The sequence below is a fragment of the Caretta caretta genome, chromosome 1, assembly GCF_965140235.1.
Source record: "Caretta caretta isolate rCarCar2 chromosome 1, rCarCar1.hap1, whole genome shotgun sequence".
NCBI lineage: Eukaryota > Metazoa > Chordata > Testudines > Cheloniidae > Caretta > Caretta caretta.
Window position 1 is genome coordinate 250,028,653 of NC_134206.1, and position 107,999 is coordinate 250,136,651.

The window sequence follows — 107,999 nt, forward strand, 5'->3', positions numbered from 1 at the left end:
CCCTCCAATGAGCCTTCCACACCCCACTGAGCCCCAACCAACTGCACCTGGACCCTCACCCCATCAAGCCCCACTCTCCCAACACCCGCAGCCCACCACTAAGCCCCCCACACCCAGACCCCCCCCCGCTGAGCCCCAACCACCTTCACCTGGATCCCCTGCAGAGTCCCATTGTGCCTGCACCCAGAAACCCACAACTAGCCCCTGTTTATCCTAATCTTACACTGAGCCTCCCGCACCCAGATTGCCCCACACAGAAACCTCTCAACCACACCTGGATCCCCCCCCACTAAGCCCCTCCACAATTGGATCCTGCTGGGTTGAGCCTGCCCACCTACACCTCGTGCGCCTGGTGCAGAGGGACCGGGCCCCAGGGTGTCTCTGGGGCTAGCCCAGCCCTTGCACTGTCAGGGTCAGGTGAAGCCTCACTGCCGAGTTCCTGTACGGGAGAGGTGGGGGCTTTCGGGTGATCTCCCACCTCAATGCAGCCAGTGGCCTGTGCTCCCCACTGCCATGCTGGAGCCACATTTATTTATTAACAAATATAATTTGCAGAATTTTAAGATATTGTGCACATAATTTTTATTTTTTTGGTGCAGAATGCCCTCAGGAGTAATAATTACAGCCATGTTCCTCTTACTTTGTGGCCTATGTTTAGCAAGACTAATGTAAATGTGCTCCTAAAGCCCAGGGGCTCAGTAGCCACTGAAATAGTTTCATTGGTAGACTTAAGGAAAGAGCAATTCAAATCTATGTACCATATGCAATGTTGAAGACTGTGAAAAACAAGACTGAAATGTTTCTTGTATGGAATTCTTACAGCTTTGAAGTTTTTAGTTCAACATTTAAAATGAGAGCTATGAAGAAATACAGAAAGTTTGGGGCTCTAGGCTGCAGTACGACTTTTCTATCTTGGTATCGTGCTGTGTCATTCAAGGGTTAGCAGGATCAAGTACCTCAGGTGTTTTGTATGCATTGGTAGAATCCACCTACAGAGAAAAAACACACACAAAGAAATAAGCATGATGAGGAATTGATTCGCTATAATCTCAGTTGTATTCCTCCTTCAGGCTTGGGGCTTGTATTGATTTGTTTAGAGCTAACGGAGCTGCCAGTCAAAGAAACAGAAGCAGTCAATGTGTAAATAAGTTAAAATTTAAAAAATGAGCTCTAGTAACATCTATCCTTAAACACCTATAGCAAATTCATATAGACAACATTTGTTTGCTTCTGTATTCATAATACTCAGCATTTCTATAATGTTTTCCATCCCCTAATCTCAATTTGCTTTACAATCAGTAATTAATTAAGCTTCCTACCAGTAATTAATTACCAGTAAGTAATTAACTACCTTCCTATCAGTAATTAATAAAGCTAAAGTAAGGTAGCTTTTATGTTCATTATGCAAATGAGGAAACTGATGCACAGAGCGGTTTCCCAAGTTCACACAAGACACCTGTGCAGATCTGGGAATAGAGCCAAAGTCTCCTGACTGCTACTCCAGTGTCTAAACCTCAAGACCATCTTTCCTCCTCACCTTGCTTACACTGACATGCTTAGCATCTTGTGATGGGATGGAGGGTCAGAGGACAAATCTGAGATCTTATTACAAATCTAAGGAAAGCAGCAGCATCTTTCCACAGATCTTTTTTAAAAAATTGATTTATATGGCACTATGAATGGTTGGGGCCCTTACAGAATATATATGTGCTTCACAGGTCCCTGCCTGTGACAGGCTATGCAGATCTGGTCCAGGGGTTGATAGGGAAGGGGTTTCATGTTAAATAAAGGATTGTAGTTCTGCTGCCCTGAGTGCAGACACTTGCAAGGCGAGCAAGGTTGAGCCAGCTCTGGCGAATTAATCAATTCCCTCACTACCCTTTAATAAGGATATGCTGTGGGAAATTGAGCACTGAGTTTGCCAGTGAGAGTCAGGCTGTTTAGAGAGGCTGGGGGCTTAGGTCAGATCATGCCCTCATCCCCTCTGGAACTTGACTGAGAGGAGCTGGCCTTTAGATCTTTCTTTGGACTTGGTTGCAGCAAGCCAGGCCTTATGCCATCAGTTTAGCTGAGGAAACCCCTATTTTGTGTTTGGCCTTCAAAGGGACAGGACACTCTTCACATGTACTTTTCTGTAAACACCACAAGGCTGTGCACACTCCACTTAGCCAGGCAGAGTCTTCCTCTGCTCTGAAAGTATGTCTACACTTGGAGCTGGGGTGGGGGTGTTTCCCAGCTTGAGGAGACATACTTGTGCTAGCTCTGATCAAGCTAAGCTAGCTAAAAATCGCGTGGCTGCCGGCAGCGCAAGTGGTGGGATGGGCTAGCTGCCCTAAGTACTTAACCCATCCAAGACGATAGGCATGTACTGGGGGTGGCTGCCTGCCGCGCTGCTGCAGCTATGCTCTATTTTTAGCGCACTAGCTCTGATCAAGCCTAGCTTGAGTATGTCTCCCCAAGCTCCAAGCGCAGACTTACTCTAGCTGACCTATTAAATTGCCCCCAAAAGACTGCCCTCTAAAGGCACAAGTCAGGACTGCACCACACACAACACTAAATCGCACAGGGTGAGGACTCAGCTTGAATAATCTAAGTTAAAGTCTAAAATGCAGCTACTTGGAGCTTGTCTACATGGGAGAGTTTTGCCATAGTATAGTTATACTAGTATAAACCCCTGTGTGTGGACACTCTTATTCCAGTATAGGAATGGCTTTTTGCAGTTTAGCTTAATCCCTTTCTAAGCGACACAAAGAAAAACTAAAAAAAGGTGCTCTTATGCTGGAATAAGACTGTCCACGTGGTGGTGTTATGTCCATGTAACTATACTGGTTTAAGTTCAGACCTTAGGTTACACAGAAAAATTGTTCCTACAGAAAACAGGTTTTAGAATATCCAAATTTTATTATGACAGTAGATAGATATGCTGTTTAAGGTCTCCCGATGTTGTTCCTATGACTTCACAAAGAACACTTACACTGGGATTCTGTTGGTCTTTTGGTGTTCTGGACTAGAGTGTCCACACAGGGTTTTGCACTAGTTTCATTAAATCTGTTTAAAATCACTCCTATGGCTTGTCTACACTACAGATGCTACAACAGCACAGCTATGGTGCTGCAGCTGTGCCACTGTAGCACCATAGCGTAGACACTTGCTGCAGTGATGGGAGGGTTTTTTCCGTCATTGTGATTAATTCACACCCTCAAGAGGTGGTAGCTAAGTTATTGGAAGAATTCTTCTGTCAAGCTAACGGTGTCTAGGCCAGGGCTTAGGTTGGTTTAGCTATGTCTGTTGGGGGTGGATTTTTCCCAACCCTGAGTGACGTAGCTGGGTTGACCTAAGTTTTAGGTGTAGACCAGGCCTTAGTATACTTCTGAGTGTAAACCAGGCTCAGGAAAAAAGGTGGTGGTCTGTTTGATTGGAGGGGTTTTTTTGTTTTTTGTTTTGTTTTACTTACCCCAGGGTAACTAACCCCATTTGAAACACCAATTAGCAGCTAAGGCTAAGCTAGATGCAGTGTAACACATTTACAATCATGTTAGCTAATGTAGCAGTCAGCCTGAGGAAAAAACTAGTATGTGATCCTAGTTAAAAGCTGTATCTTAGTGCACATAGGCTCAAGGGGGCTTAATGATGGTTGCACACGCCAGCTTAATTCTGGCATTTCCTAACTTGAGTGCTTAATTTTGCAACCCAAATCACTCAGGGCTTGTCTTCACTACAGAGTTAACGGAAGCTAGCTAGGGCCCCCCATTACTGCCCTGCCTGTAGCTCACTTGCTGAAGCTCGGAGGAGCTGCTATGTGCGACACGAGGAGAGGTTTTGAAAAAGTCCAGTGTGGCATTTTGGCATTGGGTTTTTTAAGTGACATGCGTAAAGCCCCTACCATCTGGTCATCTGTAATGGGCCCCTGACGCATTCATTGCTGCATTGGGCTGGCTGACATGGGAGTTGTACAGTACCTGTTTTCCTGGAAACAGCTTTCAAACCACACTTCCCCTGAGGCAGTTTGCAGGTGTAGAGGCCAAGGCAGCCATCACAGTCTGAGGGTTTCTGGCAGGTCTTAGCCTGAATCCCGGGACAGGAATAATGGAAGGAGAAAGAGAGAGAGGCTGTCATACCAACCCACTCCCTCTGCAACCAACTCCCAGCCCAAGTGATCCCCACACCCTCAAACTATACTGAACTTTAATTCAGGTTTCTAGTGGTTGCACTAGTAAGTGCACTGAATTCCCCACAGTTGAGGGGAGGGTTATCTCTAAACATAAACATTGCCTTTCTGCATAGGCCTGAGCCATGAAAGTGTGGATCCTGATCCAAATTTCATTTCCTCCTTCTACCCCCAGTATTTGGCTCCGAGGGTTTGGTTTGGCTTGCTCTAGCACTGAGGAACAGACATGACATCGGGATCTAGAGTCAAATTCCAAAGCTCCCTTCACTCCAAAGTTTGGGGTTTCCACAGTTGGAGGTTTAGTTAAGACCCATCTCTGCACTTCAGGTTAATATTTAAACATTTTGAGGTGGAACTGAGCCCCTGATTCCTCCCTCCTCGTCCTTGGTGGTGCTCACTTTCTTCTTAAACTCTCTAATGTTGCAGGGTGAGGATTTCAGAGTCCTCAAAACCTGGATTGATCTGGGCCAGGACTGTCTTTTTGGTAAAGTGCGCATGGTGCCTAGTGCTGTGGGGCCTCTCGGAGCTACAGCAATGCAAATAATAATTCATCCAAATAAAGTTCTCCTCATCTCTAGGCATAGCTGCAAATCAATAATTGGGACCAATAAGGCTAGCGCCACATGGACTTCATAAAAAACCAGCTCCTTCCTGTTTTTAATTTAGCAAATTATATAACAGACCTATCTTGTGTAGGTGGCTTAGCTACTACCACATTTAATTACTTGCCCCAGGGCTGAAACATGACAGCAGCTTCTCTTAAAGCTAACTACTTTCCTGGCAGAGGCAAAAGGGTCGATTTTTCACAGGCACAAAGGGCAGGTGGGCTCCTAATATCGACCCCAAAGCCACTAAAGGGAGCTTCTGTTTAAAGCTGTACGGCTACTGTGCCATTACTAATTGTGGCTGGCTTCTAAACTGAGCTGCGCAAAGCCATTCAGTTCATTATTCAGTTTTATCCGTGTCAGTGAGTCAATCTCCAGGATTGCACTTGTGGTGGGCCATTGTCTCCAGCACTTGCAAGTTGACAGCAGTAGGATGTTTGGAAATTAGATGAGCTCAGAAGATCCACTTAATCTCTCCCAGGCAGCTGGAGGGATCTTTAATGAATCCAGGAGAAAATGAGCCAAGTTGCAAAGTTGACTGTGCAATAAGGTGATGAGCATTTGCTGCCTGTTCTGGGCTCCTCAATTTATTGTTCTTAAATGGTCTGGATGTACAATCTACATTAGCTAGGCCTTGGCTCTATTTAAGAGACAGAAAATGGTAGATTACAAGGATCTAGAAAGGTCTGGGGGCTTCAGTTCCCATTTTTATAAACAATATAACAAGCAAAAAAAAATTCTAAAAGCCATAACTCAAATGAGACTGAAGGAAGGAGCATGGTGCTAGATCCCTGCTCTCTCCAAGTGGCGTAGCTCTCTTCCATCAATACTGTGCCTCCCAGTGCACCTCGCTATCTAGTACAGCCACATAACTTGTGCTGTGGTGTTGTTTACTGTGATAAAACAGTGTGCCTATAGAGAGGAGTTATCATTCTCTCTCTCTCTCTCTCTATATATATATAACCTCATCCATTTGAAATTTGCTGGAATGAACCTGCAAGAAGAAACTACCCATTTCTCTATAGAGTTGAGCTCCGATGTAGAGAGCTAGGAGGAAGAAGTCTGAGTAGGCCTGGATGAACTGAAAATACTACATGTGGACACCCAGTGCAAGGATATGGACAATGAGCTGGTTTGATTAGATAAGAAACAGTCCCTTCCAGGAAGGAGGACATGCAATTGTGGGAGACGTTGTTGATCAGCTCTCTCCTGGGCACCTGCCATTGAACTGGGGAGGGCAAAGGGGGAAAAACAAAAGGTGCAGACAGGGGACTCTGGCTTGTACAGTTACCTCTACCACCCTTTAATATTTGCAATTACAACCCATGGCAGCTGGGTTTGTGCAGTCATTACCTAGACAAGGTTCAAGGAGATCCTTTCCTTATCGTATTTCTTGGTTTATCCATTTCTTCGTTCTGTTAAACAGTATCCTGTTTAAATGCAACTCTAATTTGACTTTGATTGTTAATACTGAGTAGGATAAGTTTGATCTATTGACAGACAGCAGAGGCTGTGTGTCACTGATGCCTCCTCCTCGTCGTGTTGGGAATTAGCTTGAGGCCAATGCCCACGTCCATGGTGTGCACACCAGCACTCTGTCTCTGCTTCTGACTATGGCTCCTCTCTCAGCTCCCAAAACCACAGCATCCTCTCTTCAACTCAGCCCCCAGTTAGGTCGCCATCCACTTTTCCCCCCTTCTGGGATGTGGGGGAGAAGAATATCTCTGTCCAACAGTCCCAACACTTCCCCACTGGTGAGTGGGTGGGGGGAACTAGTCACTGCCCTGTCCAAGGTGCTTACAGTTCACTCAACCATCTAGGCACACAGTCCTTACTCCCTTGGCTCTCAGCAGCAACTGCCCCTACCCTGCAACTCTCTTTTATATGGACCTTCTGGGCCCTGATTGGCTGTCCCTCACAGTCCCTCTCCTATTGGCTGTGTCCCACACAGCCTCCCCAGTGCTCTGTTAACCCCTTCTCTGCCAATGTGGGATGGTGGCTCCATCACACTATGTCATAGGGTCTAAGGAGAAGCTGTGTTTCCAGCCTTATGATGAGGCACTGATGGTGGTCCATACTGGTATAAAGCAAACCCTGTCACTATAGATTGGCCAAGGCTGGATGACCCACATTACACAGATACCAAAGTTTAAAGTGGCCTGGGTGAAGCTGAGTGGCAGATGTGAGACCACTGTGGTGAGATGTGATGCAAGTCAGGTATTCAATGAGTCCATAGTAGCACCGCGATTGGAGATGGAGCTCAGCCCCCAGGGGCTACAGCCCCTATAAGCTACCTGCTCTGTCAAGATGCTATTTTTAAACTTAGATGCTTAAAGTTGATATTTAGCTGCCCAGGTCCAGGCACTTGTAGTTTTGAAACTATGTTGGTGAATGGTACCAGCAACGGTGCCATAATTAGTGTGAGGTGAATTTTTTTCAACCAATAGTAAATTTGCCAAATAATGTTTTATTCAGGGACCCAAAACTGTTCATGAATTTGGGGCAAAGTCAGTGAATAGTTTCAGCTGAAAAAAAAATTTTAAAATGTTGAAAATTTCCTTCTGACATTTTTCAAAATGAACTGTGTCAACATGTCATTTAGGAAATGTTGTTTTGAAGCGACATTCAAAACGTTTCATTCGACCTGAAGAAAATTTATGTTTTTGTCTTGTTTTGGCAAGGGAACACTGGGGGGAAAACCCCCGTTTTGGTTTAAAACAAACTGAATATTTTGAGGGGGATTTTTTTGGTTCAGCCACCAAACCGAAAAATCAAATTATTCACTCTGTTTTAATCATAACGCATTTGTTTAGATGGGAACTACTGGCCTGGGAATGAGATTTCTGTACACTTCTTCTTGCATTTCCAGCTTAGAACTGGGCTCGTCTGTTTATGCTGGACTCTAAGAACAGACAAGCTCTGCTGTGTCAGTGCTCTGCACCCATCCCTGGCTGACCTACAAGCCGGGAGTAGAGGTTCCTGACTGGCAAAGATAGGCCATCTCACACTCCTATCTGAGCTATGGCTGCTGTTTAGTATTAAAGTATTAATCTCCCCATCTCCCTAGAAATATTGAAAAAAAGCTGTAATTTGATTATGAGCTAGTGAATGACAGACCCAGATCTTCGGTGAGACCACTTTAAGCCCTGCAGACAGATTAACTAGACTGGATCACAACACTGTATGCGCACATACCACACAGACTAGGAGAACCACTTGATGGCTTTAGTTGATCGTTAGGCAGGCACAGAGACCCCCAAGAACTCTTTCGCTCTGACTCTCCCATACGAACCCTCAGTATGCTGGCTCCTTCAGGATGGGATGGCCGGGAGGACAACCATCAGCCATCCTATCTTGTTGTCTCTCCAGACCTTAATCATTGGTTTTTATTTCACCTTCTGATGAGATGAACCAGGGCCACCTCCCCACCACCCCAGAGGCAGCTGTTAGACAGGGACAGGTTCTGAGGTGGAAGCAAGACACAGGCTGGGGGCAGTGGTGTGGTGTTATACTCACAGTGTCAGTATTGAATTTCCCATGGCCTTCCAAGTGGTTGCTGGATGCTGGGCTCTTGCTCTTGGGGGGCTGCAGCTTGCTAGTGGCCTTCTGTTTACTGCTTTCTCGTTGTGGCTTGCTCAGCAGTTTGCTGTGGGACCTGGCTCCAACTCCATCTTCTCCTGCCTTCTTCTGCACTCTGGCAGCAGGCTGACACCTCACTGAGCTGCCTTTTGGAGCTTTCTCTCCTCCATCTGATGGCTGAGGTGCTTTCTCCCTCTCTCAGCCCCCACCTGCTTCTCTGGAGCTACCAACCCTTTCTCATCCCCAGCCTGAACCAGGAACGAGAGCTGCACCAAGAGGACAGCAATGGTGGTCACTGCATAAACCTTCATCCTTGGGCTCTGGCTTCCCAGGTGCTTGTAGGGAGGATCAGACCTGCCTCTTGCTCAGTGTTGGTGGCTGAAACCCTTTTATAAAGCAGAGATCTCCCTCCACCCCACCCCTCTTTCTGGGTGTCAATGACACTGAAATTCTAGCTTTCGTCTTATACCTGCAAACCTGGCTGCTACTGCTGGGAAACTCCCCCTCCCACAAACTCTCTCATAGCCCTCCCATGAGCAACACCCCCTCCCTCTTTCCAAGGGTATCTGTGTGTGTCTAGCGTACTCTTTCCCAGTTGTGATCATGGCATATTTTGGCTAAACTATTTGCAGGCAGGATTGAGATAAATAAATGGATCTGCTGGCAAACTGTGCACATCAGGTGTGGGGAGGTGCATGAGAGGAAAGGGTTAATTTGGTCTCAAAGGCATCTTTTACAACCATACATTTTTAAATACCTTAGATGACTGATTATGCACTTTCACCACTGGGATGTTGGGGTGGGGGCGTGTTTCTTTCACTGCTTCCAATGGAAAGACCCTTGGTACCCCCACTTTTTGGTTAGGCTGAGGTTGCCCCCTGAGTACACAAAGGTGGTGGGAAAAGGCGTTAGCTCGATGCGAACTGGTGCGAGTATGTGTATACAAGTAGGGAATCACACCCCCAGCTCGTAGTGTAGACATAGCCTTAGTGAAAAATGAATGTTTCTGAGACTGTATAACAGGCAGAGAAGATTCCTGCTTTGTTTCCAGTGGTGCAAAACACAACCTCCAGTGCTTACAGGTGAGAGAAAAGCTAGTCATCCACCTTAGCTGGCCTTGCTGCTGAATTTAGCCAATGAATTACGAACACCACCTGCTGGTTTTGAAGAGGAGGAAGGTTGGGCCACTGTAATATTGGAGGGCTAATGCTACACACACACACCCCAACTGCTCTCTATCCATAAGGGTACAAGTGAAGGAGGTTTAATTGCACAGACGACCACCAGTCCACTGAACTCTGAAGCTGAACATTGAACAACCCCAACAAGCAGTGCTTAAAGTTGCAAGGTTGGGGGTTCTAGACCCAGTGGAGAAAAAATCGAGCTGGATCACTGAGGGGCACACACACACTTTAAGCATTGTCTTACCACAGCTGCTGCTCCCAGCTTATGTGAAACCTGCCACTTTTTTAAGACCACTTTAAGCACTGACAGCAAGTTCAGGCTGAAACCGCAATAGGGTATTTCGCTAACCATATACTTCCATCTAACTTGTAAAACCCCATGGGTGTCTTACGAGCATTTGGAACTGCAAGCACATGGACTTGCATAGTGGCTCTTGTGAGGTGAGCTAGGAACTGGGTTAAAATCATCACCTTCAGTGTCACTTGTGAGCTGATCATTGTTTGAGTGGTGATACCCAGCCCCAGGTCCTCTGAGGTATTTAGGCTCCTGTGACACAGAGGCCCAGTAGTAGTTCACTGCTCTGTCTCAGCCTCATACACCTCTCACACCAGTTATATTTACATAAAAGGTGACATGCCATATATCATTTGAAATCTACTAACACACTGGTCATTAATGTCACTGTGAAATGTTTGTAACAACACTGTAGGTGAGATTATAGATCCTTTCTGATATTATGTCTTGAGACTGAACAGACAAAGGAGATAAAACAGATCTTTTTTCCAAATGAAGGGAACAGAGTATGGTGGCAGATGTCCCATTCAGGAAAGGGGGGTCTGACTTGCTGCCTCCGGGTCAGCCAGTGGCTAACCCTCCTACAGCTTTATAAGTGGGGGGGATGTGATCCTGAGAGCACCCCAATGCCAGATGGAATAAACTTACTTTTCATAGGTTTGTTTGCTCAGTGGTCAGAGGATTAGCAACTTGCCAGAAGCTGAAGGACGGTATCTAATTTGTATTAATGGTACATTTTGTTACTGCCTCAGTAATAAAAAGCTGGATGCCAGAAGAGCCACAGGTAGAAGAATGGTCTTGTGGTTAAACACTGGGCTGGGAGCTGGTAAATCTTGGTTTGGTTCCCAGCTGTGCTACAGACTCACTGAGACCTTGGGAAATTCACTTAATCTCTGTGCCGCACATTCGCCATTTGTAATACAAGAACAGCGCTGCCCCACCTCAGCGAGGAGATGTGAGGTTATATTCATTTGTGTTTCGGAAGCACATGGACATTGCAGAGGGGCAATAGAAGTATCTAGATATTTAAGTCCCAACATACAATGCTCCACTTTGATCACTGGGCCATATCATAGAACTGTGTGCCAGTGGGTTGCTGTTCGGCAAGCCCATATGTAATAAGCATATTGTCTCAGATATCCATTGTTTTGCTGAAGTAGTGGCTGAGCAGGGCTGTTGAAAGGAGTTTGGCGTCTACCCTATGAAGATGGGAGGAAGAAATACAAGCTTTTTCAGGAAGGTGCAACCCAAGCTGTTTAAGCACCCTGTTTTTTTTTTTTTTTTTTTTTTTGCTTTCTGGGAGATATTGGCTGTGTGGCATTGGGGGATTGACAGTGGGGGGTGGAAATCTGAAGTAATGTTGCACTTCAGGTGTGGTTGGAATGGAACATCTGCTAGAGCTCTGGAGCATAAACTCTAATTCATCTTCCACACCTTCACCTCTGGCCAGCTCCTAGCCTTGACCTGTTCCAGGTTCACGCTGACAGTACTGATCTCCTGGGAGACGGGCTCGTATGAACGGAGGGAGAGGCAGGCAGAGAGCAGGCCCATCCGGACGCAGGTATCTGTGTCGTGCCCAGCAAGTAGCCCAGCGATTATCCCCGCCATTAAACTGGGAAGAGAAAGAAAAGGCAGCTTCAGACATTGGGGAATGGTTTTGATTCTGCAGACCTTGCCATCCCAAAGAGACACTAAAGTATCTCTATTCACAAAACAAAGCTAAAAGCCAAGGGTCCCTACAGCAAATCAACCTACAAGCAACAGAAACTGGGATGGGGGAAAGGAGGATCTAACAAGGGGTTTGAGTATCCCTAAGGAAGACTGAAAGTCCCCTCTCTTGTCGTGTCCCAACCTCAGGACGCTGGGTCACAGACATTATCCTTTTAATGGAGAAAGATATCATGTCCTGGAGATGTCCCTTCCCAGGTTCCTGACAAGACTTTAAAACAGTGAGTGCCCCCTCATTTTATTCTATCCCAGCATGCTTTGGAAATAGAGTTGCCAACCCTCCAGGATTGTCCTGGAGTCTCCACAAATTAAAGATTATGTCATGAGTGAAATCTCCAGGAATACATCCAACCAAAACTGGCAGCTCTGTTTGGGAGGTTAGTCAGTGCGGCATGGCTACTCAGTGCAGATGTGACCAGTAGAGCTCAGAATATGTAGCATAGGTGCTGGAACTGGGGGTGCTGCTGCACCTCCTGGCTTCAAGTGGTTTCCATCATATCCAGGGTTTACAGTTTGGTTCAGTGGCTCTCAGCACCCCCACTATACAAATTGTTCCAGCACCCCTGATATGTAGCTCACTATTGAGCCTCAGTGCCTGAATTTAAGAAGCTCCCAGTATCATTGGGACGTAAAAAAGGAGACAGAACTTCCTTTAGAGACTCTAAGTAATGTTTCTTACCATAACAGAGGAGTTAACAGGAGAGATTCCTTCCTCTGTCATGCGCACAGCCAGGCTACTCCCAGTCTCCTGGGGTAGAGTGCCCTGCCTCTGAGATGTTTGTGAAATTGTTTTTAATTTTCTGAGACAAGGTGGGCGAGGTAATATCTTTTATCGAACCAACCTCGGTTTGTGAGAGAGACAAGCTTTGGAGCTACACAGAGCTCTTCTTCACATCTGGGAAAGGTACTCCCAGCATCACAGCCAAGTACAAGGTGGAGCAGACTGCTTAGTGTAAGGAGTTACCACATGTTGCAAGAGACCATTCAAAGATCTTTTCCCCTCTAGGCGTTTAACAATGGGGGTGGGGAATAGTTAGGATAAAGGTAGGGAATTGTTGGGAGTTAGAAGATAGGGGATGGGAGCATGAGCTTCTAAGCTTCCTGACTTGCTGGTGGCTGGTTCTATTGACTTCTGGTGCTGCATGTGAGACATTCTGGGTGATGTATTCAAGTTCTATCAAGGGGACCTGGGTATATGGATAGAAGCCTCTTTCTAGCATTTATACACATCTAAAGAAATAAGACAGAGGAAACAGCAGTGAAGATGAGGAAAAAGGAAAGACAAGGAAGAGAGAAGGTGATGGTGATCATAAGAAGAGAAAAGGGATGGTGATGTGAAGGAGATGGAGAGTGGGTAAGACTAATGGGAAGTTCTAGGAGGATGGAGGCGATGTTTAAAAAAAGCAGAGAGATAGCGCTAATATCAAGGGAGGGGCTTAGGGCTCTAAAACAGAGCTCCCACGTTGGCAGGGGGAGGGAGTCCTCTTCAGATAAAGTAGTCTTGTCAACTTTCAGCCAGCAGTTCATCTAAGGTCTCTGCAGGCTTCATCTGCCTAGTAAAGGTTACAGCAGCTGCAGGTGGCATTGTAGTGCTAGGGCCTCCTCGGGTCTGGGGAGCTGCACTTAGCTACCCTTGCCCTGTAGCTATGGGCCAGCAGAGATTTACACTCAGTACCAGCATGGCCTTCCACTCTGAAGAGCGGCTACTGCCGAGAGCTTCCAGGTGCTTCTCACTACATCCTAGGGGTGCGAAGGAAAAACTTCCATTTCTTACTTAGACGAATTACCTCAGTTTCTGCTTAACAAAAGGCACAGAACATTGTGGTTTGTGATGACCTTTCAATCTCTCAACAGCTCCTGAGACTTGGAATAAATATTTGGGGGGGATTATTCCTTAGCAGTGCTGTGTACGTGCATACACTGTTATGTTGTTACAGCAACCAGGGTGCAGGGAGCAAACAGCTTCCACAGACTGACAATGGACCCAGCCATCTGGGCAGGGATTCCAAGAGAACCTTAAGATACAAATGAATTGCATGCTCCTCTTGAGCCAGTGCCCCTACCTACCCCCTTCCCTCCAGTGGCTCCTGCTGGGAGAGACTGAGACTGGAGTAGCTCTAAGCACCTTCCCCAAGCCACAGCTTTGGCACCATTAACTACAGCACAGTGAACCTTGATGGATCCGAGCACAGCATTTGGAAGGTGAAACTAACTGAGACATGAATGTGTGGCTACTTCTGGTTAGATTCCATTGTTCAATCCCTTGAAACTGCTCACGGCCACCCTGTATGCCGTGAGTGTATGCAGCTTTGGTTTCTCAGCACATGTAGCCTGTGTGAGCACTGGTCTTAAAGGTCTCGCAAGGAGTCTGTTCTTGCATCCAGCACTGTATGAAAAAGAGGATTTCTGCAGAGTGAAGGAGCAGCCATTGGATAGCAGGAGAAGGAAATTACCTAAATTTCAGGAAACTCAAAGATTCTAAGAAATGCCAAATGGACTCAAAGAAACTGAGCTTCGTGAGAGCAGATCAATTTAAATTTAATAGGACTACAGTAATATAGATACTAATGGGCCTGAACTTTCAGGGTCCTCTAGGAAGAAAAAGTTTAGTAGTCATCAGACATATCCTGGACAATGTCTGGCAGGGGAGCAGCTTAAAGCAAATAGGAAGCTTAGGTAAAATTTAGAAGAGAACAAATTATAAGCTATTAGGCCACGTATAACAATTATTCTGGAGGAGGCTAGGTCATTGTTCAGTGTATCGTGCCCAGTTGTGATCACCCCACCTTCAAGATGTGGCTGAGATTGAAAAAGTCTAGAGAAATGCAGTGCTGAGGGAAAGAGATATGGCAGGATTTACATATGAGGAGTGATCGGAAACACTGTGATTGTTTAGTCTGGAAAGGAGAAAGTAGAGGAGTGTTGACTGAGGTACTCAGAATTACTAATAGCTCACCTTAAGTGATCACTCTGGTTACAGTGTGTATGGTAACACCCATTGCTTCATTTTCTCTATGTATATAAATCTCCCCACTATATTTTCCACTGAATGCATCGATGAAGTGAGTTGTAGCTCACAAAAGCTTATGCTCAAATAAATTTGTTAGTCTCTAAGGTGCCACGAGTCCTCCTTTTCTTTTTGTGAATACAGACTAACACGGCTGCTACTCTGAAACCTGTCATTATGCAAGGCACTGAATTTAGCCGTATGGAGTAAAAATCTATCAACTTCATGAAAAAACTCATACAGATACAGACAGACATCATCTTCCTTTCCAAATGCAAACAGATGGACATCATACCAAAAGGACTGAAGGTAAAAATTCCATTACAATCTACATACCACACAGACTATGCTGACAGCTTGTGCCACATGCTCTCAAAGAAACTGCGGAACCACCTGATCAACATCCTCTACAGCAACCAGGGAAAGATTAAGAATGAGCTCTCAAAACTGGATACTCTCATAAAAAACCTTCCACACAAACTTCCTCGTGGCTGGACTTTATAAAAACTAGACAAGCCATTTACAACACATACTTGCTTCTCTACAAAAGAAAAAGGACACTAAACTATCTAAACTACTACATGCCACAAGGGGCCACAACAGTGGTTCCCTTAACCCGCCCAGCAATATTGTTAATCTATCCAACTATACTCTTAGCCCAGCAGAAGAATCTGTCCTATTTCGGGGCCTCTCCTTCTGCCCCTCCACCCCCACGAACATGATACAGTTCTGTGGTGACCTAGAATCTTATTTTCGACGCCTCCAACTCAAGGAATATTTCCAACACACCTCTGAACAACATACTAACCCACAGAGAGCTTCCTACCAAGACTACAAAAAGAAGGATTCTGGGTGGACTCCTCCTGAAGGTCGAAACAACAGACTGGACTTCTGCATAGAGTGCTTCCGCCGACATGCACGGGATGAAATTGTGGAAAAGCAGCATCACTTGCTCCACAACCTCAGCCGTGCAGAACACAATGCCATCCACAGCCTCAGAAACAACTCTGACATCATAATCAAAGAGGCTGACAAAGGAGGTGCTGTTGTCATCATGAATAGGTCAGAATATGAACAAGAGGCTGCTAGGCAGCTCTCCAACACCACTTTCTACAAGCCATTACCCTCTGATCCCACTGAGGGTTACCAAAAGAAACTACAGCATTTGCTCAAGAAACTCCCTGAAAAAGCACAAGAAAAAATCCGCACAGACACACCCCTGGAACCCCGACCTGGGGTATTCTATCTGCTACCCAAGATCCATAAACCTGGAAATCCTGGATGCCCCATCATCTCAGCAGGATTGTCTGGCTATGTAGACTCCCTCCTCAGGCCCTACGCTACCAGCACTCCCAGCTACCTTCGAGACACCACTGACTTCCTGAGGAAACTACAATCCATCGGTGATCTTCCTGAAAACACCATCCTGGCCACTATGGATGTAGAAGCCCTCTACACCAACATTCCACACAAAGATGGACTACAAGCCATCAGGAACAGTATCCCCGATAATGTCACGGCAAACCTGGTGGCTGAACTTTGATTTTGTCCTCCCCCATAACTATTTCACATTTGGGGACAATGTATACCTTCAAATCAGCGGCACTGCTATGGGTACCCGCATGGCCCCACAGTATGCCAACTTTTTTATGGCTGACTCAGAACAACGCTTCCTCAGCTCTCATCCCCAATGCCCCTACTCTACTTGCGCTACTTTAATGACATCTTCATCATCTGGACCCATGGAAAAGAAGCCCTTGAGGAATTCCACCATGATTTCAACAATTTCCATCCCACCATCAACCTCAGCCTGGATCCACTTCCTGGACACTACGGTGCTAATAAGCGATGGTCACATAAACACCACCCTATACCGGAAACCTACTGACCGCTATTCCTACCTACATGCCTCCAGCTTTCATCCAGATCCATTGTCTACAGCCAAGCTCTACGATACAACCGCATTTGCTCCAACCCCTCAGACAGAGACAAACACCTACAAGATCTCTATCAAGCATTCTTACAACTACAATACCCACTTGCCAAAGTGAAGAAACAGATTGACAGAGCCAGAACAGTACCCAGAAGTCACTTACTACAGGACAGGCCCAACAAAGAAAATAACAGAATGCCACTAGCCATCACCTTCAGCCCCCAACTAAAACCTCTCCAACGCATCATCAAGGATCTACAACCTATCCTGAAGGACGACCCATCACTTTCACAGATCTTGCGAGACAGGCCAGTCCTTGCTTACAGACAGCCCCCCAACCTGAAGCAAATACTCACCAGCAACCATACAACACACAACAGAACCACAAACCCAGGAACCTATCCTTGCAGCAAAGCCCGTTGCCAACTGTGTCCACATATCTATTCAGGGGACACCATCATAGGGCCTAATTACATCAGCCACACTATCAGAGGCTCATTCACCTGCACATCTACCAATGTGATATATGCCATCATGTGCCAGCAATGCCCCTCTGCCATGTACATTGATCGTACTTTTCTATGTAAAAGAATAAATGGACACAAATCAGACGTCAAGAATTATAACATTCGAAAACCAGTCAGAGAACACTTCAATCTCTCTGGTCACTCGATTACAGACCTAAAAGTGGCAATACTTCAACAAAAAAACTTCAAAAACAGACTCCGAGAGACTGCTGAATTGGAATTAATTTGCAAACTGGATACAATTAACTTAGGCTTGAATAGAGACTGGGAGTGGATGGGTCATTACACAAAGTAAAACTATTTCCCCATGTTTATCCCCCCCACCCCCCACTGTTCCTCAGATGTTCTTGTCAACTGCTGGAAATGGCCCACCTTGATTATCCCTACAATAGGTTCCACCACCCCCTTCCCTCCCCCCCCCCCCCCCCCCGCTCTCCTGCTGGTAATAGCTCACCCTACCTGATCACTCTCATTATAATGTGTATGGTAACACATGATTGTTCCATGTTCTCTATGTATATAAATCTCCCCACTGTATTTTCCACTGAATGCATCCGATGAAGTGGGCTGTAGCTCACGAAAGCTTATGCTCAAATAAATTGGTTAGTCTCTAAGGTGCCACGAGTCCTCCTTTTCTTTTTGCGAATACAGACTAACATGGCTGCTACTCTGAAACCTAGAATTACTAAGGTTTCCATGAAACTAATCAGTCCCTTTTTATGCTGTCCTCTAGCATGAGAAAGGGGGAGGCTAATCACTCCTTTCAATTAGTGGCAAATAAATGTGGAAAAAACTGCCTCATACAGACTTCCCAGACAGTTCACTGCAGTAAAATATCAGTCATTGCAGCTTATGAAAAAAGGTCTGGATAATTATGTCTGGATAATTATGACTGTATCACATGTAGTTATACAAGACAAGGAGGATAATAAAGATGTCAGCTGATCACTATGGGGTCAGTAAGTAATGCCTGTCCCCTCCGACCCCAGTGTACAGCATTGCATCAATGATTAGGTAAGGTATGGTGAGAACTCAAAGCATAAGGTACCAGCCACTCCCACAGGCCGAAAACTGGGACCTGATGAACTGGACTTATATGACAACTCCTGCCTTTAAGGCACTTCCTGGCCTTTTAGCAAACCTTACAACGAAGGTTAAGTCTCACTTCCACTGGAGAGAAACTGATCCAGCTTTGGCTTAAGGTAGTTTACTTTATTTTGACTACTGCTGTAGTACTTCAATAGCCACTAACGTCAAGAAGTTTGACAGCCCAGCCCAGAGTAATTCAGAACCTGTGGCTGTACTGCTGGGACCTTGGATGCTGTAGCATATGTTCAAGACGGTTCTGGGAAAAGGAGGATGAGTGGCCAGATGGGCTTCAATCGATATTAAGCTGTTATGGGCAAATTCTTAGTATGCGTTGTGGAGGATGATGTCCCTTACTCCTTATTGGGTGGATTTAATGTTTAATTCCCAAGCAGAAGAGTGAAATCTGTCTTCATGGTAGTGTTAAAAATTCCAGATAGGAATTCAGCTGCAGAAAATAAAGAAATCCCATAACTGCATCTTTTCTCTGGGTAATTAGTAATATACCTGTCACCCGCTCCTGAGACATTCACTATCTCTTCCCTGGAGATGGGGATTGCTGGGTAGTGGATGGCACACAGCTCGCCAGCAGCATTCTGTAGAGAGGGAGAGGAGGAGTGACATTACTGGGAATTCACCGAATTCTAGAAGCAATATTTGGACCTGGCTGATATTGCCCACAGCTGCCTCAATACTTAGAGTCCAAATAATATTTTTTTACATTTTGAATCACATTCACTTTGCCTATGTTTGCGCCCTTTTGGGGTTCGCTTTCCACCAAGACTTCTGCAACTGAGAGCGTGTATGTTCGTGGAGAGTGTGTTTTAAACTTGCATTCTTAATTACTCAGGGAAAAGCACATTTTAAATGTGCTTTCTGTGATCACTCCACAGATATGAATCACTGTATCATAGGATGGTCCTTCCTGGAGCACTCTCCTGTGGCAAGCTACAGCATGACTGAGGCACCTGCCTCAGTTTCCCTTTCAGAGTCCCCAGTAACTCCTTGCAAGCTTATCCTCCAGTCCTGTGATTTATTACCAGAAACATATTTCAAATCATCCAAATGATAATGAAAGTACTATACATAGTCCATTTCTCACATCCCAGCACAGAGAGTCTTTACAAATCCAACGACATGGCACCCCACATACTACACTCCAGAGTTTTCCACCACACCTAGGCTTCTTGTCAGTCCTCCTCTGTCCTTCTGCTAAGAAAGCTACCCCAGCCCTTCCCGCAAGAGTAAGTTCTACTCTCAGGGCTGGCTCCAGGCACCAGCGAAGGAAGCAGGTGCCTGGGGCGGGCAACAGAAAGGGGCGGCATTCCGTCAGTTATTGAGGCGGCACGGACAGGTCTTCGGCGGCACTTCGGCGGCAGCCCAATCGATTTTTTTTTTCGCCGCTTGGGGTGGCAAAAAAACTGGAGATGGCCCTGCCTACTCTCCCCAGCAGGAACCCCCAGAGCCTTACCAGGGGAGCATCCCACACTTCCCCTGGCCCTCTCACTGCTTCCCTGGGGCCAGCTCTCCAGTGTGGAGGGGAGTAAGCCCTGCTGCTCTTCCCATCTTCAGCCCTCTCCAGTCCTGGGCTGCAGCTTAGATATCAGCAGGCAACTCCCACTGCTGCTCTCTGGCCTTCAGCCTTGGCCCTCTGGCTTGGGGACACGTGCCAGCCACCAAACCCCTCTTGCTGCTCTCCTGTCTAGCCTTTTCCCAGGAACCAACTACAGCTTCCTTCCAGGATCTTCCACCATCCCCCTGGTGTGTGGAAGCTCTCACCTGACCTTTTCCTGACTGACTCAGTCTGTGCTCTAAGACCTGGGCTCACCCAGTCTCCCTCCTCTTTCAGTTTCTCCTTGATCCTTTATAGTTAGGGCCCTACCAAATTCCATTTTGGTCAATTTCACAGTCATGGGATTTAAAAAAATCATAAATTTCATGATTTCAGCTATTTAAATCTGAAATTTCATTATGTTGAAATTGTAGGGGTCCTGACCCAAAAAGGAGTTGGGGGGGGGTCACAAAGTTATTGTAGGAGGGGTTGCGGTGTTGCTACCCTTACTTATGTGCTGCTACTGGCGGTGGCTCTGCCTCAGAGCTGGGCAGCTGGACAGCAGCGGCTGCTGGCCGGGAGCCCTGCTGCAAAGGCAGAAAAATCGCCAGCAGGAGCACAAAAGTAAGGGTGGCATGGTATGATATTGCCACCCTTACTTCTGCGCTGCTACTGGCGGGGTGCTGCCTGCAGAGCTGGGTGCTCAGCCAACAGCCACTACTCTCCAGCCTCCCAGCTCTGAAGGCAGCGCAGAAGGGTGGCAATGCTATGACCCCCCTAAAATAACCTTGCGACCCTGCTGCAAATTCCTTTGGGTAAGACCCCTAGTTTGAGAAAGGCTGGTCTTCCCTGTGAAATCTGTATAGTATAGGGTAAAGGCACACAAAAGACCAGATTTCACAGAGGGAGAGCAGATTTCCCAGTCCAGGATGCATTTTTCATGGCCGTGAATTTGGTAGGGCACTATTTATAGTCCCAGGTGCTGCCTTGGCCTCTTAACTGGCCAAACTGAGAGCACCTGCTCTGGCACAGTGGACCTGGACCTGCCTCCTTTACCACCCTGTGACACCCAGTGGCATAGGAAAGGAAGGCTCAATTTCCATTATTAATCTGCGGAGCCAGCCAGTCCTCCAGGGTCAGGTATATGGATAGCAGCATTAACCTTGGTGAGAGAGGCTTGAAGAGTCACTACTATGCTGGTGCTCCCAGGCACAAGGGAATGAGAACTCCTTGCCACTCAGTTGGTCTTCCTGAACCTCCTACCTGTTTGTGAGTTCCAGGGCACAGTGAGACACGCCCTTCCACTCTCCTGCCACACAAGAGGACTCCATGCATGCCAAGTGTCACCACCACACAGTGCAGTTGTGTCAGCAAGGGGCGGGTCAGGGTCATCGCAGTCCTGACAACATCCTCCAGCCTGGACGGCAGCTCTTTAGACAGCAATGGAAGAAAAGCCATGACATCACTTCAGACCACAAAGCTGCTGACTTGAGCTTTCCATGTCACTGGGATGTTGGCCTATTTGTGAGTGGTTTTCAAAGTCTAGCTGGGAGTTTACAGTGCTCTCGGAAAACGCTGACAGCATGAGCACAGGCAGCCACAGAGCTGATATATTGTGCAAACTTCCCACTCACAGTTCCCCCCTGTGCTTCTCATTCCTGACCTGCAACACTCCCCATCCCTATTCCAGTTCTGGTCTCCCACGTAGCCTCTCCAATGCACCTCCACTCCGAAATGAGGATACCAACTCTCATGAGTTTACACCTGTGTGTGTGTGCAGGGGACAAAATAACTGTGTCTGTGTCTTAATGTCATTGCGTTGGTGTCAGCATAGGGCGATGTTTCATTTCCTATAGAGACAGCATCACAGTCTGAAGACAAATACCATCATACTGTGATGCTTCATTGGGACATCTGAAATAAACTAGTGATCCTATTTGCTTGGTTGGGCTTGTAGCGTGCATGACAAAAACAGTGACTCAAACTCTAGGATATGTAGCAATCCCAGACCTGCAGCAGTCTCTGCTGGACTAGTTTTTTGCCTTATCTGAGTCAAGTTTCAGAGCTTGCGAAGATTTTGTGAGGTGGTCTAGATGCCTCATTAGTTAACCACGGTCTTTAGGTTCAGTGCATTTATTTTAACACACACACACACACAACCAAAGGGGGACTGAAATAGAAATTAATTAAAATACAAGTCTGTGTACTAACCCTAGAAAATCCATGTTCTTTCAGGACACACAGAATGGTTACCAGCTCCTCTGCTTAGTGAACTGCAGCTTCTAAGCTAGTTCATCACTCCTCTGCCCAAAGCTGGCCTTCCCTGCTTCTTGGGCTTTGTAAAATCTCCAGCTGCTGTAGCTGTTTTGGTAACCTAAGTTAACTCTTCTGGAGGCAGTACTATGACAAACAGCTCTGCTGTTTCTAGAAGTGCTGGTTCAGCATAGTGAGGGACTTGCGGTCAGTGGAAGCAGTCAGTCTGGAATGGCGGCAGGGGTGGGGAAAACGCAGCTCCCTGTGCAGTGTCTAGGTTAATCTGAAAGTATTGCTCTCTCGCTACCACATCACTGTACTGTACCTGCCGGCACAGGGTGCCCGAGGGTCCGATTTATTGCCCTTAGTTCTCGCAGATTGGGGGAGATGTAGGTCAGCGCTCTCCAGCTGTCTGAAAGGAAGGGCTTAGAAGCCTTGTTTTCATCTGTCGGCTCATAGCACACTTCAAAACAAAATTGTAGTTGGTTAGCCGATATAACAATCTCTCTGCTTCAGGACAGGCAGATATTTGGAATGCTCGCTGTGATTTTTACAATGTTTGGTATCTACACTTTATTTTAGTTAGCTATCTTCAATCTCCCTTTCTGCTGCAACAGTAATGATTCACCTGCTTCTGGCTCTGGGGTGATGTGATGAGAGGCAGATTCAGGAATGGGCATTTAGTTTGATAGACAGGCCAGTGAGCCAGCCAGCCAGCCAGCAGGAACTATCTTTGTAGTCTCTGCTCACTGGCTGAATCTAGAGAACTGTCTCCCCCTACAGAGCTTACTTCTGAAGAAGATGAGGGAACAATTCTGAAGTCTGAAGATGGGTTGTGAAGAGTCTTCAGCAAACCAAGAAGGGGCCAGTGTATTTCACAAGAAGCAGGGGGGCAAATCATTTAAAAAAATAGGTAAGTTAAAATGTATTGCTTTGCTGAATGCCACAAACCATGGGAGACATACAGCATACAAGTCTGTGCCTGCCTCAGCTTTCAGCTTAGCTTTTCAGTTCACCTTTAACCTTTGCTGGTTTTCTGTCAGTGCTGGGGCAGTATAGGTTACCCTTATAAAAATCTGATGTAGCTGCAGAATAAGAAAAACTAAAAATATATGAAAACATATTTCATATATTTTTTAAAAACCATGGGGGAGGAGGGGAATAACTTGAGATGCAAGATAGTGTTGGTGCCTTCAACTCTCAGTCTCTCATTGAAGTTAGCAGGAGCTGAGGGTGCTCAGCACCTTGCGGGTCATATTTCAGAACATGCACGATTATGCCCCAAGGGGTCCATCTGCAGTGAGTTCTCCTTACCTGCTATCTGGTGCTCTCTAGCAATTTCACAGACGTACTGAATGGTGGCAACTGGCACGTTCCCATCAATACATACCAATGGAGCCAAGCATAGACTCTTCTTGAACTTGCACACCTAGTGAAAATACAGAACACAGAACAGGGGCAGCTTGATCCAACTTGATCCAGCTTGACACAATTGGACAAGAATGAGATTTGCAAACCTAGCGCATCTTGCTGATAGACTCAGGTGGCTAGGATGTATTTGAAATATCAATTTTTGCTGAAACTCTTAGATGCAGGCTTGACGTGAACCAAGAAGAACATTTTCCGAGAAAAAGCAGGTTTTACAGGTTCTCAATTTTTTTTCCTTCTCTTTCCCATCCTCCACTACCAAGCCTTGTACCAGACCAGCCTGTCCTCCTCACAGAGGAAGGTTGCTGGTGGCTCCCCCTCAAGATCTTTACTGCTGCTCCTATATCAACTGAAGGTCTCTAGGGAGCAAAATGAGATGCTTCCTCCCCTTTGAGGTCCAGTGGGGTGCCTCTGCAGGGCTCCCAAACTCTGCTAGGCCAGGGAACAAGTGACTACATCTCATTCTCAGATCCCCATATGTCAGTCCATTGCAGTACCAACACTAAATTGCAGGACTATCTTGGAGAGGAGCTATTAATACTTACAATGTGTCTCATAGTCAAGCCAGAATGATTAGAGAGGGCAGTTTATTCAGACCCTTGAAAATATTTTATTTCAACGGCAGCTAGACACCTAAATGCCTTTTGAGACCTGGCCCTTTTTCAATAACAGGTCTAAACCAAAACAATAGAAATAACTGGCCACATTCAGACCTGATCTAAACAAATGCACCGGGTCTGAATTCAGCCTAACATGTATCTCTCTGAAGCCTTGTGAAGGTATAAATAGAAGATAGGAGTACGAAGGTGACAAAAGACTGATCTGAGTTAGAAGAGGACATCCCAACATATAATGGTGACAGAGCCGTCAGTCTAGCACCAGATTCCTTTATCATAATGAGTACCTGCCACCCAAGAAATCCTACCAAATGCACTACCTGCATATGAAGCCTGTGCTGAATGTCAGAAGGAAAAGAGGTTAGCATTCAACCCATTTGGGGAGAGGAGCTAGCTAGAAATTGCCTGCACACTATGAAGGCCATGGAGAAATCACCAAAACCAGACCAACTTTCTAGCCAAGACTTTCAGAAGTGGGGTGCCTAAAGTTAGGCTCCAAACGCCATACTTAGCCCATAGGAGCCTCTAAGTGCTCCCTACCTTGGAAAATCAGACAACTTTTTAGGGGCCTGAATATGGACACAGGAGCCTAACTTTAAGCACTGTCTTAAGCCTTTCAGCTCCTATGTGTGTTACACTGAACATATCCCACTCACAGGCCTTCAAACTCCCACATTCATACTTAACCCTCTATATTCCTGGATCTTCAAATCACTCCCCTTCTTTCTGTGTTTGTGTCTATTACTCCATTTGCAGGCCTTCAAATGCCCCCAATTTTTTATGCATAACCTGTTAACTGGCCTTTAAACATCCATCCAGGAAATCTTATTTCCCCTCTGCCTTTATCTCTCAGGTCTGAGGCTTTACCTCAATGCAATCATCTTTCCCTCCAGTGAGAACTGAACTGAGATTCTCTTCAGCATGCATCATCTTTGCTGCTCCCTAATTACCCAAAGGGGTCACAGGTGTGAAATCAAGTTTTCCCTCTCCCAGGGGCTGAAGATACTGTCTCTATGGTACTTCCAGATCTTGACCACCTGGGCGGTGAATGGCAGCAGAGAGCAGAGGGACTGATCACTTAAGTAAGCAGCCCAGTATTTCTTGTTACTCAGCTAGAAATATTAAGGTAGGACATGTTCATTTTAGCAAACGCTTCCTATCACAGTAGTCATCTCCCATAACCATGGCATCCCTGAGGCAGACGTGCAGAATTCAGAGACACTGTGATAATGTATGTCCCAGCCCTGTTGTGGCTCTTTGTGGCTGGCGTGACAACACGCTGCACAAATGGCTGCCACGTGCCGTCGACTTCCATCCCTACTCCAGCAGTCTCTCGCTCTCTCACACGTCTCTGCTAAATTTCCTTGAAGTAAACATCACCACAATGCAGCTTTCATCAGTAGCTAGGCTCAGAGTTTCCATTGGTTATTTTGCAAAGCTCCTGAGGATTAACCCATCATGTAATGGTTTTGTTTTCCTGTCTGATGGCAAGGTGTGGGGAGGGGAAAGGTGGAGATGGAAGTGGGAGCAGTGATCACTTTTTCCCCCTAGGAATTCTGAACCTCCTGGGGCTCCCGCTGATAAGTAAATTACACTTGCCTTCCAAATCACCATCAGTTGTTAAGTACAGGCTCTTGTTTTGTCAACAGTGGAATTAGTGGTGGAAGGGGGTAGGGCTGTGGGGGTTTGTTTGTTTGAATCAATCTTTAATCATCACTTCCATTAGTGTCCTGAAACCTTCCCTAACCACCAGGCTGAGAAGCAGAATCTGTTTAGCTGTGTTTAAATAGCTCAGCATGTAGAAACAGAGAGGACGGGGGAGTAGAGAGAAGGTGATGGGACAGGAAAATGGGCTTTCGGGGCCCTATCCATGCTTCCTATTTTGGTTTCCAAAGGAGAAACACCATCTCCAGGTCGGTGGGCATGAAGTTACTGAGGGCTCAAAGGGGCCTTGAGAAATAGGCTGCCTTGGATTAGTTTTCGAGAAGTCTGTGGCACAGACGTTGTGGATAGGGCAGCATTGATGACCTTCAGTTGGGAAAAGAACGTTTTCTGTTTCCATCTGGCTAGCTGGAAATAAGTAGCTTTGGCTGGACAGCAGCTTGCTGCAGTGCCATTTCACTGACCCAAGTTTGAGGCTACCCTTAGGCTTCCACAGGTTGATGCTGCTTTCAGTATGCCGCCACTTGCAATGTATAATTATGTTATCTAGGCATCCTCCACCCACAAGCACGTGCACACACGTGCACTAGATACTTGCAGCTGTCACACATCCAGGCTCCTCCTTATGAGTGAAGGACTACAGGTCAGAGGGAGTCCTTACATGTTGCTCCGTTATCTGCTGGTGGATGTCCATGTCTCCCAAGCCAAGGCTGAGCTCCCCGCTGCCTGTAATCACTGCACAGTAGGTGGCTGTACTGTGCCCCGCAAGCTGAAGGACTCCTGCCATGTCCTAAAACAGGAGGAAGAGTCATAAATGGAGTAAATTTCCCTTCTCTATCACACTCAGCTGACTTCAGGTTTCTCTTCCCCCAGCAGACAGCCTCATGGCAGCCCACCTATCTGTTCTCAGTTCCACTTCCTCCCTGTCTTGAGCTGAGCAACATCAGTGAGGAATCCCACAATACCCAGTGTGGACAGTACTGGTTGGTGGTTTGTTTTTAATGGGTGTAAGGCACCCAGGCTCCATAGAGATGAGTACCTAATACATTATTTAGTAAATGGAAGTGACAGATCTCTCCAATAGAGTTTGGTAAAGCCCTGCCTGCACCCTGCCCCCACCTCTTTCTGATGCTCTGCCTGAGGAAGGAAGGGGGTCTCCGACTTCTCGTATTTATATGGATGATAAGCCAGACACATCCCACTGATGCACAATACAGTCAGTAGGTTGAAGAAAGCCAGCTAGTTCCCTCCCAGTCCTGCCAGTTTTGGTCCAATGTTCTAATGCAAGCAAGTACCACTGAGCTATTATCCTAGGTAGATTTTTTCTGCCTGCATTCAGGAGAATGATGGCACAGGTTAGAGAGCTGTGAGCATTTAGATGAGGTAGGGGATTATACACATGCAACTCTGGGGTTTCTGTACACCAAAGAAGTTCAATTATCATCTCTGTTCCTCTGAGGAACTGTCATTGCATGACCTACCATGTGGTGGCAGTAACGCAAGATGGACTCTGAATATTCATCCTTCCCCAGAGCTGAGATAAAGAGAGGGGTCTTCCCAAGACGGCTTAAACAATCTAAAAACAAATGGCAAGGGAGCAAGATTATAATCCCAGCAGAGGGCAGCATGCTTGAGCGCAAATTCCAGCCTGTGAAGGGTGAAACCTTTGAGCATTTGTAGGAAGGCTCTTCTTGGAAAAACCGGTGCCCTTCTCCCCATCTACCAGTCCCTTTCTAGTATGTCTTCAGCAGAACGCTCTATCAGGGCTCCCTGTGGCTGCCCATCAGTCTGTCTGGCATGGGGAAAAGACAAGTTTATATGCTGGTCTTCTGCCACAGAAACTTTTGGCTGTGTGGCTAGTTTGGTTTGGTAATGGGGGAAGTGGAAAGGTGGGCAAGGAAGAAACACCCGCAAACAACACCTTTCTTCCTTGGGATCCCACCTACAGAATTGCAACCCAGAGTTTCCCCCCATCATTTCTATGCATGGACTCTGTGGGTATGTCTACACATCATTTTGGAGTGAGCCTCCAAGCCTGGGTCGACAAACTCGGGGTAGTGCTTTAAACATGGCAGTGTAGACAGCACTTTGAAGCTGCGGCTTGGATTCTGAAGCCTATGGAAGTGGATGGGCTTCAGAACCCAAGTTCCAGCACGAGCTGCACCTTCAGAGCGCTGTCTACACAGCTATTTTTAGAGCACTCGCACAAGCCCCGCTAACCTGAATCTATCAACTCAGGCTGGGAGACTCACTCCAAAAAGCTGTGTAGACATACCCTATCACCGCTAGACTTCCTATTCCACTGCTCCAGCTGTACCTTGGACTAGAACTGACTCCGAGAGGAGAATGAGTTTCCCAAGCTATCACAAATATTTCACTTGCATGGACTTGTTTTTTAAAGCCCGTCCGTTCCTTGCTCTGAGGTGATGGCAGATTCACATTAGCAAGCTTTGGGGACTGACCACAAAGCTTCAACTCCAGGGTTCACAGATTCCAAGGCCAGAAGGAACCAATGTGATCATCTAGTCTGACCTCCTGTATAACACAGGCCAGAGAACTTCCCCAAAATAATTCCAGGAGCAGATCTTTTAGAAAAACATCCATTCTTGATCACAGTCTGTAAGTACCTATGTGAGGAACAAATATTTGGTAATGGGCTCTTCAATCTAGCAGAGAAAGGTATAACAGGATCCAATAGTTGTGAGTTGAAGCTAGATAAATTCAGACTGGAAATAAGGCATAAATGTTGAGTAGTGTGGGTAATTAACAATTGGAACAACTTACCAAAGGTTATGGTGGATTCTCCACCACTGAAGATTTTTAAATCAAGTCACCCCTTAACCTTCTCTTTGATAAACTAAATAGATTGGGCTTGTTGAGTCTATCATTATAAGGCACATTTTCTAATCCTTTAATCATTCTCGTGGCTCTTCTCTGAACTGTCTCCAATTTATCAACATCCTTCTTGAATTGTGGATACCAGAACTTTGTACATAGTATTCCAGCAGCAGTCAAACCAATGCCAAAGGCAGAGGTGAAATAACTTCTCTGCTCCTACATGAGCTACATTAGGGTTTTTTCTGTAAACCTTCTCTCCTTTCCCCAAATTAACAACATTTCAAGCTCTGCTCATTACGGCACCAGTAAACCTGGGCTACTGGAGTGGTGCCAATAACTTTACAGCACATATCTTATGATGTCACCCTAATGATCACAGCCTTGAAGGTCCCTTTGTCTGCTTCTCCCACAAATATTTCCATGCTTGCCCTTTATGCGTGGAAATATCCTCACTGAGTTAATCTCTAAAGCTACTGTGGCTCCTGTAGGAAGTCAGCTAATAACTGCTGCAAACCTGGTCAGCATTAATCAGGGAAGACTGATGTTTGTTGGTTTAATTCTGATTTGGAGCCATTGCACTGTGAAATAGTTACTGCATGTAATTACAAGACCTTATTTTCATTTCCCTTGCCTGCCCTCCAGCCCTCCCCTTCTATTTCTTGTAATGCCCACTTGTTGCATCTGGTTTCCTAATAGATTGTAAGCTCTTCAGGGGAGGGACTGTGTTTGTACAGTGTCTAGCACCGTGGGGCTCTGATCCTGATTGGGGCTTAGTCACTCCTGCAATACAAACAATACACAATAAACCATTACTTACATGCCCCCACAAACAAAACCCACCACTAAGCACCTGCCAGGTTTCTCCCCACACCTCCAAAAGATTGGTTCACTTGCCCAGCATTTGTCTGTCCGCCAGCCTGCAAGAGTAAATCGGAAGTTAGTAGAGTTGGGAAAGTTGAATAGAACAGAGAGAATTTCTCTGAATATGTTTAAAGTGAACTGAATGCTTCTGAAATGATAGGCTTGACACAGCTGTGGAGACTGATGTCCTCTAGCTTCAGAACAAAAAACAGTGCAAGCTTTCCTATCCTATTCGCCTGCTTCAACTCTGAGCAGAAAGGACCACTTCGGGGGGTTGGTCGGAGGGCAGTTCATGCTCCTAGTTCATTGAATATTTTGGCCTTATGTGCTGAGACTACTTACAAGGATGCCAACTGTAGTGTTTTATGTGATCTGAACAGTTCTGTACTAAGATAGTGACCAACTCAGACTAGAGTTGAACCACCGGGCCTTGGGCAAAAGGCCCTGTATTCCATTACCAGCCTCCAACCCATTCAGTCCCTCATTTAAGCAGTGTAGAAATATCATTCTTAAATCATTTAATAGATATTGATGTCTGCCTATGCTGTGCATCCTTCTCTCTGTCCCCGGAAGTGTCTGCTTCACAATCTATATATCCTTTCCCTCTCCATTCTCTTCCTAAATGTCTCTGTCCTCATAAATGCCCTTCTGTCCCATCTGTCTGGCTGCTGCTTTCTCTCTCCTCCTGCCCATTCCTTCAACTTTCTCTCGCTTTTTTTAAAGCGCTCTGTCAGTCTGTCACATACATGGCCAGATTCTGGACTGTGGAACAAACTCTGCTTTCCCCCACCAGTACATTACCTCACCTGGCTCTTGCTGAGATGCAGCAGCCCCAAATTCTTCAGCTAGAAACAGGACAGGCTACTTGCCTCCCCTGACCTGGCAGGTGAAAGATCTCTCTCAAGTCAGTTGAGGTGTCATCGCTTATTATCAAAAGGTCTAAGAGCTCTTAGCGCATGAACCAGAGAAAGAACGTTTTTCTGTTCTGCAGTAGGCTTCTATCCAGGGAGGTCGTGAGGATTATCATTGCTCTGGAAATCCCAGAGATTAACATAAGGACATAAGAATGGCCATACTGGGTCAGACCAAAGGTCCATCCAGCCCAGTATCCTGTCTACCGACAGTGACCAATGCCAGATGCCCCAGAGGGAGTGAACCTAACAGGTAATGATCTCTCTCCTGCCATCCATCTCCACGCTCTAACAAACAGAGGCTAGGGACACCATTCCTTACCCATCCTGGCTAATAGCCATTAATGGACTTAACCTCCGTGAGTTTATACAGTTCTCTTTTAAACCCTGTTATAGTCCCAGCCTTCACAACCTCCTCAGGCAACGAGTTCCACAGGTTGACTGTGCACTGAGTGAAGAAGAACTTCCTTTTATTTGTTTTAAACCTGCTACCCATTAATTTCATTTGGTAGCCCTTAGTTCTTATATTATGGGAACAAGTAAATAACTTTTCCTTATTCACTTTCTCCACACCACTCATGATTTTATAGACCTCTATCATATCCTCCCTTAGTCTCCTTTTTTCTAAGCTGAAAAGTCCTAGCCTCTTTAATCTCTCCTCATATGGGACCCATTCCAAACCCCTAATCATTTTAGTAAAAGATTTAGTAAATCTTTAGTAAAAGATTTAAAGGCAGGGAGGAATATTTTCCAAGCATAGGTTTAAACACGGGTGCCAAGTGCCAAAATGCGTCCCCAGCCAGCCCCCGGTAGGTGCCAGAGACGGGGGCAAAAGGGCCACTGCCCCCACCCCTTTTAAAAAACCTGAAATGCTCATAGCCAGGGGCACGATTTAGGTGGAAGGACAGTTGCCCCCCGCCCAGTGATCCTGCATCCTGGGGAGTCCTGACTGAGGTGCAGTGTAGCTTCCCTGGGTTGCAAATAAACTGCATCCCTTTCCCCCTGAGCCGGGAGGACAGGCTGCAGCTGGTGCGCTAAACTGACCCCAGGGCTGCTCCAGAGCACTGCCCTCACTCGGAGAGTCATGACTGACCTCCCCACATGGAACCCCATGTGCCTGCAGCATCTGCAATCGTTCGAATCTCTGACTTAACAGAACAAACTAGAAGGGTCATGCTTTCATAAATATTTATACCAACTGTACTGTAAATCTAAATGGGGAAACGTTGTCTGCAAAGGCTCAGACAAAGAGGATGACCTGAAGGACTAATAGTCAGACTGCATGCAGCCCACAATGATGCAGAGACAGGCAGTTTGCTGCATATAAAAGTGAAATGAGCAATCGAGATCCAAGAGTCCTGAAGATACTCAGTCATCTTCATACCACCGTGTCTTTGCCACCTGAGAGAGAATTCCAGTGGAACACCACCACCTATTTCGGCTACATAGCTGTTATCACTAACAAAATGAACTCACACAGCCTCCCAGTGGCTGCTGGAGATGCTTGCAGTCAGAGAAGTTACTAGACACATTTTCTGGCAATGCCATCGGAACCAAACTTTCTGATGTCACATAAGTAGCCTGAAAAATACCTTTGTAACAATCTTCACATTGGGTCATTTACATGGATTGAATCTGGAGCATCAGCACCAAAAGCCAGGCCCCTACCACATGAGCTATACATATAATGCCATTAGCTGGTATTACAAGTAGGGTTTTATCTTGTAAACGCCTATTAGTGCTACCAACTACCAGATTTACTCATTTAACTGGTAGAGGAGCAGTAGACTCATCCTCTATGCGGAGTAGTCATTAGAGAGGGACAAAACATAGCCCATGTGTTATACCTTTAGTATGGATTTGTAGAATACAAATCCAACTTACTGTATTCAAGGAAATATTTCCAAATACAGAAAGTAATATTATGGATTATTTCCCACTGCAGAATGCCACCTATTCACAATAGCAACTGTAGTTGTTGAGAAATGTATTGCTATGCTATAGCTCACAAAAGAATCTTACGATTTAAGGTGAGACTAGACAACATACAAGGAAAAGTGGGCTTTAGAAAAATCTACTACTCACAACATATAATTTCAAACTAAAATACAGACACAGAATAATTCCAGCCTTCCAGGAAAAATATCCCAACAGAAATCAAGGCCCCATTGTACTAAAAACTAGACAGGAGAGAAAGAAAGGCAGGAAGAAAGAATTACTATTATCCTCATTTTAGATCAAGGAAAATAAGCACAGAGAAATTAAGTTTGTGTCAGACTCCAGGAATTAAACTCTTATCTCCTGATTTCTAGGTCAGTGCTGTAATCACAAGGCTACCCTACCTTCCCAAGTTTTTAGTCACCTGCATTTCTGCCTGCTACTTATTTAGCAGTTCATGCTCTATTGCACTATGCATACTGGAAGCTGGAAAAAAGCCAGTAACAATAAATTGTTAATACTCTGGAGTTACTATCTGTTCTCATCATTTAGTTGTGTAACTGCCTATATAGTCTGTGAATCTAACAGCTTTCTCAGTTGTGTACAATTCTGTAACACACAGCTAAACAGTTATTTAAAAGGAAAGAAACTCTTGTCTTGTCCATAGCATATACCAAACAGCAAATGCTCATTTTGCCTAGCTGCAATGACCAACTCAGCAATGAGCTAATCCTTTGGCATCTATTACATCTTTGTATCTTTTTTATATTTTGACCCCATTTTCAATAAAACTGTTTTACGGTACTATAAAAGAAAGTGCTGGCACTTCACTCCTGCAGGGAAATGGTGTCAGAATGCAGGGCCCATTGATGAGAGATTTACACTTTTTCAGTTGTTCTGGGCCAAGTCTAAAAGTGTTGCTCCTTCCCTCTGCCCCCCCCCCCCCAAACCGCCCATAAGACTGGGATGTAAAAGTATTGTCCCTGAGAGCACCAGCATCGGATCTGGCAAACAGTCAAAACTTCACATATTCACAAATGTGCATTGAATGCTGTCCCAGAGACCATAGAACCTTATGTAAGAGGACTCTTGTCCCCTTACTAAAACTCAATGGGGGTGTTTTAGTTGCTAGCTGCCAGCACCAAAAGAAAGGGGAAGGGGTCCATGGGAAATCAGGACCCTGAGACTGACAGTCCCCAGGAACAATGGGAAGAGACCAATGCTCCAGGTCAGCCTGATTGACAGGGTGGGCAGGCTAATCAGGGAGTCAGGAGGCAGCTGGGGGGAGAAGAGCCCGTCCTCTGTGTGAGCTGGATTTGCCTGGGTCAGACAGAGTGGGGCCGAGCTAAGGAGATAGCAGGGGCCCAAGCTGAGCTGGGGAGCAGAGCTGTTCCAGATCCGGGGGGGCCAGAAAAACAGACCAGGAAGCAGGTTAATGCTGGGAGCAGAGTCACAGAGGCAGCCCACAGAGCAGACCTGTCCTGGGAGCAGAGCTGCAGCAACCGGAGCCAGAGGGGCCAGAGAAGCAGCCCAGGGAGCTGGAGGCAGAGTGGAGCTGGAGCTGGAGCAGTCTGGAGCTGGGTGCGGTGAGCAGCTGGGGAGAGCGAGGAGGATCCTGGGCAGCAGGCCCAGCCCAGGGAGACACCCCCAGCCAAGAGGCCTTGCAGGCCAGGCAGGGCAGGGGCTGGGAAGAAGGGTCCTGCCACCTAGAGCCTGAGGGTGTGTGGCCACCGCCAGAGCAAGTGTCTGACCGCAGCATCCCTGCAGCACAGCCAGGGCCTGGGTGGGAGGCCTGGTACTTGTAAGGAACAGACTGAACTTCCCTTACATTCCAGATATGCTGGTTGTGATGTCCCTGTGCCACAGAGCAGGGTTCTCTGTTTTCGTTTCACCTTTCCCATTTTTTCCTTATTTTTTTTAATTGATTGCTGTTTAATAAACTATATTTGCTTTTAACTGTATGTAATGACAGTGGGACAGGGAAGCATCCAGTGTAGAGAGAGCACCCCGGAGTGGGGACACCCTAGCCCCTGCCCTAAGTGACCACAACGAGGTTGGGGGGTCGAGCCCCCCAGGAATCCTGGGCCAAGCCTTCTTGGGTTTATGAGGACTCTGCCACACAGGAGAGTGGAAGGGGAGCCCTTGAGGTCAGGAAGGCCTCTGGGTAAAGGGAATGGGAGCGAGGACTCAGATCCTTTCACCAGCCTATTTCACCGGGGTAGTGTATAAGACAGGAAAGTTCCCCATAAGAGCGGGACCATTCCCCTGCTTACACTTAGCTGATTAGTATAGAGAAACACACAACTGAGTCAAATCAAAATGGAAACATTTTATAACAAAGCACCTGGGTATCCCTTCAGTCTTTCTCCCCTCACCATTGACTGTTGCCCCTCATTTACTATTGCCTCTGGCGTTGACCCACCTGGCCCATAGGTTAAATTTGTCAGTGGTACCTGTGAATTCCTGCTTGCTTTCAGCACTGCCAGGAGTAAAGAATTTCCCTCTCTGCTTCCCCTAATTGCTTGCCTATATGAATGCTGCAAGGTTTACACAGCCCCATTTGACAGCAGCAGATTTTCAAAGCACCAAGCTTGGCTATTTTTACTCTGACACCCACTGTCAGCAATAGATGTAGCCTCAAAAAATCCCACCAAGGAGTTAAAAGCCAGAGTGCCTGTCTGAGTGAGTCAAAGGCACTGCTTTGAAAACTCATCCCTATGTTAATGTTAAATCAACCTGCTCACAGCGTGAGCACACTGAAGAGCAAATAATCCATTTTACAGCAATCCCAGTTACATAGATTTCAAAACTGGCTCCAGTAAGAATATTGAAAGGTGCTCATGTAACCCACACACCTCCTGGGTGTGGTGTTCTGTCCTATCTAATGGCACCTAGACCACTTAGAGAGAGAGATAAAATGAATCTGCTCTACAGCCTTAGCTAACTGCCAGTTGGCTTTTAGCTCATGCAGTAGAGACTCATGCACTAAGCTCCAGAGATCCCAGCCTGCCTACGGGCGACCGGGGTCTGTCGACATTACAAGTGGGGGCTCATCCGGGATTTCAACTGGGAAGTCTCTGAAGCTCGGGATGTGCTTCCTCACCTAAAGAACTATATAACCCACACACTGTCGGCGTTACAAGTGGGATCGACCTGGGGACCTCTGGAGCTTAATGCATGAACCTCTACTGCATGAGCTAAAAGCCAACTGGCTGTTAGCTAAGGCTGTAGAGCAGACTCATTTTCTCTCTCTCTAAGTGCTCTCGGTGCCATTAGATGGGACAGAACACCACACCCAGGAGGTGTGTGGGTTACATTCACACTCCCTGTTCTTCAATCCCTACTTCATTCTTCTCATCACAGCAAACCCTTCAAATTCCTGGTTGTTCAGTCTCTTGGAACAGAGTGTGGCCACTACAATTCTTTTACCATCACTTTGTACATAGATCAGAGCATGTGAAGCTTTGTCGCCCCCTTAATGTTGGTCAGGAGTACAGCAACAGAGAGAAATTAAATAGAACATCTTTTTAAAGCAGCAGGTGATTACAGTTATGGAAAAACTAGCAACTTGCTTTCGCAGCAAAAAGAGATGACTCCATGTGGAACAGTTTCTGGATCTCCTTGGACAATTATGCAGGTGATACTCAGCTCTCTCTCTTTTTTGCTGAGCCCAGACAGAGCCTGTTTCCTTGTGTTTTTCTAAGATAGAAACTGGATAAAAACCTGCTCACTTGAGCTTATTTAAGACAAGACAGAGATGATGCTTGCTGGCAGGAGAAAGCATTTTGGGGAACTAAATAGGGACTATGATTTCATTGTTGTTGAGGGTCTTTATCCACCTCTTGTCAAGGTGGTGTGCATTCTTGGAGGGAAGAATAGACTCTTCTCTGTTCCTGGATTTCCACGTACCATGGTAGCTGCATTGCCTCCCCCTGTATCTTTATCTGGCCAAAAAAATGTGGCCTTTCTGCGGCAGGCTAGATTACTTTCCTTTTCAAGTGCTCTATTTTGGGCTATCCTTGAGAGCCACTCAGAATCTACAACCAGTACAGAATGCAGCTGTCTTCTTGTTAAAAGGGACAGCATGATGAGAGTGCATCACACCAGTGCTCTGATATGAATCGGCAATGCAGAACAATGAGAGCTCTTTTAAAAATCTGGTCCTAAAAGCGTAAATAGACTAGGGATCTTGTATTTTACAGATGGCTTCTTCCTCTGTGCCCTCTCACAGCTGCTGTCAGCAAGGCTATTTCTGATGTCAGTTCGCAGTTAAAACTCCTGGGGACCAAAAACAGGGTGTTCTCAGCTCTAGAATTCACTCTCAGTGATCTGGCATGGCCCACATCTTATCACTTTTGTGTTCATTATAACCTCTTTGTTCACATTCCCTAGCTATTAATGCTGGATTCCTCCAGCAATTACTCCCCTGCATAGGTGTGGAGAGCAGGATACCATATTTGAGAGCAGGATTTTGCCCCTAGTCCCTAATTCAGCAATCAGTGCATTGTAATTTAAACCAGGCCAACCAGGAGTCCCACTCAACCTCACTGTGGTAAATCCAGGAAAAACAGCTACAAAAAAGGGAGGGGTAGTAATTAGTCCCAGGGGATTAAAAAGCCTCTCCCTGTCCACTGAGGAGATAACCACAGGGAAATAAGGTTCAGCTGGAAAAGGGGTTGCTAGGGAGCTAATTAGGTTCAGCTGGCTCCAACTGGTGGAGAGCTTTTTAAACCCTTCCTGGCGGGAGTAGAGAGTGAGAGAAGGAGGGAAGCTGCTAGCAGGCTAAGGGCAGCAAGACACCAAACCCTTTGAGGAAGGGAGGCTACACTCCCCCGCCCCAGAAGGGAAGGAAAACAAACACAAGGGACTGATCAGGGAAAGGAATAACCGGACCCTGTGCTACCTGTAAGGATTTGCCTTGCCCAGGCCGGTGTCTCCAAGGCTAAAAAGGACTGAGTCTGCTGAGGAGAACAAGGTACTTTGCCACACATGGTGTAAGCAGTGGGATAGTGAGTGAGTAAGGCTCGGTGGCAAGCCATCTCAGGGTAGGGTTTTAAAAAAAAAAATGGAGGATGTAGTGAAGGCGTTGATACAGGCCACTGCGGCCCAACAAGAAGCTCCGAGGGTACAGATGGCGACCCAGCAAGAGGCAGTATGTGTCCAACAGGAGACGAACCAATTACTGATGAACCAGGTGGCCCAAGATCGAGCCACCCTTACTGAAGTAGTAAACCAGTTGAAAGCCCTGACGCACAGACGCCAGGGGACCCGGCCGCTGCAGGCAAGCAACTATTTACAGAAGTGACAACAGACAACGATATAGAAGGATATCTCTTCGCGTTTGAGAGAACGGCACTATGGGAGGCCTGGTCCCAAGACCAGTGGGCAGGGATCCTGGCTCCATTTCTGTGCGGGGAGGCCCAGAAGGCCTATTTCGACATGACCATGGAAGCAGCTATGGATTATTCCCAGCTGAAGGTGGAAATCTTGGCAAGGTCAGGCGTGACGCCAGCCATAAGGGCCCAACGCTTCCACGAGAGGAAATACCGGGACAACAAAGCGCCAACGTCCCAGTTTTTTTACTTAATTCACCTCGCCCGGAAGTGGCTCTGCCCCGAGACCCATGGGCTGGAAAAGGTAGTGGAAATCCTAGTGTTGGACAGGTACATGAGGGGGTTGCCGCCGGACATATGAGGATGGGTCCGTCAAAATGATCCCTCCTCCTATGATGAACTAGTTGCCCTCGTAGAGAGGCACTTAGCAGCCCAAGAACTTTCTCAGATCACCGGGGAAGGAAAGCGCCAGAATTGGAGACAAGTCTCCATGCCGAGGCCCCGGTTTGTCCTAGCGCCAGGCCGGATAATGGAAGGGAGGAAGGAGGTGGAAGAGCAGCCGGCAGTCCCAGAGAGACTTGAGGACTGAGGGAGAAAGACTCGGGGGATAAAGCCCAGCAGCCCGAAAGATAGGGAGCTGCCCTGAGCGGGGTACCGATGTTATGCCTGTGGTGAATTAGGGCCTATCGCTGCCCAATGCCCGAATCTAGAAAAGCCCATGTAATGCGAATTGGGAGATATAGGGGGACCATGTGATCTAATAGGTCTAGTTGGGGTTGCGATGGTCCCTCATAGGTACACTAGACCCATTAAGATGAATGGTATAGAGACCACCGCGTTAGTAGACTCGGGGAGTGTGATCACGTTGGTCTCGGGGAAGCTGGTAGGGCAGGACCAACTATCCCGGGCCAAGTGCTCAGGAATATCCTGTGTGCATGGGGATGTCAACTATTACCCAACCATCCCCATAAAAATAGAAGTTCGCAGAAACCCCACTAAGGTGACGGTGGGAGTAGTTCTGAAACTCCCCTACCCAGTCCTTATCAGATGAGACTTCCCAGAATTTGATAGCCTTCTCTCCGGGGAGAACGTAGAAGAAAATAATGACTCCGGGACCCAGGGGGTGGTCCTGCTAGTTAACCCCCCCCCCACCCCGGCCTTCCATGAATTTGACCAGGATTTGTTCTCCCTGCCGGGGAAGACTCGGAGGGAACGGAGGGAAGATAAAAGGAGGGGGACGAAGATCCTGACCCAATACCAGAAGTCTATGCTTGTAGGGGAAAGAGGTGGCTCAACCAACAGTGGGACTGGGCTGGTGATCCTATCGCCGAACTGGGTTCCCCAGGGGCTTTCCCCAAATGGGAGACTGAGGTAGACCCCTCCTGAGTTTGGACAAATGGGGATCGCACTCGGGAATTTTGGTCAGGATCAGGCCAATTATCCAATATACAACAATATTCATAAAGAAGTAGTTGAGGTAAATGGGGTCCCCGTGGAGGGGAAAGTTAAGGGCCCAGGGCCATGTTATGTGATTAAGAACGATCTGCTATACAGAGTAGTCTGGGTCCAAGAGCAAGTCGTAGAACAACTCTTGGTCCCACAGAAGCATCAGAGGGCCGTGATGGATCTGGCCCATAGCCATTTGTTCAGGGGCCACCTAGGGGTCGATAAGACTCTTGATCGGATCCTGCAGAGGTTATTTGGCCTGGCATTTACGCAGCGGTCCGACGATATTGTACATCCTATCCGGAATGCCAGATACATGGGCCCCGACCACACTAAAGGGCCCCTTTGGTACCTCTATCAATTATTGAGACCCCATTTGAGCTAATAGCTATAGACCTAGTAGGGCCATTGGAGAAGTCAGCCAGGGGCCATCAGTACATTCTGGTAATACTAGATTATGCTACCCAATACCTTGAGGCCGTACCCCTGCGGAATGCCCTAACCAAGACCATAGCCAAAGAATTAGTCCAGATTTTTTCCAGAGATATCCAAGGAGATCCTGACGGACCAAGGGACCCCCTTTGTGTCTAAGCTGATGAATGACCTATGTACAATGCTCCACATACGGACCCTCAGGACATGGGTCTACCATCCCCAGACCGATGGTCTTGTCGAACACTTCAATAGGACATTGAAGAACATGTTGCGGAAAGTGGTTAGTCGCGATGGGAAAGACTGGGACGCTCTGCTGCCCTACTTGCTGTTTGCCGTAAGGGAAGTACCCCAGGCTTCTACGGGATTCTCTCCCTTCAAGCTGTTATATGGTCGCCACCCCAGGGGCATACTGGACCTGGCTAAAGAAGGCTGGGAAGAACAGCCGAACCCAGAGAGAAATGTCATTGAACATGTGTTACAGATGAAAGACAGGATAGCCCAAGTTGCCCCCCTTGTACGCAAACACATGGAGAAGGCACAAGAGACACAACAGACATACTACAATCGCCAAGCGGCAACCCGGAAGTTCCAGGTGGGAGACCAGGTAATGGTGCTCATACCCACGGTGGAGAGCAAGCTCCTGGCCAGGTGGCAGGGGTGATACGAAATAATAGAAGCCTTAGGAGAAGTCGACTATAAGGTCCGACAGCCAGGCCGCTGGAAGCTGGAGCAGATCTACCATATAAATCTGCTGAAACCTTGGCAGGATAGAGAAGTTCCGGTGGTTGCGCTGGGGGCGCCATCCCCTAAAAGCAACCAGCCCGACCAGGTGGGGATATCTCCGGGGTTGACTCCAGAACAACGATCGGAAGTGATCAGCCTGATCAAACGCAACCAGGATGTGTTCTTGGAAAAGCCAGGCAGGACTACGGAGGTTCATCACCACATCCTCACAGAGCCTGGAGTGAAAGTGAACATCAAGCCATACCGGATCCCGGAGGCCAAAAGAGAGGCAATCAGGACAGAGGTCCAGAAAATGCTGACCTTAGGAGTCACTGAAGAATCTCATAGCCAATGGTCAAGTCCCGTGGTATTAGTGCCTAAGCCTGATGGCAGTATGAGGTTCAGCAATGACTTCCGCAAGTTGAATGAAGTATCCCAATTTGATGCGTACCCTATACCCCGGATAGATGAGCTAATTGACAGACTGGGAAAAGCACGATTTATGTCTACCCTTGACCTGATCAAGGGCTATTGGCAGATCCCACTGGCCAAGGCCAACAAAGAAAAGACGGCCTTTGCAACTCCAGAAGGTCTGTATCAGTACACCGTCCTCCCCTTTGGGTTGCATGGTGCTCCCGCTACATTTCAACGGCTCATGGACAAGCTGTTGCGACCCCCTGGCAAGTACATGGCAGCCTATCTCGACGACGTCATTGTATATAGCCCCGACTGGGAGATGCACTTGGAGAAGGTGGAAGCGGTTCTGGACACCCTGAGGAAGGCGGGGCTGACGGTGAATCCCTCCAAATGTTCGATCGGGTTAGCTGAGGCCAAGTACCTCGGGAAAATAGAGGGGAGGAGCATGGTGAAGCCCCAACTCAACAAGTTAGAAGTTATACAGAAGTTGCCCCGATCCCTCCGGAAAAAACAGGTCAGAGCCTTCTTGGGACTAGTGGGGTGCTATAGATGGTTCATTCCCCACTTCACCACCAGGGCATGCCCATTAGCAGACCTAACAAAAGCTAGGGGTCCAGACATAATAAATTGGTCTGCCGTGGCTGAAGGTGCTATTGTGGATCTGAAGACGGCCCTCTGCACAGACCCCGTACTTGTAGCCCCAGACTGGGGGAAGGAGTTTATCCTGCAAACCGATGCCTCTGAAGTAGGGTTGGGGGCGGTACTTTCACAAACGGTCAGAGGCGACGAACACCCCGTCCTCTTCCTCAGTAGAAAGCTCCTGCCTAGGGAATGGAAGAACACTGTAGTGGAAAAGGAATGCCTGGCGGTACAATAGGCCGTAGAAAGCCTACTCTACTATCTACTAGGACGGAGGTTTACCTTGTCACGGACCATGTCCCTCTGCAGTGGACGCACCAAAACAAAAGACAAAAATGCGAGAGTAACGAGCTCGTTCCTGTCGCTTCAACCCTTCCACTTCACAGTACAACATAGGTCTGGAATCCAACATGGCAATGCAGATGGCCTATCAAGAGTGCACTGCTTTCTGACTCAAGTAGCCCAACCCCATAGTGTTGAGTGGGGCGGGGGTGGGAGGGGAGAGAATGTGGTAAACCCAAGAAAAACAGTGTGGTAAACCCAGGACAAACAGCTACAAAAAAGGGAGGGGTAGTAATTAGTCCGAGGGGATTAAATAGCCTCTCCCTGTCCACTGAGGAGATAACCATGGGGAAATAAGGTTCAGCTGGAAAAGGGGTTGCTAGGGAGCTAATTAGGTTCAGCTGGCTCCAACTGGTGGAGACCTTTTTAAACCGGTCCTGGCATGGGAGGAGAGAGTGAGAGAAGGAGAGAAGCTGCCAGTCGGCTAAGGGCAGCAAGACACCAAGGGAGGAAGGGAGGCTACACTCCTCCGCCCCAGAAGGGAAGGAAAACAAACACAAGGGACTGATCAGGGAAAGGAATAACCGGACCCTGTGCTACCTGCAAGGATTTGCCTTGCCCAAGCCGGTGTCTCCAAGGCTAAAAAGGACTGAGTCTCTTGAGGAGAACAAGGTACTTTGCCACACTCACATAAATGCATAACGCCATATTCAGCTGTACTGTACACTACCTCCCATCAGAAAACAAAAAAATAAAAAGTACATGTACACTTAAAAGGCAAGCAGGCATGCTTTGAAATGGAGATGACACAATTCTGCTCCAGACAAAACTCTTGAGACACCAAATAGATTTTAAAAGATACTTCCTTTAAAAAAAGAAAAAAAAAAGCGAGAGAATGAGTTGCTGGGGACATTTACCACTTTATATTTTTTCTAAACTACAATTGATTTCCCATCCAAATCCAAGTTAGTTAAGCAGATTGGCTGTAACTGTAACACCGCAGCTTTTGTGAAAGGCTTCTTAAGATTTGTTTCTGCGCAGATAGGAGTTCCCCCTACGTAAATGTTCTCTAACCATACCCACATGCTTCCTATACACACCCCCATAACTGCATTATACACTCACTCGCCACGCTGTATTCTGTACAGTTTGACACACTGACATGCGCTATACACACAAACAAAAATAAACCTACCCTCAGTACTCTACACATAGACATTGGACCAGATTTTGGCTCCTGCTCCCATTGGTTTGTGCTGCCAACCATAGCGATGCAAAGGACAAAAAACTTCCTCTTGGGAAGTGCCTCTGTATAAGGGTTATCCTAGGGTGCTGCAGAAGTAGCTGTTCCATAACCTCACTTCTAGCATCTGGTACCAGGGATGTGGCTGGAGAAAAGGGGAGCCTGGCTGGGCAGCTCTGTGCATGAGCTGGTCTACTAGAACAGCCCCTTGGGATTGGGGGCAGCTGGATGTAAATTTGATCAGCCTTAACTTACACACATGGGTCAGAGCTGCCTCCAGAAGACAGCCCCTGAACATGAGGGCCACAAAGGTGGTATATTGCCACTTTTGTACCTCCTCTCCTGCCATGAAGTGCACTGAGATCAGCTTGGATGCAGGTCAGATTAGGTTATTGTGTGTGCCCACATACACACATTACACCAGAGGTAGTCAGTTATCTTTTGTCAAGGTCCCAATGTCTTGGTCAAGGTATAGTCAATGTCTAGACTTAAGAGAAAATAATTTTAAAAAACCCAATGATGATGATAATAAGTAAATAAAAATATTCCAGAGTCCATTCAGAAGCATCTGGTGGTCTGTATTTGACCCTCAGTCCGCCTATTATTGACTACCCCGTATTACACCAATACATGACACTGTACCCTCCCCAAATATAAAGGCACATTAGGCACCCACTCTGCACTTCCATATTCAGATACACCACACACACACACACACACACACACACACATTTTTTAGCTTGGAACTTGTGTGAAAGTAGTTGAGAATGGTAGTGTCTACGAGTGCTTTAGATATAGTACCTGTATGGTGGTATTCCTTGCCTTGGCTATGAAGTCCACGTTGATGCCTCCAATCACCACCTTAATGGGGGTGGGGTGGGGGGAGGAGAAAGTAGAGGAAAAAATTGGCCAGAAGAAGTGCTGAGTTTTGTTTGTTTTTCTCAAGCTCACTCTCCCACCAACCTATCAAAGTAGATGAAAATCATACTGTGAAGGCTTGATCTTATCTGGCTAGGCCAGACCAGACAGTCCTTCCACAGAGTGCCTTTGGAAAGAAAGGAAAATCTATTCTGAATTCTACCCTCTGAACTACTTCTCCTTACAGCTAGCCGCAGAAGAAGAATAAACTTCTTGAGGCATGCAGGGTATTAGACGCACACGTGTACACACAACACCAAAAGTACAAAGTTTCATTGGCATAGCTATGTTGGTTATGAGTGTGGAAAAAAATAATTTAAAAACCCCAAACAAACAGTGTAAATGCAACTTGGCTGACAGAACAGTGCTTCTGTCAGCCTAGCTAATGTTGTTTGAGGACGGGGTGTAGCTATGCCTGCAGAACTCTTTCTGCAAGTTTACACTGTGCCTACACTAGGGGGCTCTGCCAGCATAGCTATATTGGCCAAGGCTCTGTAGTGCAGACATGACTTTACTTTGCATTGACATCAACTAAGTTGACGTGTTGGGAAAGGTATATATGTGCTGGGAAGGGGAGAAATGTGAAAACAAGGTAGAACCTTAAAGGGATTTGTAGGAAACCCAAGCTGAATGTCCTAGGGATCCACTCTGATGACTAAGACCAATACCTCTGCTAATCACTGAGGACTTTGGCTCAGAGAAGCTTTTAGAAAGAGGGAATGAAAATAAAGAATGAAGAGGATTTAAAAAGCACCTGAGGGAAATTAGAGAGTGAAGAGAGAGAGACTTTCCAGCTGTTTACAGCAGAATGGATGGTCCTTGCCCCACAGTGGATAGAGTTACCATGTTTTGGACACTGGCTGTGAACTTATCTATAATGCTATTTTTAAATAGGCACTATACACGGAAGAGCAGAGGACTCACAGGCCTAAGTGCAGTTACTTTCTCACACTGAGGCAGGTTGCCCTTCCCTGTGGCAGTTTGGATCTTGCACAGGGCCACAGCTATGCGGCTGCCCACTCTGGCATTGTTCTGGATCAGAGCGATGTCTGAATGGATATTCTTTTTTAAAGAAATGAACAGCAAGAAACTGTCCTGGGAGAAGCCTGTGTTGGAAATTCCCTTCCCTAAGGGGGAGAGAACAGGAAGTGGAGACTGGGACAACGACACAGGGGGACCTCTTGGTCCTGATTCACCCCACTCTAGTTATTGTACATATGCCAGATTCCCCTAGTGCGTGGACACCTCACAGTCTTTAAAGGCATTTATCTTTACTATGCACCTCGGACGCAGGGAAACGCTATCAGATGGGGAGCCTAACAGTTAGGTGCCTAAATACCTTTGAGGATCTGGCCCTACGTGACTTGCCTAAGATCACACAGGAAGTCTGTAGTGGACTAGGGAATTGAATCCATGTCTCCCAAGTGCACTTCCTAACTGCTGGGCCATCCTTTTTCCTCACCTGTACCAAGTAGACTTACACACTGATGTGCTGGCACTTAACTCTCACTTTGCATCAGTGTAACTGACTGAACAAAGCAGTGGGGAATCAGGCTCCATATGCAGGGTGATTGACCACACTCCAGTACGCTCAAGCACAAATGCTACTCAAGTGACATATAATAACGATGCCCAGTCTTCTCTCTAAGACTGACAGAGCCTGGCAGCTTGGGTGTTTGGTGTACTGCCTGTCCTGAAAATTGCAGGGGAGCCTTGGCTTTAGAACTCTTCCTCTCTTTGCCAGTCACTAGTTCTTACAACAGAAGTTGAGGGAGACAGAGTGTTATTAACAAGCTTAATAACTATTTCTGTGCGTTCAACTGTTTTGAAATGCTAAAGTTTTTGCGCTTTCAAGTTTCCAGATTAGCAACAGTGACGGTATTTTGTGGTCAACCTGTACAATGACATTTTTTGGAGGGGATTGTGGAATATTTTTTTTTTTTTTAGTAAAAGGATACTGGAGTCCAGCGATTTTCCACTAGTCAGTTCATTCATCTTTTGTAACATAAAGGGAGTCAGCTCTTTCCCTATGATCCCTTTTGACCTGCAAACAAAAAGAAAATACCTTGTGATAGGAAGAAGTGAGCTAGCAGGGCATCAGAGTGGACGCACTGGTTACTAACAGATAATCTAGCTATATAACTGCATGCTGTCTAAGGCCCAGTAAACAAGCCTCAGTACACAGTACATAGAACTATACTGAAAATCATATCAAGGAGTCACCCAGACCTGAGATTAAGGACATAGTCTGCACTATATCCTTGTTGCAGTGTAGTCTGGAGAAATGATCACAGCAAGAATAGTCTGGGGCCCCTGAGATCTGCAACATAATCTAAGTATAGATTTTAAATTACTACTCATTTTTCAAAGCGAAGTAGTTAGAATGATATTTCTTCTTTCTACTTAGCTGCTAAAAATTGTGTTCTGGGTTTCCCTCACCCCCAGAGAACAGTATTTTTCTGTACCTCCTTAGCTTGGGCTTAGGCGTTATTACTGATGTGCAGTGAAATTCACCTCTCTCTGCAGAAGAGGGTTCAAGTATTCCATAGATCTTGTTTTGGCCATCTGCACAAGGGTGAATTTCACACACAATTAATAGATGCAGGGGAAAGTGAAAGGGAGAGCTAATTTTTAAATCATTTTTGTTTTGAAATACAAATGTATTTACAGTTTCTGTGTCTGCTCATAAATTCTGATTTAGCAGAGGAGATGGAGATATTTAATTTTTTTTAAGGCAATGCTGTTCTCTTTTAAAATGCCCATCCCTGGTCTGTGCCAAGGCGTTGATTACAAAAAAATTAAAATTAATTAAAAAAAATTAAATATCCCCATCTCCTCTCCTAAATCAGTGCTGGAGCCTCTTATGTGGTCACTATCACAGAGTGAATTAAGGACAAAGTTTGGAGTGTTTCTCACCGGGCGTTGCTCAGAGCTTCTTGGATGGCATTTTCAATGACCTGTCCTGAAGCAGCTTCCTCCTCAGGGCAGGGCACTGCAATCAGCACTCCACTGCCCATGCCCAGTGCCAAGGTGCTGGCTGAGAGAGGAGAGACAGCTGTTAGTTGTGTCTGTGTGAGCTGAATAATCCAATCAAACTGAAGCACCAAGGCATAGGAGAGAGAGAGAGAGAGAGAGCGTACGCACGCATAAGTGTGATGGAATGTTCCCTGACATCAAGGATTGAGCCAGTGATCTCCAGAGCTGAAAGCACAAGTCTCTGCCGACTGAGCTAAAGAAGAATCAGGCCTCGTAGCGGGGGGGCTATAACACACACATCCTTTGTGGGTTAGGCACAGCTGGGGACATGTAAATTACAAGAGCCTGTAGGTTGTATGTGTAAAGTCTGATGCGGGGAGGGGAGGTCTGTGTATAAGTCAGGTATATGTGTGAGGAAAGCAGTGATTTGAAGACAACATTTTAAGAAGGTTTCAGAGTAGCAGCTGTGTTAGTCTGTATCTGCAAAAGGAAAAGGAGTACTCGTGGCACCTTAGAGACTAACCAATTTATTTGAGCATGAGCTTTCGTGAGCCACAGCTGTAGCTCACGAAAGCTTATGCTCAAACAAATTTTTTAGTCTCTAAGGTGCCACAAGTACTCCTATCTTAAGAAGGGGCTCCCTTGTGGTCTAGACCTGCTTTGAGCAGGGTTAGACGAGTGGGTGGTGGTAACGTCTGTGCTCTGTCTACACTAGTGCTCCCGCTGTTGCTGCCAATGGTTGTCCTGCAGCAGTGGGAGATTTCCCGAAAATGGCTAGTGTAGACATATTGCCTAAGCAGTTCCCCTGCCTGGCAGCTTGTCCTCACAGTGGCAGTGCTGGCAGGCAAGATTTCCTGTGGCCTTGATTGTGGGATGGTTGAGTGGGTGGGTAGCAGGTCCCTGCTGGCGGTGGGCTGGGTAGTCAGTTGGGGAATAAGTTCCTTCTGGTTTTTAAGGTGGGCAGGTCTCCCCTGGCCACTGGAGGTCCCTCCTAGCTGGTTTGTATGTAAGCAAGACGGTCTCCCCGATATGGTGAAGTATGAGGATGAGTGGGAGAACATGGCTCCACACTCGCACCTCATACCAGCTCTTCTGACTTCAGGCTGGGACTGGGCAGACACACAGTCTCTGGCCAGAATAATAGGTTGCTGTGGCCACAGGACTCCCATATAGTGCTGTAGCAGCTTGGCCCTGTCTCCTCATCCACTGTCAGGGATGGTCTAGAAAATGCGTGGTCCTGTCTTGAGTGCAGGGACTAGATGATCTCTTGAGATCCCTTCCAATCCTACGATCCTATGATTCTATGACTGCTGGTGGAAGTTTGGAGGGGCTGCAGGGACCGTGTGGGGTCTCCCCAGTGACAGGGAACATAAGGAAGGAATTCCCTTTGCAGTAGCTGCAGTGATCGCAGCAATAGTGGTTGAATTCAGAGAGGGCTGAAGATTTTAACAAGCAGAGCCAGCTTCATGCTCCTGGGCAGATTGCAAAACAATTTCTTGTCCCCTTATATGTAACCAGTTTCTTTCCAAAATTATACCATGCACAGGGCTACACTGAGGATTTTGGGGGAGAGTTAGAGAGATGATTCTTCAGGATATACCCAAACTAAACTCCAGAGCTGTGCTGAACCCAGATTTTTCATTCCAGGGGGAGTTTCACGATTTCAAAATTGTTTCATTCCAGAAGGGATTGAAAACAAAAAACATTCCCTACAAACAAATACTCCAAAAAAGAAAAAATGTTTTGTTTTGATAAAGTAAAATAGTTTGTTTCTGATTTTGACTTTATGACTTTTTGTTTCAATTTTTTTATTTTCTATTAGACTTCATAAGAGAAAATCAAAAAAATTGAAACAAAAAGTCATTTTGAAACAGCAAATCAGAACATTCTGTTTTGAAAAAATCGAAATGGCATGTTTCAACCTTATTGAAATGTTTTTTTTCTATTTTTGTCTCAAAACTAATTTTCATCAAAGGTGACATGATGCATTTCTGCAAAACGTTTTGCTTTCAGCAAATCAATGGGAAAACATTCCATCGGAAAATTTCCAGAGCCTGCTCTAGAAGTGAAGACCGTGTGTGTGTGTGGTGGGGGGAAAATCTGTTTGTCTTCCCAACCTGCTCCAGAAGTAGAGACCAGCTGCATAGTCCCTTCAGCCCTACCAATCAATTTGCACCAGCTTATGTTTTCAAGTCCATCTTTGCAATGAAAAGGGACAGAGACTTTTTTTTTTTTTTTTTTTTGGTAGGGAAAGCTGTGATTCTTCTTCCTGAGGTCCAGAGGCCAGCTTTGTTAACAAGGGGCTCACCTGAAACCCCTCCAGATCCTCAGAGCAGGCAAACTGCATGTATGTGAGAGTGCTAGGGTGTGTGTAAATAATTCTATGCAACTCAGAGCATAGGTGCTGAAACTGGGGCTGCTGGGGGTGCTGCTTCACCCCCTGGCTTGAAGTGGTTTCCATCATACACAGGGTTTACAGTTTACTTCAGTGGGTCTCAGCACCCCCACTATACCAGTTGTTCCAGCACCCTTGACTCAGGGCATATGTAACTTCTGCTTAGTTGGTTCCATCTAAAGGCTGAGGCTTTTTTTTCTGGCTGCTTCCAAAGCAAGGGGACAGGAAAGCTGTTCTTCCGGACAGCCTCCTCGCCAGGTGAAATTAACACAGAAAATAAATCGTTAAGACAGAGCAATTTGTATGAACCTCTGCCTTCTGATCCAAATCTGAACTTCACAGCTTGGGCCTTTCACCACTGCAAACTCACCAATAAGTTTGGCAGCCTCCTCCTCATTCTGCACCTGACACGGTGCTTGGAAACCACTCTGGCGGGAGAAGAAGGCAGGGAATTCCCTTGATTCCCCAAAGGCAGCCACGCAGACACCCTGAGTCTCCTACAACAGTGAAGATGAGATGAACAAATAATCAGCAGATGGAATGAAGAGCCACCAACAGTGGCTACTTTCCCACCTACCCAGCTAAGAATTGCTACACTGTAGAATAGAATTTGGTTAGTTTTACACATCCTCTTTTCTAGTCTAGATATTGCACAGTAATTTTCAAAGCAAAGAGTCAGATACGTAACTGTGGAGGAAAATGCAGTGGCCTTAGAACCTGGCTTGGTGAGACAATGTTGGCAAGAACTGTGGGGCTATTGGGGATTGACTGGTTCTCTGCCTTCATTTTCAGCAGCCCACACAACAACTTGTGCTACCTACCAGGTATTCCAGCGTCCTACCAATGTCCAGAATAGACTTAACACCTGCGGAAACCACAGCAACTGCAGTGCGTCCTAGCTCGGTCAGGTCAGCACTCACATCCATAGCTGTTAAGGGACAAGTAGCCTTTGTGTTAGTGAGAGTTGCATTCCTAATCGTCATGCTCTCCTCCCTTGCTGGGGAGATGGAAGTGAAGAAGAATGTTGTGTCCAATTAAAATTGCAGTGCAAATTTTACATAAGAGGAATATAATTCTCTAAATTTGGACATTGGCCAGAACACGATGAGTGATACCCCTTCACTTGCAAAATGTGCTGTGGGATCTTTCTTGACCGTAAGGGATCATGGTCTTGGTTTTACATCTCATCCGAAAGGCAGCACTTTCAAACTGTGCTGGAGCACTTGGTTTAGTATTGACTCAGAAGGGAGAATGCCACTAAAAAGTCATATTCCTACAGCATCCTAGGTTGTCCTTTATGGGTCACCCATCCTAAGCACTGACCAGGGCCCAATCCTGCTTGCTTGCAAGAGAGTCTCACCTGAGTACAGAGAGCGAAGCATATTTATCAGTATCCCCAATAACTTCAGCTTCCCTGATAGTCTGTATCAGCATAGCTTGCTACTACAAAGGGTGCAGCCAGCTCTCATTGGACTGAATTACTGGCTAGCAAGCAACATCAAATGGTATACACACCATTCTGTGGATGGGAGAAAGGTCAAGAGAAGCTCCCATCTCCCTTGGGAAATATAGGTGTTCCAGAGGAAGAAGTTGAGCCTTGTGGAGAGAAAGAATTGGAAAGAAAGGCAGGTGAAATATCAGAGGCCCTGACGACACTCATTCTGAAACCATGCTAGCATCAACTATGTGTCTACAGGCACGTTCCTGGTAGGGTTCTTGTAAGATTTCCCTGACCAGTGTAGTCAGGGATATTTTTCTGAGAAGTGTGCAAATTAAACTTTGTGCTATAGATACCAAGCATAGTGTGGTCAGAGCCTTAGTGTAGATTTATCCCCATCTTTGGAATGAGGCAGGGGGTGATTGTTCTACTCTTCCCAGCAGGAGAATACTGTGGGCCTATACAGACTAATCAGGAAAGAGAAAAAAGGTGGACGTAAACAATGAAACTTTAACATTAATTCAACAACAAAGAGACAATATGAAGTGCAATGCTCCTCTTACTCTTCTCTCCTTCGCGGTGGACCCCTCCAATTCCTCCTGTCACAAACACGGGGATTCCTGCTTTGTGTGCCACAATCATCGTCCCTGACACAGTGGTACCGCCAGACAAACCCTGTCATGGAACAGCCAGTCATAATCCACACACTATGTGACCAGGGGAACTGTATGTTCATGGACGAACTACCAGCAGTTGCAAAACATTCTGCTGTGCCCAGTTTGCGGGTAACAGAGTACTGCTACAGTATTCTTTTTAACAAACCCTCAGGGAAAACCAAGAACATTCATTTGCAGTAATAAACAATAAGGCCATATTCAGAGATGCTGAGTAAGGTGGAATACCTTAAATTCTCTTACGCAGCCTGACTCCTCAGGGCACTCAAATAGTACAGGGGGTGGGTGTGTGCAGTGTAAGGACTGGGATGGAAAAGTAAGTGCTGAGGAAACTTATTTTGATGTAACTGACACACTGCAGAGTGTCTTTAACTTCCACATTCTTGCACCTTGATGGTTGTTGCTTTTCTTGCTATAGGGGACACTAACAGGTAAGCTTGTGCTCTGGATAGCAGTAGTGATTACCTGGTTAATAAAAAGGTTAATGAGGCATGATTCTTACAAGAAAAGGAATGATTGTGACTGGTATGAGATAAGCACTGTTAGATATTGCTGTTGAGATATGGAGTAATGAAATGATGTGGCTCGCAAAGGGTAGCATTACGTGGATGCTGTTGCCAGAGGTATCAGGCCAAATGGAATCAGTGGGGCTGTGCCCATTCACACCAGCAGAGAATTTGATCCATCATTTCTCTGTCAGCCATCCTTTCTTGTCAGTGTTGCTATTCATGGGTACAATGGTCTCTAGATATTCATGCAGGCAGGTGCATTGATGTTGGGCTCCAGAGGTCAGCAGTAGACACATGAGCCATAATAACACCAGGAAGAGAAAGGAGAATCTCTCATCATAAATGGAGATGAAGTCTCTTTAGTCTTCCTGTATAGACTATTCAGATAGAGCATCTGTGTCACAAATCTTTGTCCAAGCTATTTGGAGGGAAGACAAGCAAGAAGCCCCAAATTCATGAGGTTATACTGTAAATATTTGTTTAAAAAAATCTTATTAATGGCTGGTCACCAAGCTGAATCCAGTCCAGACAAATAACAACCTAAAGTCATTGCTGTCTTATTGCTGTTCATTGGCCTATGCAAAATGAGCAGATGGTCTCAGTCTGATTCCTACTGGACAATCATCCACATCATAAAAAAACAAAACAAAAAACCCACCATAATAATTGGCACCCTTGTTAACAGTCCCAGCAGAGGGGGCAAAGAATGAACTCCCCTTCATTCCTGGAAGTGTTCCCATGATCCCAGGATTAAGGCATGTTGGCAAGTCTTGTACTGCTGCCAATTTTGCAATGCGCGCTTTGCTGATAAACAGAAGATTTCAGGCACCGGGGTTTCAAACTGGCAATTCTCCTGAGCAGTTGAAGTCACTTCAACAGTTGTGTGCGTGTTTAAAGTGTATGGCCTATCATTGTAGTTGCATTGACCATCATTTGCAGCACACCAGTGCTTTTTCACTATAGTGTGCATACTCTAAGCCAAGCCTCACTTTTCATGCTGTGAGCCAGCAAAGAATGATTTCCTTGGGGAAATGGCTATTGAATTGTGGTTTCCTAGCTCTACTAGTGTGGAACCTAGTTAAGAACATGTTTTGTGAATATGTCATCTTAACAATAGAAAATTGTATATGACATCTCCACTACACTGAGAAGTACTTTTCCCACCTGGCTTTAGGCTAGGGCAGCATAACATTGCTATAAAGAAAACTTGATGACAATGAATATCTACATACAGTACCTGGCTGAGAACGTAGGGAAGGTCCCTCCGAGATACCTTAACTAAATTTTTGCTCTTTGCCAGAAACTGAAGTTCCTCATCATTAAGGCCGATGTGGATCCTGCCATTTAAAATGCCCACGGTTGCAGGTACTGACCCATTTGTCCTTACAATCTCTTCCACCTCTCTAGCCATGCTGGAATAATACAAACAGAGCAACAAAAAATAAAACAGAAAAGTGAACAGGTGGGAAATATCTTCAGATCTCTTTGCCACCATGTTCCAGTTGCTACTTTATAGCATTCCCTCAACTTCTGCTAAATGGGGGTCCCCTCCTGCACCTAACAACTAACAGAAGTCTTTGGATCTCATTGCCAGAGTGCAGATCTTCCCCCGGCTCCCATTGCCAATGCTCAGTAGCTCTGAAAATCGGGCCCTTCATATGTTTAGTTTCCAGTGGGTGTCTGAAGGTTTGACCTGCCTGTCTGTGTTGCATAGATTAGAGATATGATTTGTGGTGGAGGTTTTTAATTATAGTCTTCCCTCCCTAATATGCAGCCATGTCTATTCTGTGGCCAGTGAGCAAAAAAGTGCTGTATGTCCCAAGTCACTTATCAGTTCTGACTTCATCCTAAAGGGTAAACCAGGGCAGGTGTGGGTGGAAGAGACTGAGAACTCTTCCTAAACTGTGCCATAGATTATTTGTTTAAAAGTGGCTTTCCACATGGCAGAGCAAACAGGTGTGGATGGGATTTGTTTCCATTAACTTGATTTACTGTACCCTGCCAGCTTTTCTCTCCACCAAACAGCTGAATGTGAATATCATGGAGAAATGAAGGGCAATGATTTGGTATGTTAAGGAAGCAATTACAGATAATCTGGTATGTGTTTATATTAGGTACCTCCATGTCTGCCATGTTTTGTAAGACCTGAAGATGTAGAGGCCAAGTGCTGTCAGCTCCCTGAAAAGTGAGGGTATTTAGTGTAAATGATCCTCCTGAAGGATGGGATTGCTTTTTATAAAACATTTTGTATCAACTGGCTAATGAGTCACAGCTCATTCACCTTTACTGGATAGTCACCTATTCCAAGTCTTCATTAAACACTCAAATTCCTGCTCTCATACTGCTGATTTTAGATGTGGACAGTGAGAGGCGTGGGATACTAAAGCGCTGCAAGCTGGGGATTCGTCATCTTTGCAGGCTTTTTATTTACTGATTTGTGAGACTACTTCATTTTTTGTTGAGCAGAATGCAGATTTGGCAGGTCCTTCTGCCCCGCGGCTTCTGTACCTGCCCTAAACAGCCTCAAGCTGTCTTCTCACAAAACCAGAACTCACTGCATTCTGATCTCTAAGAAACAGCACCAGAGAAAAATAATGGCTGTGTAAGAAAGAAATAGAAAATTCAGTACAGTAACCTTCCTGTGCCGTGGCTCAGTAGCTAAGCAAAAGTATGGGAGATTGCTTACATTTTTGGCAGTGCCACTCAGGGGAATACTGATATAGAGGGTACCCACAAGTAAAGGGTTGGTTGCAGAGATGGGGTTCCTTGGCACAGTGCTGTCTTAGCATAGGCCAGCAAGAGAGTCCAGCAGAACATTGTAGTGGCATTTACAGTCAATGTTCTTACGGGTACAGATGAGCAGAGGTCATCACTGTATTCTAGTAACTTTTACATTATAAAAGATGTAGCCAAAGAAACTTATGAGTACTTGCAAGGTCTCCACAAGCCATCCAGCCACAAATGCCAGAGATCTCTATCCAGACAAGGGAATGTCATCATTTGCTGCCACTTTGTGAAGAAGGCCAGGGATTTGATGCTACAGATGGATATGTATAGTACATGTAAATCTGGGGTTTGTCATGTAGTTCTGCTATCTTTGGAAGCCCAGATGCAACTGTTTTGTAACTGAGGTCATATTCTGCATGCGTGTCACACCCTCAGTTCCCACTAATTGTAGTGGCAGCTTTGGGTGTACCACAAATACAGAAACAGGCCCATAGATTATCAGACACAACCGTACAGTTTTGCTGCACTAGGGTCATCAAATCATCAAATCTACAACCTCAAATTCTGGGGATAGGGCATGCCATGTGTAATGATGGTGCTCTCCAAGGCTACGATCGGTCTGCCATCAGCCAGAGCTTCCGCCACAGAAGATGAAACCCTGAAATGAGTTCCTAGGAATAAAATATAGGAAAATCATTTATATTTTAAGGCGGCAATAGACTTCTTGATTTATCAAACTGATATACATTAGGCAGTGTGGGAATAACTATTCAGGGAGTTGGAGGATCACACTAGGATGAGCACACAACCTAATTTTTATGGGACAGTCCCAATTTTTGTGGATCTGTCCTGTGTCCTGCAAAGCCATTGCAAGAAGCAAAGCCTCCTGAAATGATTAAATCATTTGGGTAAGAAAAAAAAACGTTTATGCTTTGCAGCGTAGTTTCGTCCCATAATCAGAGTGTTTTTCTCTTCCTGCAGAATGATATGGGAAAGGTGGGAACACACCAGCATTTGGAATCCTGAACGCTCTGCCTCTCTTGAATATACCAAAAGCCCAACAAAATCACAAACGGCTGAAAAGAGAGTTTTATTCCATATTTCCAATGGCATCAGATTGTAAAAAGAGCAAATGTAGAATTGTTTTGCATATGGTAAATTCAGTATGGAATTTACAGGATTTTTTTAAAGATAAATGGTTTAAAAAAATTATTCAGACTTTTCAAGTAAATATACTACTTAGTGCCACAAACCAGAAAAGAATTAATCATTTTGAGACCAATTTTAGGGGAAATTTTGAGAAGAGAATGCTGTGAATTTATTCTATATCAGCTCAGCACCTACAGCGCTCACCAAAGGCAGGAATTCAGATAGCCCAAGTTTAGATCTATGCCCAAGGTGTCATCAGATTTAGACAAACAATTTTATTAGGAGTAATGTAGAGCTTGAAGAGTGATTAGGATCCTTTTAACCCTAGTATTATTGTTTTTTGTATTGCACTAGCATCGAAGGGTCCCAGTCACGCCTCTCCTGAAATCTGAACTGTGAAGTCAATTGCCAATCAATTTCATATTGAACATTATGGGCCTCATTATCCTCTCCCTCCAATTTTACAGCTGTGTAACTCCAGGGACTTCAAGGAGCTAATCCCAATTTACACTGGTGTAAGTGGGAGGAGAACTGGGCTTTGCAAGTCTGCTGTGATTTGAGAAGGGTGTGCACATTAAAAGAGTGGAGCTGTCAGTGCTAAAAATATCACCACAGCCAAGATATTACAGTATCATGCACCGAAGTTCCCTTGCCCATATATTTTCCTATAAATGCCATAAAACAGAAGCTCTCTGTGAAATGAGTTTTAAAAGGCCTCGGGCTACCTTGGGTAAGCTGCCTCAACATTGTTCCCAGACGCTGCCAGTTCAGGATCCCGGCTGCATTCCGATCACAGGGACTTTTTCAGAGGACACTACTCACCATGCAGGAATCTTCTCATCTGAATGATTCTAGGAGCCACAGAAGCTGTTTGTCTTCCCAAGGTACAGGCCAGATTTCCAATCATGCTGTGTGGAGGGATGGCACTGTCAGGAGAGCAATGTCATGTCAAATGAAAGTAGTATAGAAGGCAGTGTTTCCCAAACTGCTTGTTAATCATGAACTGCAGCCTGACTCCCTGTGACCTCCAGACTGAGAAACCAAGTTGTATGTGTTGTAGAGGATGGCCTAACAGACAAAAAAATCCTAGGTATAGATGAACTGGGGTTTTGGGTGCCTTAAACAAAGTGGTAAGCAGTATGGTAAAATGTGCAAAGAAAGAAACCTGCAGACAAAGAGAAAGCCAGATGGCAGATAGTAAATATGGAGAGACAGACTAGCTTCCCCAGAAACCAGAGGTCTGACTAATCTCTTACTTTATGTAATCATTACGTACAAAGGTACAAAGAGCTGGAAATGGGGAGTTTCAATTCAACTCCAGCAATAGCTCCTTCAATCCTTCTCCAGAAGCTATTCTTTTCTCTGAACAACTTCTGTTAATGTCTGTGAAACTATTCCTGGGAGTCAGGAAGTCTTCCTGTGTGACCCAGGGCAAGTCTCTTAACCCTCTGGGTCTCAGTTTTCCAGCTGTGAAATGGTATAATACTTCCTTTGTCTGTCTTGTCCAGTTAGGCTATACATTCTTTAGGACAGGAAGTGTCTTTTTACTATGGGTTCATGCAGTGCCTAGCACAGTGAGGCCCTGTTCTCAGTTGGGACCTCTAGGCACTACTATAATAGAAATAATTAATAATAATTAGTATTTACACATTCAATGATTTTTTCTAGAATCTCAGAAATCCACCTGTAAGGGAGGGGTGGGTCTGTTTGATACAAAGAGGGGGAATAGTTCTTATAGACATCCTCTCTCAAGCCACCAAACAGCAGTTACCAAGAGAGATGAGACACTACTGACCTAAACAGTGGGCCAAACCCAGGTGTCCATACTCCTTTTTTAACCTGTCCTTACTAAAACAAAACCCCCATTTCATTAAATGTTTGGAATCAGATATGATCCATAGGTAGCAAAATCCCCCTTCTGTATATGTGCTCTTTATTAGATCTGTGCTAAACTCCAACAGTTTGGGCTCCCCAAGGGTTTGCACAAACTTTCTAGTTTTAGTTGTGTGAGCCTGCCACCCACAGGCCAAATTCAGCCCTCGTGTAACTCCTTTGAAGATAGTTTGGTTGATATTGGGTCACTCGAGTTTCATGCTGAGTTTCCAGTTTTAAACAAACCCACAAACCGAATGTGAAACATCAGCTGAAATTGCCAAGTTGCACCTGTTTGTGGATCAAAACCAACTTGTTTCCACCCAAAACCCTACATTACCTCCAGTTTACTAGAAACTACTCAGCCAACATTCACTAAATATTCAGCCTAGGTTTCTGAGAGGTTTTTGAAACTTGGCAGATATTTTCGCAAACCCTGCCTGACCTTTTGGTTTATGACAAAAGATATGGAGTTTCATTCCAAAAGTTTCACACAGTTCTAGTTCAAACTAGTTTTTTTCCAAGTAACCTTCCCCCACACCCTCCAAGCCAGAAGCCCTTTATTACGCACCATCAGCATTTGATTTTGTTAAGTGGTGGACTGGTATATTATCAGTCTCTTACCTCTGGGTTTCTGTCTGACATACATGGGCTGCTGTCTGCACTGAATTTTCACTCGAGCAGCTCTGCAGGGAGGTGGGACTTGCAGCAGAATTGGCTTGAGCTGTTCTACATTCCAGCCACATGAACATGTCTATCTATCATTAACAGCATAAGCAGCTGGGGCTGGTCCCTGCGTAGGGGATAGGAGAGGATTTTACAACTGGATGGGGATTTCTTTTGCTAACTCGGTGCCAAATATTTTTCCCTATTTTCACATTACTTTTTTCCCCACTTTTCATGTTCCTTTGTTCTTTGTACTAGGTTTTAAACATGAACTTAGTGCTGGTGAAAGCCACTAAAGAGAGATCCCTGGAGATTTAAGTTCTACTTCTTTGATCCACAGACAGCAAAGAAAGTAGCAGTACAAGCTTCCTTTACAGCCCTGCCAACATGGGAGGTGTTAAACCCACCTTTGGAGGAGCGCAGGTAGTTCACTCTAAATGCCCATTCAGTCCTTGGAGGCTCTGCAAGGAATGCCGCTGGATTTAGTGCCAGGTTTGGTCATGCTTTTTCTGACGTGGATACCTGTCCCCTGGGACATTTACGGAGAACACAAGCTCATTTCACAAAGGCCACTGGATAGCTCTCAAACTATAATTACTTTCAGACGCTACTGATCTGAGCTGGACTCAGACTTGGACCTAGAAATGAAATGGTCTTTATCCCCTTTCCAAAAAAAAGCTTACATGTAGCTGTCTAAAACACAGTGTTTGCTTAGATGAATCAAATAAAAACCTCTAGAAAGAACTAAACAATTAAAATAAACAGTATGTCATATTTTCAAGAGATTATATCAAATTTAAGGTCAGGGTGGATCTCATAACTTCTACAAATGACTCCGGGTGACCTCTGAGTCGATCAGCAGTATGTCTTTATATGCATCCTTTCTTCCCTTAATCCATTCTGACGCTGAAGGTGCAGATTTTTTTTCTTCCATCTCCTTTGTCTTGCTAAAGACAAAAGGCATAGTTAATGGTAGTCCCAGTGTCGCTGGCCACCCGTTGCATTTTCACACTGATAGTTCATCCATTTAATGTTGGTTTTTGTGTTAAGATTGTTTAAACCCACTCAAAAGAAGCTGAAAACTTTAAAATTCAGTGGGAATTTAAAATTCTGTCATAAGCAGGTGTAGCTCCCATTCATTTCAAGTGGAGTTGAACCCACTTACACTAGGAATTAGTTTGCCACACATATCTTACAGCCTGGGGCCCTGATCCTACCCTGAGCTCTGTGTGGGTGAGCACTTGCAGGGAGCCCCACTGAAATCAACTGGGATCTGTACAGTCAGAGGGGTCCACCCATGTAGTGCTCAGTAAATTTCAAGTTAAACTTCCACTTTATAAAACAAGCAAACAAACAAAATCGAAACCTTTGGGAGGATACAAATATACAGTCACCCACACAAATTCTGCCCTACTGTACCTTCCTGAGAACAAGTGACTCTAAGTCAATCTTACTCATCTATATCACAGGTTCCTCTTATTAGTGACCACCGAAAGGACCTTAACAGAGTCCCATATGATCAATGATCCAATCCCGAGCTATTAGGGTGGAGGAGGTTCTACACAAGCTGCCTTATCTTTTTCTTCTGTGTACTTTTTTCTGAGGGGGATGCTAGTGTGCAACCTAGGGTAAAACATATGTTACTATCCATTACTTTTGTTGGCAATCCTTTTATCTGACATGAATTATGATCTCATGGGATCCAGTACAGCCACAATCTTTCTGTGCAACTTCCATGCGTAACACAAAAGTAACTAAAGTAATCAGTAACCTATTATTTCTATACCAGAGTAATCAGTAATATGTAACTGATTCCACTGAAACCTAGTAATCAGTAAATCTAGAAGATTATTTTGGAAAGTAACGTTTATGCCTTGCAGTTACCCTTTCCAAATTGACCTTTCTACAGTTTTGCTAAGCACAGCATTAATTATAGCAGTAGTGTTTCCTTCTCCCTCCACTGTTTCAATAAAACACCTCAAGAAAACTGCATGCAAAGCATGCAAAAAATATGTACACAATCCAATTCTGACTTGTACACACTGCAAGGGAATTTATCTGCAGGGAAAGATAAGGGAAAGGTGCCCACAAATATAGTAAGTGGGGCTTTGCACATTTCTGGAATTAATGTCATCTTTTGTGGGGGGGGGGGTATACATAGTACAAATGCTTTATTTTATTTTATTTTCAGGAAGGTCTTCTGGGAAACACTGCAGTACTGAAGAAACTTATCTGGGATATCACTTTATTTTTTAGAGACACCAGGTGGAGGTCATATCTTTTATTGGACCAACTTTTGTTGGGGAAAGAGACACACATTCAAGCTTACACAGAGCTCTTCTTCAGGTCTGGGAAAGGTACTCAAAGTGTCACAGCCAAAATCTTTGCAGGCTACCATACAAATCAATTTGGTAATCAAGCTGCATACCCAGTTGTTGACCCCTGTTTTAGTAAATTGACACTTTTAGCCAAGGATAGCCCAGGCCGTTCTCATTCAGTGTGACTTCAGCATGCAGTTCACCATATCAGGAAATCCAAGTGTAACAGTTCTGAAGAAAATGCAGCCTTCGGTGTATGTTTTCTTCTGTTATTTGTCTCCCCAAACCAAATGAAAACCATTCTCTCTGTGGGTGTCAGGATTGCAGCTCAACTCTGCAACTTAGCCATGTAGAGCACAGGTGTCACTATACTACCCTGGTCATGTGCTGGTAACCTTACACTTCTTGTAACCTTACACCCAAGATATCTGGAGTACATATTTTAGGTTTGCCATAACGAACATATGAACTTTCGTGAGCAATACACCAAGACCAGTTCTTCCCTCAGTTCAGTTTAAACCCATTAGGCTCCATAATCAGTGAAAGAGAATAAATGACTTTGATACTGAATACTCCCCCATATAAGAGGCAGACTGGCAGCAATGTTCTAGAGAGAACAGAAGCTTCTGGAATGGGGAATACAGTGAGTAATGTCAGAAGGACCAGAGATAGGGGCAGGAGTGGTGTGGGGAGTCCAAAATACGGTCACAGCTGGAGTCAGTCAAAGAGAGGAAAACTCACCGTCAGTTGGGAGCCAGCAGATCAGACTCTAAACCAGGGGTGGGCAAACTTTTTGGCCCGAGGGCCACATCCGGGTTGCGAAACTGTATGGGGGGCTGGGTAGGGAAGCCTGTGCCTCCCCAGCCTGGCCCCCACCCGCTATCCGCCCCCTCCCACTTCCAGCTCGCAGCCACGCCACCGCGCTGTCCGGCAGGAGCAGTGGGCCAGAGTGCTGGCAGCACGGCGAGGTGAGGCTGTGGGGGAGGGGAGATGGGGGACAGCGGGGCAGGGGCCTGGGGCTAGCGTCCCTGGACGGGAGCTCAGGGGCCAGGTAGGATGGTCCCATGGGCCGGATGTGGCCGGCGGGCTGTAGTTTGCCCACCTCCGCTCTAAACTGAAGTAAGTTGTTTCCCAAAGCCTTAGGGAAAAGGAGTTTGTAGCTAGAACTGGCTGGAAATTTTCTGAGGTGTTTGTTGGAAAATGACAATTCATTGAAACCAAAATGTTTCACAGAAATTAGGGCTGTCAAGTGATTAAAAAAATGAATCGTGATTAATTGCGCGATTAATCGCACTTTTAAACAATAATAGAATCCCATTTATTTAAATATTTGTGGATGTTTTCTACATTTTCAAATATATTGATTTCAATTACAACACAGAATACAAAGTATATAATGCTCACTTAATATTTATTTTTGATTACAAGTATTTGAACTGTAAAAAAACAAAAAAAATAGTATTTTGCAATACCTAATACAAGTACTGCAGTGCAATCTCTTTATCATGAAAGTTGAACTTACAAATGTAGAATTATGTACCAAAAAAAACTGCATTCAAAAATAAAACAATGTACAATTTTAGAGCCTTCAAGTCCATTCAGTCCTACTTCTTGTTCAGCCAATCGCTCAGACCAACAAGTTTGTTTACATTTACAGGAGATAATGCTGCCCACTTCTTGTTTACAGTGTCACCTGAAAGTGAGAACAAGCGTTCTCATGGCACCGTCGTAACTGGTGTCACAACATATTTACGTGCCAGATGTGGTAAAGATTCATATGTCCCTTTATGCTTCAACCACCATTCCAGGGCGCATGTGTCCATGCTGATGACAGGTTCTACTCGATAACAATCCAAAGCAGAGTGTACTGATGCATGTTAATTTTCATTATCTGAGTCAGATGCCACCAGCAGAAGGTTGATTTTCTTTTTTGGTGGTTCGGGTTCTGTAGTTTCCGCATCGGAGTGTTGCTCTTTTAAGATTTCTGAAAGCATGCTCCGCACCCCGGCCTGATCAGATTTTGGAAGGCACTTGAGATTCTTAAATCTTGTGTTGAGTGCTGTAGCTATCTTTAGAAATATCACATTGGTACCTTCTTTGCGTTCTGTCAAATCTGCAGTGAAAGTGTTCTTAAAATGAACCACATGTGCTGGGTCATCATCTGAGACTGCTATAACAGGAAATATATGTCAGAATGCAGGTAAATCAGAGCAGGGAACACACAATTCTCCCCCAACGAGTTCAGTCACAAATTTAATTAATGCATTATTTTTTAAATGAGCATTATCAGCATGGAAGCATGTCCTCTGGAATGGTGGCCAAAGCACAAAGGGGCAAATGAATGTTTAGCATATTTGGCACTTAAATACCTTGCAATGCCTGCTACAGAAGTAGGAGCATTGCCAGAAGATCAAGGGAAGTGATTATTCCCCTCTATTCAGCACTGGTGAGGCCACATCTGAAGTATTGTGTCCAGTTTTGGGCCCCCCGCTACAGAAAGGATGTGGACAAATTGGAGAGTCCAGCGGAGGGCAACGAAAATGATTAGGGGGCTTGGGCACATGACTCATGAAAAGACGCTGTGGGACCTGGGCTTATTAAATCTGCAGAAGAGAAGAGTGAGGGGGGATTTGATAGCAGCCTTCAACTACCTGAAGTGGGGCGTTCCAGAGAGGATGGAGCTAGGCTGTTCTCAGTGGTGGCAGATGACAGAACAAGGAGCAGTGGTCTCAAGTTGCCATGGGGGAGGTCTAGGTTGGATATTAGGAAAAACTATTTCACTAGGAGGGTGGTGAAGCACTGGAATGGGTTACCTAGGGAAGTGGTGGAATCTCCATCCTTAGAGGTTTTAAAGGTCTGGCTTGACAAAGCCCCGTCTGGGATGATTTAGTTGGGGTTGGTCCTGCTTGAGCATGGGATTGGATTGGATGACCTGCTGAGGTCTCTTCCAACCCTAATCTTCTATGATTCTAAGAGGGAAGCATTATCTCCTGTAAATGTAAACAAACTTGTTTGTCTTAGCGATTGGCTGAACAAGGAGGAGGACTGAGTGAACTTGTAGGCTCTGAAATTTTACATTGTTTTGTTTTTGTACACTTTTTGATTTCAATGACAACACAGAATACAATATATATGAAAATGTAGAAAAACATCCAAAATATTTAATACATTTCAATTGGTATTCTATTGTTTAACAGTGTGATTAAAACTGTGATTAATCATGATTACTTTTTTAAATTGCAATTCATTTTTTTGAGTTAATTGCATGAGTTAACTGCGACCAATTGAAAGCTCTAACAGAAATGTTTTGATTCACTTCTGACGAAACACATGGAGGTGTCCATAGGTTTCCTGCTAGTTCACAAGGGCATACAGGCGTGCAGGCTGCCCCAAGGTCAGGGATCCCAGTGATGCCAGATCTTCCAGGATCCCATTTCTGTGACAGAGAATCTGGAAGCCCAGGGAACCCCAGGTCCCAAGTTCCGAGGCTTCTGGCTCAGGCATGGCTTGCTGGGCTTCTGGGCTTCCAGCTCCCCATCAGTCCACGCAGCCAAAGACTAGGGAACTTAGAAGCCCCAGAAGCCATGACTGAGTCAGGAGCCTCAGAGCTTGCCTCCCTGGCTCAATTTTGTTTCAGAACTTTCAAAATGGAAAGTTTCTAACATTTCTAAATGATTTTTTTTTCAGATTTTCTCTTCCACAAGAAATTCTGAAAATTCTACTTTTGGTTCAAAAGTGGACTGGATCTTTCTGCAGAATTTCTTACAGAATGTAAATTCCAACTTTCAACGAGCTCCAATAACAGGAGAAAAGGATTTTTAAAGCATGACTGTTTTACCTATAATCGTAGGTAGGCCTATCTTAACCCAGACTTCTGATCTCTGGGGTTTGAATGTCAGCAAGTTCCCCAACAGTCTCTGCTTTCCCCAACCGTACCCCCCCCCCACCCCGCCGCCCTCAGGGATTCCTTTGGAATCCAGTATGAGTCCTTTGTTCTCCTATGTTTTCTGAGCCTGGTTAAACCAGTCAGGTGACTCAGTGGAGTGTTGGAATAGCAACATTAAAGTCAATCATCCTGGGACTTCACTGAGATGCTGTTATTTAGGCTATTGTCCTCCTTCCTGCCTGCATTTCCTGACCAACCTGCTATGGCACTGACTTTATATATGCATACAGCAGACATCACAATAACCCACTCAACATGTAACATCGATAAATCGTTACAGCCACTTCCAGATCTGTCACCCACTCAACATTCATTTCCCTCTCCAGCTCAAAATTGACTGCCTTATTTTTAAAAACGTTCATTACCTAATGGACCTTGTATTTCTCTGAATCCTCCTCTGCTTCCTCTGCTCATTCAGCACTAAACTGTTATCTGCCCCTGTGGACAAACTCACCACTGTTGATGCAAGAGCCTTTCCTCTGCAGCTCCTACTATCTGGAACAGCTCCTCTGCATTTTTCCGTCTTACTAACTCCCCTCTTTTCAAATCTAATTTCAACGTGTTTTCTCCCTTGACTGTACCTCTTCTTTTCTCCTGCTATTGCTATGTAACTTTGTAACTGAATTGTTTTAACTCTGTACACACTTTGAGATACAACTTGCATGAAAGAAACTATGAAAATAAAGTAGCGTGGTACTGTATTATCATCAGATGACTAAAATAGAAAGGCTGGGTTAGAGGCCAGTTAATTTGGTCATTGTTGTTTTGAGGGAGTAAATTTAAATTTGACACCCTCCCAGTCCCAGATGGAGTATAAATCAGAGGTTGACAACTCAGCACAAATTTTAAACGATCTTCACCACAGAATAACTACAACCTGGTCCTGAACAAGGTATTTGACAGAAAGATGAAATGAGCAGTATTGCCAACCCTAAATAATAAAAAATCATAGGTCAGATGCAAAAAAATCTTGAGGCTTAAAGCAAAGAATACATTTAGGGGTTTTATTTGCTCCCCTTTATTTATTTATTTTTTTAAAGGCCTTTAAGATACACTTGGGTCACATGTTTGAGCTTTTCACCACAGCTGTGAGGGCTATAACTTGGGTGGGGGGGGCTAATGAAAACTGAGATTCTCAAATATTCATTTGTCTCCAGGAGCTGTGGCTTTTAAGTAAACCAAAAACTATTGCGAGATTCATAATAAAATTGCAAAGTTGGCAACACTGACATGGATAATATACATTGTTCTTCAAGTTCCTAATTACTGCAGTAGGGAAAGGACTTAAAAGAAAAAAAATAAAAATTTGAATAGCAATTGGCTGCCAGTGTGCTGAAAGTACTGCTTATCATGCTGACTAATATTGTCTCATTGTTTTCATGTACTCCCCTGTTGATCTGTCTATATCCATCTCTTTTCTCTTGACTTGTACTTAGATTGTAAGTTTTTGGGAGCAGGGATTGTCTTTTTGTTCTGCGTTTGTACACACCTAGCACAATAGGGCCATTGTCCATGACTAGGGCCCCCGTGTGCTATGATAATACAAATAATAAATAATACCAAGACATGGATTGAGCAGAAAGGTTTACTTAGTGGCCACTCAGATTCTCTCTGGGATGGCTAATTTGCAAAGCATAATTGGGGTAAAAGAATTTATCTTCCCTGATTTAAGTATTTTCCCTCTTGCCCCTGCATATTTTTCAAATTATGAAATCTTTTCAAGTACATAAACAAAGTGCCCATATAACTGTATTGTTATAACCCGCATCCTCCTTCACCCTGTCCCTTCTGGTTTGTCACCTGGACTTCTTAGGTTACATCACTGTAAACTCTTTGTCGGGTGGACCATGCTTTCTTATATCATCTGTGAAGGACTTAGCACACATTTGGGCACTATAAAGCAATCATAGATTATAAGATTGCTTCTGGGTCTTAAATGAATGTGCTTATATGAATGTGGAAACAGAATTGCCAGTGCACATCTCAAAAATAAAACTTGGAAGTAAATGGACTCAGTAAATTTAACATATTTATTACAGACAGGAATTGGCATCCCCCGTATTTCAGCCTCTCCTGGAAAAAAACAAAAGCCTGTGGATTAAAATATCAATAATGTATCTGAAAAGAGCAAATGTCATTAAATTATTGAACTTCTATTCAAACTTTTTTTTTCTTTTAAGCCATTTCATACCTTTGACATATCCCCTTTGACATATCCAATTACTTATATAATATAAAAAGTCAAAGAAGGGTTCTGAAGCGGAACCATTCTGTTCCTAGGGATGCTAGGCAAATCCTCTTGCTGTTCTGAAGAGATTTGCCCAAGTTTCTGAATCTGCATAGACAAGGGGAGAGGTCAGGAAGCCTGCACATCACATGAGCTAACTCGAAGAGCAAGTTTATAAACCTTAAAGAAATGAAGATATCCATTGTCACTGTGGGCATTTCAAGGGTGTGTGTGAGGGAGATTGAGAACATTTCAGTTGTGTGCATGTCACTGAGGCCATTTCAGTTGTGTCTTGTGTAGGTGGACATTTTGTGTGTGACCAAGAATGTTTCACTGTGTGCAGAAATTTATTGCTCATGACAGCTTTACTGGCTTGCCGGCCCTGAAGGCCTCTATTTATGCCCTCGTATTTATACGTGTGGGCTTCCCAAATGGCTGGCCAGTGTGCCTCCCCAATTCTAGGGTGAGAGGATTGTGATGCTTCTGTTCCCATGGAGGCCGGGGCTTCCCTGATGCTGTGGGAGATCCCTGTCTCGCAGCTGCATGTGTGCCTGGCAATGTGGCATCTCCATACTGTGGTGTACAGCACCGTGCACAGAGCTGACCACTGCGGCCCCAGCAAACATAATGTGCTGGGCCTCAAACTGCCCTGCAGCTCCTGAGCCCAGCCACTGGGGCCACTCCTTGAAGCAGCCCCTAGCCACAGGCTCAGCCCCATCCTGCGGCTGCTGCTCTGGGGTCGGGTCAGGCGGCCACAGCCAGGCAGGCAGTGAGGGAGCTCGGGGCCCAGCAGGGGGAAGCAGGCTACGGAAATTGCCCAACCCCTTCGCTCTCTGGGCTCCCGCGGCTTCCATTCTTCAGTCAAGTGGGCGTGGCCAAGTGACTCTAAGCGCCCCGCCCACCGAGCTGGTGACCGGGCCCCCTCAGCCTCGCACGTCGCGCTCCGGAGTGGGCGTTACTAACGAGCCTATCCACCAATCAGCGCTGTCCTTCCGAGTGGGCGGTACCACGGGGGTGTTCATCCCGAGTCTACGCCTTCCCGGCGGCACCCCCCTCCAGCCCCAGCCGAACAAAGGGGCGGGGCCACGAGGGGTCCCCTGAGGCCCTCCCGGCTCGTCCCTTCGCCCTCCCTCCCCCGCCTGACCGGAAGGATGTGCTCCCGGAAGTTCCGGTGCCGTCGCTGTGTGGGATAAACAGTAATGGCGGAGGCTGCGGCTCCGGGAACAACAGCGGCAACACCGGGAGCAGCGGCCACGGCCTCCAGCCCCACAGCCGCGCCGCCGCCGGCCGCAGCGGGGTCGGGAGGAGGGGGCGGCTGGACCAAGCAGGTCACCTGCAGGTAACGCGCTGCTAGGGGAGCGGAGCGACACCGGCGACCCCTCGGGGCTGCTGCCCTTTCCCCGCCTGGGTCCCCCGGCGGCTGCAGCCCGGCCGGCTCCTTCCCAGTCCCTGCCCTCGCGTCGCCTCTGCCCGGGCCTTCCCGGGCAGCGGTCTGGCCAGGGAGGCATCGTCTCCGTGTAGATTTGCACCCCCGTGGCTGTGCCCAGGAGGGGCCCCCGCCAGACCGGGCTCCGCCTCTAACCCAGCCGCTCCCACCCCTCCCGGCGCCGCCCCGGCCCGCTGTATAATTGTTCAAACTTTTTATGTTGTTGTGAAGAAGCTGGAGCTGCCTGCCCTCTGGGCGCTGCCGTGTGAACGAGAGGGAGGACTCGGATGTGGTCTCGGAGGCTGGGGGAGGGTGAATTGTGTGGGGGTTTTTTTAAACGCCTCCCTCCCCTCCAACATCACAGTGACCCAGATTTGCCAAAGTGACTAGAGATTTTGCTGGTCCAATTGGAGATCTCTTAAAGAGGCCTGTTTTTTTTCAGAAAATGTTGAGCGTGCATGCAGTCTAAAAATCCGGCTCTTTTAAGATCTCTCAAGTTGGGCAACCAAAAATCAAAGCAATCCAAATGGCTAGATGTGATGAAAAATCTTAGCCAGTGTGTTTGGATTTTGTTTGTTCTTTTAAATCGGAGGCAGACCTTATCCTACCTCATTCAAGTTGGAGTGGTGGGAGAAAAGTAGGATTGCCCAAGCAGAAAATACCAGTTTATGTGAGAGACATTTAATTTCAGCTTCTTCCAAATGGAAAATGCCGAAGGGTGGATAGAACTTGCTGCAGCAGATGGGTGGGGAAGGGTTGAGGGAGAGGGTGTTCTTCCTGGCTGCTGGCTTACCTTGTTCAACTGCAGGAATGACCTATTCTGAGGATCTTTTTAAAGTGTCTAGGCAGGTATTTGCATGGAGAAATGACTGTAGTTGAGCCAATTGGCTGTTCGTGCTTAGACACCAGGAACTCTTTTGTTGTGTGGGATTATGTCCCACCAATGGTGGATGCACATAGCTGTCAGAACACAATGTGGAAGACCCACAGCTATGTTCCAAAGAAGATGATAAATTCAGGAAGTGTAAAATGTGGGAGCGTTACATTCTCAGTTTCAGATATAAATAATGTAGCATTTACTAAAATATTGGATTTATGCCCAAAGTTTGACATTTAATAAACAAGGACACAGGAGAAAGCTACAAAAAAGTAGGGAGATTTCTCACTTTTGTAGTACATTATGTAGATCATTAACACACTGTATGATTCTTTTATATAATTTTGCTTCCTTCAAGCTTATTTTATTTCTGCAGAACCATCAGAAATACAGAGGTTTGACACATTCTGCTGAGACTTTCTCAGTGTACAGAAATCTGCAAATCATAAACTCTACAGGGCAAGATTGGCAGGTTGGGCCACTTTTGAACCTTATATTGGAGGGGTGTTTGCAAGTAGAAATAAATATGAAATATTGTTGTATTGATTCACAATAATTAAGCTAAAATCAGGTCATACTGCAATCTGCAATAATTCAAGTACTACAGTATCACACAGCAAACTGAAAATTCAAGCTAATATCTGGGCTCAGTTTCTTGGCATATAAATATGTCGGACATTGCAAAGGTAAAAAAGTATCCCTCTTTTGGATTAAGAAGTAGATCATGTCATTCTGCAATACCATATGTCTTGTCGCTTTGTACAGCAATTAAACAAAAGATTTGTGTGGCCATTCTCTAAGCTAGAAGACATGCAACATTGCAGTTGCTATCAGAGAGTGTAGCTTGGAGTGTTTTGCATATTTATAACAGTAGTTCTGTAAACGTACATAGAGCTTTACAAACCATAAAGATGCTTCAGGTTCCTGACCTGAAGAGTTTATAATCACATTCTGATAATAAGATATACAGGATGACAGTCCAGTCATGAGCAGGTCTATGAAAATTTTCTCTGCTCTTTAATCCTTAATGTTTTGTTTTGATAATCAGAATTGATATGAGTGGATGTTCTTCTAATTCTTATGCGAAGAGGAGAGAGAGGAGAGAAATATATTTCATTTCACAAGCTAATTTTTCAGTTTTGCTGACTTTAAAATCTGTCTAAGTGAAACATACAACACTTGTTTCATTAAAGTAGGGGTGTGACAATTCGACATATAGTTAAAGAAGTGACAGTAAAATGTGATAAGTGTGATTACCAAAAAAACCTCACGGAAAACTGAAGAGTATTTTGACAGAGATAAATAATTTTCTGTCTTGAAAGTCAACTGCTGACTCTACTAGAAAACATTAAGTAATTATATCAGGCTTTTAGAAATTAGCAAGAGAAAAACTGTCAAGAGTTTCATCTAAACATTTAAATAAAATCCATTGTTTAGAAAGTAAAAATGTCAAGTTACATAGAAGCATAATTAAGGAGCTGCTCATCTTGCAGGCAAAATCTGTGTTGAATTGCAATTAAAATGGACATATTTAATATACTATCGTAAAAATATTCCAAAACCACTTGGGGAGGTAAAATAGAGAAATATTCTTGGGAGGAAGTAGAAAGAACAAATTCTAGCTTTGAATCGCATACTACATGTCTTTTCTCCTGTATATTCTTCTAGTAGAGCAAATGCACCCTGAAATATTAAAACCATTATCTGAAAGTAATACAGTAGAATCTCAGACTTAAACACTTCCTGAGTGGAGGTTGTTCATAACTCTGAAATGTTCGTAACTCTGAACAAAGCACTATGGTTGATCTTTCAAAAGTTTCCAACTGAACATTGATATGATATAGCTTTGAAACTTTATTGTGCAGAAGAAAAAGGCTGCTTTTAATCATCTTAATTTATTTGAAACAAGCACAGAAATGGTTTCCTTACCTTGTCTTTATTTTTTTTTTTAGTACTGTACAGTACTTGCTTTTTTCGTCGCTGCTGCTGCTGATTGCATACTTCTGGTTGCAAAATGAGATTTGTGGTTCACTGGTCAGTTCATAACTCTGGTGTTTGTAACTCTGTGGTTCTACTGTAAGAAGCTAGCTAGGAAGCTGGCTGACCATGTTTCAGATGTTTGCTCATTTGGATGTGGCCTGGAGTGTCCACAGCCTGCTATTATAAATGGTGTGGATATTTAGGATTGGATATCTCCATTCTGAGTGATGGTGAGCGGTAAAATGATGTGACTGTTTGGACAAGGAAAGCTAGGTCCTGTAAGAGAACTGACAAGCTGGAAAACTGGTCTATTTAAAATAATGTGAGCCATGGTCATGCCTGGCACCTTGGAAGGTAAGAGATTGTCTCATTTGTGCTATTAGTGTAGATACTTTGGGGTGGAAGGAATCCCAAATTTGATAACATTACATAGTGGGAAAACAGATTTTGAATTTTGGGGGAATATTGCAGCTGGCTGGTGCATTTTTGTACGTGTGGTGTTAGCATGGACCATTGGGTCTACTGTACTCTGTTCACAAGTGAAACTCCCATGAATCTCGAAGGCAGTAAACCACGCTTATAGACTCAGTGTGGAGCTGTTGAATGTGAAGCAGCAGCAGGAGGAGAAATGGCTGAGAACTGTGCCTAGCTATGTACTAAGTAGACTGGAAGAGAAGAAAACAGTTTGTCTTCAGTATACAGAATGTAGCTGTCATAAATATAAAGGGAAGGGTAAACAACTTTAAAATCCCTCCTGGCCAGAGGAAAAACCCTTTCACCTGTAAAAGGTTAAGAAGCTAGGATAACCTCGCTGTCACCTGACCAAAATGACCAATGAGGAGACAAGATACTTTCAAAGCTGGAGGGAGGGAGAAACAAAGGCTCTCTCTGTCTGTGTGATGCTTTTTCTGGGAACAGAAAAGGAATGGAGTGTTAGAACTTAGTAAGTAATCTAGCTAGATATGCGTTAGATTCTGTTTTGTTTAAATGGCTGATAAAATAGCTGTGCTGAATGGAATGGATATTCCTGTTTTTGTGTCTTTTTGTAACTTAAGGTTTTGTCTAGAGGGATTCTCTATATTATCCTGTAAGGTATTTACCATCCTGATTTTACAGAGGTGATTCTTTTACTTTTTCTTCTATTAAAATTCTTCTTTTAAGAACCTGATTGCTTGTTCATTGTTCTTAAGATCCAAGGGTTTCGGTCTGTGTTCACCTATGCAAATGGGTGAGGATTTTTATCAAACCTTCACCAGGAAAGGGGGTGTAGGGTTTGGGGAGGATTTTGGGGAAAATACGTTTCCAAGCAGGCTCTTTCCCAGTTATATATCTGTTAGACGCTTGGTGGTGGCAGCAATAAAGTCCAAGGGAAAAAGGAAAATAGTTTGTACCTTGGAAGTTTTAACCTAAGCTGGTAAAAATAAGCTTAGGAGGTTTTCATGCTGGTCCCCACATCTGTACCTTAGAGTTCAGAGTGGGGAAGGAATCTTGACAGTAGCCTATTAATTTGTTTCAGAGTAACAGCCGTGTTAGTCTGTATTCGCAAAAAGAAAAGGAGTACTTGTGGCACCTTAGAGACTAACCAATTTATTTGAGCATGAGCTTTTGTGAGCTACAGCTCACTTCCACGGATGCGTACCGTGGAAACTGCAGCAGACTTTATATACACACAGAGATCATGAAACAATATCTCCTCCCACCCCACTGTCCTGCTGGTAATAGCTTATCTAAAGTGATCATCAAGTTGGGCCATTTCCAGCACAAATCCAGGTTTTCTCACCCCCCGCCCCCAACACAAACTCACTCTCCTGCTGGTAATAGCTCATCCAAAGTGACCACTCTCCCTACAATGTGCATGGTAATCAAGGTGGGCCATGTCCAGCACAAATCCAGGCTCTCTCACCCCCCCTCCCTTTTTCCCAGGGACGGGGACACACACACACACACACTCCTGCTGGCAATTGCTCATCCAAACTGACCACTCTCCAAGTTTAAATCCAAGTTTAACCAGAACGTCTGGGGGAGGGGGGGTAGGAAAAAACAAGGGGAAATAGGCTACCTTGCATAATGACTTAGCCACTCCCAGTCTCTATTTAAGCCTAAATTAATAGTATCCAATTTGCAAATGAATTCCAATTCAGCAGTTTCTCACTGGAGTCTGGATTTGAAGTTTTTTTGTTTTAAGATAGCGACCTTCATGTCTGTGATTGCGTGACCAGAGAGATTGAAGTGTTCTCCGATGTTTTCCCATGGAAAAGAAGCCCTTGAGGAATTCCACCATGATTTCAACAACTTCCATCCCACCATCAACCTCAGCCTGGTCCAGTCCACACAAGAGATCCACTTCCTGGACACTACAGTGCTAATAAACGATGGTCACATAAACACCACCCTATACCAGAAACCTACTGACCGCTATTCCTACCTACATGCCTCCAGCTTTCACCCTGACCACACCACACGATCCATCGTCTACAGCCAAGCTCTGCGATACAACCACATTTGCTCCAACCCCTCAGACAGAGACAAACACCTACAAGATCTCTGTCAAGCTTTCTTACAACTACAATACCCACCTGCGGAAGTGAAGAAACAGATTGATAGAGCCAGAAGAGTTCCCAGAAGTTACCTACTACAGGACAGGCCTAACAAAGAAAATAACAGAACGCCACTAGCCGTCACCTTCAGCCCCCAACTAAAACCCCTCCAACGCATTATTAAGGATCTACAACCTATCCTAAAGGATGACCCAACACTCTCTCAAATCTTGGGAGACAGGCCAGTCCTTGCCTACAGACAGCCCCCCAACCTGAAGCAAATACTCACCAACAACCACATACCACACAACAGAACCACTAACCCAGGAACTTATCCTTGCAACAAAGCCTGTTGCCAACTGTGCCCACATATCTATTCAGGGGTCACCATCACAGGGCCTAATAACATCAGCCACACTATCAGAGGCTCGTTCACCTGCACATCCACCAAAGTGATATATGCCATCATGTGCCAGCAATGCCCCTCTGCCATGTACATTGGTCAAACTGGACAGTCTATACGTAAAAGAATAAATGGACACAAATCAGATGTCAAGAATTATAACATTCATAAACCAGTCGGAGAACACTTCAATCTCTCTGGTCACGCAATCACAGACATGAAGGTCGCTATCTTAAAACAAAAAAACTTCAAATCCAGACTCCAGCGAGAAACTGCTGAATTGGAATTCATTTGCAAATTGGATACTATTAATTTAGGCTTAAATAGAGACTGGGAGTGGCTAAGTCATTATGCAAGGTAGCCTATTTCCCCTTGTTTTTTCCTACCCCCCCTCCCCCAGACGTTCTGGTTAAACTTGGATTTAAACTTGGAGAGTGGTCAGTTTGGATGAGCTATTGCCAGCAGGAGTGTGTGTGTGTGTGTGTGTGTGTCCCCCCGTCCCTGGGAAAAAGGGAGGGGGGGTGAGAGAGCCTGGATTTGTGCTGGACATGGCCCACCTTGATTACCATGCACATTGTAGGGAGAGTGGTCACTTTGGATGAGCTATTACCAGTAGGAGAGTGAGTTTGTGTGTGTGTGTGTGTGTGTGTTTTGGAGGGGGGTGAGGGGGTGAGAAAACCTGGATTTGTGCTGGAAATGGCCCAACTTGATGATCACTTTAGATAAGCTATTACCAGCAGGACAGTGGGGTGGGAGGAGATATTGTTTCATGATCTCTGTGTGTATATAAAGTCTGCTGCACTTTCCACAGTATGCATCCGATGAAGTGAGCTGTAGCTCACGAAAGCTCATGCTCAAATAAATTGGTTAGTCTCTGAGGTGCCACAAGTACTCCTTTTCTTTCTATTAATTTGTGAAGACCAAGCTGGTTACATTAAATTAAATAAACTAGTGATCTGGTGTATGTTCGTTTTTGTTGCAGTTCGCTCAGATGAATGGATGAGTTATCTAGTCATGTCATTTTGAAAGCACCTACTGCCATGGTACTTAAGTATCATACCTATCAGTGTCAATATTGCTCAGCCTAATGACCATACATAGTTACTTGTATGTAAAGGTATTCAAGCCCACAGAATTTTGCTGAGTGTAGTAGAAATAGACATGGAATTATAAAATTTATCAGACGTATGGAACCCCAAGTTAATAGTAGGCTGTCAAATTGCTCTTTGATAACTGCTAACGTGATGTGCACTAATGCAAGCTTTGCAGAAAAACTGTGATATTAGCCGTGGAGCCAAAGAGTGATGGGGAGGAATTCATTCTGTTTCAGTAACTTTCTAGTTACCTGGTGGTGGTGGTGGTGGTTGGGTTTTTTTCTGGTGAATTTCTTGAGTCTGACGGATTCGATCGACTTGAAGCACTGATTTTAAAGCTAACTGTACGTTGCAGTTCCGAGCCGTTGTGAACGTGTGAAAAGAATAGTTTGCCTAAGTTCAATTTGCTACTAGGGTTCAGTAGTAGAGAATTTTTGTTGCCGTTGCTTTGAGAGGTTTTTATTGTACCTTGTTAATTGGGGTAAAAAGGCTTGGTTCTTGCTATGAAGTTTTATTTTAGTTCTAGTAAAACAAGCCTGAATCTTGCCATGAAATGTGACAGGACATAATAGTCTTCCTAAATAAAGATGATTACTGGCTTGTCTCAAGAAGCAGCTTGTTTGATCTTAAATCTTAAATACTCATGAGAAATGCTTCTCCTACCCTGGACGTCCAGAGCAAGTAGTTTGCTCTGACAGATGTTTTAATCTCTTGCATCGTGTTGAAGAGCTTAACTTCAGATGGATATCAGCTATTCGGCAGATGTTCTCAGTCCGTGGTACAAAGTGTAATATTGAAACGAAGACGGGAAGATTCTTGAGGTTTTAATATTTTGAGATTAGGGAGCAGAAGGAGGAAGAAACAAGGTTGAAATATTCTAGATGAGTTGTCAGTGTTGTCAGCAACGCTCTTCAGTCGTGTGTGAGACTTTGGGATGGTTATCCACAGAGATTCAAGAGTTGTGTATAGGGAATTCTCCCTCTACTTTGCAGCTTGTGGTAAAGGCTTCCAGTTGTTGCTTTGGAATTTTATAGTGGAACTGCATCTATCTTAACATCTTCTCTGTGTAAGACCGTATGCCCTGTAGATCTGTGTTCTTTTTGATGTTAGGTAGTCACTAAAATGCTTATGGGTGGAAATGAAAGGAATAATGGTTACTGTGACATACTGTACCTCAGAATGACACCCTGTAACCCCCATATCAACCACATATGAATGATGAATATTTCATACAAAGCATGCCATGTGAGTTGTTGTATGAAAGGTCATGATCTGCTGAAACCTGTTGTTCTGTCTAAATATGTTTATCACTAGTGTGTATACAATTATGAGATTGTGCTGTATTGTTACTGATATACACTGTAAGTTTGCTAGTGGCACACAAAGGATCCCTAGCTAGGTGGGTGTTGACCGCCCATTAAAACTGTATGACTCAACTATGCAAGTACCACATAATGGGAACTGCACTGTGACCTGGGGGCTGCTTGTTCACTGTGACTCAGCAAAGCCCACCAGGACATGCCTGGGCTAGTGTCTGCCAGGCACATGGGCCAAGGGTATAAAATAAAGAACTGTTGCAGCGTGAGGCGGCCTTTCTCCACCTACGCTGGAAACAACAGGGATGCCGAGAAGATGAAGATAGTCTGAGGACACTGGTCCAGGCTTCAGGAGGGAAGGCTGTGCATTAGACACTTTAACATGCAGGGGGGTGAGAACATTGCTTGATCTAAATACTGTCTGGTATACTATTTAGATTGTGCACTTATTTTTATTTGGTAACCATCTCTGTCCTTTCATGTCTACCACTTAAAATCTATCTTTCTGTAGTTAATAAACCTGTTTTATATTTTATCTAAAACAGTGTATTTTGCTTGAAGTGCTTGGGAAACCTTTACTCAGTGCGCAAAAGCTGGTGCGTGTCCTCTCCACATCGAGGGAGGTATGGGCTAGGTAATAAACTTACACTGGTCAGGTTTCTGACCAGGGCAAGATGGTACAGCTCTGGGGTCCTAGGCTGGGGAGCTGGGTGAATTGGCTGGTGCCTCTCTATATTGTTAGTTCATGAGTGGCTGGAAGAAGTATTCCTGGAACTCAACTGGGTGGATGTCTATGTACGTTCAGTACCTGGAGAGGTTTGCAGCTTGTTGCGCATCACAATGTGAGAGGGAGCCCAGGTTGGGAGGACAGAGGCTTCAGCGGTCCCACAGTTCAGGTTGCATCATGGGGATCCCATCACAGTTGCACTTCAAGTTTTGTTGGATAATCAGCTGCACCCAAATCATTCTAGAGGGGGAGCGCCACAGCAATTTTGTCTTGGGAAGAGATTGAATTGTGCTCGCATTAGTATTGTTTGTTATGCCATCAGCAGCCAGGGGCTTGTTCTTGCAAGATGCTCAGTTCTTTGGCTCCAGTCACAACGCAATTAAGCACCTGCTTAACTTTAAGCATGAGACTAATCCATCTTGCAGGATCAAGTTCTAGATCACAAGTGGGATAGGAATTTTTTAAAATAAATACATTTTAGTTGGATGCCTTCCATAAACAACTTGTTCTGGAAAACTGATCTGCCACTTGACTAGAACTAATCAAATAGAGGATGCTTTAGACATGCTCCAATCCTTTGAAGTTTTCAGTAAAACTTTCTCTTAGCTATAGAATATTTCTTAAACAGAAACTTACTGTGGAGTTTCTTCTTGTTGGTGGTAATACTACAAGCAGTGCACCATAAATCGAGGGGTACTTTTTTGTGCAAAAAGTAGAATTTCTTAATGAGTCCCATGAAATGTTTCTTTTAATCTCAGTTTACAAGAAATATGGCAGAATCTGCCAAACCATATGATAGGAATATAGAAACAAATATTAACTGTACTAAGAGCTATTGTCACTTAAACTGCACCATTTTTATATTTATAATTTTTGTCCTCAACTTTCTTTTTCTGGAAAACTACCACCATTTGTTAATATCTTCCAACACTTTCACAGTGCCATATGAATATTGGTCCTGTTGCTCCTTTTATTTTGAGGCATCCCAACTTAATCATTAGATAAGGATATGTATTGCGGTGTCTCAAACTTCTAAATTTTCCTATCCTTTTTTCCATAAGCAGACTGGAGGACTTGAATGAAATTGATATGATGGCTTCCTAGATCACTGTCAGTAGTTTGTACAAAGTGTTCTGTATGTTAAGAACAAACAATTTTCCATTTCTACCTTGAGTAAATTCTTGCATACCCTGTTGGTAGTTCTTGAGGGGAATGGAGTAGAACAAATCTAGCATTCGCTCTTTTTAATAACAGCAGCATTGACTGCTGTTTGGCTGCTTCCTTAGACAGTGTAAGATTTGCAGAAGAATGACAACTTTTTTGGGGGGGAAAACAGATGGACAATTGTTAGGTGAATGACTTGGTATCTTGGTAATAAATTACAATATCTAGATTTTATTAGTTACATATCTGTATTTGAATATAGTTTTTCTTTGTGAATAACATATAACCCTCCCATTCAGGAATTAATTGTAGCTTCTGAATAAAGAGAACTCCTAAAACAACTGTATTTTAAAAGACTGTTTTTACTGAGTATCCTGATCCTTCCATGAAATGCTGTCTTCCTGAAAGGAGAATACTAGCCTTTATTAAACTCATTTTGTTTTTCTTTTATTTTTAGCAGGATAACTCTTTCAAAGAGTGTTCAAATGACTATAGTAGATTTCTAATTGACCTGGATTCTTTGATTTAGGAATTGTAATGTTAACTTCAAATGTATTTGTATGTTCTCAGATTTCTTTATTGGTTTCTCCCCCCCCCCCAACGGATTACTAACTCAATTGCTTTGATCCTAGTGAAGTCTTATATTGCTACCTATAAAAATTATATGAACTGGCTCATAATGTCTTTTGAATGATCTGTATACACATACACATCTCAATTCACCATTTTTGCTGAGAACTTAGACCGTTTATTTATGGCTTAGAAGCAGCTGCCTAGCCAGCAGAGGGAACTCTGTTTAACTAATGAATTCTGTCCCTGGTGTCTGTTACTGGAGTACAGTGAAGTGGCCATGGAGCCTGGTTAGCTTGTTAACTTAATCTGAAACAAATAGAAAAATGTATTTTTTTCAGGTGGATAAGACAAAAGAATGGAAGAAAAATATTTCAGTTAAAACATAGATAGTATGTCTGGAAATAAAATGAGAGGTTTTTTTTAGTTCATATCAAGCGAGTAAGTTTCTCTGAGTCCCAGGACACTAAACAAATACAAATGAGCATGATCTGACAGCTTTGTGTGGCTTTTTGAGATTAAAGATTGGCACAGTCCCCAGGTAGCACCTTAAAAATGTCAAAAGGTGCTAATAACAATTGTATACATATTTTCTCCTTAGTTGGCATTTGGGCATCCTCTGAAGAGGAAATAGATCCATTTTCACAGGGCCCACATAGAGGTCAACATCACTGAAGTGAAAAGGGTGGAGGCAGTGGCCGAATAAACAAAATGGAGCTATTTGGAGACAAAATGCAGTACACACTAAATTCAGAACTGATATACTTGAACAGACAAATCTATTAGAAAGACATTACAAATCCATGGAAAGGAAATGTTGCATATTGACTTGACTAATAGTTGTACTATTGATAAAACATTTGATGTATAACAGGAGTTACTGGAAAAGCAAATAGAAACTTAGAATTCAAGACTATGATTATCTGCACTCAAAGGTGACCACTTTTTTGGAACAGTGGGTTACAAACATACTTGTTCTCCTCTCAGGTGAGCTTTAAGTTAGAGTTAAGGTTGTAAATAATTCAATTAAGTGAATCTTCAATAGAATACTTCAGTCTTATATCCAGGCAATTCACAGTTGGTTACACTTAAAATTTAAAAAATTAAAAATGGAAGTAGAGTACAAATAGGAATGATAGAGTAGGTCATATTGGTGAAGAGGTCATGCTGGTAAAGGAGTGGCATTATGCTTAAAAAAAAAAAAAGGTCGATTAAAATCTTAAATGAATTAAACTGTACCATACAATCTCTGTGAATAGAAATTTCACGCTTGAATAATATGATTATAGCAGTAGGATTATACTACAGATCATCTGATCAGGATGGTGACAGTGGCTGTGAAATGCTAAGGGAGGTTAAAGAGGCTACAAAACCAGAAAATGATATTATAATGGGTGATTTCAACTATCCATATATTGACTGACAGTCACCTCAGGGCACGATGCAGAGATGAAAATTTCTAGACACTATAAATGATTGCTTCTTGGAGCAACTAGTCCTAGAACTCACAAGGGGCGAGGCAATTCTTGATTTAGTCCTAAATGGAGCACAGGATCTAGTGCAAGAGGTAACTGTAGCTGAACAGCTTTATATTATAGTGACCATAATATAATTAAATTTTGCTTAGCATCCTTTTGGGGAGGCGCTACCAAAAAACCTCACCACAATGACATTTAACTTTAAAAGGGGGAACTATACAAGTATGAGGACACTAGATAGGCAGAAATTAAAAAGAGCAGTCACAAGGATAAAATGCCTGCAAGCAGCATGGAGACTGCTTAAACGCATAATAGCGGCTCAGACTAAATGTATACCCCAAATCAAAAAGATGGTAGGAGGACCAAAAGAATGCCGCCATGGCTAAACAGCTGCATAATGGAGGCCATTAGAGGCAAAAAAGCATCCTTTAAAATTCAGAAGTCAAATTCTAGTGAGGCTAACATTCACAAACTCTGGCAGGTTAGGTGTAAAAATATAATAAGGCAGGCCAATAAAGAATATGAGAGGCAGCTTGCCAAAGACACACAAACTAACATTAAGATTTTTTTTTAAATTTTCTTTTAAATACCTCAGAAATAGGAAGCCTGGAAAACAGGCAGTGGGGGCCACTAGATGACCAAAGTGTTACGGGAGTGCTCAAGGAGAACAAGGCCATTGCAAAGAAGCTAAATGAATTCTTTGCTTCAGTCTCCACTGCAGAGGATATGAGGAAGGTACCCACATAGAGCTATCCTTTTTGGGTGACACATCTAAAATGCTGTCCAGCAATGATGTGCCTATAGAAGAGGTTTTTAGAACAAATTGATAAATATTAAAAGTAATTCATCAGGAACAGATGGTATTCACCCAAGAGTTCTGAAGGGACTCAAATACGGAATTACAAAACTACTAACTGTAGTATGTAATCTATCGCTGAAACAAGCCTCTGTAACAGATGACTGGGAGGGAACTAATGCAATGCCAGTTTTTAAAAAGGGTTCCAGAGGTGATCCTGATAATTACAGGCCAGTGAGCCTAACTTCAGTACCAGACAAATTGGTGAGGCATGATTTTCTTTTACAAAAGCCATGTTGACTCTTCACCAACAATTTGAGTTTATGTATGTGTCTAATTCCTTTTTTCCCTATAGTTTCAACCAATCTATTAGTATTCTTTTGAGGGAGTCAGCAAGTATGTGGATAAGGGTGACCTACTTGATGTGTACTTGAATTTTCAAAAAGCCTTTGATAAGGTCCCTCATCGAAGGCTTTTAAGGAAACTTAGTAGCCAGGGGATAGAGGGAAGGTCCTCTTATGGATCTGTAATTGGTTAAAAGGTAGGACACAAAGGGTAAGAATAAATGGTCAGTTTTTACAATGCAGAGAGGTGAACAGTGCAATACACCCAAGGCTCTGTACTCTGTTCGACATGTGCTGTTCGACATGTTCATTAATGACCTAGAAAAGAGACTGAACAGTGAAGTGGCAAAGTTTGCAGACAGTACAAAATTATTCAAGATCGGTAAGCCCACAGCAGACGGCAAGGAGTTACAGGGGGATCTCACAAGATGGTGACTGACTGGACAACAAAATGGTAGATGAAATCAGTGTTGATAAATCCAAAGTAATGCACACTAGAAAGCATAATCCCAAGTATACGTATACAATGATGAGTCAAAAATTAGCTATTACCACTCGAGAGATCTTGGAGTCACCGTGGATAGTTCTCAGAAAAACTTCTACTGCACAGTAGCAGTCAAAGTCTAACACTATGTTAAGTCTTGTGAAAAGTGGGTGAAGTAGAGATCAGGCTTAATAGGTGATATGCATGTGGATTGCAGATGGAGTGTGAACTATTTCTGGAGCATGGTGGGGCATTTGGCTCATGATAAAATAAAGCGAGGAAAATAGTCTAAGGTCAACACTAACAATTCAAAATTTAGAAGCAAAGTCTTTCTCTGGGGTGGATGTGGGGCTTGTTTTTTCTTCTGCTTTTTCATTTTACATTGCTGCAGGCATTTGAAATGTCTGCAGAATTTATGTCCAATATGCTGTAGAATATAGAAGGACCATCTCACTATGTTTGGTTTGCCATATCTTCATTTCTAAACAGGCTTCACAGGAGATGAGCGTGAATGAGCTGGCTACTTGCATCCTCCATGTTCCAAATTGGGCTGATACAAGTCTTGGCCACTGCTATGTGACATGCTTTCTCTCTTTGGGATTAGATGACCTCTTCAGTGTGCAAGGGATCACTTTTTAAATCCAGTTTAAAAAAAAAATTGTTATAAACATCTGTAGAAACCTGAGACTTGGTCCTGCAAGATATTGTGTTCTCTCAACTCCCATTGATTTCAATGGGAGTTGAGGGTGCTTTGCATCTGACAAGTTTGGGCTTTCCTCTCTTAAGATGAATTCCAGAACTTGAATCATTTTGGTGCTTAATATGGAGTTGTTGAAACACCGACAGTTACAGTTGTACACGCTCTGAACCTTTCCTGGTAGCCAGTTCCAGTTGGGCTCTGGTCATTACACATATTCCACTCTGGCCTCAGTCCTGGCCATCCAAATTACTCAGTTGAGTTTTGAGTATATTTTCAGTTTTCCTCTCCATGTGCTATTGTGTCCCATGCAGCTTTTCAAGCCAGTTCTGCTTACTGTGACACAGAAAGAAAACTGGCTCAAAGATGGAGTCTGGCCTTTATGCTGGGAATCAGAGGGGTGAGCTCCTAAAGAAATCTGCTTGGTCCAGCTACTAATTCCAACTGTGCTAATTTCCATTTGACACATCAGCAAAATCTCCCACAGACCTTGATGATCTGTTCAGGTTTCATAAAACATGGTTAAACTTGAAAGGACACGAAGAATCTGTATTTGAATCATGTTACAACCAAATTAATTAGTTCTCCGTGTATGTGTAATTCCAACCCTTCAGAAACAGCTGTTGCTACAAGCAGTGTGTCATTAGGGCTAACTTAGAATTCAGGGGCTCCCTAGGTAAAATGATTAAATTGGTCTTTGATGAAGAAGGATCATATGAGGATTCATTGCTATAAACCAACTTGTATATCTTGATCCTGAGATGGTAAATTGGGGGGGCGGGTCCTCAAATTTATACCTTCTCTTGAACGTTTCTGATTTATTGACTTTCTCAAACATATTGAATATATTGAAATCAGTATAGTTGTTGAGTTTGATAGCTAAAGTTTTCTGATAACTAAATTTGAGAAGCGACATTACTTATAAAATGTAAGAAGTTTGAGTGGCTACTTTTTCCGGTTCAGTCTCTCAGGATGTAATAGTGTTCTGTTTAGCTTATTGCTTCCAGCTAAATTTTAAAGATTATCTTACCTTTTAATATAAATTTTATAAATGCTCACTTTGGAATCTGAACACTTGTGTCATGACTTAATTTCTAGTATCTGGAATATGAATCTATACTTGTGTTTACAGTTTGAACCATGATGTTATCTCAAGCTGCCTTTCAGGGACATATGTAGGCATATGTAAGCACCATATATGGTATTCTAAAATATGTGCAATGTGACTATTATGCAGTGAGAACTTTGAATTTCCTGACTTTTGAATCTCAAGAACAATGTTGTGTTAAGTTTAATTGTGTTTAATTATAACCATGATATTCAAGTGAATTTCGTTTACAGTATTTAAGCTAACTTTGAGAGGGGACATGATAATACTTTTCAAGTACATAAAAGGTTGTTACAAGGAGGAGAGAGAAAAATTATTGTTAACCTCTGAGGATAGGACAAAAAGCAAGGGGCTTAAATTGCAGCAAGGGCAGTTTAGGTTGGACATTAGGAAAAACTTCCTATCTGTCAGAATGGTTAAGCACTGGAATAAATTGCCTATGGAGATTGTGGAATCTCCATCATTGGGGATTTTTAAGAGAAGGCTGGACAAACACCTGTCAGGGATGGTATAGATAATACTTAGTCCTGCCTTGAGTGCAGGGGACTGGACTAGATGACCTCTCGAGGTCCCTTCCAGTTCTGATTATCTTTAAAGGTTGAGTGAAGAGCTTCACTATCAGTATGGGGTAGGAAACTCAGTTTCTTCCAAGTCATCCAGCAAGGAGCAGGATTGCCATGGAGTTCAGCAATCTGAATTTACTGATGGCCCAAAATTGGTGCTGATTTCATGATGCTTGCAGGCAGCAGACACATATTGTTGAGGCAGAGTATCTCTGCAAGGTTCCTTCGGATCCTGACTTCACTATGGCAGCTTAGCTCCTTCAGAAACTTTGCTGATATCGTCTTCAGTGACCGTACTGAAGGCCTCAGTGGTAGAGATTGTATTATTAGAGGTGGGTGTTACTGTTTGTACAACCAGCTGTATCTTTCAGGTAGACTTCAGCCCCCTGGGGAATATGTTTTGGCTTTTCCCTGGCCCAGAGCCATCAATGGGCTTCTGTGGTACTTGGGTCAAAGTAAGAGAATAAACTGCTATTCTCCTCACAGAATTGGTGTTCCAATTTCCTCCTCCTGGGTTTTGCTACCCTCTGCACCAGAGTGTTGGGGCAGCATGTGGCTCACTGGCTTTTTTTTCTTCTTGGCAGTCTACCCTTGCAGTCTCTCAACATAATCTTAAATTTAGAAGTACAAACCAGGTGCATTTAAAATGGGGTACCTCTCACCATGATTTATTCTTAATCACCTTCATTTAAACTTTATTTATAGCCTTACATTGGCATGTGGTCCAGGAGCTCATCACTCTCTAATACTGAAGTTCTTATTAATTCAACATTGCTTTCATTTCATTTACATTTACATTTACTTTGGATGGTAATATATCTGAAAATCCTAATCTGCATAGCTCTTCCATTGGTCCACTTCTGTAACCTTCTGTCTTGCAGGTATTTCATGCATGGGGTTTGCAAGGAAGGGAACAACTGCCGTTACTCCCATGATCTCTCCACAAGTCAGTCTGCTATGGTGTGCAGGTATTATCAGCGAGGATGCTGTGCTTACGGAGATCGTTGCCGGTAAGGAAAGATTACTGAATGTTACTTCTTTTGAAAGAGGGACTTTCATCCTCAAGTTCCAGTGTGTAAGACTCAATGGAGGATGTCTATTAATGGGAGAAAATAAGAGCGAAAACAAAACTTGAGCAATATTTTCCTATATTCCATTGAAACTGCCAAATTGTTTTAATAAGAATCTCTCCTTCACAACCCACCTCCTCCTTTTTGCTGAGTCCTACAGTGATGTCTCAAATGTATTGCTTACTTCACAGCAGGAATAAACAGGGAAAGGGAGGGAGGAGACCATTGTTCAGATACAAGCAGAATTCAGATCTGGCATGTGTGATAACAATTGCATAATTAGACCTATTTGTCAAAATCTAGATGACTTTTTCAAACTGACAGGGCTGGTGCGATAATCAGTTACACTTGGTAAGTGGGTCGTTATCTTCAGAAATAACTGATTCCCCTTTCATCTGTGCTTCTGATTGTACCCATAGCTGTTGAAAAGTGAGCGTGTGACGCTTTTAAGGCCCTTTCTAGGGAATATAACTTTGAAGTATAGTAGCGAGGCATCTAAAGTATTGTCTGTGCAAACAGGTGTGAACTTGCTCATGCAAGCTTAACCTTACTTAAAATAAGAAGCCTGTAACTCTCTGACAAGAGGAGTGTGCATGCAAAGGATTTTGAAATTGTCCCAATGTGGAACAGGTTTAGCAAGGCTAAACAGTCATAAATTGAATAAACTTCAAAGGCTACTCTTAGGTCTCTGACTTAACATCCTAGTTAGTGAAACCTGCATATAGTCAAATATTTATAGCATGATTGTATACAGCTGCACACTGCAGGAACACTAATGATATCAAAATAAAACCTAGTACAAAATCTAATCTTTTTTTCTCTCTCATGGGTAGTGGAATTACTATTATATGAATGTAAACCTGCGGAAATCTCTGAACAGCCATTTTTATACTCTGGCCTATACCACTAAGGGTATATCTACACTATGAAATTAGGTTTATATTTTTATAGAAGTCGATTTTTAGAAATTGATTTTATACAGTTGATTGCGTATGTCCCCACGAAGCGCATTAAGTCGGCGGAGTGCGTCCTCACTACCTTGGCTAGTATTGACTTACAGAGTGGTGCACTGGTGGTAGCTATCCCTCGGTTCCCGCAGTCTCTGCTGCCCATTGGAATTCTGGATTAAGTGCCCAATGCCTGATGGGGCAAAAACATTGTCGTGGGTGGTTTCGGGTGCATGTCGTCAGTTGCCCCTCCCTCCGTGAAAGCAATGGCAGACAATCGTTTTGCGCCTTTTTTCCTGGGTTACCCGTGCAGATGCCATACCACGGCAAGCATGGAGCCCACTCCACTCGCCATCACCACTGCTGTTGTGAGCATTGTAAACACCTCGCACATTATCCTGGACTATATGCAGAGACGCCAGCATGAGGAGGATTTTGATGAGGACATGGACACAGATGTTCCTGAAAGCATGAGCTGTGGCAATTGGGACATCATGGCAACAGTGGGGCTGGTTGATACAGTGGAATGCCGATTCTGGGCCAGGCAAACAAGCACAGACTGGTGGGACCACTTAGTCTTGCAGGTATGGGATGATTCACAGTGGCTGCAAAACTTTCGCATGCGTAAGGCCACTTTCCTGGAACTCTGTGAGTTGCTTTCCCCCACCCTGAAGCGCAGGAATATCAAGATGAGAGCTGCTCTGGCAGTTGAGAAGCGAGTGGCGATAGCCCTATGGAAGCTTACAATGCCTGACTGCTACCGGTCAGTAGGGAATCAATGTGGAGTAGGCAAGTCTACTGTGGGGGTTGCTGTAATCCAAGTAGCCAGTGCAATCATTGACATTCTGTTATCAAGGCTAGTTACTCTGGGAAATATGCAGGTCATACTGGATGGCTTTGCTGCAATGGAGTTCCCTAACTATGCTGGGCGATAGATGGAATGCATATCCCATTTTGGCACCAGACCACCTTGCCAACCAGTACATAAACTGCAAGGGGTACTTCTCAATGGTGCTGCAAACACTGGTGGATCACAAGGGACTTTTCACCGACATCAACGTGGGATGGCCGGGAAAGGTGCATGATGCTCGCATATTTAGGAACTCTGGGCTGTTCAAGCAGCTGCAAGAAGGGATTTACTTCCCAGACCAGAAATTTACTGTTGGGGATGTTGAAATGCCAATAGTTTTCTTTGGGGACCCAGCCTACCCTTTGCTCCCATGGCTCATGAAGCCTTACACAGGCAGCCTGGACAGTATTAAGGAGCAGTTCAACTATAGGCTGAGCAAGTGCAAAATGGTGCCTTTGGACGTTCAAAAGCTCGCTGGCGCTGTTTGCTGACTAGGTCAGACCTCAGCACAACGAACATTCCCATTGTTATTGCTGCCTGCTGTGTGCTCCATAATGTCTGTGAATAAGGGGGAGACATTTATGGTGGGGTGGGAAGTTGAGGCAAATCGCCTGGCATCTGATTTTGAGCAGCCAGACACCAGGGCAATTAGAAGAGCACAGCTAGATGCACTGCGCACCAGAGAGGCTTTGAAAACCAGTTTCCATGACTGGCCAGGCTATAGTGTGACAGGGGTGTGTGTGTGTCTCTCTCTCCTTGATGCAAACCTGCCCCCTTTGCTGATTTTAATTCCCTGTAAGCCAACCACCCTCCCCCCTTCTAAATAAAGTAACTATTGTTTTGAAACCATGCATTCTTTATTAATTAAAAAAAAAGAGCGATAACGGACAAAGTAGCCCGGGTGGGGTGAGGGAGGAGGGAAGGACAAGGCCACATTGTAGTCACACTAACAATCAAACTGTTTGAATGACAGCCTTCTGTTGCTTGGGCCATCCTCTGGAATGGAGTGGCTGGGTGCCCGGAGCTTCCTCCCCCACGTTCTTGGGCATCTGGGTGAGGTGGATATGGAACTTGGGGAGGAGGGCATGCGGTTATACATTGGATGCAGCTGGGGGTCTGTGCTCCTGTTGGCTTTCCTGCAGCTCCAACAGATGCTTTATCATGTCTGTTTGCTCCCCCATTAGCCTCAGCATCGTGTCCTGCCTCCGCTCTTCATGCTCACTTAATTCTTTCCTGGCCTCTGCCACTGAATGCCTCCATGCATTAAGCTGTGCCCTATCAGTGCGGGGGGACTGCATGAGCTTGGCAAATATGTCATTGCAAGTGCGTTTTTTTTCGTCTTCTAATCTGCGATAACCTCAGGCACAGAGATGGTAGGGGGAGCGTAGAAACATTTGCACCTGGGGGAGATAAAAAGGGAGAGTAAAATTTAAGATACATTTCTGAGAATAAAAGGGAGACTCTTTCACAGTGAATCAAGCAATTCACAGCAGACAGCACATGTGCTTTAGGTACAAGGTTGCATTTTGCCTTTTATATTGAGCGCCTGCTGGTAAAAGCTGGGCAACAGAATTCCAGGCAGCCATGGTAAGCCTTTTGGTACGTGGGGTTGGCTTTTTACGCCTTTATAACATGTAGGAATGTTTTCAAACTGCAGCGCCCTCCTTTTCCATAGCAAGCGATGCTGGTTGGGTTTCACATTTAAAAGGAGGGGCTGTGGTTTTCGAGTGGGTGTGCAGAACACACCTCCCCCCACCCCTCCGTGTGGTTATTCTCTGGGATGATCCCTTCTCCCCTCCCCCCACTGCGTGGCTATTCTCCGGGATGATCCCTTTTTAGCCAAGCGCAAACAGCCCAGCATGAACGGGGTCCTTTTACTGTTCCCTTACAAAAATTCCCTTATTTCAACGAGGTGACCCTGAATGATATCACTCTCCTGAGGCTAACAGAGAAAGATATAGACCGAATGTTGCTTGAATGCAACCAAAACCCAGGACCATTCGCTGCCATGGTTTGTGCTGCAATGATTCCCGAATACTTGCTACTGGCTTGGCGTGGTAAAGTGTCCTACCGTGGAGGACAAAATAAGGCAGCCCTCCCCAGAAACCTTCTGCAAAGGCTTTCAGAGTACCTCCAGGAGAGATTCATGGAGATGTCCCTGGAGGATTATCGCTCCATCCCCAGACACATTAACAGACTTTTTCAGTAGCTGTATTGGCCGCGAATGCATCCCAGTTCTTCAGGGCAAATCAAACATTAAACACTATTGCTTTAAAACCCTGTACTTTAGTGACAAATGTGCACTCACCAGAGGTGCCTTCTCCAGCTTCAGAGTCGGGGATCCCGCCTTGGGAGGGTATTGGCTCCAGGGTGATGAAAAGGTCCTGGCTGTCGGGGAGAACGGATTCACTGCTTGCCTGTTGTGTATTCTCCTCCTTCTCCTCCTCTTCCTCATCCACAAAATCCTCCTCCCTGTTGCGTGAGACCCCCCTCCCCCTTTGCAGGTGTCCACGGACAGTGGTGGGATAGTAGTAGGGTGTCTCCTCCCCCCAGAATGCCATGCAGCTGATCATAGAAGCGGCATGTATGGGGCTCTGACCCGGAGCGACCGTTTGCCTCCTTTCTTTTGGTAGGCTTGCCTGAGCTCCTTAACTTTCACGCGGCACTGCTGTGTCCCCCTATTGTAGCCTCTCTCCAACATGCCCTGTGAGATTTTGGTGCATATATTTGCATTTCTTCTTTTTGATCAGAGTTTGGCCTGCACAGATGCTTCTCTCCATACAGCAATCAGATCCAGTGTCTCCTGTTCGGTCCATGCTGGAGCTTGTTTGCGATTCTGGGGGGACTGCATGGTCACTTGTGCTGCTGAGTTCGCCATGCTGACCAAACAAGAAATGAAATTCAAAAGTTCCCAGGGCTTTTCCTGTGTACCTGGCTAGTGCATCAGAGTTCAAAGTGCTGTCCAGAGCAGTCACAATGGAGCACTCTGGGATAGCTCCCGGAGGCCAATACCGTCCATTTGCGTCCACACTACCCCAAATTCGACCCAGCAAAGTCTATTTTTAGCGCTACTCCCCTTGGTGGGAAGGAGTACAGAAGTCTATTTGAAGAGCCCTTTAGGTCAACGGACTGGGGTTGGTTGTGTGGAGGCAGTCATTTTTAAATTGACCTAACGTGGCTAAATTCGACCTAACCCTGTAGTGTAGACCAGGGCTTAGTCATCATCCATTTGAAGATGTGTGAAGGCTTAAGATTCTCAATTGAAAGAGCAAGGGAACCATGCTGAGAGGCATGGTTGACTTCCCTTTGAGAATGTTACTGATTTACACAGAACTAGGATGCCCACTCCAATCAGACTGAGTACTTCTTCGCCTTTATGTTTTAACAATTGTATCTTCTTCATTACTGTTCTCATCAGTGTAAAAATCTTTGGCAAATACCTCTGAAATATTAACAGAAAAATAAATCGCAGATCTGCAAATGAAACTAATGTTTTAGTCTGTGGAGCCTGATGGCTGTCAGGACTTGGACTTCTAAGGAAGCAACATTTTCAGTCTCTTGGTGCATAGGGGATTAAGGTCTCTCATTAGGAAATAGTGACACCTTTTGTGCTCATCAAACTCCCTGGCCTTACATCCATGGATGGGGAAAGTGTGTTTACTGAGTCAGAGTAGCTGTTTGGTTTTTAATGTCTGAAGTTAGACAGAAGGATATTTGAATGAGGCACAGTGATTAATGTTGAGCAAGTAGGAAGTATTCAATAATAGCATATCTGCATGTGCTTTGAAAGGGCTAGCTTCAGATATGGTTGAAATAAGCTGTTGTAAGAAGCACACAGGCAAATTTGCTGTGGACTGCTTCATCTCCTGCAAAATCACCAATAGCTACTGTCCCCTTAAACAGAGCTGGTAGGTTTTAAAGTAAACTGTTTCTGTTTATGTAAAGGGTCACTTTTCTAATCTAGCTCTGGGATATTTAGGGCACCTCTGGTATTATGCCTCAGTGACTCCATTTCCCTGTGCTTGTGTATCAGTCCTTTGTACAAGACTGTTGTATGGGTGACTTCTTACTGAGTTCACATGCAGCATTTAATTTGTTAGATATGAACATACCAAGCCATTGAAGCGGGAAGAAGTGACTACTGTGAATCCAGCTGCAAAAACTTATCCATCAGCATCTTCAGACCTCCCATCTCTCCCTGAAGCACTTGAAGCAAGCACTGGTGAGACTGAAGTTAAAGATACAGATCTGGCAGCTACAGGAGCAGGTGCTGAAGACTGGGTGAATGCTGTAGAATTTGTCCCTGGGCAGCCATATTGTGGACGTGGTAAGCTGATCATGGGATAACGGTAATTTTCTTTTGTGGGTTCACAAATTACATGCAGTGTGCAAACTACTTCAGTGTTTTGTCATCTTAAGCCATCTGTAATGAGTGTGAATGTTTTGTTTTTAAAGTGGAATATATTCTTCATGAATTGTTTTTAGTTGATCCCCCCTATTCTGAAGTTGGCTCACATACTCTTGCATAGGCAGCACAGTGATTCCATAGCAGTTATTGGGGGTAATGGAGCACCTGGGGCACGGACCCAAATGTTCTAGAACCTGTATAATGAAGGGCTCGCCCTGTAGTTCCTCCATTCCCTTTTTTCCCTGGTCTAAGTAGGTTGCAGAACCTTCTCCTTCAAGTTCCCTCTCTCTCCCCTTAGAGAAGCGGTGCATGTGTGTGTTGTACATATACAATTTTTTAATTGAAACAATATTAGATTCTTTTCTTTCTAGTGTTTATCTTTCTATAATTGACTTTTCATAGGACACCATGGATGATGTTGGCAAGAAATCAGATTTCAAGAGGGTGCCCCTCTTGTTACCAAAATATATGTGATCAGTACATCTGTTGTCTGGTCTGCCTTGGAGAATCTTTGTGTTGCCTTTATTCCCAGGCCCAGGAGGAAACAAGCTGGCTGAAAATGCTTACTTAAAAGAGGTTCTACTGCCTGGCCATATAGCATCCGTGAATCAGGGCAACAAAAACTCCAAATAAGACCTTGGAGCATGAATAGCTGTTACACCACACCATCATGGCTGGGGTGGAGGGAACTTTGGTGTTGAGTCAGTATAGTTCTGAGATTATTAGACGCATTCTGTTCCTGCAGCAACTCTTGATGCCCTCATATCTGCATACTGAGTTCACCATCTACCTCTTCTGCTGGTGTGAACAGAGAATAATTTCACAGTTAAGACTCCAAGGAAAGGGCAGCTTTTGGTGCTGTTTGATTTTGAAGGCAGTCATCTTGCAGGCTGAATTCTGTTCTGGAGGTATCAGAATTGGTGACTGTGATAATCATTTGGTCTGTGTAGCTTGGATGTTCCAATAGGTCCACAGGAATAAAGATCCACCTGTTTTCCCTTACTGTGCTTCTTCTCTATAGTGACAGTATGCAGATCTCTGTTTTCACTGGGGCAAAGGGGCACATAGTTCAAAAAACCTTCTGCTTGTGAAATCAGTTGAATACTGGATCTAAGAGCAGAGCTGTGTTTTGAAGTTTCTTCTTCAGTGCCTTGACATTTAGGAATGCTGTTTGGCCAACATTCTTAACTTGCTTGGTCTTACTGAGGCTGGGTCCTCTCCATGCTTGGTCAGGGACACAATTTATGGAGACTCAGGGTCACCAGAGCATGAGTCTAACAAAGCTGAGAGGCATCGTCAATACAGAGGAGGAAGAACTGGATGACTTTGAGGACTGGAGTAATAGAAATTGAATTAAAATTAATAGCATAAAGTGCAGGGTCATGCATTTAGGGACTAACAAGAATTTTTGCTATGAACTGGGGTGTCGTCAGGTTAGGGTGACCAGATGTCCCGTATTTAAGCCCTCCTGTGGGTGTCCCGACTTTTTCTTTAAAATGGGCAAATTGCCCCATATTTTCTGTTCCCCCCCCCCCCACACACATCAGTACTGGTGGGTCCTCCCGCTGGCTTGATCCCTGCTCGACAGCCTCCCGCCCAGCGGTGAGGGGGGTGGGGTCTAGTGGCCGTTGATGGGGGTGGATGTGAAAGGCTAGTGGTGGGGCGAAGATGCAGCGCGTGGGGCTGGCTGCTCCCCCTGCTGGTCCATCAGCGCAACCCCTGCTGTGTGCTGGTTTTTGGCCAGCAGGGCCCCGTCCCATTTCATGCTGGCTGTGCGCTGTGGTGGCTGGTGAGTGTGGGGAGGCGCCAGGCGGCAGCCAGTTACATGTCCCCTCTGCTGCCCATCCATTGGCCCTCTACATGGTCCTCCTCTCGCTGTCCACGCCCTGCTTTGTCCCCCCAGCCCCTGGTCAAAGCGCTCAACTCACCAATAGCCTGGCTGGCAGGCTCCTTCCTTCTCCCACTGCAGGAAAGCCCAAGAACCTCCGGCCCGGGGTGCTGACTTGGAGGAGCAGAGTCCCGTATGTGCCAAAGCCCCGCACAGCTCTGGCACAGGGAAGCCTCTCCACCCCTCAGCTAAGCTCTGGAGTGAGGGGGGGGGAAGCGATTTCCAGCCTGTTCATGCCCCGAACCTGCAGGCTCCACAGCAACCCCGGGGCAGGGACTTAGCACCCTCTTCACCCACCCTTTCCATCACCCTGGGTCTTGCCCCCAGGGAGCGTGGCTGCTCCATCCCCTAGGCATCCTCCCCTGCTGAGCCACCTCTCTGGCCAGGTTCGCTGAAGCCTGTGCAGTCAGGTTCCCTGGGCCCTGGTGCACAATGCATTCTTAGGGCTTAACCCCTTCCTGCCCATGCTGTAGCCAAAGGCAGCTGGGTTATGTTGGTGGCCAGCAGCAGCCTGGAAGTGTTAGCTGTCTTTCGACACTAATGCGGGCAGGAAGGGACAAGTTGCTTCCAGCTACATGGGGGGTGGGGGGAGAGAAGAGATGAGCTCTGCAAAGACTCTACAGGTCATCCCTCCCCCACCCCTACCCCTGTGGCTGGAAGCAGCTCCCGTCCGTTCCCTCCAACACAATGCCAGAAGGCTGCTGCTGGCCACATTCTGGTGTGAACCCTGGCAGAAATCTGGGGAGAGGACTATGTGACCCTCCATGCCTCCCCACTTGTTGCCTTGGGAAGACGCAGCGCCAGGTACCAGGAGAGGCAGGTCCATGCCGGAGGCCCAGCCAGGCAAGGAGGGTGGAGAGCGATGGGCAGGGAGGGTCAGGTCGGTTGGTCACCATCCCTGTGTGAGAGAGGTGTACGGGACTGTGTGTGTGTCACCCCTCCCCATGTGAACCTTAAAGATAAGAGGGTAAATCAAAAGAAGCCAACGATACAGGATTTCTTTTTAACGGGCTCAGTCAACTTGTTTGTTAATTTGAATGTTTGTACTGCATAGTTCTGATTTAATTGCCATTGAACTCGCTTGAATATGAGTACCTTTGCCAAGTGTCCCGTATTCAGCATAGAGAAATATGATCACCCTAGATCAGGTGGAAATGATAAAAAGGCATGTGCGTATTCGTCAGTCACAGGATAACTGAGCCATCAGTGTGATGTGGTGGTGAAAAAGGCAAATGCAATCCTAGGATGCATCAGGGAAGGTATTTCCAGTAGAGATAAGTATTAATAGAAGTGATGGTAAAACCTTATCTGTACTATGGACAATTTTGGTCACCCATTTTAAAAAAAAAATTTAAAAATTGGAACAGGTGCAGAGGAGGGCTACCACGATGAGCAGGGGAATGGAGAACCTAACTTATGAGAGGAGACCAAAAGCATGGCTTGCTTAGCCTAGAAGAATGAAGGCTGAGAGGGGTTATGATTGCTCTTGAAATACATTGCAGGTGCTGGGGGAGTTAAACAGCAGAAGAGCTATTTAAGCTAAAGGATAATGTTGACATAGAATGAATGGATAGCTCTGCCCATAAATTCAGGATGGAAATTAGAACGTGGTTTTTAGCCATCTGAGGAGTGATGTTTTGGAACAGCCTCCCAGTAGGGAGTTAACAATGGGGACTAACAACCTAACTAGTTTTAAGATGGAGCTTGGTAGGTTTCTGAATAGAATTATATATGAGAGGGTTGTCTGCAATAGCGGGGGATTGGCTTCGACCCAGGAGGCCTCTCCTAGTCCTATGTTCCTAAATAACTTTGTATTTCCCCCGGTCTCATTCCACATCCTTTTATTTAAAAAATACTTTCTATTCCTTGGAGTTCTTCAGGGTATTTATTTTTAATTTATAAAAGTTACTTCTAGGGGAATTCTGCAACAAATTAAAAATTCTGCGCACAATATTTTAAAATTCTGCAAAAGTCTTCATATTTTATTTGTCAAAATAACACAATATAATCACTCTGATTTCAATTATTTTGGTAATTTATTTAAACTACAATAAGGTGGATGGCGAATGAGAGTCGGGAGCAATGGAGGAAATCCCCAAGACCCTTGCCAAATAGTAATGTAGCTAGGTTTGACCCTTAATTTCTAGTTATTAGACAACAAATATATGCAGCCATATGCTCGGTGTTACCTCATAGGCAACAGACGAGCAAGTGAGGGCTGGGGAATCAGACTCGCAATTTATATTGGCTACTGACCATCTTCAGAAAGGTCAGTAGCAAACAGTTCATGGAGCACATTTTGATAGGAAATTTTTTCAATCCAAAAATGTAGACCAGTTCTAATCATGAAAGCACCATAAGTATTTATAAGGCCATACTGTCCTTTACAGTAAGGCCCCTGGCAGGCCGGACCAGTTTATTTACCTGCCACGTCTGCAGGTTTGGCCGATCGTGGCTCCCACTGGCCGTGGTTCGCCGCTCCAGGCCACTGGGGACTACAGGAAGCGGCGCAGGCCAAGGGACATGCTGGCCGCCCTTCCTGCAGCCCCCATTGGCCTGGAGAAGCAAACCGCGGCCAGTGGGAGCTGCGATCGGCCAAACCTGCGGACGCAGCAGGTAAACAAACCGGTCTGGCCTGCCAGGGTCTTTCCCTGAACAAGTGGCGGACTGGCTTTGAGAACCACTGCTTTACACCACTCTGGCAATGTGAAAGAGCCTTAAAACTTTTATCTGTTTTATACTCCGGGGGAATTCACAAAGACAATGGGAACAATTCACTAAGCAGGCAGGCTGCTACATTCTGCTCTGCCTGAGGGGACAGAGCCTGCCCCATGCCTACCTCCTCAGAAACACCCTGAAGCCCTGCCCCTCCATGCTGAGTGTGCTGCAATAGCGAGTGAGAGGGACAGTGTATCTGTCCGTCTGTCTCTCTCATTTGCACAATTGTCTCCCTCCCCTGGCGGTGATTTATGTCTCTACCGGCTGCTCTGGGACCCGAGCCAACCTGCCTGTGCCGCCGGGGAGGGGCGCATGACCGCTTTTGCAGCTTCCCTTTGCTTTCCCATCAGAAGTCATTTTTCTGCGGGGAAGCAAAGAAATCTGCCGGGGACATGAATTCTGTGCGTGAGCAGTGACGCAGGATTCCCCCAGGAGTAAAAAGTGCTCATCGGTCACTGGATTCTGAGCCATACGGGGGGTAGGAATAATATACTAGCTCCAGGGGAGATTTCTCCCGAGTACCTACGAATTAAAATGACACTTTGGAATAGGAGGGGAAGAGGAACTCATGACTGAGGAGATTCCTTCCATGTTCCATGAGGAACACCTCTCAGCTTCTTCCTATTTTAATACATGCCAATCACACTAGACTCTTGAGAACTTTTTGTATATGCAGTTCAGGAACAGACAAAATCTTTAGTATGTTGGGAGATTTTTAAAGGTATCCAGCACATAAAGCTGCAGATAAGCATCTGGTGGGATTTTCACAGAGGACTATCTGCATTTTTAGGTACCAAGACAACTTTAAAAGATAGCTAGCTTTAAAAATCTAGCCCTGGGAATCAAAGGAGGGAAATAGTACTGTATTAGTGTGCCTTATGGAGTCTACAAAAAAAGCTTCTGTTGCAGCTAGCCATTTGTTTCAGTAGCAAAGAACCTGATGGGCTTTTTCAGGGCCACAAGGACTTCCCTGACTCCAGGTTCTCATTTGGTTGTGACAGCCATTATTTGGCCCAGAAGATCCGGTCTTTCAAGGCTGTAAGATCAGCACCTCTGGACAGTAATTCAAGGACACCAGGTCAAATGGATAAGAGCCAAGGCAGTTGTTCTTTTTTTGGTTCTTAATGAAGATTGTCATTTATCTGTGTTGTGGCAGAATTATGATTTGCACCTTTAGTCCAGGCTCCTGCCCTTCTTGGAATATTATTGTTAGCCAAGAGAAATGAAAGCTGTTGCTTGGGAATGTCAAGAAGCAGCTAAAGATAATGTTGTGTGCTGCTAACAATATATCTGATACATGTGATGTTCTGAAAGTGACCTTAAGAAGACACCTGTATCTCAGAGCTTTCAGGTTGTTTCTGTAAAGTTCAGATTCAAGCTTTCATGGAAAATTATGCACGATAACTTGAAAAGCAACAATGCTTTTCCTCAAGATTAGTCTGGAAGCCTTGGTCTTTGAGTTGTGCGCTTTGTGTATGTTTGGAGTAACAAACACCCAGGCAATACTCTTGAGGTTCAAGCTTGGCAATTCACTTCCAGTACTTAGGTATAATCGGCAAGCCAGACTAATCTCTGGAATGGCTGAGAAGAACAGCCAAGCAGTGTGGAGGGGAAAACGTCATGATCCAGGATCTACCCCATTTCTCCATTGTAAACCTCTTGAAAGCTGCTTCCTTCCTTCCCGTGATGCAGATGAAAGAATAGCTTGCAGGCTTACTCAACAGCCTGCTGGACCTTTTTTTATTTTTTTTATTTTTTTTTGCTCAGTCAGGAGAGTTACATGTACTCTGGCAACCAACGGAGGTCCCTTCATCCCAGTGTAGTAGTATCGTGATGCATGGAGGATTGAAGAATGGGAGCAACTGGAGAGCTTTCTCTTTGTTGAAAAGCAAGTCTTTGGGATTAGTGAGTTGAGAATTGTCATTCTTTTGTCTTTCGCTTGCCTGGGGCAAAAAAAAAAATCCATAGCAAACAAGCTGAGCCAGGATCAATATGACTGAACTTTAAAGTAAGCCTTTTGTGGTTCAACTTACCTCAAAGTGGGGGCATCCAGAAATACTTACTTACTTCTGCAGAGTATACCAAATGCCTGACAATTTGCACAAAAGCAGTGATGCTTGTCCCCTACTTTTCTGCTCCATGGGGGTGGAGACCTTATTTTTCCCCCTCTTTTGCCTCTGGTTCTTGTAGAGAAGATGCAAGAGGCAACACACAATTCTTGTAGTACCACATTATAAATGAGTTCTGGTTCTAGGCCTCATTCTGGCAGAGGAGCAACAGGTGATTCTTCTCTTCTTTTCCAGACCTGTTATCTCACAAGGGAGGATTGAACCTGCACCCAGATCCATAGTTCCTCCCTATGGCATTTTACATCTTGGAGTTTAGTAGATGAAGACTGTTCTTGGAAGAAACCTGGCAAATTACATTAGAACTTGTAAGCCTTCCATTGGAAATCTTATGCCCTAAAATGGAACTGTTTCTCATTCCTTTAAGGAAAGAGCCTCCAGATCCTGTCCTCGTTGTTTTATATTGGATTGTTTTTTCTTTCCCATATCAAATCATGGATTATCTTTCCCCACAGTTAAAGTAAGCCTTTAAATTAAGCATCTATTAAGCCTTTAAGAATAGTTGTCTTTTTTCACCTATCTGAACCTGGTGCTCACTAGGTCAACAGAAGATCCATTCGAACCTAGACTGTTTTCTTCTTTGCTTATTTTGTAATGTTGATCAGAAATGCAAGGTGCCATTGCTGATCTTCCTTAGTGTTCAATATGGATAAACTTAAGTTTTGTCCTCATGCCAAAGTGGCATCTCACTTGTCATTTAAACTGAACCATTATCTTTCCTCGGCTCATGACTGAGTTGGTGAGGCTATTCCATAATTTGGATGATAAAAGGAAATTCAGTTATACCATTTCACAAATCACCCTGTAGGTTCCTGGCACAGAGGGAGAAATCTCAAGAGGAATCCATCTCAGCCCAGAGGGAGTAGACAAATGGATAAGATTTTCAGCTCAATTTATGACCAGGCAGGGATCCTGTTAATCAAAAGCTGCTGGCACTCCTTTGACTAGGGTTGCTGCAACACTGCCAATTTAATTTAGAACTGTCTGTAGACATATCTAGGAACTTGGAGAGCATTTTCTTTAAATTTAATTCACAAACTTACTCAGTGTTCTCTTGACGACCAGGACAAATCCTATGGCTGATTAGGAACAGAAGTCCTTTAATCACTATTTCAGCTAGTTCCTGGGGGACTAATATTGCTAGTTCTTCTCCCCAGAATGAAGAACAGCCGAGGCAATTTATGAAGAGGAAACAAAGATTACTTATCTGTGATCAGAATTCTCTGCAGGTATGATCTCAACAAATCCACGCTCGTTATCCCGCCTTACACTTCAGAAGGGGGATTTGAGATTTGCCAGAGAAGTAGTAAGAGACTTGGGCAGGGTTCTTATCCTCTGTTCTAGAACATTCCTGTGACTCCAGCAGTGAAAGCCACCCCAGCAACTAACTGCTTAAGAACTGCAGCCTGTGCAACAGCATGCTAACTAACATGACTCATGAGCATAAGAATCTGTTGAGGCAGTATTTTTGTAGCTCCAAGTTAGTCCTCCTGGTAAGTATCCTTCCTCTTCTACAGGGCCTAGGTGTTGGCTGTATAGGGACAAAACACCAGTTTTAGTGGCTGAAGCACAAGAGTTTAACCACCATGTACTGAAGCTTGTTTCAGCCCATGTAAATCATGTTTGAACTGATTCAAAAAGCAGGAGGGACTTTTTAACCTACTGTCAGCATGATTTAATTCAGTTCATACTTGAACCAAACCTTGTTACAAGCATGGTTGAACCACAAGAGTATTTACCTGCTTTCAGAACTGGTCAGTTTTCTTAGTATTGACCTTGTCCTGTTGGATAAGGTTGACTCTCACCACTAATGCACTGATTGCCTTGCCTTGCTTATATTGAAAGCTGCGAAAATCAGAGTTGAAACTACTTCCGCACTTCCTTCTAGGGTGAAGAAATTGCTACGTCATTTCAGGGCGAGGTTTTGAGGGCTTTATTGTTATGTTCCTTGGATAAACTGAGTTGGTTTGCTGAAAGTTTTTATAGCTGAAAAGCATGCATTGCAAACCCTAACACTCAAATGTAACACATTTACCATCTCTAACTTCCCCCTGCAGCTGCCCCTTCCTGCATCGAAACACCTTTGCAGGGAATGGTAATTGAGGAAGAGTATGAAAAGCAGCAAGCAAATGTGGAGATGAAGAAGCAACTGTGCCCCTACGCTGCAGTAGGAGAATGTCGTTATGGAGAGAACTGCGTGTATATCCATGGGGATGTGTGTGACATGTGTGGGTTGCAGGTTTTACATCCAGTTGATGCTGCCCAGAGATCCCAACACATAAAGGTAAGGATACAAATGGCTTGTGTGTTGAATAGCTTCAGGTTACTCCCTTGCCTTGTGCAATCACTTGTCATTCATTCCCTTTCTTCTGAAGTTGACTGCATGCAAGTCAGTCAGTTAACAAGAAGGTCCACATTGCAAACTGAACTATTTCCTGTCAAGGCTGTTTTCAAAGCAGCCTTGTTTAAAAGAAGCTGGACGCTGTCTGCATTGAGGATAAAGTCTGTATAATTGTACTAATGCTTGTTTCAAACACTCAAATGTGGGTAACTTAGGTCAGTTTTCGTGAAGTTTTAGTTCAGCCATTTCTGCCTGGGTTCTTGGAAAAGAGCCTGAACTTGAAGTTGACCATTGCCTCCTATTACCTGAAAGATTGTTTTTTGACGACCTGAACCTTCCAGATGGTTTATATCCTTTTTAGTGTAGAATGTGGGGAGAATACATTTAAGATGAAACTAGTGAGTCAAAACGTATTAAATAGTGCACAAGATTACAGGCTGGTTTTCTCTCTCTCCTCTTCAGTCTTGCATTGAGGCTCATGAGAAGGACATGGAGCTCTCATTTGCCGTTCAGCGTAGTAAAGACATGGTGTGTGGGATCTGCATGGAGGTGGTATATGAAAAAGCCAACCCCAGCGAGCGCCGCTTTGGGATCCTCTCCAACTGCAACCATACTTACTGTCTCAAATGCATCCGCAAGTGGAGAAGCGCTAAACAATTTGAGAGCAAGATTATAAAGTGAGGCACTTCCCCATCTTGATTGTGCTTTGTTACGTGGGAAGAATTTAGTATCTTGTGACAACTTGCAACAAAGTTCCCCCACAAAGACTGCATTTAATGCATCCTAACTAACATTAATCCAGAACTGAAGTCATCTTCCAGGGGTAGCATTTTGTTTGTATTACAGTCTGACCTAGTTAATCTAGATTAGTTTGCAAAATCCACTTATTTGGATGAAAGTCATGTTTTGTCTTCAGTTAGTTACCGTTTAAAGGTTTCAGGCACCCAGATTAGATGGTGAAAACAGATTAACCAGTTCTGAATGTATGTTTCCTAACTTTTCACTGCCCTTATTAGCCAGCCAATGACCCATACCCTCTTTGAGGCGTTCTAAAGAAACCCAAACAAACAAATACAAAAACCAAACAAAACTACAAAAAAAATAAATTTATCTAAATCTAAAGAAAAAGGAGTCTGTGTGAAATGTTTTTTTCCCCTCCCCCCCAAGTTCTTTGGAGACAAAACGATCAGCTGCTGAGTTGAGCTCTGAAAGAAGAGGAAGAGTTTAGGTTGTCGTCTTGTGCAAAAGAGAACGTAGATTGAAAAAGAAGTACAAAGTCCTGGCAGTAAGTGCCCAGGCACACTAGGATATATCTTTAAAGATGGGATATGTGCTGTGGTATGTTTTATAATGGGACAGAGCGCCCCTGTAATGTGGAATTTTGCAGTGCAGTCTCTTCGTTCCCCAGGTCCTGCCCAGAATGTCGGATCACATCTAACTTTGTCATTCCAAGTGAGTACTGGGTGGAGGAGAAGGAAGAGAAGCAGAAACTCATTCAGAAATACAAGGAGGCAATGAGGTACGAGCGCTGCAGCCTTTTGTCAAGTTAAGACTGCAGAGATAAGGGCACACCTGGAGAACAAGGGTGTTTATCTAAAGCCCTCTCATACCTCCTTTCCACCCCCACAGTGCATCCTTACTTATCCACCCACAGATGCATGCATCCACACAGTCACCTAGCTTTCCTATGTACTTATTGACCTCACAAGCTTTTTCCTTACCCACCCAATACATAATTGATACAGTCATAAGGTGGTAGACTTGTGCACTGTGAGTCATCAGCTTCCCTATGCATGCATCTACCCACGCACACATCTGTTGGGTATGCACATAGTGTAATACATCATTTCTGTGTATGTATTTTTATTGATAAAATGGTGTCAGCGGCAAATGGTGCATATTTAAAGAGACCCCCCTGGACGATAGGCAAATGCAATACTGAATTCTGACTGGCTCTGCTGTGAGTAAGGGTTGCGATATTTTCCTTTCCAGCAACAAGCCATGCAGGTATTTTGATGAAGGCCGTGGGAGCTGTCCATTTGGAGGGAACTGTTTTTACAAACATGCATATCCCGATGGTCGCCGAGAGGAGCCACAGAGACAGAAAGTGGGAACATCGAGTAGATATCGAGTAAGTCTCACTGCTTTTGCTTTCTAAAACAAAGGGGTAGACTTTTTGAAAGAGAGAACGAAAAGGTGTGAATACCTCAGATTTGCTTATCTAGTAAAACATACATCGTAGATTGGAGGGGAGAGTGGTCCAAAGACTGGAAGTGATGGAGGGCAGACTGTGCAAGAGACATATTTCCTAATGTCACCTGTATCTTGAGGCAGAAATGTTGGTGGTGGTCAGCTATAGCAGGAGTAAATGCAGATCCCATTGTGAAGCATGGCTAGCTGCATGTTATATACCTGGGAGCTGAGCATTGTAAGCCCCAGGAGCATATGTATCTTGTAACTCTCGGTCACACAAGAGCAATAACTGTGTTCCCTTTGCAGGCCCAGCGAAGGAATCGGTTCTGGGAATTCATTGAGGAGAGGGAGAGCAGCGACCCCTTCGAGAACGACGAGGATGAGGTTGTGACCTTTGAGCTCGGCGAGATGTTGCTCATGCTTTTGGCAGCAGGAGGCGATGATGAGTTGACAGACTCCGAGGACGAGTGGGACTTGTTTCACGACGAGCTGGAAGATTATTATGACTTGGATCTATAGCACCTGTCAGCGGAGTTTGGACTGTCTGCTCGGCATCAGGCAGTAGCTCTTTCCTGTGGCGTGGCAGTGCCTGTGTTTCTCCTAGGCAGGCCTATCAATTCCAGGTGCTGTTGTAATAACTTTGACCCAGGGTCTGTCTCCTCCCCTCGCCCCAGGAGTGTTTGTTTTTCTCTGTTTAAACAAATAACAAGACATCTTTAAAACGTTAGTTTTTGTAAAATGAATTAACTGTCAAACAGTTAGCTTAGGTTTGTTGCTTCATCTGTGTTCCTGACGGGATTCACCCAGTTCCAGGGTTAAAGTGTTTACAGGACTTCCACACTCATCTTGAAGAGCCCAGATACAAAAATGAGAGCAGTGGCCATGCAGTGGGGGGATATAAATTGGCCAGTGGCCTTTTTCTGCTGTGGACTTCAAATCAGTACTTCCGATTTCAGGCCAGACACATGTACTTCTTGCTGGCTTCAGCTCTGTTCCAACCCCTGATGTACACATCTTCTTCATTTGTGGTTTTGGTCTCTTGTTTACTTGCACATTACTATTACTACTGTGTAACCAGAACCAGGTGCGACTGTTCCAGGTTTTTACTGTGTTTAGCATGAAAGGAAAATGTGTTTGTACGTGAAAGGAGTACTTTCAATGTGTATAAACAAATAAATGCAGAGTTGGATCTCAAGGGCTGGGAGACTCTCTGTATATGTTTAAAAAACCAAAAACCAACTCTCCTCACATTTTGGTGCATGAATTGTAATCTCCAATTGGACATGAAACTGGTTTAGTGGTCTCAGCCCAGTCTGTGGCAATGGTCTTAACCATCAGATATAACTTGGCATTCCTTAATACATCAGCTCTCTCTAATGTATATTATAGGGGCTGACTAAAAGTAGGAATCTGGTTAGCCAGAAGAGGGTTCTCACCATATTGTTATCCAGTAGAACACCAGGTCGGGATCCCTTAATTGCATTGCTCACATAGTTTTATACCATCGATAACCACTCAAGCCATGAGCTTATCTAGGAAATCACTATACTACTTAGTTGGTTCAAGGCACTCCTGGCTCATATCCCATCTGAATTATGCAGGTTGCTTGGAAGAGCTGCAAACTTGTTGTGAGTTATTGGGTTACCTAGCGAATAACTAGCAGTCATGCAATAGCAAGATAGAATCCCATTGATAAGAGCTCATCTTTTGCCACCAAAGCTCCAATGCAGGAATTTTAACCTTGTGTTAAATTATTGCTGCTCTTTTAATGACTCATGGGTGCCCCATGATCTGTTTTGCTGCTTCTCTTGCCTGAGACAGCCTCTCCTTTCACTTTTAAAATGGAATAAGAAGTTGTTGCTGAGGTCTATGATGTATTGTTTTGCAGCTGCCTTTTGTAAGAAGCACTTTTCCCAAATAAAAAAACAAACAATTAAACAAGAAGTCTGTTCTTTCTTTAAGCTGGGAGTCTCTTGATCTCAGCCTCTGTTTGTATACCCTTAGTGTAAACTAGTCTGGTTACTAGTAATTACTGAGTCCTGTGCAATGCCATAGTCATGTTGCAGCATTAATACACAACTGTATCTTGTCAACAGCCTTGTGCAAAACAGGAAATTCTATAATATATAAAGAGAGAACATTTTTATGAACAAAGACAGCTGAGACCACCAAACTATGAAAGTGCTTGGGATTACCACTGAGTGATAACAGAGGTGGCTTTCCTTCTCAGAGTTGAGGTCTAAGACTGGCTCAATTCTGTCAGTTTGTTCTGGGCTGTACATTTTACAACATGCACATCAAATATTGCTTGTGGTGTCAGTGGATAACAAACGCCTCCTATAATACTTCGTACTTAGTACTGTTTATCCAGAGAACTCAAAGCACTGCTGTAGGCTAACTACTTCCTGGTGGACCACACCCTCCTTTATGGGCCACTGTGTATATTACGCTGTAAAGTGCCTTTGTCACTGGGAATCAGGAGATATTTAAGTAAACGGCAGTGAAAATGTTTTCAAATAGACTGTGGGGGCGGGGATGAAGGAAAAGGTGAGTACTGTTGAAACTGGTCTTAGCCTATCCAGATACCTTATCCTGCACACACACATTGTGGTGGCTAGTAGAATGCACAGATCCCAAATGGGGAGAGAAGTGTGGGGGTGGAGAGGCCAGGCAGAGTGGGGGGGAAAAGGATACAGAGCTAGGTGGGGGAGACAAAAGCATAGGAAAAATAAGGAAGGATGCAGTGAGAGAGTAACAACCGTTTTGGAAGGAAATGGGAGAGGAGGAAAACAAGGGTTAATGAAGAGAAAGCAGAACCAAACATGATGGACAAATTAACTTCCCTGTAGAAAGCTCGGTGCCAAATCATTTACAAATGTGCACATACTGTTTAAATAACAAAAAAAGTGGTTCTGTAGGATATTTTGTGGGAGAGAAGGAAGTGTTGAGAGGGAAGGGAGGGAGGTAGCAGACTTGGCTGTGCAAAGGAAAGGAAAAGGGAGCCCAATGTTCTCTGTAGGGGTTAGGGATAGAATAGTATGCTTCATCTTCATTGAGAATAAGCTGTGCGCACTGAAAGATGTTGAATTTGGCTTTTGAAAATCTTATGCACTGTTTGTTTCTGCATCTGATGTGAGATGCAATCGGGCACTTGGGTTATTCTGGGTGCTCATTCATTGGTGTATCAACAGAATCTAGCTGGCCACAGACAGGTTCTCCTAGTACAGAATTACAGCTCAATACAAGGTAGGCACTTCTGTTCTTTGATTTTTTTTCTTATGAAATGTTCCTAAATTTTTTAAAATGCAAGAAATTGCACCTCTCCCCCCCTACCCACCCACCCACCCAAGGGGAGGTACCTTCCTATATCATTGCACAGCCTCTCCACTTGAACTTGGCTGGCTATGGGTCTGATTATTAATTAATAACCAGACTTGTTTATAATCAACTCAGATTCTGAAGGGGTTAGCAGTGCGACAGATTACATTTTAGAGAAGAGGCTAAGACGATATTTGAGCAGTATACCAAAAAAAAATGGTATAATCAATCATTGGCTTCTGCGTGCCCTTTCTTAGCATACAAGAGTAAGAGGAAGTTAAATATGATTGAAAGGCAACAGATTTTGAAATGCTAAGCGACAATGTTTGCAAACAAAATTGATCTGTGAAATGTGCTACTACTGTGGTTTGTTTTTTTTTTTTTTAAGCTTTAGATTCAGAAATAGATGAGATTAATAACATCCACAGTAATTTCAGGATAAAAATGTATAAAAGATGTATAAACTCTCATGCTTCAAGACATAATCCTGCCAATGAAAACTTGGAATGAGAAAAACTTCTCACAGCCATGTTCCTTCTTCTGGCATCTTGGATTAGCCCTTGCTAAATTTCACCTCTGCTAAAGAATTATGCAATGGAAATTTACATTGGTTCACTTGACTTTTGTATCTTATGGTAGTGCAATGGGTCCACACAACTCATCCCACATAGTATAAAGTTGTTCATATGTGCTCACACAGCACTCCTTCTGCTGTTGCAGTGTGAGTAAATATTCCAACATAAGTCCTGGCGCAGTGTTCCCTCTAATTTTTTACGCCCATGTGTGGACTGAATTTTGTTATGTGCACCAATATGGAGGTGATGTGTGGTAGGGGTACGGTCAAGGGATTTGGAGTGTGGGAGGGTGCTCAGGGCTGGGGCAGACAGTTGGGGGTGTGTGAGGGGGTGATGGCTCTGGCTGGAGGTGCAGGCTCAGGGGGGAGGCAGGGATGAGAGGATTGGAGTGCAGGTGGGGGCTCAGGTCTGGGGAAGAGGGTTGGGTGCAGGGGGTGAAGGCTCTGGGATGGGGCTCAGAGCTGGGGCAGAGGGTTGGGGTGAGGAGGTGTGAGCTCTGGGGTGGGGCCGGGAATGAGGGGTTTGGGGTGCAGACTGCCCCAGGGCTGTGATGGGGAGAGAGAACTCCCCCCAGCCCTCTCTTGCCACAGCAGCTCGGGGCTGGGTGAGAGATGCCTCTCCCCAGCTGCAGCAGCTCTGGTGGGGCTGGGCTGGGCCAGGGGAGGGGGCACCTCTCGCTGCCTGCGGTAGCTCTGGAGGGCAGGGGGGGAGGGGCTCCTCTCCCTGGCAGCTTTGGTGGGGCAGGGCTGGGCAAGGCACCTCTCCCTGCCTGCATGGCCCCTGATAGCCTGCTGGTTGCGTGGTTTACAGGGAATTTAGCTCCTGGGAACAGGATTATTTGCCATAGCAAACCACAGTGGGTCAGGTGCGCGCGCGCGCTCTCTCTCTCTCTCTCTCTCTCTCTATATATATAAAATACACACACAAACATTTTAACATATTAAAATAGCATGCATTTTGTAAAATGAAATGATATTGTATAGCAATATCCTTTATTTTTAAGCAATAAAAATTGGCATGAGTTTTCTTTTATAAGTAGCAATGCATACATACAATGACCAGCACTGCAATAGCTCAAACCTGGAAAGATCATCAGAATGGGACTTAAGGCAAAGAGCAGAGACTGCAGAGATTGCTGGAGCCTTGTTGGATTGTGCTGTAAGGACCACTTGCAACTGTGCAACTGCAATGCCCGTTCTTTCAGTCTAATTGAATTATAATGGTGTAGTAACCTCAAGCATGTACATAATTGTGGTGAATCTGCTTCCAAGCAAGTAAAATTGCAACAGCGATGGCACAACTTGTGCATCATGGTAATTTGTTTTGTGTGTGAACATGAGCTGAATCACACTCAATTCCTGGAATACTCTGCAGTAAACTAATCTTAATTCTGGCCCAAGGTTCCTAGATTTTTTTTGGGGGGGGGACACTTTTGGTGTGGCAGACAGGAAATTATATGGCAGCTACCTTTAAATAAAAAAAATGATTTAATTAGA

General features: G+C 44.7%; 2 protein-coding genes and 2 long non-coding RNA genes across 4 annotated transcripts; 2 read left to right on the top strand and 2 right to left on the bottom strand.

The window, feature by feature from the left end:
* Positions 1 to 623: 623 nt before the first annotated feature.
* On the bottom strand, positions 624 to 8,848 carry LOC125630476 (uncharacterized). Its single transcript, XR_007354678.2, has 3 exons — positions 8,290 to 8,848; positions 3,960 to 4,065; positions 624 to 989 (listed from the first exon to the last, which is right to left on the bottom strand). It is a non-coding gene; the product is annotated as an uncharacterized LOC125630476 (long non-coding RNA).
* Positions 8,849 to 10,298: 1,450 nt separating this feature from the next.
* On the bottom strand, positions 10,299 to 58,094 carry LOC125627037 (uncharacterized). Its single transcript, XM_048830744.2, has 19 exons — positions 57,973 to 58,094; positions 56,299 to 56,402; positions 54,884 to 54,998; positions 52,838 to 53,012; positions 50,981 to 51,092; positions 49,801 to 49,907; positions 49,350 to 49,476; positions 46,525 to 46,645; positions 45,567 to 45,652; positions 44,533 to 44,657; positions 43,492 to 43,551; positions 29,313 to 29,379; positions 27,106 to 27,200; positions 26,286 to 26,414; positions 23,232 to 23,346; positions 22,243 to 22,380; positions 20,928 to 21,094; positions 18,620 to 18,708; positions 10,299 to 11,443 (listed from the first exon to the last, which is right to left on the bottom strand). Exons 1-19 carry the CDS (start codon positions 58,092 to 58,094, stop codon positions 11,248 to 11,250), a joined length of 2,250 nt encoding a protein of 749 aa, XP_048686701.2. The 3' UTR covers positions 10,299 to 11,247.
* LOC142070018 (uncharacterized) lies at positions 33,466 to 61,285 on the top strand. Its single transcript, XR_012665987.1, has 4 exons — positions 33,466 to 33,758; positions 56,233 to 56,360; positions 58,273 to 58,437; positions 60,206 to 61,285. It is a non-coding gene; the product is annotated as an uncharacterized LOC142070018 (long non-coding RNA).
* A 6,250-nt stretch (positions 61,286 to 67,535) lies between these two features.
* Positions 67,536 to 103,805, top strand: MKRN1 (makorin ring finger protein 1). The gene is made up of 8 exons (XM_048830756.2): positions 67,536 to 67,844; positions 84,951 to 85,079; positions 91,037 to 91,263; positions 100,134 to 100,360; positions 100,880 to 101,094; positions 101,826 to 101,936; positions 102,410 to 102,548; positions 102,917 to 103,805. The coding sequence occupies exons 1-8, from the start codon at positions 67,705 to 67,707 to the stop codon at positions 103,127 to 103,129; spliced, it is 1,401 nt and encodes a 466-aa protein (XP_048686713.1). The 5' UTR covers positions 67,536 to 67,704; the 3' UTR covers positions 103,130 to 103,805.
* Positions 103,806 to 107,999: the final 4,194 nt, after the last annotated feature.

Bases quoted from the DNA above. Each gene is read 5' to 3' on its own strand.
- LOC125627037 (XM_048830744.2), bottom strand. From the start codon at position 58,094: ATGTGGCTGGAATGTAGAACAGCTCAAGCCAATTCTGCTGCAAGTCCC. The intron at 29,380-43,491 runs GTACTATATCTA...TTACTCTTGCAG, and splicing joins CAAGGAATACCACCATACAG to GCTGGCGGACAGACAAATGC. The intron at 21,095-22,242 runs GTACAGTACAGT...TGCTGTCTAAAG, and splicing joins CGGGCACCCTGTGCCGGCAG to AGCTGCCGTCCAGGCTGGAG.
- MKRN1 (XM_048830756.2), top strand. From the start codon at position 67,705: ATGGCGGAGGCTGCGGCTCCGGGAACAACAGCGGCAACACCGGGAGCA. The intron at 67,845-84,950 runs GTAACGCGCTGC...TCTGTCTTGCAG, and splicing joins ACCAAGCAGGTCACCTGCAG to GTATTTCATGCATGGGGTTT. The intron at 102,549-102,916 runs GTAAGTCTCACT...TTCCCTTTGCAG, and splicing joins GAACATCGAGTAGATATCGA to GCCCAGCGAAGGAATCGGTT.